The sequence below is a fragment of the Scleropages formosus genome, chromosome 22 (assembly GCF_900964775.1).
Source record: "Scleropages formosus chromosome 22, fSclFor1.1, whole genome shotgun sequence".
Classification (NCBI taxonomy): Eukaryota; Metazoa; Chordata; class Actinopteri; order Osteoglossiformes; family Osteoglossidae; genus Scleropages; species Scleropages formosus.
In genome coordinates this window covers 20,090,269-20,234,447 of record NC_041827.1, presented here as the reverse complement: position 1 = coordinate 20,234,447, position 144,179 = coordinate 20,090,269, and the positions used below count along the sequence as shown (strand labels likewise).

The 144,179-nt window shown below is 46.3% G+C and overlaps 4 protein-coding genes across 5 annotated transcripts; 2 read left to right on the top strand and 2 right to left on the bottom strand.

Moving 5' to 3' along the window:
- Positions 1-34,752: 34,752 nt before the first annotated feature.
- On the bottom strand, positions 34,753-55,755 carry rybpb (RING1 and YY1 binding protein b). The gene is made up of 5 exons (XM_029247938.1): positions 55,446-55,755; positions 54,777-54,902; positions 38,731-38,988; positions 38,352-38,447; positions 34,753-37,529 (listed from the first exon to the last, which is right to left on the bottom strand). The coding sequence occupies exons 1-5, from the start codon at positions 55,469-55,471 to the stop codon at positions 37,280-37,282; spliced, it is 756 nt and encodes a 251-aa protein (XP_029103771.1). The 5' UTR covers positions 55,472-55,755; the 3' UTR covers positions 34,753-37,279.
- Positions 55,756-75,390: 19,635 nt separating this feature from the next.
- On the bottom strand, positions 75,391-114,225 carry shq1 (SHQ1, H/ACA ribonucleoprotein assembly factor). The gene is made up of 12 exons (XM_018734144.2): positions 114,087-114,225; positions 110,312-110,478; positions 108,064-108,128; positions 106,730-106,852; positions 106,367-106,527; positions 104,216-104,328; positions 103,900-103,997; positions 99,015-99,169; positions 98,068-98,121; positions 95,640-95,763; positions 87,028-87,148; positions 75,391-76,151 (listed from the first exon to the last, which is right to left on the bottom strand). The coding sequence occupies exons 2-12, from the start codon at positions 110,452-110,454 to the stop codon at positions 75,668-75,670; spliced, it is 1,641 nt and encodes a 546-aa protein (XP_018589660.2). The 5' UTR covers positions 110,455-110,478; positions 114,087-114,225; the 3' UTR covers positions 75,391-75,667.
- Positions 114,226-115,315: 1,090 nt separating this feature from the next.
- On the top strand, positions 115,316-131,615 carry gxylt2 (glucoside xylosyltransferase 2). 2 transcript variants are annotated; one of them, XM_029248002.1, is made up of 7 exons: positions 115,316-115,792; positions 121,265-121,475; positions 125,574-125,705; positions 126,193-126,444; positions 126,943-127,066; positions 128,647-128,819; positions 130,204-131,615. In XM_029248002.1, the coding sequence occupies exons 1-7, from the start codon at positions 115,476-115,478 to the stop codon at positions 130,381-130,383; spliced, it is 1,389 nt and encodes a 462-aa protein (XP_029103835.1). In that variant the 5' UTR covers positions 115,316-115,475; the 3' UTR covers positions 130,384-131,615. The 2 variants fall into 2 exon arrangements, with proteins under 2 accessions (XP_029103835.1, XP_029103834.1); XM_029248001.1 differs by having other exon boundaries at positions 125,562-125,705.
- A 2,864-nt stretch (positions 131,616-134,479) lies between these two features.
- On the top strand, positions 134,480-143,628 carry ppp4r2b (protein phosphatase 4, regulatory subunit 2b). The gene is made up of 9 exons (XM_029247637.1): positions 134,480-134,630; positions 135,921-136,002; positions 138,357-138,527; positions 138,900-138,993; positions 139,248-139,285; positions 141,063-141,131; positions 141,335-141,475; positions 141,627-141,904; positions 142,138-143,628. Exons 1-9 carry the CDS (start codon positions 134,597-134,599, stop codon positions 142,437-142,439), a joined length of 1,209 nt encoding a protein of 402 aa, XP_029103470.1. The 5' UTR covers positions 134,480-134,596; the 3' UTR covers positions 142,440-143,628.
- Positions 143,629-144,179: the final 551 nt, after the last annotated feature.

Sequence of the window (144,179 nt, the reverse complement as noted above, 5' to 3'; positions counted from 1 at the left end):
CCCACGAGAGACCAGAACCCGGTCCAACCCACTGCGCCACCGCACCCCCCTATGCTGATATACATCCATCCAATTTCAATAAACGATTGTTGCGGCCATGAGGAACACCTCCCGGAAGAATTGGGCATAAAGCTGATGGGGGTACACCCTGGACGGAAGGGCAGTGCATTGCAGGGTAGTTCCACACACACACACACACACACACACACACACACACACACACACACACACAGAGTTGGCGGTGCTACTCACTTAAGGCAAAGGTAAAAATAAGTGGAGCTCTTGCAGCTGTTTCACTGCAACAAAACATAATGAGCGACAAACAAGGGAAAAGGAAGTGTGTACCCACTAGAGCAAGTTAATAGACCATCTAAGCTGGCTGGGATTTCCCCAGTTGAGAAACTTTCCTTGCAAGCCTTCGGCGAACGCCATGCTCTCCTCTTCCTCCAGTGCCGACAACAGCTCCGCAGATCCGCCGCCGTTGCTATCTATAGAGTGAGACAGTACTTAGGAATCCCACCTCTAGCAGCCTTTATCCTAGTACTAATGAGGCCATTGCCAGCAAGTCTGTGTAGGTGTTAGAGCTCCTGGTACTTCATTTCTTGCAAACTTTCCAGATGTCTTTAGAGTCTTCATGGCTGAAACTGCAGTCCATGCAAACATATACTGATGATTTACTGACTAATATATGCATATGACTCACTTACAAAGGCCCCTTGTGTAACAGCTAACATGAAAAAGATACCACTGAAAAACAAAGGGCTTGCTGGATAAGTGATTTGAACAGTTGCATTATGACACATCCACACACCAGTGCGGTGAGTCAAAGATTCTCCGAGAATCACACCTTCAATCTGCAAGGTGCCGAGAGCATCGCCATCAGTTTCGGAAGAACTCCGCTCTGGGTGCTCTGCTCAACCCAAAAGGAATTCATTCAAAGCCGAACGGTCCAAGAGCCTGTTTTTATAACAAAAACGTATCAAAAGCTTATTTCCCAAAGCACCATTAGGTTTATTGTTTAATGCAATAACAAATTGCATTTCCTGCTGGAAATTCTCATGGGACTGTAATACTTTTCTTATAGCAAAATACCAGCAGTATCACTTGCTGACTTTATTAACTGAAAATACAACCACCCTTTGGAAAAGGTAACATCTTAATCCATTACAGTTTTGACATTGTACAATCTGGCTGAAATCCAGCCGAGGTTTATTTGCATTTTATCGAGTGCCATTCTTGGCTCACCTCTCTTTTCTGGCCATTAAAAATTATGATGAGTTTAAAATACAAGATCTTTTTTTTCCCTCTCCACATACGGCGAATAAGCATAGTCCCTTGTCTAGCACAGCTCTTTATAGCCAAGTCAGCAGATCTGGGACTGAGATCAGAGGCTTTTCCTGGCCCGAAGGCCTCTATCTATCTGCTCTATTAAATAAAAGTGATGCATTTCAAAGCGAGGGGGAGCTCTGTGGATGGCTTAGGAGGAGATTTAAAGATTTATCACAAAGTGGCGCACAAGGATATTCTTTCTGAGAGCTTACCTGGCATCAGCTCAGCTACAGTCCTAGATCTTCAACCTCTCAGAGGCAAGTCACATTATGAGACTTGAATTACATCCCATGGGGGGGTTGAGGGGGCAATCTCCCGCCAACATTAGTGCATAATAGATGAGCTATTTCTTTCTCGGCAACAGTCTCGCGATTTAAATACATTATTATGGCACACTTTCAAATGTCATGATAAAAATGTATAGCTGCATCACGATGTGGTAAATTGTAATCAAATAAGACTGTCGGTTGCCTCTAGCTACTCAGATGGGTACGTTCACCGATTAGAATCTTACTAAAAGAATCCTGCTTTCTCGCAATTTTCACGTTCCGTCAGTGTGGGAACTACTAAACAATGACTGAGCAGTAGGAGTGTGTGTGTGTGTGTGTGTGTGTGTGTGTGTGTAAGTAAATAAGGACATGTAGAACTAGTAATTGGAAACAAGAACAACAGGATTATTGCTTTCTCTGGATGACTTTTATGACTTCAGTCTTGTACTGTTTATCACTAACTGTTGAAGGGAACCTCGCAATGATTTTTCATGATTGGAGTTTCTGCCTTCTGACCATAAACTAAGGTGATAAACTGAGCAATTTTATGAGAGTCAGCCATCTCTCCTGCTGCCTGTGCCCTATTTGACCCAAACCCTCATGCCTGACTGCCAGAAAGATTTGAAGAGTCTCGAATAATCTCAGTCCCTTATGAACTACTGCCATATGGTGGAATTATATTACATTTATTAATTTAGCTGGCACTTTTCTCCAGAGCAACTTACAGCGTTAAACGTCCTGCTCTTATTTACACATTTAGCCAGCTGGGCATTTTTTACTGCAGCAGTACAGGGTAAGTACCTTGCTCAAGGGTATGACAGCAGGAGGAACCACCCCGCTGTAGAAAGGAGTAAATAATTGACAGTATCACATTCCTAATATAAGCAACAGCATTGTAAAGTGCTTTTGAGAAAAGCGTTTGCTAGAATTTTTTGTAACTTGATAGGACATCTTGTCGTGATTGATAATAACCAGTTTCTTTTCCTTTGCTTCACACTCAGCTTCTTGAGAGCCAGGTTGATGTCCGCTCACGTTTTCCTTTCTCCGCACTAAATGTGGTTTTACGGCTTGTGCTCGCCTAGCTCTCCATCATGGCCAGGGAGCCAACAAAGAACATAAAATGGCTGCGGGACTTAATGAACCTCTCATGGTTTTCAAAAGAAGACAGAATAAAAGGTCCTTGATGTCTCAAGCACTCAGGACTGCTAAGTGACAAGCGCGGTGACACACGGAGGACACAATGAAACCACAGGCGCATTCACATTTTAAGCACAGCCCTCAGAGGCTCGCAGTTAAGGAGCATGTCTAGATGGGGTAGAGAGAGTGACACGCCTGGAGCTCACACAAACACACCTGTTACTTAAGGACTTGACTCTCATGCAAGAAATGCGAACACTTGCCGACAAAGCAGAATTACAAAATGTGTTCCATATTTATGCTTAACACATCCTTTGTCCCGTTGCGTCTTTGGTGCTGTTCGTGCTTTTGGCTGTGATTTTTATTACGGGCAGTGGGTCGCACAGTAGTTACAGCTATTGCTTTGCCTTTATTTATTTAGCAGATGCTTTCCTCCAAAGCGACTTCCAATGAACTCTATGTAGTATTATCAGCCCACACACCTATGGTGTGTGTGACCCAGTGTAAGTAGTGTATCTAGCAGTATAAGTTACACTGCTAGATGCACAACTTACACTGGGCCACTCATCCATAGATCAGTGGAACACACACACTCTTGCTCTCTGTCACTCACACACTATGGGGGAACCTCAACAGCATGTCTTTGGACTGCGGGAGGAAACCAGAGCACCCAGAGGAAACCCACAGAGACACAGGGAGAGCATGCAAATTTCACACACACTGAGCAGGGATCGAACCCATGTCCTCCCACACCACCCAGGCACTGTGAGATAGCTGTGCTATGTGCTGTGTCACCATGCTGCCCGTAGCATCTCATTAACCCACATAAATTTGGATTTAGAAAGTTTACCAAAAAAGCAATCACTTACTTACTTATTTTGCAATTGAAGGGACTGGATTTGAATTTTCTTTGTTCAGGTCAAGTTACTTGCCCTGAACAAAGAAAATTACCCTACTGTATAAATGGGTAAATCACTGTAACTTAGTATACAAACCTAACCTTAGCAGTCGCCTTGGATTTACAAAGACAGTTGAGTTTCAGCTGAATATGAGTTGGAAAGGAAGGAAACAAGGAGGAAGATGAAGAAAAGGGGAAGGTGAAGAGCACTAGCTGAGACTGTATTGCAGGGGTGGTGGTGTGAGGCAAAGAACACAAGTAGAAGTAAAAGCCAAACATCTTGGGCTCGTTTGCCAGTGATCTCCGTGGAGATGGGACCAAAAGATGTCTCCATTTTCATCTTCTAAGTTCGGGGGGTACAGCTGAATTTCTGGGGACGGGAGAGCCGGGCTGAAGAGTTTCGACAAGAACGTTCTTGAGAATCCTGCTTTTTCGGTAAACTTTTTAGACGCAAATTTATGTGGGTTAATGAGATGCTAAAGCAGCATGAAGAATGCAATGAGGAATGCAAGAACAAGTTGTTACTGATAATGAGTGAATGGAAATATAACATTAAAAGAGAAGCTAGAAATACTTTTTGTTTCAAATATAAAATATGTTGGTGTTGTCACTGTCAGGCACAAAAATAGTTTCGATTTTGTTATTTTAGATTACTTTTTTTTTTCCCCTCCGGGAACCAACTTTTTTCCATAAGAAATAATAGTAACTTCTCTTCTCACAACCGGAAGGTGGCCAACAGATAGTTCTGTTGAATAAATCTGGTGGTGTAGTGGTTAGAGCTGCTGCTTTCAGACCCAAAGGTTACAGGTTTGACACCTCCAGCATCTTGCGCCAGGTACTTGCCCTGAATTGCTCCAGTAAAATTATCCAGCTGTCTTAGGAAATAAGTGTAATCTTAACACTATAAGTTGCTTTGGAGGAAAGTGTCAGATAAATGTAAATGAGACCTTTTCTGTAAGGGACAAGTGCACTGTGCTTCATAGGTTGTTCTTGTTTATGTGTCGTTGAGCCGACTCCTGGTGACCAAGGAGGACTTCCAGTACATTCTGTTCTCTACTTACATTTACATTTATTCATTTAGCAGATGCTTTTGTCCAAAGCAACGTACATCTCGGCAAAAATACAATTTATGCATTACACTGAGAGAAGGAGACAAAGATGCAGACATGAAAGTCTCAAGCAAACCTAGTTTGTTCCCTACCACTTGCCGCACCGAGGTTCATCGTTCGAGTAGGTGCATAAGACACAGGATAGACAAATCCGAATACTCTCCCATCAATTTTTTTTCTTAAAAATTATAAGATACACAAATGAGCAGTACAATACCAGAGTAATGGCTGAATAAAGGTTGTATCTGGGGATGCCTCTGGAGTTACGGTGCATGAACGGTTACGCCATAGATGATCTGATGAGATCTTGGGCGAAATGGATCTGAAAAAGGTGGGTTTTCAGACCCTTCTTGAAAACAGACAGAGTTTCCGCAGTTCTGAGTGACAGGGGAAGGTCGTTCCACCACAACGGACCCAGAACCGAGAACCTCCGAGCTTTGCCTTTCGTGCTCGGGACCACCAAGCGAGCAGAAGTAGATGAGCGAAGGGGACTGGCTTGGGTGTAGCGGTTGTACTTGTGTCCTTAGGCTCAACAGTACTGTCACAATGACTGAGTCCATCCACCTTGTTGCTGGTTCTCCTCTTTTTCTTTACATCTATTTATTTATCAGACACTTTTCTCCAAAGCGACTTCCAATGAACTCTCTTTATTCACCGTGGTGACACACTGCTAGATACACTACTTACACCGGGTCACTCATCCATACGTGAGTGGAACACACACTCTGTCACTCACATACTATGGGTGAACCTCAACAGCATGTCTCTGGACTGTGGGAGGAAACCAGAGCACCTGGAGGAAAACCCACACAAAACACAGGGAGAACATGCAAACTCCACACAGACCGAGTGGGGAATCGAACCCACATCCTCTTGCACCACCCAGGCGCTGTGCCACTATGCCCTTCCTCTGACCTTCCCAAGCATTACTCTTAGTATTTGCTTGAGATATTGTGCATTATTATACACGTGAACGAAAATCCCAAACCACTCAATGGTTCGAGAGACTCATAGTTTTATGCTACAGGTTTCATCTTTTCTTCACCTTATGCTTCTCTTGGAAATAACCTGGGCTATTGGTAAAAACATGGTATTTCATGTCCGCTTCAGTTTTAGTTTGCTACAACAGCCCTTTCACACGCTCTGGGGGTAGAGGCTTCCTGAAGAGGACACGAGAAACCAGGGGAAAGCGAGGAGCTCTCAGCGAACATGACTCAGTGAAGAACGTGAGGCAACAGATGCTCAATTAACACATTTACATAATTTTAGCAGTCCAGTGAGCTTGGAATGAAGCCCCCGGGGCACAGCTGCTACCGAAAAACCCAACACGGTGTAATGCACATACACAGCCGAAATTTAGTGACTTTTTTACCGCTTCGTACTGAACGACGTCAGTAATTAAAACTGTTGAGCCTCACGAGCTTTCATGCTGATTTTGCTGTGAAAAGCAGCGCTACTTCAAAACCTGTCAAGGATGCAGGATTGTGAATTGATGCTATTAATTTTTATGAGTAAATGGCATGCAGTATTTCTGAAAGCAGTCATCTCCCAAGATACACCCATTCGAGTTATGAGAATTTGGCTTTGGAAGGAGCTTCATTTAACACCCCTGTTTCAGTTTGAGACCTTTTATAGTTTGTATTTACATTCATTCATTTACCTGATGCTTTTTTCTGAAGCGACTTACGGCGTTAAGGTATTTGCAATTATTTCCCCATTTATACAGCTGGATAATTTTTACTGGAGCAATTCAGGGTAAGTACCTAAAGGGTACTACAGCTGGAGGTGAGAACTTTCATGCCAGAAACCTGCAACCTTTGGGCCCAAAGGCAGCAGTTCTAACCACTACACTTCCATCTGTACACACACACACACACACACGATGATTCATTTCTCCGTTGACTTCTAATGACTTAGTGACTGAGCAGCTGATGGCATTTGAGTGTCTGAGATTATGCAAATCTGAAATAATAACGCTGTCAACATCTCTTTGTCTTCATACAGTAACAGTTGTTTTCATAGCGGCAGGTCATATAATCGTCAGTGGGTGGGTTATTTGGAAAGTATTATTCAAATGATCCTGAGAACGTCGTGTCTGCGTACAGCTTCTGTTGGGTTGGGTGTTAGCGCTCCAGCTGTAGCCACAAAGCAGCTTTCGGTGGAACCAGAGCGGGCGGGCGAGCGAGAGAGAGAGAGAACGGCTCTCTGCCAGGGATGCTGGCAGCATCAGGACCTCCTGTCAGGGGCACTTGTCTCTGTAACGGTACAATTAGCACCTCGTCACCACCCAGCGGCGCAGAGCCTCCCACCGAGGGGACGTCACTGTGAATACTGAGCAGGAACATAACGCAGCAAGTTAAGTTGCTCGGGACACATTTCCCCATCTCCCTGACAGTACTGTACTAGGGGTGCACAACAGCCCGAAAATGCAACCCATCACAACAACCATGTACTTCTGGAATGCTCACCGACTGACTGCGTGCTGCATCCATTCACTCCCCCCCAACCTCCTCACCAGTGCAAAATGTGAATTTACTGAAATGTGAATTTACATTGACACGTATTCATTTATCAGATGCTTTTCTCCAAAGCGACATACATCTCATAGAAAATACAATGTGTTCATTACATTAGCAGGAAGTGACACTTAGATGCAGATGCATGATTAAGTGCAGTTAATTTGTTTCTCTCCACCATTATGAACCAATGTTCATCACACGAGTAGTTGCATAAAACTATCAGAATATCGACGATTCCTGATCATCTTCCTAGTAATTTTGAGATGCATATAAACATTTACGCTACATTACAGGAGTAGTTGTGTAAAGGTTTATCTGGGCATCATCTCAAAGTTATAGTGCAGGAACATTTACACCTTAAGAGATGATGGGCAAAGTGAGTCTGGATGAGATGAGTTCTCAGACCCTTTTTAAATGTGAACAGAGATTCAGCAGTTCTGAGTGAGAGGGGGAGGTCTTCCATCTTCCATCCACCAGTTTAGCATGAAACAAGTAACTTTACACTCAGACAATCCTCTGGTTTCCTGACCAGGTTTATCCAAAGTCTCCATGCCCAGACAGCATTGCGATGTGACACTGCCCCTGTGTCTGGAAGCCGTCCTGGGGGGGCTGGAGCTTGGGGGATGTGGGCTCTCACAGTAAGGCTACTGAGATTTACTACAGACTCGTGGGTAATACTGCAGAAAGCCCTGGGGTGTTCCGGCACGTGTGGACTCATGGGGAGGTCTGTTCTCCCCTGGGCTTTTCTCTAAGGAGAGGGATAAACATGGCCTGTCGGAGCAAATCCACAGCTTTTGCTCCGGGTTCGAACCTGAGCACATTCAGTACAGAGCAATACAGTAGAGCGTAGTCTCATACGGCACTCGGTGCCGAAGGCAGGCTGAGCTCTTTCATAAATCACGCTTGAAGCAGAACGATGAACCAAAAACAAATGACAAGGGACTGACAAACACATACAGCACAGCATAAACTGGTCAGATTTGAAAAGGATAAATATGTCAATAGCTGCACGAAGTACAGTTAACGTGGCTCTTTAAGACGACTCGGAAGCCTCTCAGCACGGACTTCCATTTAGGGCACCGAGGCTTTGTTTCAATTCCCGAACTGATGCGTTGGACTGTAGGCTTTTCCCAAAGAGTCCGCTTACACAACAACCCAAAGGACTTTCATTGGGACGTCGAGAAGAAAACACCTCCCTGACGTAACATCCCCTGGTTCTCGATGTGCCAGTTTATTTTCTTATACTTCTGCTTCTGTGCATGTTTATTTGTGTGGCCCATCTGCTGCCCCGTCGTGTCAACATTTTCCACAAACGTGTAACACTTATTAGTCATTTCATTAGTGTTACATAATATCACCATCTGGAAGAACTTTCTCTCATTTGCATCCCACTCTTCAGAAGCAGCGAATGAATATTCATTTAAAGGGAAGGAGAGGAAAAAAGCAAATTGTCAATCTCTGTCTGTTTCGTTTTTTTTTCCCCCCCTTTTCTTTTTGAAGAGAGTGAGGGCTGAGAACAAATGATGGATCGGATCCGTTGGCAGTGTCATCAATCTTCTGGCTGCCCTGTGGAGAGTAACCCTTCTGGAGGTTCGGATCACTCCATAATTGATAAGCGCAGCAGCCAAAGTGAACGAGAGCTTTTGGCAGGGTTGCGTCCCACGTGTCATCAGCATGCAAGAGACGTTCGGGATGTTCATGACAAGTGAACGGTTGTTCTCCGATTCACGTTTATTCATTTAGCCGAGGTTTTTCTCCAAAGCGATGTACATCTCATAGAAAACACAACGTGTTCATTACATTAGGAGAAAGACATACATGCAGATGTGTGATTTTTAAGTACAGTTTCTTTCTTCATATGAAAGAATGTTCATCACACGAGTACGTTTATGCGGGGATGATCTTAAAGTTAAAGAGCGTGAAGATTTACACATAACATGAACTGAAGAGATGATGGGCAAAGTGAGTCTGGAAGAGTTGCGTTTTAAGACCCTTTTTAAATGTAGACAGGGATTCAGCAATTCTGAGCGAGAGGGGGAAGGGGAGGTCGTTCCACCACAGCAGAGCCAGAACTTCTGTGCTTTACCTTTTGTACGTGGGACCACCACCACGCGGGCAGATGTGGAAGAGTGTAGCAGATAATCAAGTCCTGTAGATACCTGGGAGCAGTTGTACTGATGCTTTTGTAGGTCATAACCAGAGTCATAATGAGGGTCTTAAATCTGATCCAGGCAGCTATAGGAAGCCAGTGCGGAGAAACGAGTAGAGGAGATACACGGCGATGCTTCGGCAAGTCAAGCACAGCTCGGGCAGCAGCGTTCTGTACCAGCTGTAGAGGTTTGATGGCAGTAGCAGAAAGGCCACACAGGAGAGAGTTGCAGTATCCAAATGGGATGTCACCATGGCCTGAACCAGTAGTTGGGTAGAATTCATTGTTCTTTAAACACTGTGTTCTGCATTAGATTAATTGCATCGTAACTAGAGCATATTATAGCACTAATGTATAGATGAAACACACCGTGTGTAGAAGGGATGTAGCCAAGCTCAGTAAGTGTTCACTAGGGATGTTCCCAAATTCTTTTTCCAAAACCCAGAAGAAAAATGGCTCTTGTGCTCTTAGCGTAGAAAACGTTTCCCAAACACAGTGGGAATACAGTCCCTTTGAAGGTCTCCGTACATCTGCTTTGACTTCAATACAGGCCGAGCAGGATCTGAATACGTGCGCCGAGAAAACGAGGGGGGAACGCGCCGCGTCTCATTTACGCAAACATACCTGGCACGGAGCCCCGCCCCCACCTTGGCTACTCAGACCACATCGCTGTAGCGCTATACAGATCGCTCGTCAGATGCGCCAAACCGGTTCTGAAGCAGGAGAAAACCTGGCCAGCAGGAGCCATCTATGCTCTCCAGGACTGCTTTAAACACACTGACTGGCACACGTTTAGGGAGGCTGCAACTCATGGCAACTCCACCACCTTGGAGAAATACACGGCATCGGTGACCAGCTACATCAGCACGTACATCGATGAAGTCATCATCTCCAAGTCCATCATCACACGCCCCAACCAGAAACCGTGGATGACCGCGGAGGTGTGCGCTGCTGAAGTCCCAAGACTCCACCCTCAGAGCAGGTGACAAGGCGGCTCTAAGCAAAGCAACGGCCAGACTGTCCTGGGCCATCAGAGAGGAAAAGCATGCGCACGGCCGGAGAATCCAGAGCCACTTCCGAAACAGCGGCGACATGCGGTGCGTGTGGAAGGGCGTTCAGGCCATCAACTACAGGACAACAGCACCTGCCTGTGACAGTGATGCCACCCTTGCAGATATGCTGAACAACTTCTGTGCTCGGTTTGAGGGGCAGAATGACGTGGAGGAGAGGAAGACCACCCCTCCCCCCAAACAACCAGGTGCTGCGTCTTGCCATGGCCGACGTGAGGAAAAACTCTACGCAGCGTCAACCCACGGAAAGCTGCTGGACCACACAACATTCCTAGCAGGGTCCCCAGAGCGTGTGCAGACCAACTGGCAGATGTTCTCACCGAGATCTTCATCTCCTTGAGCAGCGCTGTTGTTCCAACGGGCTTCAAGGCCACCGCCAACATCCTCATGCGAAAGAAGTCTTCAGTGTCCTGCCTCAACGACTACCGTCCCGTCGCACTCACACCCATCGACACTAAGTGTTTCGGGAGGCTCGTCATGAGGCACATCAAGACACTGTTGCCCCCCTCACTGGACCCCCTGCAATTTGCATATCATCTCAAGCGCTCAACAGATGACGCCGCCACCACCCTTCATCTGGGCGTCGCACATCTGAACAAAAAGGACACGTACGTTCAAATGCTCTTCATAGACTTCACTTCAACATTCAGTACAATCATCCCTCAGCACCTGATCAGAAAGCTGACCCCACCGGGCCTGAACACCTCCCTCTACAGCTAGATCCTTGACTTCTTGACTGAGAGACCTCAGTCAGTCTGGATCGGGAGCAGCATCTCCAACACCACAACACCGAGGACTGCGGCCCCCCAGGGCTGTGTGCTCAGTTCACTGCTGTTCACTCTGCTGACTCACGACTGTGTAGCAATGCACAGCTCGAACCACATCATCAAGTTCTTCGACGGCACGACCGTGGTGGGTCTCTCAGCATGAACGACGAGTCAGCATACAGAGAGGAGGTGGAGCAGAGCCAACAACCTGTTCCTGAACGTGAACAAAACAAAAGATGACTGTTGGCTTCAGAAGAAGACGGAGCGACCACTCTCCGCTGAATATCGACGGCTCCTCCGTGGAGATAGTCAAGAGCACCAAATTCCTTGGTGTTCACCTGGCGGAGAACCGCACCTGGTCCCTCAACACCAGCTCCATAGCCAAGAAATCCCAGCAGCGTCTCTTTCTGCCAAGGTTGAGAAAAGCCCATCCCCAACCCTCCATCCTCACCACACTCTTCAGAAGAACTATCGAGAGCATCCTGTGGAGCTGGATAACTGCCTGGTTTGGAAATTGCACCGTTGCAGATCGCAAGACCCTGCAGCGAATAGTGAGGACAGCTGAGAAGATCATCAGGGTCTCTCTCCCACCATCACAGACATTTAGACCATATGCGGCATCCGCAAAGCCACCAGAGCTGGGGGATGACCCCACGCCTCCTCACACAAACTCCTCTCCTGCCGTCTGATAAAAAGGTACCAAAGCATTTGGGCATCATGGTCACACTGTGTAACAGTTCCTTCCTCCAAGCCATCAGACTCCTCAGCGCCCAGGGACTGGAACTGGCGCACTGGTCAGTGCTGAACTGTCCTTTACTGTACCTGTTGTCCTGTTTTAGTAATTGTTCAGATGTCTAGCGCTGTTTGCACAAGTCTTGCACACATGCGCTTTATGTAGTCTGTGTCGGAAACTCTGTTTTACGTAGCGCCACGGTCCTGGAGGAACGTTGTTTCATATCACTGTGTCATTGAGGTCTAGAAGCAGCAATTAATTTGCTTTTGAAGATGATGGATTCCACGGCACTTCGGCCGTTACCAAGATGTGCACAGAGGGACTCGTGTGGGAAGGAGCTGCCGTTCTCCGCTTGGCAGTTAAAGAGCATCACTGGAGGGCCAAGCAAACGGAGCAGCAGGGTGAACGGTTAGAGAATGCACCTCCTTCACAGAGGCTCCCAGCTCTTCACAAGCTTCTGCTCCATGGCTTCCTGCCATCTGTTCACACTCAGTGGGGAAAGTGAGCCAAAGATGGTATTACATTCAAGATACACAGGACAAGATGTTATACCCTGTGCATATTTATCAACGACTGTACACAAAAAGAGCCAGTTCAACCAACAAAGCCAGAGAACATCCAGTGTAGCCAACAGACATCTTAAAGCTTAGCCAAGAAGCTTAGCTACCTTCTCCAACAAACCCACCAAGTCAACAAATCCAATAAACATACCAAACCCGCCAAACCATCAAACCCACCAACCAACCAAACCAACCAACACGAGTACTACATTGAGGTTGTCAAGTGGGCACCTCCCTTCATCAGCGTTTTGTTCAGTTAGACCCATGACACCTCCAGGAGGCTCAACAGTGCAGTCCGGCATCCCAGACCCACCCCCTTCCATACACATGTTAGTCTTCACCCTCGACAAATACTGCACCTCCACTAACTCCACAACCAGTTGAACCACAGCTCCATACATACCTTCTAGACACTGCACCTTCATATCCACCATGAGAAACCACAAATGCACCACTCCACCAAAACTGCCCTAATTAAAGGCCACACCTCCTTAATTACTGCCAGCTGCTTCCCATTACTACCCACCTGCCACTAATTTTCCACCATCACTCACCTCCACCCAACCTGCAACCCCAACTATCCTTCTCTCTTTCCAGCCATAACCACTGACTTGCCTTCCCTGCTGCCCCAGACAGCTCCTTCACCGCCACCTTCAATATCAAATTCTCCCAACAGTGATGGAACTGATTTAGCCACAAATCCTCTAACGCCTACCTACCTCCACCGGTCTCACCCGAGTTCGCCATCCACGGTCTCTTGCCTCTGCCACCAAATCTGCATACTTTGACAGCTTTTGCTCATAAGGCTCCCTAATACCATCCTCAAACAGCGCTGTTAACTCTACAAAGGACACGATCTGCTCACCCTCCGAGTATAACAGCACGTCCGGATGCAGTGAAGTAACCGCTATGAGCTGCGGAACCGGAGATGCTCGCCCGCATCAGCCGGAAGCTTCCGGTCCCGTGCGTCACCCCACCTACCAGGACACGTCTGCCCTCGCATAGTGCTGCTCTCTCCTGGCCGCGCAAAACCGCTTGTTTTAGCCGTCCTGCAAACAGGCAAGGAATTCACCACCTGCCAAACATCTAAGCGCTCGATTATGGCGCCAAGTACAGCGCCCCTGCCCCAAACTAACCTTTACACCCTGACAAAATGTGCCTTAGGGTCGCCGCACCGCTACGCAACTTACATGAACCGTCACCACCTGCCCACCGCTTCACGTTCTGTGGCGTTGGCATCACGTCGAAAGTCGCTCCAGCAATGAACTTAAGGCGACTCGCCTCCATCGCCCACACATCTTGCCAGCGTTCACATTAACTATTCATGCCAGTCCACTATAAATATCATCTTGAATGGAACAAGCAGGGAGCCCTTACACAACACCACAATGCAGAGGTAAAATCGATGTATCCCTGCAGGCTTATTTTCCTGGTGTCCCAAGATTGGAATCCTGTTTTCAGCAGGGCTGTGGCACACAGGGGTCTCGCAGTTTCCATGACGTTCAAAATCTGAATGATAATCCCACCCGGATGACATATCAAATTATCGATGGTTTGCCGCCCACAAAAACACACCTCTTCCCGGAGGTTGAAAAAAGTGTGTAAATGCACTCACTGAGCTGAGCTGTTTGTCATTCTGTGAAATTAAATGTTAGATGTAGTTTTTACACCCTTGCTTTCATTTCCTCTTTGCTGTGCACCAACACAGAACTCACTACACTCATTCAGAACTACACAGTCCGAGTGGGGAGTTTGCATGTTCTCCCCGTGTCTGTCTGGCTTTCCTCCAGGTGCTCTGGTTTCCTCCCACACTCCAAAGACATGCTGTTCAGGCTCCCCATAGTGTGTGAGTGCTAGAGAGTGTGTTCCACTGATGTATGGATGAGCGACCCAGTGTAAGTGGTGTATCTAGCAGTGTAAGTCACCGCGGTGAATAAGGTGTGTGGGCTAGTAACACTACATAGAGTTCATTGGAAGTTGTTTTGGACAAAAGCGTCTGTTAAATAAATACATGTAGATGTGGGAGGCAACAGTCCAGACGAAAATAGTTGCTGTTTATGTGGAAGAGTGTAAAGGACTAAGTGAAGAGATGGATTCGTCATCGGTGAGGAATTATAGCACACGTTTGTTTAACAGCGGCGAAGCCATTACTTCCGAAAAGGTTGCTGTGGCACAAGTGGTAGTGTGGTGGTTAGTGCTACTGCCTTGGATCCAGTGGTTGTAGGTTTGATTCCTACCTCTGGCTGTAGTACACTTGAGGAAGGATCTTACCCTGAATTACTCCAGTAAAATTACCCAGCTGTATAAATGGGTAAATAACTGTAACATTAATACTCTAATTGGCTTTGGAGAAAAGCATCAAATAAATACATTAATGTTAATGTGATGAATTACTGAAGGGTGGTGTAGTGATTGGAGGCCATGCATTTGGACTGAGGCTGGATTCCCACCTCCTGCTGTAGTTCCCTTGACTGAGGTAACTACCCTGAACTGATACAGCAGAATTTACACAGCTCTATAAATGGGTAAATCAGTGTAAGCTGCTTAATGACATGAGTGCCTTTGGAGAAAATTATGAGATGAATGTAAAGTTAGCTCTTAGGAAGATAAGGCTGGAAGTGCAGTAAGAGAGGATGGAAAAGGTTGTGGAGCAGCTTAGTGTAAGTGAATCTTGCGGAGAAGACAGGAGCGCAGCCTGCTGTTGGTGACATGATGTTTTACGGGACGGGGGGGGGGGGGGGGGGGGATGAGAGGGAGAAGGGTGGCACACTTCCACCCTACTGTGATCGTGGAAATGATTTGGGTGAGTGCCCCCTCTTTTGGCCTCGGCCAAAACAGCAGCGCTGCACACCCTGTGCGTTCAAAGTAGTTACCAGACACGGTTATGTGAAAATGTTACATTATTAAGTGTATTACAGGTGGCACGGTGGCACAGCGCCTGGATTGTGCGAGCGGATGTGGGTTCGATCCCCTCCTCTCTGTGGGGGTAGTTTGCATCTTCTCCCCGTGTTTGTGTGGGTTTCCTCTGGGTGCTCTGGTTTCCTGCCACAGTCCAAAGACATGCTGTTCAGGTTCACCCATAGTGGGTGCTCAGGTTTCCTTCCACAGTCTAAAGATGTGTGGTTCAGGTTAATTGGTCACTTTACTGCATATGTTACTCCTCTCTGCTGTATAGATGTGAGTGACTGTCATTTACTGTAGTGTATCGAACACTGTAAGTTACCTTGGACACAGGGGTCACATAAACACTATTAACTGTATGGCACTTTAGAAAAAAGTACGTGTGAAATGAATACACGTGAAGAGATGAGTTTTCACCCCCAGGCCTCAGAGCCAAGTACTCAAGCCCATCTTGGTAACTCCAACTGGTGCCGATGCTTCCGGAGCCCAGAATGTCAGCTAAGGGTCCGGTCGTGACCCCACAAACACTGCCTCTGAAGGGCAGCGAAAATACACCCCACCGGGGGAGTTATAAAGAGAACGGTGGCATTTAGCGCACGTCAATCAGCCGACCTGATTATGCAACGATTCCTGTGCGCCGGGGGCCGCGGGGCCTGTCGCGTTCGATTACGCCGTGGGAGATAAGAGGCCAAATGAGCAGAATTGAGCTGTAAGCGGTACGAGCGGCACATTATCACCGGGTGTCAGCTTCAATCACGTCACGGCCGCCCCGCGTCCCCTGCTGCGGATCGGCAGGAATCGACAGCCCCGTGCGCCCCGTCCCGGCAACCGTCGAACCCGCCGTCACCGCTGCAGTTTTCGGCTCCTGTGTCCGCAGTCCAGGACAGCGTCCCGAGCAGCGGGTCTGTCTGAGCTCCTTCACCAGCTCATTCTGTATCCCAGCAATTTACCGGAACATCAGTTACAAGTGACACCAATGGTCAGATCGATAACAGCACAATATAATATAACAATAAAATGATAAAAAGGAAAAAAAAAAAACAAAATGGCAAAAAAAGGGTAGCAAGTTCTCCCCGTGCCTGTGTGGCTTTCCTCCGGGTGCTCTGGTTTCCTCCCGCAGTCCAAAGACATGCTGTTCAGGTTCACCCATAGTGTGTGTGACACAGAGAGACTGTGTTTCACTGATGTATTAAGTGACCCATTGTAAGTAGCGTATCTAGCAGTGTAAGTCACCGCGGTGAATAAGGTGTGTGGGCTGATTTACACCACATAGAGTTCACTGGAAGTTGTTTTGGAGAAAAGTGTCTGCTAAATAAATGAATGTAAATGTAAAATATTACTATAAACTGAACCACTAAACATCAACAATATTTATTTTGCATTTTATGTTTATCTGTTCATTTTCTCCAAAGTGAATGACTGCGGAGAACTGGTCCAACCCAAAGTTCTGGAGCTCCATACAAACCATCTGCTGCTCCATCCAGTGAGAGGACAGCAGCGAATAAATGGATGGGGGATCATTTTAATTGTATTATTTACAGAAGGACTGCTTTCACTCAGTGCATTAATTATTAATTAATTAATTAATTATGACACATGAATTATGATGTAGTCAAGACGAGCTGCTTTTGCACTGAATTATCTTTTTTTTTTTTTTTTTTAAGTCAAACATTCCAATGGTCGGTGTAATGAGGAAGGCCTGTACTCCCTTTGTTCTAGAACAATCTTAAGGTTCAGGTCTGTTCAGGTATGGTGTTTGTGTGGCTGATTTTGACTGACGATTCCAATTGATCTCAATTGTATCAGTGAGAAAAAAAATACTTCCACAAGATGGCACTCACAGTATAAATATAAAATTATACAGTACAAATGCGGTACTCCATGTATCACTGCTGTTAAATAAGAAAAAAAATTTGCATAACAGCAAAGCCCTGCAGAGTCGCATTTTTACTGAATGTTAGCGGGGTGAAAAATCTGCAAAGCTCAAGAGCTGGGAGGGAGGATTGCTCTTTAATTACATTTTACTCACCCAACATTTACCTTTCATCTGCAAAACTGAATTTAGACTGAAGTTACAGGGAAACTTTCAAATTCAGATGTGGCCCCTGGAGAAATGCCCCCCCACATTTACCTGATGCTTTTTTCCAAAGCAACTTACAATGTTAAGGTTACACTTATTACATGCTTACAATCATTTACCCATTTATACAGCAGGATAATTTAGGGTAAGTACCTTGCTCAAGGGTTCTACAGCCAGAGGTGGGGATCAAACATGCAACCTTGAGGTCTAAAGGCAGTAGTTCTAACCACTGCACTACCGGCAGACCCCCCCCTCACATCACACATTCAAAAGCCTTCTGTTGGTAAGTGACTTATTTACCCCTAAGTGAAGTTACACAGCTGGGCAACTTCTAAGGCAGGTGCTTCACTGGAGGATGTTACCGCAGGAGGGGGATTCGAACCCCACCCCTGCTGGTGGAACAGTGGCAGTTCAATCCGCTGCACCACAGCCGGAGCACGCAGAATGGGCCGGTGACGGAGCTGAGAGTCCGGGGTCGACCGATCCTCTGCATGTGGGGGTGGGGGGCACTGGGACCCATTAGCGTGCAAAACACAGCGAGGGCACCGCAAGGAACTCTGGGAGCACGAAGTACCCTTAACGAGTCCGCTGCACCTCGCAGGTGGTATACAGGTGAGACCTGTCGCAGTGTATGGGTTCACCTGTGTGGTGGGGGGGCTGCCTAGCCATCACGTGTCGCTCTTTGCTCATTCATGGGAAGCCGAACAGTTCATTTCCCACCAGCTGAGCAGCGGGGCAGTTTGGTCTGAGAGCAGGCAGACAGACAGTTACACACACACACACACATTCCCCTGCACCACATTTTAATAAGGCTGCAGAGAGAAGTGACCCCCCCCCCCCCCCCCCCCAAATGTCAGTTACACTATGTTGCCTGACATGCCACACACACCCTGCACCAAAACACCGCGGTCAGTGAACGCATTTATCTTTTTACAATATTTGCATATATTCATTTACCTTACATTTTCTCTAGAGCAACTTAAAATGATTTACCCCTTTATACAGTTGGGTCATTTTATTGGCTCAATCAAAGCATCTGATCAAGGGAACTGCAGCAGGAGGGGGGACTTGACCCCGTGCCCCTCGAGTCCAGAAGCGGGGGTTCTAACCACAGCGCCACCTGGTGGTGAAAGAATAGAACAGGGCGCAGTCTGACCCACTTGATGTGTCAGGCACATTTTTAAGTGATGTCACTGTGACATAAAATATGTAGCAGGGTGACGGGTATCTTTAGCATTTTCGGATCAATGTGTGTGAATATTGGCTCCGTAAATCACCGTAAATCACTGTAAATACTCTTGCGTCAGAGCAAAGAGAGGCTGTTGAAGTAGAGCAGGTTCCAACAGACAGCCACTCATTTCCAGATCCATCAGCGCAGGTAAGGTTAGCCCCCCTTTCCAGGGTTACTGCTGGGTTCTTCGCCGCTGCGAGACACACATTTACCTACCTACCTATAAATACGTTCAAAAACACCCCCCCCACCTTGCAGTGATGCTGCTCTGGAAACACGAGCGAATTTTCCGTAATGTAAAAATAGTGCTACCTTGGGGAACAAAAGAAATACGTTATTTGGGGGGGGGGGGGGGGAACGAAATCCTCAGGGTGGCTCTTTCTCTGAGGTCGACCGTAATGTAGCTGTGTAAAATCCTGGATTCAAAGTCTGACCGACTCCCCCCGCAACAAGGGGGAGAAAACGGCAGAGCAAACTGAACCCCGGCATCCAGCTGATGGAGATCAGAGGAGAAAATGGGAGATTTTTGCGAAGCGGTGTCTCCGCACACACTACATGCACAGTGTGTGTGTTTGTTTATACGCTGTTTATATGTATGTGAAGTGTGGCTGAAACCGAGATGGTGTTTACCCAGCGCACCCGCCTTGGCCCTGAGACGTCCTACTCACTGCCTTCCATGTAATTATTCTTGGGGAAAACTCACTCTCTCTCACACACACACACACACACACACGCAATCAGTTGAAGCCTTGCCCAGCCCATGCCACAGCACTCCAGCAATAGGCAAATATTACTCCGTTCACATTATTGCACGTCAAGCCTGGAGAAACCATGGATGAAAAATGGAGCTGTCACCATCATCACTGTTATTAATGGTGCAATAAAGTGTTTTGTTTTTTTCTTTTTTTTCTGCTCTGCAAACCTATGAAGAAGTGAAAGAACATGAAGATATTCCTCACAGAGGTTTGGAGACGAAACATTTTAATATCTCCATGGAAACTGGAGAATCAGTGTTCATTGATTAGAGAGAACGAAATTTGGCGAAAAACACACCGATGAGAATAAAAATCCGCTTTTAATGGTTGAGCTCTTTAGAGCCGACGCCGCTGCTTCCCGTGCGTTTGTTGGAGCACCAGGGGTATCGGGAGCTTGGCTCGCTCATCCGTCCCGACGTGACGCTGGCAAACAAACGAAAACCTCCATAAAGGAGTGAATCACACCGCTGGCTTCCGTCCAGCGTGTTGTCAGCGTTCATAGAAGACAATTTATACAGAAGAGGAAAACACTGATTTTATTGTTATGGAGAATTTCCCGACGAGTCGGGCAGAGGAAAACAGAGCCGTTCGCCCCGTGTGCAAAAAACATAATGAAAAACAGGCGCCGGTGTGGTAAAAAGCAGAGTGCGGGACTCGCAGGGGAGGGCAGGCGGGACGGCCCTCATCCGCTGGGGTCGTGCTTCCAAATGCGGCCCATGAAAGGTCCAGCAAGTTCTCGACGTAAACCGTCGGTCGATCCACAGTTTCGCCTTAAAATTCGAAGGACGAGTCCGGTTGAGCTCGGAGATCTCTTTGACCACCAAGGGCCACGAGGAGCGTCATGCCGGCGCGTCCTCGCCAGGACAGTCACGACGGTGACCCCAGATACATTCTTTACCCCCAACAACGAGGAAGCACTTTGTGCTCGTTGCAAAAAAACTGATGCTCGGGGTTTTGCAGCAATGTTTATACACTGTAGGAAGTTCTCTTCATCTCCAGGCCTATGGAGGGATGGAGTTCAAAGGGTTTCGTGTTCCCCTCCTCTCCCCCTCCCCCGTTCCCGGAGCGCTCATTACCGAGGCTTGGCCGGGGGCTGTGGGGTTGGTGGGGGGGGGGGGGGGTTTGTTTGGACGAGTCCCAAATGGAAACACATAGTTGGATCTGATCCAGGCTGTCAGCTCCACGCATGATTTGCGGCACAAAGAGAGGCCTCTCCATGGAACGGGCTGCGGCGGAGGAGCTGTCGTCGCAAAGGGGCAGAATCACCAGCGGGGAGAAATGCGAACGGCGCAGAAATGAGCAGGAATTCGGTCCTGTGAGGAGAAACACGAGCGTTTGGTGCGTCGCCAACATGTGTACGGTCTGCGGAGAGCTGCGGGAGCTTCGCGGTCAAATATAGCAGCTATCATTTCATCTGCTTGAGCACAGACAGACAGATGGACGGAGAATAATGGAAAAAGATGAAAGACATGCAAGGAGAAACATAACTTAAAACAGAGTTAAATACAAGGGTGGGGAAAAAGGCCAGAAGAGGACAGAAGGAATAAGACAAAACTCCTTACGCTAAGGCTGGAGGAAAAATCCGGCGAGGGTTGAAGGCCAACTGGCCGCCCGCCCCTGGGACTCACGCTGGAAACATGCATGTAGTAAAACGTGCAGATTTTGAAGTTGTCAGGTGGCCTTCTGGATGCTGCCAGTCTGCCAAGGAAATGATCATCAGCGGGCGAAGTTGTACAAAAGGCGAGGGCTGGCGGGTCTCAGCCCAGCAACGTCTGCCCTACTCGGCTTCATTGGGATGAAATTAAACTGTTATTTGTTTTATTATGATCGTGTTTGTCCAATTGTGGAGCTCTCTGCGTCACTCTTCTGAGAAGAGCAGTGCATAAAAATGGATTGGATTGAATTAGAGGACAGAGGGAACACTATTTGTCCAAATACTGAACCCTGAGGAACTCCGTATGTAACTGGAGACATTGACGACAGGGTGGAATTATCACTGGGGCGTCCAGCCTTTTTTAGCCAAGGGTTAGGATCTTCATGATGCATCAGTCATTGTTATGAACTGGTCTGAGGGTTACGTACGTAAAAGCCGTACTGGGGGATCCACTGGACTTTAACTGCCTAAATTAGTTTTATTTTATTTAGGTCCATTGTGTGTTCAAGTGCAGGTGTGTAACTATAACTGCATTATCGTGTCACTCAATAGATTTCATAGTATTTGTGGTAGATTGTCAGGCCCACGATCTCGCCCTAATTGACCGCACCGCCCCCCGAATCAGAGCGGCACGGGATAAAGAAGCCGTTCCTGCTTCCCTGGGTGCGGAATCTCATCTGGGAAACCCACATATCCTGCGCTCTGCAAGAATCACAGTCTGCTTACCCACCATCCTCGACCTTCGTTTTCCTCGGTCCCTCGTCCCCTGTTCTCGACCTTCATGGCTCCTGACTCCAGCATCCAGCAAGGACCAACAAGGGCCTAACCGGTATCGAACCGGTTCCGGTTTGAAACCGGCAACCGACCAATCAGAAATCAGAAGAACCGCTCAGGCTCAAGGTCACATGAAACCGACCAATCACGTCCAAGCTTCAGGCAATCCCACCAATCAAACTACACATATAGGAAGAAGCATCCAACACAAATCACACAACTTGCGCACTGAAGATGTCGCCTCGACTAGCGACGAAACGTTTGCAACCGAAATGCCAAGCTCGGCGAACAACCGAACACCTCAACCATCAACCCGAGCCACGAAGACCACCAACATTCTCTATGATCTTCGACTCTAGCATCACTTCCTCGACCTCGACTCCGGATTTGCCCCGAAAACGACGCCTGCACATCGAGCGACCCATGCCTGCCCCCAGCCGTGACTCTTGCCTGCTCCTCTGTGTCAGTGACACATTGTGAAAGCCCTGCGACTGGGTCCACGCAGACTCCTTAGTCTCCCGTCCTTGTCATTGATGCAGGTACAGTACGTACAGAGAGTTTCTCAAATTTTCTTGCAAGATGCAGCACAAGAAGCGGCAGGCCGCACTTTGGATACCACCAAATTATCATAAAGCTTCACATACCGGAAACTAGGTGAAACCCAAACCGCTTCAGCACGGATCGAGACGGGCTACCGGGAGTTTCCAGAACAGCAGGACCTAGACAGGTTTGACACAAACCTACAGCTGTTGCCGTACTTGCGGTGACCTGTTAGGGCTCATGAACAAGGTTCCGACCAACAGTCCAACCAACCAACGTCAACAACCGCTTGTCCCGAGCGGGATCGCGGTGAACCGGAGTCTAACCCGGCAACGCAGGGCGCAGGGCCGAGGGGGGGAGGGGGACGCACCCAGGACGGGATGCCAGTCCGTCGCAGGGCACCCCAAGCGGGGCTCGAACCCCAGGCTCACCACGCACTGGGCACCAACCAAACCCACCGTGTTACCATGCCCCCCCCAGCCTCACAGTCATGACCTGATAATATAGTCATGTTAGGTTTGCTAAGAGCAGTTATAGTAACTGCTGGTAACAAATCTTTCAGCATTTTTAAAAAAGTGCATCAGTATTAGTGACGTGTCCTTGCCGATGCCACCGTTGTCCCAACAAATCGCTAGGAGACAGACCGGTGGAGAGCTGCCGAGGCGCCCGTTCGGGCAGAACCGGGCGCTGTGATTACAGGCCACATTAAAGGGATGATACAAATGACTTCTTGCAAGTTATTAAGGGCCAGCTACTAAACTTTATACAGTTCAAGTACTTAACAAATGAAGTTCACTGAATAGGTCAAGTGTAATTAAGCAGGGCAGCAGGCTGGATGAGCACAGTCCATTTCTTCCTCAGTAATTGGCCAAAATGATAGAGTAACGTTCGGCGTTAAAGAAAAAAAGGGAGGAATGATAAATCATTAGTCACGGCAAAATAAGACGATTAGGAATATTTAACTTGTTGATAAAAACTGGTGCCAGATCCAATTCATTGTGAAACCAATATTACAAAAACAGTGGTGTGGCATGGAGTTAGCATTTACATTTTATATTTACATTCATTCATTTAGCAGATTCTTTTCTCCAAAGCGACGTACATCTCGTAGAAAATACAATGTGTTCATTACATTAGGAGAAAGAGATTCTTAAGTGCAGTTATTTTGTTTCTCTCCACCATTATGAACCAAAGTTCATCACACGAGTAGCTGCTTAAAACTTTATCCGAATATCGACGATTCCTGTTCACCTTCCTAATAATTTTATTTTTTGAGGTATATGTAAACATTTACGTTACACTCCAGGAGTAGCTGCGTAAAGGTTTATCCGGCATCATATTGAAGTTATGGTGCACGAACATTTACACCTTACATGAACTTAAGAGATGATGGGCGAAGTGAGTCTGGAAGAGGTGAGTTTTCAGAGCCTTTTTAAATGCGGACAGGGATTCAGCAGTTCTGAGTGAGAGGGGGAGGTCGTTCCACCGTAGCGGAGCCAGAACCGAGAACCTTCACGCTTTACCACTTCAACCTCAATTAAGATTTAAAAACGCAGCACAAGTACAGATATATATGGGTAACATTTCTCTAAGTTACGGAATAGCGGAACAGCTAGTTGTCCGGACACATGTAAAATTCATCAGCCGTGACAGAAGCGGTTATTTTGAACGCTCCCAGGCTTAAAAAATGAACTGGATAGTATACAGTACACACACTTATACACACTTTCTCAGATTAGTTGAGATCTGGCGTTTTCACTGCAGGCCCACTCTTTCCCGTCTTCATGCCTTAATGCAAAAATAAGCTTCAGCGATCAGAGAAAACAATAAGAGACTAAGTGCTTCATTTATCTCAAGATGTCTGAACGCAGAGTCGTCCAAGAAGGTACGGATCCTCTCGAGCTGGATTTCATTTCCACCGCGCCGTTGGCGCGGAACACAACGTTACGCCACAGCTGTAAAAGCAAATTAGTCCTCCCACAGACGGAGTGGAAAAAAAAGAAGTCAAGTTCTTGAACAACGTTTTACCGTCCCGGTTTATGAGCCCAGGAGCTGCTGGCCTATAAATTATTCATCAGAGGGCTTTAGCAAAGGGGTTCTCATGTCCTCACAAGGAGCCAGCATCATATACACAGAAGAACAAACACTAAGATCGAGACGCTGCTACTGCGCGTATCATACCGATACGTAAAGGAAACATAGGTTTTGGAAAATGGTCATACAGGCGTCCCTCGATTTATGAAATTAATCTGGTGCAGACGTCGAAATTTCCGATGCCGAAAGCCATTTCCGATTGTTTTAAATGAGGAAAAACAATAACCGTGAGCTTTTCCCGCCCATTTGAAAACCCCCAACAAATTTTCCCAAATATCACTAGAGCACCGTGAAACACCTATAAAACTATGAAGTCATGATTTCATCACAATATAACACACGTTTACTGCTCCAGGATAAATGAAACTTTTTTTTTCTTTTTTTTTTTTTTTGATAACTGGTAGCATAGTGGTTAGAGCTACCGCTTTTGGCTCCAACGGTTGCAGGTTCGATCCCCAGCTATAGTGCCCTTGAGTAAGGTACTTACCCTAAATTATTCCACCAAATTCACCCAGCTGTATAAATGGGTAAATAATTGTAAGTAGGGTAACACTCTAAGTTGCTTTGGAGAAAAGCATCAGCTAAATGAACAAATGTAATAAATCAATTCTCCACAGGATGAGCAATAGCTGAGCAGGAATCCACGGAGCAGGTCACGTTAAATATGAACAACTTTCTAAAACTGCACGCTGCTGCTAAAATATGCATATATACCCGAAGAACGTGAGCTAAACATTTCCTGCTAATTGCCCTACTGTCTACACAATCATTCAATTAAATAAAACACACAATAAGGCCAGCAGATACCGCTACTGCCAAGGGATGCTTGTATTTGTTGTTTTTTATGCTTTATTCACCTGAGGAATTTCTTCAGCGCGATTTACAGCGTTAGTCAGCTTTACAATGATTTGCCCCTTCACACAGCTGAGAAATTTTTACTAAAACAAATCATGGTAATTACAGTGTTCAGTGGTACTACAGCAGGAGCAGGGATTTGATCCCGACACCTTCAGATTACAAAACGATACATGTACCCAATACACTATACACTTTCTTTATGTGGACTTGGGACATTTTCACTTAGCATGCAAATTCCAACACAATGAACATTTTTAAAATTCATTATATATTTTGAAATTCCAAGCACTGCATACAAAGTCATAGAAAATCCCAGGTTATGTATTTCAAGTCCAGAAGGAAAGGACAACTGGGTACAGAGACAAATTGTCTGAAACCACTTGTTCCAAGGGGGACCGCGGCAAACCGGAGCCCAGCCCGGCAGCACAGGGCACGGGGCTGGAGGGGACACACCCAGGACGGGACACCAGTCCATCACAAGGTGCCCCAAGCAGGACTTGAACCCCAGACCCCCTCGAGAGCAGGACCCAGTCAAACCTGCTGCACCACTGCACCCCCCGCCAGATACAAATTGCACTCTGTAAATGTATAATGTAAAGCAATGTAAATGTTATTGAAGTGTTACTACTTACATCGTATAGAGTGTATATTTCAGCCAGTTTAAATATGTATTGCTTAAGAAAAAAATGTTTTACTATTGCATTCAATTCCACATGGAGTGGTTGCTCATGAGGCCAAAATGATCCAACAAACCAAGTCCAAGTTGAAGAATGGAATACAGAAAAAGTTCAAAGGGAAAAGAAATAATGCTATAATACATAAAAGGGGAGGGGGGTGCGGTGGCGCAGTGGGTTGGACCGGGTCCTGCTCTCTGGTGGGTCTGGGGTTCAAGTCCCGCTTGGGGTGCCTTGCGACGGACTGGCGTCCCGTCCTGGGTGTGTCCCCTCCCCCTCCGGCCCTACGCCCTGTGTTGCCGGGTAGGCTCCGGTTCCCCGCAACCCCGTCTGGGACAAGCGGTTCTGAAAATGTGTGTGTGTGTGTGTGTGTGTGTGTGTGTGTGTGTGTATACATAAAAGGGTAACAATGCACTAAAATATCGTTCTTGCACTAAAGATGATCTCTTGCACCAGAGACCTTCCATCTGCTGTATGGTGTAAAGTGCACGGGTTCTTAGAAGCTGTATTTACTGGCTTATGGTGTCATGGGGACGTGTCCACAAATTCACGCGGTTCCAATTTTACCTCGATCTGATGCAAGATGCGGTGCTGTTGGGTGGCAAAGTGACGCCGATGTCCCTTTAACGAGTCATAACATTTCTGACTAAAACCTTGTGTTCCACACCAACCGGTTTGGGAAACAATGTGTGAGGGTGACAGGCTTGGATTTGACAGGCTGCTCAAACCCGAAGGCTCCCGTTTCCTCCCGAGCGGGAGGCGGGTCTGCTACTGTTTCTCTGTGGTCGACCGACTGCGTAATTTCATAACGTCGTTTCGTGGATTATTCTTTTCTCTACTGGGTCATTAGTGCGCACCAAAGATGCCTCCTTCTGGTAGCCAGGATGCTTCGTGCACATACCCGCACCTTCCGAGTCCCCTGGCAGGAGTATCTACAACAAGGTGTAAATAAGAAAGGCCAACAAAGAAGCAGAGCTGGAGCTCACCTGCAGCTCCCCCATCCTTTTCCATCCTTCTCATCACAGAATGTTAACTAATACCTAATACGATTATTATTATTATAAGAAGAAGAAGTATAAAAAAAAAAACAGTGTAAGGTGTAAGTTACCTGCAAGCACAGACAACAATTACGCATCAGCTCAGAGCCAGAGGTGTTACATGGAGGTGTTGGATGGCGGAGAAGCGGCACCTCACCGACCGACTCAAAGCTGGTAGAACTGAAAAAGGGAGGGAATCGTCCGCGGCTCGTTCGCCAGCTGTTCGCTTCTTTTCCACGTTTTCGACTGTTTTTCGGAAACCCAATTTAGCGTCGACTATTCCCCCTGCTGTCTGTCAGCACAATTTGAACTGGTTTGCCGGCTCTCTATGAAAAAAATTCTAAATACCTCTATCGGCAAAAAGTCAGTGTCGGCGTCCAGCTGTACCTTCCTTGGAATCTGTGCGCAGCCGGTTTGCCAAAAAGGTTTAAATGAAGTGTATAAAAGCAGGATTTTGGGGGCAGCAGGTGGTGAAAGATTAGGTTCAGACCTCACCTCCTCCTGCAGCAAAGTACTTAGCCTTGACCTAGCGGTACGAATGGGTAAATCAGTGCAAGGCACTCTGGAGGAAAGCTGGAAAAATGTGAACACGAAGAATGTGCACCGCACTAAATGATTGTTACTCGCTTGTTAGACGGTTGTTTTGACGTTTCGGCACGTGCCTCGTGTCTGGAAAAGTGGGAGACAAAAGGAGAAGAGACACTCAAGGGCAACATGTTCCACTCGATCAAATCGCATGACACCTAAAATCCGTATCGAACGTTCATAAAAACGAGGAGTCCGAGGCGGCGCGCAGGGAAGAATCGTGCAGATTTTGCGTAGACGCTCCGGTGGACCTCTGGGACTTTTTGTGACTGGATTTTCGGCGGCACTGAGGACCAGCGACACAGGAGGAAACGTTTGAGTTCGACTTTATTAGTTACCAAACCGTTTACTCTCTTGCTGGGCGTCCGTCCCGAGGGACGCCGCTTCCTTTCTTCGGCCAGCTCTTTCGGCCTGCGATAATTTCATCGGTGCGCCTCGGATCAGCGGATTGCCGGAGCCGTCAGCTGCGGCTCCGCACCGGTGCGAGAGGAAACCTGCGCCAGTAACCATAAGCGATTGAGGTATCGAAGCGACAGAAGCCCTTTTTTGCTGAATTTGGATCAACTGGGTACGACTTGGGCCAACTAACAAAGCTGGCGACGCCATCGATCATGGCACAGCGTCAATGGAAGCGGTCGGCTGCGGTTCCAGCTGGATTCGCAAGGTTTGCGCGGGACCTTCGGATCCTTTTGCACTAAAATCGCGGGCCTTTTCCGCGCGCCGCAAAATTCCCTCCCATTAATTTGCTGCTTCTTCAGCCGGCGATGAAATCAGATCTGCGCTCTGTGGTTTTCCTCCAGCGGTTCCCCATTCGCGCCAGAGACATAGCTCTGACATATTGAGCAGAAACTGAAAACTTGATGCCAATTAGATGCAGGACAGGAATGGAGCTTTAGATTTTGTACATGAAGTTAGGCTACATTCCTTGAGCATTAAGAAAGTGTCATGGTCACTCTTTGCTGTTTCACCTTATTAATCCTGGGTAACGGCGACCAGACCAGACCTTCAAATTAAACCGAACAGGATTTATTGCCTGTTCAAATGGACTTTGCATCTGAGAACTGAAAGGATTTCTGTGTTTTACTCAGTGATTCCAATGGGCTGCAACTCATCGGTTCGCTGTAGCAGCACACCTACGTTTCACTCTTTGGAGTATCGTGGCTTTTTTTGAGTACAGACGTTCCTCGACTAACGATGAGGTGACGGTCCGATAAACCCATCGTAAGCGGAAAAATCATAAGTCGAAAAAGAATACAGGGCCACGCCGACGGGTTCGGCCGGTGCCTGCTGCGTGACGGGTCTGGGATTCGATCCCTGCTTGGGGTGCTTTGCGGCAGACTGGCGTCCCGTCCTGGGTGTTCCCCCCCAAATCGTCGCGACCCCGCTCGGGACAAGCGGTTTCAGACAATGGATGGATGGATGGATGGATGGATGAACCTACCGAACATCATAGCCTGGCCTACCTTAAACGTGCTCACAACACTTACCATAGCCTACAGCTGGGTAAATTTGAGCAGGAGACACACACGGGCGTTTAGTAGACATGACGGGATGCAAAAACACAAAATAAAAAAGCGCTTTAAACACAGCGTTGGTTGTTTACACTCGGTGCGATCGCTACGGAGACCGCGAGCGCGGTCGAGCGGATGGTGCGGCTCGCTGCCATCGCCCAGCATCGTGAGAGAGTATCGTACCGCATCTCACAAGAGTGGGAACGGTAGGAAACTCAAAATTCGAAGTACGGATTCTACCGAATGCGCATCGCCGTCGTAACTTCAAAAAATCCTAAGTCGAACCATCATAAGTAGAGGAGCATCTGTACCGGCACTTCTCAGAAGCTCCTCCTACTCTGGCGATTCATAACAGCCGTTGCTGAAGTTCCTTACCCAGGATGCACTAAGGTCTGCGAATCGCCTCGAGCGCTGCTTCCCCCTCTCCGTTTCCCTAACTCCTCTCAGCTTTTCAGGATATTCACGATTCAGATGTCCAGCTGTTCACGTTGACAAGGTGCGGTCGCATTGAGCGCCGATGATGTCACCTTGACCGGTGACGAAATGTTTGCGGTCTGAATGCGAACACCTGGATCAACAACCCGAGCTATGAACACCATTGATCTTCTCAACCATTTCTATATTCGTGATTATTTATTTCGCACGTATCACCACCAGGTCCTCTATAATGCCGTACAAAGTCGGATCTGGGCTTCCTTAATAGCACGTTTTTGCCCAGTAGTGTCATTCGAAGCATCCTCCTCGTTCACATTTCAGGATATTAATTTTTATGATGCGTGATTTCTTTTTGACCACCGCTGACAACAGCAACATCATCAGCCTAGATGAACCTTAACAAAGGATCAATTGCTGCGTTTTTCCTTTCGGAACAGCCGGCTCGTCGTCGAAGGCCGAACGCCGCGGTGCAAAGCACGTCCCCAAGCGGCCTCGACGGCACCGTGCGCCGAAGACGCGGACGGCTCGAGTCGGACGCCTGACAGCCGAGTCCCCTTTGCCGAAGAGACGCGTTTTGTGAACATCGGCAGCGTCCCGGCCTCTTTCGTTCAGTGCAGAATTCCAGAATTTAATACTCGGTAGTTTGCCGATAACGGCCGATGAGCAACGCGACACGGCGGCGAAGGAAGTGCCGACGCTTACGTTCCCGCTTCAAGCACCGGTTTTACTCAAAATCGATAGGTCCCACATCGTCGTTTAGTAAGTTGAAGGCAATACACTAAAGTGGCTCAAATGCGTCTCATGCGAGGGTGAAATCTATTGAAATCTGAAGCTCAGAGCACAGCGTGCTGCCTTAAATGCCAGCGCCCGCCAGTCCCACACAAAGACCCCCGGTATCCCTCCCCCGGGGCAATATTCCTCCGTGCATCACCTGCGCATTAACTCCTTCCGCCTCCCTCCTCCCCCCCCCCCCCACGCTCTTCTTAGATGTTTAAAGTTCACAAAGGGAAAATATCAGCAAAAAATTACTTCTCTCCCAGGGTCAGAGCGAATAAAACGCAGCATTCTCATGCTTGGAGGTTCGGCTCTGACGTACACTGACCTTTGAAGTTGAAAAAGATGTGATTGTGTAAATTTTTTATGGTGAGCAATTTCCCGCTCTGCAGTTATAGTGGCATCATCTTAGTGCGGTGATGTGGGATAAGTGTGCATCAAGATTTGGGCATCGCAGAGAGAATGTAAAGTAACGAAGGAGCTGCAACCTCAGCTTTGTTCACCCCCCTTGTAAATGACACTAATTCACCCTGAAGTTGGTTACACCAAAAAGGAACATGTACAACACACACACTGTCTGAAACTACTTGCCCCAAACGGGGTCACGGCGAACCAGAGCCTAACCCAGCAACACAGAGAGCGTAAAGCTGGAGGGGGAGGGGACACACCCAGGACGGGGCAGCAGTCCATCGCAAGGCACCCCAAGCAGGACTCGAACCCCAGACCCACCAGAGAGGAGGACCCGGTCAAACCCACTGTGCCACCTGCAACTCGTACAACACCTAACCCTAACCCTAACCACCAACCCTAACCCTAACCCTTAACCCTATCTAGCAACATCCCTCTTGACACAAACACACATCACACTTCGGGAAGAGTTTTGCGAGTGTGATTCAGTGTTCATCACACACATCCTCCAGTGTGACACTGAAGGATATGCGTGATCAATTCATTCATTCATTCATTACATTCATTACCAATCCCAGCATGCCCTTCCTGTATCGGGCGACACAGTGGCACAGCGAGTAGCGCTGCTGTCTCCCAGCAACTAGGTGGTGCGACAGGATGTGGGTTTGATCTCTGCTCAGTCTATGTGGAGCTTGTATGTTGTGCCTGTGTGAGTTTCCTCTGGGTGCTCTGGTTTCCTCCCACACTTCAAAGACATGCTGTTCAGGTTCACCCACAGTGTGTGAGTGACGGAGAGAGAGTGTGTGTTCCACTGATGTATGGATGAGCGACCCAGCGTAAGTAGTGTATCTAGCAGTGTAAGTCACCGCGGTGAATAAGGTGTGTGGGCTGATAACACTACGTAGAGTTCATTGGAAGTCGCTTTGGAGGAAAGCGTCTGCTAAATAAATGTGAATTGGACAAGTGGAAAAAAGAAATGTGTGAAGAAGCACAACTGGACTTGTGCAGGTGCCTTTCCTTCCTCCGTCACACCTGTCCTTTGAAAAGGCATCAGTTCACAGCTCCACTGTCATTCTCAAAACGTCAAAAATGTTGGCCGTTGTACCTTCTCAAGTTACGTACAAGCAAAGTTTTAGATATCCAGCAAATAATGGATTTTCAATAATTTAAGAGACAAAAGCGAACCGAGTCGGCGTGGGAGTGAATAAGGCAAGTGAGAAAATCGCTTGTACATCTTCAGAATGGGAAATATTGCAGGTCGAAACAGGGCGGAGCTCAGCTGTTATCTCCAAACTGTCCACTTTCTGGACAGATCTGCTGGAGGAACTTAAACGCCTTGAGAAATTTTACTTCTGTCGTGGGAGAAGATCCTTTTTGGACAACGTGCTTCGCCGCTCCTCCCTCGCCTGCAGCTGGATGTCGGTGGATGGGTGCGGACGGGTGTGGACGAGCTCCGGCGGGAAAGGACACCCGCAGCTCTCCACGCTTGTGCGCCGTCTCAAGGAGCCGCGAGGGGAAAAAGGGGCGCACGTTTCCGAGAGGCGTTCGCCTTCGCCGCCACTTTTGCATTCGATTTCATCATTCGGAGCGGCGCATTCACGTGAAATTACTGCAAAGATGCGAAGGCGGAGAGACAGCAGGTGATCAGAAGCCCGGCGACAGCGGCTAAACGGCGAGCGCGTCGACAGTCGCTTCACGGGGCTTCTTAAAGGGCCTTCCTGGAAACAATGGCGCGGCACACGGTTCGAGTCCTGCTAAACTACGCGAAGCTTTCCGCACGCCTGCGTATCGACGCGGAGCCGTTTCCGCACATCACGTACCTGAAGGCTCCGCTTCAAAGTTGTCCGAAAATCGCTAAATCCGTACTTTCTTTCCCCGCAGGTGACCGAGCGGCACAGCGGGCAGCACTTTGAATTCAGCCCAGTTTGCGTGGAGTTCGCATCTTCCTCGTGCTCCGGTTTCCTCCCACAGTCCAGGGAACTACGTTGCGGGTGGACTTGCGACACTAAACTGCCAATACGGGAGGTCCCCGACTTACGATGGAGTCACGTTCCGCAAAACATCGTAAGTCGAAAACGCTTTGAATACACACCTCTGCGTGACAGGCTGGGAGATCGCTGCCGCCCAGCATCGCGAGAGAGTATCGCGCCGAGTATCGCTTTCCTGGGGGAAAAAAACTAAATTCTTAGTACGGTTTCTAGTGAGCATCTATTGCCAGCTCACCATCGTAAAGTTGAAAAATGGTTAAGTTGGGGACCACCTGCAGTGTGCGAATAGGCGTGCGTGCCTGCGTGCGTGCGTGCGATTACCCTGCGACAGACTGGCTTCCCATCCAGCAAGTACCCTTCCTGATGCCCTCTGCCTCCAGGATAGACTCTGGAGCACTGCTGCCCTGTGTTTGCCAGGAAGTTGAGGACTAATCAGCGAACGCACTTTTCAACTACAAGACGAGACAGTAAGTGCGAGACACACGCGAGACACGTAATAAGTGAGAAATCCTCGAGGGATGCGGCCGAAAGGCTCGCTCGCATCGCAGGAAAGAGAACGTCCAACAAGAACGTGTCCAAACACGAATACGTCCAAGGTGAATTAAATAAATGTAACCATTTTATTTGTGAAAAACTACAAGCATAATTAATAAATAGACATTTCTATTTGAAGCAGAGGAAATGATAAAGTGGCTTCTAACAACAAAGTCGTGCACATGCCAGATAACATGTATATATTAACATTGTATTAGCTAGACAAGGAGCGACGACCGTTTAGTTACCCAAATACACTCGGCACAAGAAAATTAATCTGACCACTTCACAAAACCACCACTGATACTGCGGCAAGTGGTAAGGAAAGACAAAGGGCCAAGAAAGTAAAAGAAAATTCCGGTTTTTAAAAAATGTATGTGTGTATAGACACACACACACACACACACACACACACACACACACAGGCACGCTGAAAGACCCTAAATAATTTGAGAGCAAAAACCTGGAAAGCATTATACAAAACATCGTATTAGGAGAAATTAAAAGAGCATGTATAGCACATATACAATATTATTAAAAAAAACACGAGGTTGTTACATAATAGTTAAACAAGCATCCTATATTTGGGTTTCCAAGAAAGCTAAAGAAAAAAAAAAAATGTAACCATCTTTACACAGTAAATTAAGGTTACTGGTCATACACAAGAACAGAACTGCTTGCGCGTTTATAAAAAACGAAAAAAAAAAAAGAAATAATAATAAAAAAAAAATTACTGTTCAGCTCCATTGTCATTCTCAAAACATCAGAAATGTTGGCTGTTGTACCTTCTCAAGTTACATACAAGCAAAGTTTTAGATATCCAGCAAATAATGGATTTTCAATAATTTAAGAGACAAAAGCGAACCGAGTCGGCGTGGGAGTGAATAAGGCAAGTGAGAAAATCGCTTGTACATCTTCAGAATGGGAAATATTGCAGGTCGAAACGCTGCACAAAGTCCCAGCAAACATTTCACAAAGTATTACTTTGAGAACCATTTAATCCAAAGTCATTTAGGTATGAGGTCTGAAAGGGTTGTAAAGCGTGAGGGGCAGGAGACTGGTCACAAGAAGGTGTAACATGATTTTAAAAATAAAGTCATTAAATTCCAGTGGGGGGGGGGGGGCAACAACACAACTTTGCCTTTTTGCGCAAAACATTAGAAACGGAAATGTGGTTTTTCTCACCGCTAGCAACAAAGTCTTAATTACAACGTTCTTCACTACAACAGTTCAGCATCGGCCTGGACAGACATGCAGACACCTTTGCTGGCCAAGAGGCCTCAAGTTGGGAGTTTCACTTGTATTGGGGGGGGTTTACACAAAAAAAAAGAAGAAAGCAGCCCTTCGACCATCAAAATACAACCTTTTTATGACTAGTCTGTGCCTTCATGGTTACCCAGACACTGCGATGGACCCCAGGGGACTTCAGCAAATTCATAACTGCTCAGATTAATCTAGGAACACGATGTTGAAGGAACAAGCACGACGCACGTGTACTTTTTACTCCGGCGGGTCGTCGCCCCCCCCCCGGGCACAGACCAGCCTCCTGGACCTCGGGTGCAACAGCAGAGGGTCCGACCGACACCGGAGCGCCATCCAAACCGCCGCTCGGCTCGGACGCGACCGCAGCCGTTGCGTTTTGCAACTTCCGCTCTCATATTACCTCACCGCGCATCTGGGAAAAGTGCAAACCGTTTCCAATATTGACAGTAACTCAGCGACGGGAATATATATATATATATATTGGGTGGGACTTCTAGCTGATCAGATAAACTTTCTGAGATTCAAAATTAAATTTCATTTTATGGTGTGCACAAGAATTACACCATTTAAATGGATTATATTAGTCTATTTAAAATGTATTTTTTATATCACATAACATTTCAAATTGTTATTTGCCTATTAGCACGTCATCTATATCAAACTCCTTTGGTCCGTCAATAAATAAAATTGATATCATATACACATTTTTAATCTTTATACAAGTTTAATACAATTCAAAAGGAGATGTGCTGACCCACTACTTCCACAGGCTATTAACATGAATACAAGTTTAGTTCTATAACTATCTGGGGATGAGCGGAGGAAATTAAAATAATTGTAGCTGAATGGCATCCTGATTTATTTCAGTTCACGGTGTGGTTTCAGCGTTTTGACAACTGAGAAAAGCAACTGATGAATATTAAATGATGGACAGCATTAATATTTATTGATTATGCTGCATTTGCCTTCATAAACAAATTGGAGTCATAAATACAATAATTAATCTTGAGACCAGTTTAACTGCTTTTCTTCATCACCTGGCTGGACCTTCATGGCATCGAAGCTTGAGACCCAACAAGGATTTGCACATCTCTACGAAGTCAACCATGTCACCTGGGTCTCATTTTCCCCGTGTTCAAGGTAGTATAATAACCCAACCGGTAGGGTAGTGGTTCGAGCTGCGACCTTCGGATGCAAAGGCCGCAGGTTCAATCCCCACCTCTGGCTGTAGAACCCTTGAGCAAGGTACTTACCCTAAACCGCTCCGGTAAAATTACCCAGCCGTATAAACGGGTAAATAATTATAAGCGTGTAACTGTAATAATTAACGTTGTAAGTGGTAAATGTACCTGGTTTCATGGTTCGCTTACTTGTACTGGCTCCTATTTTGAAACAGTATTTAAAGATTTGTCCATGAATGGAACAAATACCAACAGGTACTCATGAGGACTGGGAACGAACAGATGGGACCAGTGCTGATGAGCGCCATAAACAGAACGAGCGATTAGACTCGGGGTGCTCTGATGGGCGTTTTCTAGTTTACGCTTTCATAAATTCATTAAGTAAAAACAGTGCTTTGCGAAGCGGGTGTAGAACTTTAAACGTTTACTCGTTTAGTCATTTGCATTAGACTCCTTTCCCATCCTCTCCAACGCTGTAGCTGAAAACCAAATGATGCGCAAAGTAAAAAAACTAAATTAAAAAAAAAGAAAAATAGTGTTCTTTTATGTACTGTGTAGTACACAGTAGCTACATCCTCAAACGCACCTCCGTGATTTGTAACCCCAAACGTTGCGAGCAGATGAAACGGAGCACATTGTGACACCTTCCAGCACACACACTAAAGCTGTGTCAAAATCCAATCGCTGTGTGGCCTCCCTGCTAATATTGTTTTTCGTTTATATACGTATTTGTGTTCCTTCACTTTGACAGCATTAGGAGTATCATCCTGTCACTCCAGTCAAGCACAGAGACAGAGAGAGAGAGAGAGAAAGATTTTTGTGGGCTTAGCACTTGACAGAGTGTGAACGGCAGTTGTGGAGGTGAAGCTGTTTCACAGTGTATCTAGCACCAGTGTTGAAAGTGTTTCAAGGACTTTTAAGTGATCTTGTTTGTCTTTCGAGCGAGAGTAAGAACTGAGGCTTTCCGGGAAGCTTCAACAAAAACAAAAAAATTATATATTTAAAAAAAAAAAAAGAAAAAAAAAAGCTAAAATATAGCTGTAACTATACAGGTCAAAGACGTAATAAATAAAGGGATACATGTGATCGATCAGTATTGTTAAAATGTAGGTGGAAACTGTGCACATAAGATTTCGTATATTTAGATATAAAAAAAGTTGATTCAGCGGCACATCCACTTAAACATATAAAACTACAGAATACGTACAAGGCGCCATTCCTTCCGGCTCCGCTATCCAGCCGGTGCCACGCTTGTCCTGTGGAGACACTCGTCTTCGAGGAGCGTGCAGCGTCTCTGTCCCGGCAGCCGGAATCCTCGACATCCTGGAAGAAGGGGATCTGAGGGGGGGTATTACACAGCGGGTGCAGGGGGGAGGGAAACGCGTTTCTCCCCTTCGGGGTCCGAGTTTTCCGTACGGGGTGCCAGGCGGTGAAGGTGGCGAGCGGGAAGGGGGGGGGGGGCTCAGAAGGACTCGTCGTGTCCCGCGGAGAGGTGTCCTTTGGGGGTAGAGGCCCGCGAGGAGCTCCTGTCTATGCTCTCGGAGCCCGAGCTCTGGTGCTGCTGGTCGGAGCCCATGCTGGACGTCACCGTGGACGACGACGTGGACGACGAGCGCGTCTTCTCCTTAAAGTCCGTGATGATGACCGTCACGTTGCCCACGGTGATCGCCAGCTGCTGGGCCGTACTCCGGTCGATATTCTTGAGCTTGGGCCTGTCCAACGGTCCGGTTCGGGGAAGAGCGTCAAGCACAGTCCAAAACGAGGAGCCAAACCGACCCTCATCTCCACATCATCGCACTCAAACACACCTGTACAAATAAACATCAAGGAGAAACGACTCTCCCTCCCCCTCCGTGGGTGTCAGCGCTACTGGTGTCACAGTAACCCTCTTGCGGAAGACAAGAAGCATAAAAGCGATGCAGCAGTTTTACATTCTATAAATAAATCAGCAACTGATTCATCTCAGGGCGGAAATATATCAACAATGTTTAGGGAGCAGAAAACACAGCCCCCAAGCACCCAACCCAACCCCCCGCCTTTAACTTCGATGCTTTTTGGCAGTTTGTCAGAAAGCATAAAGAGAAATATTTCAAACAGAATTGCACTATGGCACTGGTGGGACCCGAATGGGACCCGACCGGGACCCTCAAATGCACACGAGCAATTTGGTTCTTTAATTTCACATTTAAGTTTCAGATTAACCTGCATGGGTGAGATAATCAATGGAGAGTAATTACTTTCACACACTGAGGCACTCTGAACACAGCACGCTTACGTAATATCTTTTACACACACACACACACACACACACATATATATACATATATAAATCACCAAAGTGCAGAAAACTGAGCAGCTCTAAGCCGTACCGTTCCATTAGTTCACCTTTACCGCATTCATTCTGCCGTTGCCAATATAAGCAATCGCCTCTTCGCGGCTTTTAAACATCAACTTTCCCAATTCACAAATTCCTTTCGCTTTGTCTGGGTGCTCAGCGCCGCGACCGAACGGTGTCGGAATAAATAAAGTCGTACCTTAAAACGTGCGAGTTGTTGGTCTTGGCTGTTGAGTTTCCTGACTGTATGCTGTTTACTTCACTGCGAGGACTCTGGTGAATATCTGACTTGGGTCTTCGGGGGGGGAGGGGGGTGGAGAGAGGAGAAAAAAAATTAAAAGAAAAAAAGCTTAAAAAAACCTGCGGGTACAGTACGACGACAAGAGCCGACGACAGCGCGGCAGTTTTACTACAGTACTTCCTACCGCTGCAGCGGTCCGGTTCTCCACACGCGCCACTGTACTGTACCGTACCGTAGTAGCCTACAGCCAACCCGTTCGCCGCGCCGGTCTCCCCGGCCGGCCGCGCTCCACCTCCCACGCCGTTCCCCAACGCAACGAGCGGCCCTCGACACTCACTTGGTCTTTTTGCTGCTGGGTTTTTTGGTGACCGTGGGACTGATGTCCTTCTCCCCGTCTGGCTTCTCCTTGTCGGGCAGCTCCTTCTCGACGGCTTCCTTCTCGGGGGGCTCCCCGTCGGAGCGCGCGCGCTCACGCTCGGGCCGCTCGGCCTCCGGCCGCTCCGCCTTCTCCTTGCGCTCCTTCTTGGGCGGCGGCGGACTGGCGTACTGTTGCGCTACCTGCTGGGCCACCAGCTGCGAGTTGATCCGGGGCTTCCTGGGGGCCCGAGGCGAGAAAGTTTCCATCAGTCCGGGGACGACGGGTCCCTCCGGGACGCGCTCCTGCTCTCGCCTGCCCCGCCGCCGGCATCCGTCCGGGCCCGAAGGGTTAAAGTCCGTGCTCGGGCAGCCCTGACTGACAGCCCTTTAGTCCCGCTGGCCTTTCAAACGACTAATCTCATTACTGCAGGCCTCTAATAGATGCATCTGGGGAATGGCAGGCGGGGGACTGCTGGCTGCATGTCATTCATGTTCGCTAATCTGATTTGTGTGGGCTGGCTGTGTATGCCGGGCTCAAAGTACCATCCATCCATCTCTCTCGCTCGCTCGCTCGCTCTCCCTCCCATTCAGCGTCTCTCACGGACGATGTGTCTCGTGGGCCGCCGGAGCCCAAAGAGCCAGCGCCGCGGAGCGGGGGCGGCAGTCGGGTTTCCAAGAATCGGTAATTGAAAAGAAAGGTGTTCCGCGCGATCCGTCTGCTCCCGGGAGGCCATCTGGACAAGCGAACATCGCGGCGGCGATCGGCACTTCGGCATCGCGCGCGCCGAGCCGAGACCGATCGGAACTAATCCGCGTTAGGCGGGATTTATAAAAGGGATTGTTTCACAAAGTGAAATTCCTCAAAGCAATAACAATACGCCTCCCGTGGTTCAGCAAGTGCGGGGAAGCTGCAGAAGTACGTACACACACGCGCACGTCAATGCGTGGCAAGGGTAACTCTAACTTGCAGGTCACCAAGTGACAGGACAGCACGCACCTCCTGACAGGTGAGAAGGACCAAGCGGCAGTGACAGCTGTTCACTACGAATACACTACAACCTGAAGACAAGTCATCAATAGTTGAGCGGCTGCAGCTGCGGTAAAGGCCTGAGGGACGGGGGGGACTGGGCAATGTGGGCATGTGCACAGCAGCCCTGCGGTCTTCCCGTACCGCTCGCGTTACCAGAGACTAACGAGGAACATCTGGCAGCAGCCGGTAGATACCGAGGCCCCGGCAGGACATGGCGGAAACCGTAGGGCCGAGACAAGCTGCTTGTTGGGGGGAGGGGGGGAATCACACGGTGCCAAAGTAAGAATCGCCCCTCGAAAAGCAAAAGCTTTCGTCACCAAAAAAGCACGTCGCCTCTGACAGCTCAGTATGAAGAGAGCTGTGGGCCAGTGCAAAAGGAGCTGTTCAAGCTCACGGAGACAGTCAGAGGAGCACAGGTGCGAGCGCCGTGCGGTGCGGAGTTCCTACTCCGGTGGCCCGTCTCCTGGGACGTACGCGCAGGGCGAGACTTGCCTCTCACGTCTGACACGACGGCAGTCCTCCGTGGGAGTTCCCCGCTTAAAATACATATATCACGCAAGTCAAACAGTCTAACCGTCAGTTACACAAAGAAAGAGCAGATATAAATATTTACCAAGGTGATTCCAATTAGGTTACTTACTCCATGATAACTGGTCCCCCAAACAGCAACATTTGAACCTGCAGACTTCTGCACACAAAGTGGGTGGTACAGCAAGCAGCACTGCTGTCTCACAGCGCCTAGATGGGACAAGAGGATGTGGGTTCGATCCCCGCTCAGTCTGTGTGGAGTTTGCATGTTCTCCCCGCGTCCGTGTGGGTTTTCTTTGGCTGCTCTGGTTTCCTCCCATACTCCAAAGACATGCTGTTCAGGTTCACCCCACGGTGTGTGAGTGACAGAGAGAGAGTGTATGTTCCACTGATGTATGGATTAGTGACCCAGTGTAAGGAGTGTCTCTAGCAGTGTAAGTCACCGTGGTGAATAAGGTGTTGTGGGCTGGTAACACTACAGAGAGTTAATCGGAGGTTGCTTTGGACAAAAGTGTCTGCCAAATAAATGTAAATTCCTTGATCCATTATTTTAAATGACAATAGAATATACACAGCAAATATTTTGAGACCATACATAAACAAACCATCTACTCAAAAAAAGAAGCTAATTGTAACCCTCTGACACAAGTGGTTAACAGAGGGTACAAGACTGTCACCCCTGGGCTTTTGATGGCATCTCTTTGGACTCGAGTGATGGATCCTGCAGCCCACAGGAGGTTGGCCAATAAGAGGGCAATCAATCGGCCAGTAATGGGGAATCATGTTGCAGCGGCTGCCCGACCGATCGATCTATCTCGCTCTTGGCAATGAATGCCGATGAGGATGCCCCGCGCTCGGGACGCCCCGTCGGACTTTCCACCTGAACACAGAACTTGCCCCCGGCAGTCTGGGCCTGGGACTCTGTGTTCAACACGTGCGATGAAAAGTTTACCTACATTTAGCCGACACTTTTTCCCCCAAAGCGGCCGACTGGTGGCACTGCGGTTGGAGCGGCTGCCTGCGGCTCCAAAGGTTGCCGATTCGATTCCCCCTCTCCGGCTCTAGTGTTCTTGAACAAGGTGCTTGCCCTACGATTGCTCCAATACCTTTGCCCGGCTGTGTGCCTGCGTACCTAGCTGCGGCTCTGCAATGGCCTGGCGTCCCGTCCGGGGTGCGCCCCTTTAGCTTTGCGCTCAAGGTTTCCGGGGTGGGCTCCGGCTCCCCGTGACCCTGCTCGGCTCAAGCGGTTATTGACGTTGGTTGGCTGGCTTTCTCCAAAACGACCTACAATTAATTTAATTAATGTGCAAATAATTGTAAGTAACATTACCGGGCAATTTTTACTGGAGCAATTCAGGGTAAGTACCTTGCTCAAGGGCACTACAGACGGAGGTAGAACTCGAACCCGTGACCTTTAGGTCCAAAGGCAGAAGTTCTAACCCCTGTGCTACTAGGCACCTCCGACCGACACAGTTTACCACGAAGTGGCTACACGGGGGGTTTGGGCTGCATGCTGACACGCCCATAATGCGTTTGTTGGAAAGCGAACCCATCGGAGGGGGACCGGACGTTTCTTTAACATGCGGCAAGAGTCCTACGGTAAAACAGTGAGTGCGTGCACCGTCCCGAACACGAACCGTCAGACGCGCGGAAGGATGCCGCCACGCACAAGCCGTCAGCTCCGGTAGTCAAAAGCACTTGCAGCGATAAGGCTTGCAGCGATGCATAATTTAATCACGACGTTTTAATATTTTGACATGTAACGGGAACGCGGCCGTAAGCGTTTAGCTCGCGTTCCAGATGGTACCGACCTCAGAAAGGAAGGAAGCTGCTCTTTATGAGCTACCTATTGGCGCTATAGAAGCTGCGATTAAACAGGCAAACCTGCTGAGTCGTAACGTCTTACATAATTTTACCGAGAGGTTTACAACGTCAAAGTGCAATACGCTCCAATCGAACACTGATCCAAATATTCACTTTTCAGAAGCGGAACAGTTGCAACATGACCATTATAGCGATAAAAGACTCTATAGAGCTCGTGTCAAACAGAGTGCGACGTCCTGGGGAGAAGCAGCTGCGGGGAGCAGAAATAATAATTTACACTGAACCATGTGGCAATTTCCCGTGTTCTTGGAATCCGCGTCAAGTCGATGAAATGCGTCTCCGGCGCGGGCCACTTCCTGCGAAATGCAGAGGACCATCGACCATCGCCGGGGGATCTTCAAAAGTTTCAATCTGCAGAATCGCAAACAGGATGTCACCGTTTGTCCACATGCCAGGACGACTTCATGGGGGTCTCGTTAGAAGCGCTTATCTCACAAATCCTGGTTTTACGGTAATTTACACCAGTGGACACCGTAGGAACGGGACCGCGGCCTTCGAAACCCTTCCCGCATCGCTGAGAAATGTTCCTGATTAAATTCTCATACCCCCCCCCCCCAATGTGACACAGCCCCAAGAACAAGAGCCCAAGTGTCCGACTGGGGCTGTAGGTGGTCACTGCACCCCCAACAACTGGTGTCACATTATACACGGAAAATAAGGTGACTTTTCCCACCACGATTCTGCGGAACGTAATTTTCCAGGCAGCGGCGCATTTATTTTACCTGTAACACAACCTTTCTTGCCATGTAAAGAAAGGCTTTCAGTGGTCAAACAGTGTGGGAGCAGAAGGAGACCCTGGGAGCTGGTGCCTCCACCACACCGCTCCACACCACCTTTGCGCTTCCACGAAGCGCTGCCGGGTGGTGGGAGCATCGAGACCCGTCGGTCCTCCCGGGCCACGAGCGACGTTTGGCGAGAAATTCGTCTCGCGCCCGTCGCACGCGGTGACCCGGGCTTCGCAACAATTGTCAGCAGCGCGAGAAAACGCAGAAGCCGCCGTCCCTTTGACTACCGTACAGGCCACAGCACGTTCGGACCCTGCGCTCGGCTCCGGCGCCTCATTTTGGAGTAATTGGAGCACTGAGCAGACAAAAATGAGGAGGGACTCGACACGCCGACACACACAGAGGAAAAAATACAAACACACATGGGGGGCGGGGGTGGGGTTCCTCCATTTAACACAGGGTTCGGTTTTAAGATCCACTTAAGTCTCCACCCCACTTGAACCATTAGGAAATATACACAACTAATATGCATGAACGCTACATTGTATCATATGGCTTTTCTGTGTTTTTCCACCAATTTCACACATTATTCCTGTAAAAAAAAAATGTAATATACAATTACACTACAATATTATATTTTCATACGTCACTTTTCACTTCTAGATGTGTCCCAACCCGACACAACACCTTTTCACTTGCTAGTCATCATTTAAATACAAATGAATTGTTGTGCAAATCAAACAATGTTTACGTAAATAAAAGAGTCACTGATAGACACACCGAGTCGATAAGAAATACGGTTCACTGTGACACCACAGGCCAGTCCATGTTACCGTACAGCAGACCGAGGGGTCGTTGTACCACGGCCAAATGTACTGTTCAAAAATTTTAGGTTCTTGGGGGGGGGGTGGGCTGTAAAGTGACAATGTTTCCAAAAATAAAGCTCTTGATTAATAAATTCTCCACAAAACTTATTAACCATCCATCGTCAACAACTGCTTGTCCCGAACGGTGTCACTGCGGGCTTGGTCAGGTCCCGCTCTCTGGTGGGTCTGGGGGTCAAGTCCTGCTTGGGGTGCCTTGCGTTTGACCGGCGTCTCGTCCTGGGTGCGTCCCCTCTCGCTCTAGCCTTGGGCCCTGTGTTGCCGGGTTAGGCTCTGGTTCGCCGCGACCCTGTATGGGACAAGTGGTTTCAGACAGTGTGTGTGTGTGAGTCACTGAAGCTCTTCTCGTGCACTACCTTACTCGAGGGTGTCGACGCTTCCCAACTGGGCTTTTACGCAGTGACCCTATGGCAACGTTAATTCATTAACAGCTGGAACAGCTGGCCGCTAGCTGTCGCAATGTATAACTTGCCCCCCTTTGTGAGCGGAAGGTGCGACGGCTCACGCTGCGGGAGAAACGCCAGGAATGCCAGCACGTCACCATCCATCATAACAGCAAGTCCAAAACACATCAGAAGACCGATTTCCCTTCTCACACGGCGTTATGGGCGGTGACAACTGACCGTCTTCCCTTTTGCTGCAGGCGCTCAACACTAAGCAGATGTTTACATTTAAATTTATCTATCGGACGCTTTTCTCCAGAGCGACGTGCATCTCGTAGAAAATACAACGTGTTCATTACATTAACAGGAAGAGACACTTAAGACGCAGACGTGCGATTCTTAAGTGGTTAGTTTGTTTACACCATATGCATCAATGTTCATCACACGAGTAGCTGCATAAAACTATCAGATCATCGACGATTCCTGATCCTAGTAATAATTTCTTTGAGATTTTATACATATATACCAACATTTATGTTACATTACATGAGTAGCTGTGTAAATGACGTTGACAATACCTTGTTGGGAAGAGTAGTAAGAGAAGCCAACATCTGACGAGTTTCCTGTTGTAAAAAAAGGGAGTTTCTTTCCATTCACATCCTTCGAGTTCATGAGAAAAAGCACTGACTGGTGTCACCGCTATACGGGGTTATGCCATAAAACCTTGCCGTGTTTTGGCACAGAGTCGTTAGCATACTGACGTTACAAACGGACAAATGTATCGATCATGAAACAGTCGATGGCCGATTACTGCTACAAAAAAAAAAATACAGAAGTGCGTATATCCCTTTAAAGGTGAAGCCAAGCATGGGGCCTCTCGCACCCTAACCACACAGTACGACACCGACCGGAGGTTGCATGGCAGAACTTTGAAAGGAGGCCAATAATAAAACGATGACGGTAAAGTTAACCTACGGCTCGATCAGCCGCAAATTTTTGGCAAGCGCCCCGAGACGGTGTCAGTGTGACCACATAGAGGAGCGTAGCACTGTTCTTGCTCTACGGGCCGTGGATGTTGAGACCAAACCTGAAATACACACACACACAGCACTATCGCTGTACTTCTTCCTTTCTGGGAGCATGACTCATATTACCCACGATCCTCCTTAATCAATTCTTCGGGGTCACAGCTCAAGGTGCAACAAGGTACATGAAGTTCACAGACAGGCTACGGAGGAGTGCATGCACCAGGTTCTCTGGCTTCTTCACGGACCCTTGACCTTGGAGGTTGCTGGTTCAAGTCCCCCTCCATAGCACTGCCGTAGCACTGAGAACTGCTGCGGTAAAATACTCAACTGTATACAGGGCTTGGATTCCGTGACAGCACCGTGAAATCGGATCAGTCGCTAACATTTATTCATTGATCCGATGCTTTTCTCCAAATCGACTTACACCGATTTACCCATTCATACAGCTGGGTAATTTTTACCGCAGAAATTCTGGGGTAATAACCTCGATCGAAGGTATTAGAGCAGGTAGCATGATTCAAACCTGCGACCTCCAAGGCCGAAGGCAGCCGCTCTGATCACTACGCCACCTGCTGCCCCTGTATCAAGAAGCGACAGCATTAATACACACAAACGACACACGATGGAACGGGCAGTAACACAGCCTGGGTCGGCGTATCGGGTGCAGCTGGTAGCACGGTGGTTAAAGCTCCCGCCGCTTTCAAATTCGCAGGTTTGACGACTTCCACCTATTACCACAGTACCCCTGAGCAAGGTACTTACAATGGATTGCTACAGTTAAAAATGACCCAGGTGTATAAGCGGATAAATCACTGAAAGCAGCTCTAAGTCGCTTTGGAGAGAAACATGAGCTAGATGCATAAATGTAAATGTGAGTCTGCAGCTCTCTGCTCATTTTGCGTGCACTCGGGGAAAAAGGGGAAAAAAAGAGGAAAACAAAGAGCAGCACGCACTTAGGTTAGCATTCACCTACATTACGCGGACCTCGGGGTGTCAGTCAATCGCACGAACGACACGCGAGCCAACGGAAAGCCAAGCACGTGGAAACAAACAGCGGCCGAGCGCCGCAACGCGAGCGGGCACTTCAGTGGAGAGCCAGGCACAGGAAAGCCCTCAATTAACACGGTGCTCCTTCCCCCCCTCCCTTCCTGAAGAGCGTTTGGAAGGACAGGCAATTATTCACAGACAGCGGCTCTTGGCACGCAGCGGCAGTTCAAAGAGGAGAGCCACAACACGGGTCCCTCTCCAGCGCAGCGTTGCGTCTCCGGCCTCCGCTGCGCCGGACTCCTCCTGGCGAGGGCATCTCGACTGGGTCCGCAGCACTTCACGTCAGCACCCGTTACGGGACGTAAATCATTCATTACATTTAGCGGCACGGTGGCACAGCAAGTAGCGCTCCTGTCTCGCAGCGCCTGGGTGGTGCGAGAGGATGTGGGTTCGATCTCCGCTCAATCTGTGCGGAGTTTGCATGTTCTCCCTGTGTCTGCGGGGGTACCTCTGGGTGCTCTGGTTTCCTCCCACACTCCAAAGACATGTGCGAGTGACACAGAGAGAGAGTGTTCCACTGATGTATGGATAAGTAACTCATTGTAAGTAGTGTATCTAGCAGTGTAAGCCACCGTGGTGAATAAGCAGTGTGGGCTCATAACACTACAGAGTTCACTGGAAGTTGCTTTGGACAAAAGTGTCTGATAAATACATGTAAAATGGACATTAATTCATTTAGCTGATTCTTTTCTCCAAAGCAACGTATTTTCCCATTTATAGAGCTGGGTAATTTTACCAGAGCAATTTTGGGTAAGTACCCTGCTCGACGGGGGGTGCGGTGGTGCAGTGGGTTGGACCGGGTCCTGCTCTCCAGGGGGTCTGCGGTTCAAGTCCCGCTTAGGGTGCCTTGCGACGGACTGGCGTCCCGTCCTGGGCGTGTCCCCTCCCCCTCCGGCCTTACGCCCTGTGTTACCGGGTAGGCTCCGGTTCCCCGCGACCCCGTGTGGGACAAGCGGTTCAGAAAATGTGTGTACACCCTGCTCGAGGGTACTACAGCTAGAGGTGGGACTCGAACATCTGACCGTCGGGTCCAAAGGCAGCAGCTCTAACCACTACGCTACCAGCTGTTTCTTCCATTTGGTGACATGAGAACCATTTTAATGGTAAATACGCAAATAACCAAAGAACTGAGGGAAGGGGGGGAGAAGCCAAACAGGTTTTTATACCTGCATCAAAGGCATTTCTGCACTGAAATCATCAACACTTTCAGCTGGGTACCTATGATCTGCTCCAGAAGAATAATGACGGAAAGATGAACCCAACCGCTAACTGCACATCCCTGAAACCAAAACACAACCCAAGTAACGTGAATCAACAATTAACTCATGTGAACTGAACATGTGTAGCGACATCAGCAGCTGCACTTAGTATTTGGAGATGTCGCACGTACGGCGTATCCGAAGATGACGTGCGAGCCCATCGGCGTCGCGCACATCAACGGCTCATTTTGTGCGCGGTGTAACGCTTCAAGGAGAAACGCCAGCCGGCGATTTCGACCGGCCTCAAAACGCACAAGATCGGTCTGGCGACACTGCTCGACATCCTTCTTGGGAGCTTTCCCTCTCTCTCTTTTTTTTTTCCCTGGTTCTTTGGAGGCTCTCCAGCAGCCATGAAAAATACCATTCTGCATCGAGGAACAGTCGGGGGGGGAAATAAATAAATAAATCAAAGAAAGAAAGAAAGAAAAAAAAAAAGACGACTGTGCTGCATATTCAGACCAGGAAGGATTTTTAAATTTTTGTCACTTCAGGTGTGAAGAGAAGCCAGAGGCACACTCGAACAGCCAAGGTCAACACACACACACACACACACACACACACACACACACACACACACACACACACACACACACCTTCAACTCACTGGCTCAAGTTCCACAGAGCACCTTCGGAATCTTCATCTGAATGATGGAAAATTTCTACTCTAATGCGTTAGGTATCGACATAAGTAAACGTATGAAACATTTTTACACGATATACAGCATGACAGCAGTTGTGCACTGAAGAAAATAATAGAAGAGGGACAGTTGTTATATACAGGTGGTCCTCAACTCTTCCAACATTCTTCTTCCAAAGTCAAACGGCCTTATAGTATATGAACCATAAGGATATTTCTAAATAATTAACATGCATAAGTACTATGTTTTATAACAGGGCTTTTTTTATACTTTCCCACTAATTTCACACATTCATGTTAAAACACATCACTATATTTGGATGCTGCGCTGTTTTCACTTTCGTTTCTAAATCTATTGTCTTCCACTTTTTTCAGTACCACCAGCAAACTCACTTTTTCTCTTGCTACCCATTTTAAAATAGAGTGCAATCACATATAAAAAGTTTAATAAAGCGGAACACAATTGCTGCTGCACACCCGACCACCAATGGTTCCTGGTGGCACCGCGACCAGCAGACGGAGCGTTTGTTACGACTAAACGTCGGGACCTGAAAAATGATACGAGATGAACGGAACGGATGCCGCGAACGCCAGGTCATTGCGAGCGGTATGCGTCGTGAGTCGGGGAGCACCTGTACGCAGGAACCTTCGGCAGCACCATCAACGCGAGTTATCATTTCGTTATCGACGCTTCTTTGAGGAACGAAACACTGACGTCAAAAGCAGCGCGACAAATCGTGCACTTTGATTAAAACCTTCACGTATTCCCCCCACCCAGCAGTGGAATTAGTGACCGGTCACCTGAACGGATGGGAAACCCGGCGACGGGAGACGGCGACACGGTCCTCTTTCAGCCCCCCTCCACGCTTTCCGACTGACTGACGGTAGTGGAACGGAGAGCCGTCTCAGGAGCGACAGAGACGGTCGGCGCGAACCCAGTAACACCCCCTCCCCCGGCCCAGCAGGCGAGAACACGCCGCCATTGGTCCATATCCACGCTGGACGCTTCCGTCTTTCCGCGCGGGACACACACGTGAGAAAGGCATGCAAGGACACAGGTACTCTTTGGGATTTCCAAACATCTACTAAAACCAAAGGATCACCTCGGTTTAACACCCGGGCAACGGAAACAAACGTGGAACAGAGGAAAACGCAACGGTGCGCATGGGCAGAACCTGCCGCAAATTACCTGTCTTCGGGGCGGCTCTGAATTCCATTACAGGAATTCATGTTGTCCGACTGGTAGAACACAGACCGGAACAGGCCAAGCAAATTGCCTCCAACAACTCATAAGTCATTTCAATCATCGTGCTTAATGAGTGACTCGAGCAGCACTTCCAAGAGAAACCAATTCATTACATAAAAAAAAAAAAAACTACAATGGGGAAAAAAGGAAAAGCCCTTTGAACAAGATGATTAAACAAACCTGCAATTAATTCCATGTTCAATCTGCAACCATCTGAGGCTGAGGAGTCGCCACCCAAACGAAAGAGGATGGTGAAACGAAGAGCCGCGTTTCTTGGCACAGGTAAAGCTGGGGCGCTTCTGGAGCCTGACAGCGCAAAGTAAACAGCACTTACCTTGTTCTACCACAACACCGGTGTCACGGTTTGAAAACACAGCATGGCGAGGGCCCGCCGTGCTCGTTCGCCACCGGCACTCATCTGCAAAGTCGCGCTCTCATCCGTCGACGCTCAGCGAATCCGCGGCAAAACCGAGACGGACTTCCTCCATCGGTAACAGCCATGCAAAGAGCTCGCAGCAAAACGGCGTCCGAGCGCTCACGATCTCACACTTGACTCCAGAGGAAGTTCGTCGACCCTCCTCGTCCTGCGCTTTACTACCGCGAACCCCTGGAACACAAGCAGCCTTATTAAAAACATACGTTCTTATTCGTACTCCGCGCCGGTGCATTTGAGTGACCTGGGCTGACCTCGGGCCATCCTCGGCACGATAGGTATCCGGGGATTCTACCCAACCCGTTCCAGGGGTCAGGATCACATATCGAAAGGATGATTTATTTCTGAGCACCAGCGCTCAGCGCATTACTATGCACATCCACTCATTTATTCATTCTTAACACTCGCATTTCCTAACAGAAGCACAACGAACCCAACCTTAGATGCACGGGAAGTTGGGGGGGGGGCACAGCGGGGTACACTGACAACCAGACGTGGGCCAGTATTGAAACACTGTACACTATACTTTATAATCCGCTTATTCGGGTAAAGGTTGCAAAAACATACAGAGATTAATACTAATAAGTTTGGGGAGTCTGCTGTGCGGCAAAAAAAAAAAAACAACGCTATAGCTGCCCGGATCAAATTTAACACCCTGGTTATGACCTACAAAAGCATCAGTAGAACTGCTCCCAGGTATCTACAGGACTTGATCATCTGCTACACCCCAACCAGACTTCTACGCTCCTCCACATCTGCCTGCTTGGTGGTTCCACACACAAAAGGTAAAGCACGGAGGTTCTCGGTTCTGGGTCCGTTGTGGTGGAACAACCTCCCCCTCTCACTCAGAACTGCTGAATCCCTGTCCACATTTAAAAAGGGTCTTAAAACTCACCTTTTCCAGACTCACTTTACCCATGATCACTTAAGTTCATGTAAGGTGTAAATGTTCCTGCACTATAACTAAGATGATGCCTGGATAAACCTTTAAACAGCTACTCCTGTAATGTAACGTAAATGTTTATACATATCTCTAAAAAAAAAAAAAAAAAAAAACTAGCTAGGAAGGTGATCGGAAATTGTCAATATTCTGAGTTTTATGCAGCTACTCGTGTGATGAACATTGGTTCACATGGTGGAAAGAAATAAACTAACTGCACTTAAGAATCATGCATCTGCATCTAAGTGTCTCTTCCTGTTACTGTAATGAACACATTGTATTTTCTATGAGATGTTCGTCACTTTGGAAAAAAGCATCTGATAAATGAATAAACGTAAAAATAAGTAAGGGCTCTGTCCAGCACAGGGGGAAAGTGGTTCAGAGCCCATCCCAGAGACATACAGGGTGAGAGGGGACAACCACACACTTCCCCTGGGACACGCGGTTGGGTCGTGCACCTCGGGGGAATCCATCGAAACGCAGAGAGGACATGCAAACTCCGTACAGACCGAGCTGCGTTTTGAGCCACGTGTGCGAAGCATCAGCACCGCCCGCCGCGCCACCGACAACACTGCTTTCACCGGCGCAGCCAACAGCGCGTTCCAGCACCACGGCAAGGAGCGAAAGCCCCCCGCGCAACTGCCAGTGGAACTCGCCGCAGGGAGGCCGTTTGCAAAAACATTCATCTCAGCCAATTGCGAATGTGAGGCTCATGGCGGAGATGCTGCTGCCTCACCTGCGGAGCAGACGCTGATCTGCGGGGGAGGAGGCGTTTACTGCGTTACGCCTCACAGACGTTGCATTTCCCGCTCAAACGCCTCGATTTTTTTTTTCTTTTTTTTCTTTTAAAACAGCAATTCGGGTAACATACCTCAAGGAGTGGGCACCACAGCTGTGCCCCACATGGGACGGAGAGGCCGCAACCTCTGCCATAACCTCAGGGTTTTTACTGTAGTAACCGCTAATATTGCTCACTGTCACACTGCATCCAGTCTCTGTGACCACATATGAAATAAGACATAAGAGACGGAATAAAAATGTCCCGCTTCAAAGTCTAAGCCCGTGAAACGGTAGCGACCATTACTCACCGCTCCCGAATTTAACTTTCACTCCCACCCAACCCCAAATAAGACAAATACTGAGATTTTCACAAGACATGTGAGGGCAACAGGAAGAAAGATAAACCAAAGTCCTATTTAAAATCTGTTCAATGACACCTCGTCAATTTCATCTTCAGGATTCCAACGCATCAAAGACAAGAAGGTTCATTAAATCCCGCTTGGTCAGGTGAGTCAAACAGGGCGTCAAAGGGTGGCGAATGAGTAGATCACTTAACAGTAATACTAATAACATCCCACTGATAATGAAAAATGCCTTTTAGCACAGAGGTGATGAGGACGGTCCCAGTATGTGCTGGTAAAGATCCCCAAGCGGCCAGTTGCTGCGTCCCACCATTACTGTAAGTCGCAGCATCTTCCTAATCACAACCCAATCGCACACCACCAGCTGCCTTGTTTGTCACCAAAGAGAGAGAGAGAAAAAAAGAAGCACGAAGAAAACAAACCGCAACTTTCGGAAGCCGTAAACCCTTCCGCGCTTCCTGCGCCCGTGGCAGACAAATGCGTCAGCAAACACTGACTCAGAACCGCAGCAGAAAAGGTTAATTCTCGGGGATTCTTCGCCAGGGTCACGGTTAGCGGCGTTTCGGGGTCGAGCCTCCACGGGGGCGGTTCGCGAACGGCGGCATAATGGAGGGAGGCGCAGTTCATTCACATTGCTGTTGGTCTAATTTCTACAGCTGTCAACGGAGGGGGGCTGGAGAGGGCCGGTAAAACAGCAGCATCGCGACAAACTGGAAACGCTAAACTGGGCGGCACAGCGGCACAGGGAGTAGCGCTGCTGTCTCACAGCGCCTGGGTGGTGCAAGAAGACACGGGTTCGATGCCTGCTCGGTCTGTATGGAATTTGCATGTTCTACCCATGTCTGTGTGGTTTTTCTCCGGGTGCTCTGGTTTCCTCTCACAGTCCAAAGACATGCTGTTCAGGTTCACCCATAGTGTGAGAGTTCCACTGATGTATGGATGAGTGACCCAGTGTTAAGTAGTGTATCTAGCAGTGTAAGCCACCGCGGTGAATAAGGTGTGTGGCCTCATAACACTGCATAGAGTTCACTGGGAGTCACTTTGGAGAAAAGCGTCTCCTAAATAAACATAACGTGCATCACTGTGCTATTACACACATGCAGTAAATTATTAGAACTGAAAAGCAGGAACAGTGCACCGGAAAAGCAACTGCTCTCAAGATGCTTTCCAACGAGGGGTGAAGTTCAAAGACGAGGGACGTCTCTCGGATGGTAGCTCGTCCTCTCACGGTACACCGACCCGCCACCTGCCGAGCACAGCGGAGGAGAGCGCCCTGGAAGTCCTCCACATTCCCAGCCTCCTCCTTCCACTCGTTATCGTTTATTCGCAAGTTTATACATTTAGGTAAGATACAGTGACTTATGACACTAGAGAAGGTCAACTGATCATAAACGATCGCAGAACTCCAGACCAGCAAGCTGTACTGCGATCCATCTCCCCAAATGTGCAGAAAGAACATCGGCAGCCCGGAAAAGGGCCACATGCAGACAGCAAGCATAAAAACGGATGAGCGAGACATCTTTATCTGGAACGTCAGGTGTCTCGGTCGTCCCGTTCACACTGGAAACAGCTGGGAAGAGCTTGCGCCCCTCACACACCTGTGCGACACCACCGCTACCGCTGAACACGGCACTGGGGCCGGAGAGCGGACTCGAGGAAACTGCTCAACTGGCACTTGCTTGTCCTTGCGATGTCAACTAGCGCCTTCTTCCAATGGCGTTTCCCAGAAGTCTCACATGCAACGATTCACACAACATCTTTGCCGCAAATGGAGACGTTGGGGGGGGGGGGGGGGGGGGGGGGGGGGTTGAAAAAGCGAATGTACTTAGTGGTTTCCACACTTTTGCTCAATTACTGGTAATTATCCCCTCCTACCGACATTTGACATTTCCAGGCCGCAGGTGGTAAAGCAAAACTGTTTGTCACCTAAGAAGCTGAAGGTCCCAGGTTCGCATCCCACTCCTGCTAACGGCCTCGGTCAACGCACTCGATAAGTAATTGTGCTCTCCTGTGTCAACGGGCAAATAACTGTAATAGTTAACACCTCGAGCAGATGCGTCAACCAATGAAAGACTAATAACGGGAATGAAGCTTTGCATCGCTGTATGGCTGTTATATAGCTCAAGAGTGACAGTGTAGTCCGACAGTCTATCGGAGGTTTTGCGACAAGTACTTTGCCAGAAATCGCTCTTGGGTTCTTGTGAACGCGCCTATGAAATACCGGACACCCTCCCTGCACGGGACTGGCGCTCCGTCCCGAGTGTACCGTGCTGAGCCTAGCGCCCTGTGCTTCTGGAATAGGTTCCAGACCACCACAACCCTCACTTGAACAAGCAGTTAAAGGGAGCGAGTGAGGAGGATGGCATATTGTGTATTATTTATGCAAGAAGAACCAAATATGTACAGTTAGGCTTTTTCACTAGAGCAAATTTAGGGCAAGGTGTACTACAGCCAGAAGTCAGATTCGAACCTGCAACCTTTGGGTGCAAAGGCAGCATCTCTAACTGCTATGCTACCAGCTGTATAAGAAGTTACAAGGCATAAGATAAGGTACCCTTCCGAACAACTGTCACAGGATAAACACCCCCCCCAAAAAAGGGCTAAAAGCCCAGAGCTGGAGCGGCGAGAGCAACGCTGTCGGCCACGGCAGTCACTCGCGCGCGCAGAACAGAAGCTCGTGCTCGCGAAGCGCACGGATGGAACATCTGCATCGCCCACCTATGGACGAGGCCAAGTTGGAGCCCGGGGGGGTCGGTGGGGGGGGGTCAATCAACAAGTGCGAGTGTCGGTCTGCGCTCAGTTATCAGCGCTGAGCGCGAGGCGAGGGGGGAACCTGTTGGCGGCCGAGCGCGCGCCCTACCGCGTGGAGGTCCCCTTGCGCACGTCGCAGATGCTGCACTTGAACGCCTCGGCGCTGTTCCTGAACGTGCACACGCTACAGTCCCAGAAGCCCTCGTCCGCCGCCGGTTTGGCTTGTCTCTTGGGCCTGCGGACACAACAGGGGGACAGAGACAGAGGGGACAACACAGCGGTGAGACACAGACAGGGCGCAGAGCCGGACCGGACCCGACCCGCCCGGACCGGGTGCGCGAGGCGAGCGCAGCGCCCGCGGCGGAGCCCCCGGGCCGGAGCCGTCTATTTATAACGGCCGCCCGTCGAGCGCAGAGCCGCCCATCGGTGTCCGAGCGACTGCCGCGCCGCTCCGCCGCCACCCGGCTGCTGGAACCGCGTCCTGGGGCGAGCGAGAAGGCCGGGCGCTTCCCCGCATTCCGGGCTCCCTTTGTCTGAAGTGACTGGCGAGGGAGCGGAGCGAGAGGAGAGCCGCCATGGCCGCCCTGTTCCAGCCCTGACAGAGACGTACACACACACACACACACACACACACACACACACACACACTCACAGCGAGGGGCCGAACTAAGCATCCGAACATCGCCACTCTCACACCCTGCCTGACTGACACGCAAAATTCGCTCCCCCCACAGACAGAAACCGTCCGCAAACTACCCGAACCCCCACGACTCCGTACCTGGTCGGGCTCTTCTTGTCGCCCATTATTATTAATGTTTAGTCCCCGCCAAAAAAAAAAAAAATTAATTACAGAACCGTCGTCCGAGAAAAAGAAAAACGGAGCTTCTCGTGCTGAAGCGTCGGCCCTCGCGCGCAGAATCCGGACGAAGCCGCTGCCGAGGCTGCCGGGCACGCTCACGTTCGCGGAGCGCAGCGCAGCGCGGCGCGAGGCGGGCTCGAGGCGGCGCGAGGCGAGGCAGCGCGAGCCGAGCCGAGCCGAGCCGAGGCGACGCGGGCAGGGGCGAGCGAGAGCCGCGCGCGGCCGCGTGACTCCGCCGCGGCCAATCGCGTCGCGCCTCGGTTTAAAAGTCCAGCTTGAATAATAGAGAGAGAGGGAAAAAAAGAAAAAGAAAAAGGGGAAAAAAAAGGGGGGGGGGTGCAGAGAGTAGAAGTGGCGGTTATATGGACCGGCCGAGCTCAAGAATGGGCGCTTTCTCTGAAAAAAGAACTATTTGCTTAGCATTAAAATAAACGGTCCCAAAGATATCTGCGTCCTCTCGGTCCGCGCACGAGCTACTACAATGCGGTCTCGTGTGCAGATATCTGTCTCAGCTTCCAGTAGCGAGGTCAGTTTTCCCCAGCGCCCTTGTAACTGACTACTAAAATGAAGGTGTAAACGGTAGCGAGATTAAAGGGGGCCGTACGGGTTCGCGAGTAAACCGACGCGTTCTGCGCGTGACAGAAGCGTGCAACGGCACGTAGCGCACTCGGGTTCCGTGCGCACACGGTGCTCGCGCACCCTCCTGTACGCTTCGCGAGCGGGACGCGCGATAAGCGGCGCGCGTCTCTTCTCGAAACCGCCGCGAGAACGGAGCCGATGGGTCTCCAGCCCGCAGGTGCGAGATGAGAGAGGAGAGCGGTGATGGAGGAGCGGAGCCCTGGAACACCTTACGAGCTATCTCCCTTTCCCTTGGACTTCCCTCGAAAGGCACACCGGAGGTTACAGAGTCTCGGAGCACCGGCCCTCGGACTTCATTCATCCGTTTTCAACAAGTGCAGGGCCCCGGTGATCCAGAGCCTATCCCTGAAACATTGGACACAAGGCAGGGCGGGGGAGCTGGAGTTGCACCCTGGACAGATACGGCCACTCACACACCGGGCGATTTAGAGTTACCAGTCTACCTGAACTGCATGTCTTTGGACTGTGGGTGGAAACCAGAGCATCCAGAGGAAACCCACACAGACTGAGCCGGTTGGAAGCACCGTGTGCCACATTAAGCCATTTATACAGATTTACTTGTTTTACACAGCGGTGTGATGTCTGTTGCAAGTACCTCGATCTGGGTTTCAACCTCCCGCGCCACCGGCTGCCCCATTTTTATCCTCCTACTTAGATTTGAACAGGCGATGGTAAAGTGTAAAGGTCAACTGCTACACCCAGAGTCATTTGGATCATTTTTACACTTCAATGTCTTTCCCACTGCAAAAAACACAGGATTTTTCCAGTTTCTTTCCTGAAGTCTGAAGCTTTCTAATAAAAAAAAAAAAATTTTTTTTTTTTTTTTTTTTTAGATTCAATCTCTGATGGAAAACACATTAAGCTCAGAGACCAGGCATGGTAGGGGGAGAAACATCTCCATTTAACTCACAGCCAGAAGGTACATTTACGTAAAATAATCGCTGCTGAAAACAAGGTATGCTAATTCGAACTAAACTAATCCAACCAGGTGTTTGCAATATTTGACTCACTTTAACCGTGCTGTGCTGGTAAACATCGTCTTGTGGACTTTTTGTTTTTTTGCTCTCCATTTCTTCATCAGCTCTGCCTTAGGTGCTGGGACAGCGCATGACGTAGTGGTTATAGCCGTTTGGATGCGAAGGGTGCAGGTTCGAATTCTACTTATAATGTTAAGGCACCCATTTGCTTGTTTAAAAGGCAAATTGCGCCAGTAAAAATTACCCAGCCTTTTAAACAGGCAAATAGTTGGTGGCACTTTAACAGTAGAAGCCCCTCTGGAGAAAAGTGTCAAATAAATGTAAAGTAACCAGATGGATGTTGGTACATTACTCTACTGAACACTTATTAAGTTTTAGTCTCCACACAACACCTGACAGCTTACACCCTCACGTGGAAGTGCCGTGGAGGGACACGTGGCCTAAAATTCCCGAAAAAGACGGCAGAATGAACCAACATGGGTGGCCACAGCAGAAGATGGGACAAAGCAAGGAAAAAAAAAGGGAGACTTTCACGAGTGATATATCAAAAAGAAAACATTTTGCATCGTCTGAAACGGTCTCAAGAAACCGACGTCCAATCTGTTTGGTGCGTCCGAAGCGCAAGTCCTTCGAGAGCGATGGATCTCCGCTTCCAATCTGGATGGAAAGCAGCGCCAAGTCGAAGGGGAGAAGGACGCCGGTTGGGCTCCCAGTGCACACGAAACGCAACACCGTGTTTTTCCTCCCCCCATGCGACTGAGAGCAGGTGGGTCCAGCAGGCAGTAAGCTGGGTGTGGGATCCAAACCGCACCTGCAAGTTTACTTCTCCGGAGGGAACCTCCAGCCGAACGCGAGGGAAAGGCGCCATTGGCATTTATCGGACCCTTTTCTCTAAAGTAATTTACAGCGTTAAGCTACTTTACGCCGATTTGCCCATTTAAACACCTGGGTAATTTTTACTGTATCAATTCAGGTTAAGTACCTTGATCAAGGGCAGTACAGAAGGAGGTGGAATTGAAAAGTTCTCAATTTGGAGAAGAGGGGGACAGCTGGTAGTGTAGTTTTTAGATCTGCTGCTTTTGGTCCCAAAGGTTACAGGTTCGAATCCCACCTCCAGCTGTAGCACCCTTGGGGAAGGTACTTACCCTAAATTGCTCCAGTTAAATTACCCAGCTGCGTAAATGGATAAATAACTGTAGGTAGGCTAACAGCGTAAGTTGTTTTGGAGAAAACTGTCAACTAAATAAACGTAAATATTTAATAAGTGAAAAATGCAACGGACCAAATGCCGCATAATTTTGGACTCAATTCAAAACTGTTTATGCACCGATACGAACGGAACACAGCTTCCCGTGGGTCCAGCTGCAATTGCGCGGCTCATCCGTCACGGTGTGTACACACAGGCAGGGCGAAACTCGTCCCGGGGGCCCCCTGTGCCTGGGGTGGGGCCCCTGCTCACTGGGGGAGGTGGGGCATTACCATTTATGCCTCATTAAACACTTTTGCTAGAGTCCAGAGACATCTGTGGGGCTCCCCCCCCCCCACAGGGCAGTGCAGATCCCCTGCCGGTCCCCTGCGATGCCCCCCTGGCTGTTCCCTCTTTCCTGTCTGGAAATGGAATCATTCGAGATTCAGCGACGTGACCCCCAACTCTTTGTCAAATGGTAACATGTACTACTCGAAATATATAGCACAGTGAGAACATTAAATTCCCACATGGTGCAGTAAACAGCAGTGCGTTAACCATTGCTTTGTGTTCCAGTCAGATTTAGCCCATTTAGTCATTTTTTTCATCGTAAATATAGTTTCTTTCATCTGATCGCCATGTGGCTTCATGAGATCCTCCACACCAGGCATCCGAACACAAAATTAATAATCAACGCTTTCATTTAATTTTTGGTGGTATTCACATTTTGTACATATGCGGTGCGTTTGCTAAGAGCTGGCAGTAGGAAATGACACACACACACACACACACACACAAAAGTGGTGTTACGTCAGGTAAACGAGGCGTATTGACCATAAACTTCAAAAAGAAGTGCAGAACTTGTAATAATGTCTGGGAATGAAAGTAGTTAAAAGAGGAAACTGAGTGAGAAGCTATGATTTATAATTGCCTTATAAACAGTTATAATGGGCCATACAATCTTGAAGAGGAAAAGCAAAAAAATCTGTCTTAAACCAACCTAAGGCATAAAAGCAGCATTTGCAATTTATGAAATCAGCAGATTTCCACTCTGTCTTAATATCCACGCAATAAAAAATTAAATATCTCTGCAGGAATTTGAATGAGTGACTTAGTCGTAAAAATCGCAAAATAAAATTACTGTTCTGTGATGGTCATTAGAAAGGTTACCGATTTCTAAATAATACATAGGAAAAAAAAATAAGTCCTGTCTATTCTTTAATTATACCGCTACAGTGACGCTGTCTAAAACAGCTTGTGAAAAGCCTCATTAAAGATTTGTGGCATCTGTGATATTCTAATCAACTCAATCCCTAAACATAAATATCCTAATTAAAAGCATAAATATGGTTCAACGGCACAGTTCAATAAAAAGAACTCAAATGAGGGGGGGGGATGAGGAGACTGGGGAGAAAGGTTCAGGATCTGGAAGAGAGCCGTTAACTGGGATCTCCTAGGGAGTTCCCAGGATCAATAAAACACTGGGACGCCAGTAAAGATGTAGAGATGCTCCATCGGTCCCCTTCCCTGCCTGTCCTTGTTGACAGGCACCAGCGGGATCATCTCCCCACCTTCTGCCAAAGAGCCACTGCTGCCCTTCCCGCTTATAGAGCCATCAGATCCACGGCGCCCTTCGAAGGCGCCCGGGCCTCGCCGACTCGGCCTTGACCTTTTCTGTCCGGCGAACGAGGTCCTGTTGGACGTCTGCCTCTGGGGCCGTTCGTTGATCGCTTGTCCGCCGACGTGCGAGCGTTTGACTCGGACAGATGTTTCCATCGACCGTTGACGCGCACCGGCGAGTCGCCTGCGGCTGTGGGCGGAGCTTCCACCTCCCTCGAAGCGGGACGACAGCTGACCGCCGCAGAGCTCTAGACCCATCGCAGGTGACAGCCATCGTGTCGATCACACCTCTTCTGCATGTCTTGTCTTTTCTCAACGTGTCGCCTCAAGATGATTATCTGTGTCAAAATAAATGTGATAAATATACACTTAATAAACCGCGAGCCATTTTCACTCAGTTGCCCCTCGTTGGCCCTTATTGTAACTTTTGAGCGCAGCCACAGAGGTGCTCAATTTGCATCTCAATTGGCGTCTGCATTTTTTCCACTGAATGGGACTTGGAGAGGGGTGTGTGATGGGATTCAGCTGAGGTCACAACCCCCAGGAGCCCAGCGGGGGGAGAGAGGTGTTTAAACACCCAGAGAGAGTTAAGAACGTGGCTTCCTCCCCCTCTGGGAGTGAGTTTCCATGCCTGTTCCTGTTTGGAGCAAATCTTCACGAGTGTCTATACAAATGTGTGCGCGCACATTGCTGGCAGGAGACCAGACGCTGCTTACACGCCGATGAGCGTGCACTGATGAGGAGCCGTAGGCAGAGCGGATCCACACCTAACCCGCTGGTACGCTGTTTATGTTTGGGTCTGCCTGACTATGCGTGCGCGTGTGAGACGCACGCACGCACACACACCCCGGTAAGACACACTGCCGTCCAGCGCTCCTGGGCTCTGTGATTATGGGTCAGGCTTCACGCGCCGCTGCTGGAACAACACCCAACAAGCTGCGAGTTCACCACACGCCGAGAGGGCCCGGCTCTCGTTCTCGGCGCCGGTTGCTTGGCGACTGCCATAACAATATTTCCATGTCTGGAAGCAGCGCATTGTGCTCTGCGCAACATTTCACTGCTCTTCATGGAACCAGATGCCATCTGAAACACCATAATTATATTTGTTAGTCACACTAGATAAAATCTCCACATCGCACTAATTTTACACGACACATTCGGTTACTTATCTCTACACCGGGCCGATAACATCTAGACAAAGTACTGTACTTGATCGTGTTTCTCACCACATGCAGTCCTCTATGGACAGTGCATTGAGAAGTTTTTTTTTTTCTTCCCCTTTTATTAAAAGCACACAGATGAAGATGAAGAAAAGGCAACGGGCTGAGAAACGCCGCCGCCGCACACTCGCCGCAGCCCAGCTCAAGCCCTTGCTCTCGTTGAGCGGCAAAGCGATTGGACGGCGGCTTTCGATGCTCTTATATAGTAATTTCCACAAGTGCAAACAATCTCCTGCATTATAAATCATATCCTCCGAGGGGAGGTTTCAGCCAAGTATGGATAATGTTTATGCTGAGTCCAGACTGGATCCAGCTGTTGTGGAGCGCACCACGTTGCCGCGCAAGCATCAATATTGCTCATTATTCCATACGTTGCCCGGTCCTAATTTATTGCCGTGATCAATACTTTCCTGTGATACGTATCGCTGCAATCCGGCAGAGTGAAGTGCATGATGGGTAGGCCGACAGGGTACAGATGGCTCTTGCCAGCATTGTTTCATTTCAGTGGTTTCCGCTCGCCAAGTTCAACTGCGCGTGTTATTTCTGAAGACCGTCAGTCTGCCTCCGAACCGAGGCGGCGGCTCCGCTCCTCCACCCGAGATAAAGACGCTTTCCTCACCCGAGGAAGCCGCTGGATGTCCACTCCTCGACGGAATCAGGAAACGCATCCATCACTTTCTGGCGAGGGCAGCGCAAGTGACCTTCACAAAGTCTTCACACTCAATTTCAAACACCTCCGGACTCCATTACACAGCAATTTACACAGTCCAGGAGCGGCAGGCCTTTGCGCTGGATTCCGTCAGCAACGCCGCAATAAACTGGAGACGCCGAGGGTCACGCGAGTCCAGGAAGGGCCCCCCCCCCCCCCCCAGAGGAATCGGTGGGTGGGGGGGGGGGGGGGCGGCAAGGCTTCAGGAAGCCGTGAAATGTTTGCCAACAAATATACTGGAGCATTAGCAAAATCTGATTCCTCCCCCTTTAAATTCCAGAATGCATCATAAAGCATCAAAATATCTAAAAAAAAATTCTAAAAATAATGATACCACGAGATATAGCTATTTGGGTCAAAAGAATTTGACTTTACAAGGATCTTCAGTTAGCAACCCTACTTAAGCTCGAAAGGCATTCCTTCAGATTTACGGGGACCGAACTTGGATTTTGCACGTCTCCCGGCAGCTTAGCAGCATGAGACCGGAGCCACCATGAGGTGGTCTCTCAGTGGCACTTTCTCGTGCTCCATTAAGTTATTCCCCCCCCCGTTAACCCTGTGTTTGCTTGGAACACCTGCTAAAGTCTCAGTGATCAGGGCCCTGTTTGGACTGTCCAAACCATGTCCACTTGTGCAGCGAGTGTCAATATATTCAATCATTTCATTGATTTCTCTTTCATCTTTTTTTTCGCATTCATTAATGAATTAATAGAAAAAAATATATGCATCATGTGCATTTTGTTTGAGTGTTATCTATGCAATAGGTAAAAAGAGTTAAAGGAGTGCAGGTAGACATGGTATTACAGGGTAATGAAAGGAAACTACCTAGTTAAGATTAGTTGTCATAACGCAACACAACTGTTGTCCCATTAAAATGGACAGTTGCGTCGTTTAGCAATTATTTTAGCAATAAATGTAGGGCTAAAGAATGCATAAAAAGGTTTATCACTGAAACGTGTAAATATGCCTTTAAGGGAATGCAACTCACAAAGGTGTGTGAGGACTAAGCTGCTATGTAAGGCGGGGTGGTGAGGGTGGACGGCAAAAATTTCGCAGGAAGCAGATGTCACAGGTCCAACCTATCCGAGAGCATCCTTGGGAATAACCCACTCACTTCCCGTCCCTGAATGTCCTTGGGGGCCCCGATCGCAGTCCCACTTCCTGTTCTTCAAGAGGCTCCGACCACAAAAGTTAAGGGACTCAAGTGCAGGAGCGGCGAAAAGGAGGGAGGGAGAGAGAGAGAGAGACGTGACGGAAGGAGGAAGACTTGACTCGGACGAAGGCTGCTGCGTTCATCCCTCCCAAAAACATACGTGAGAACACGGAAATACTTTTGACAGGATTTAATAATTCAGCATTAAATTGGCAGCATGAGGAAATTTTGAGAAAGGAAAGAGCTGAGGGTGGTGTGGGGGGGGGCTAGATTTGGTCTCATTACCACCAGAGCTTTATATGATCATTAAGGCAGAGCCAACTGTCGAAAGTGCGCAAGTTGCATGTGAAAGCACGCACTGCTTTTGCCGCTTGTGACACACTCGAAAGTGAGCCGTCATTACTGGAGACGAGGAGCGACTCGTCACAAATGCTTCTGGCGGTGATGTATAGCGACACGGGGCCAATGAGGTCATTCGGTTCTCAATCTGCAGAAAACTCCGTACCCCCTGCAAAGTGCTCGGAAAAGCTCGACGCGCCAGTTGACGCTGAAGAAAAGGGTAGAAGGCCGGGCGCTCGAGAGGTACTGATGGAACCCAGAGACAATCATCTAATTAATTACATGAAATGTCTTGTAAATGTCTTTGCAGATGCGTGCTCATACTGTAATTTGAAAAAGTTAACGAAGCACCCAATGCCACATGCAGGTATGTTTGTTCAAAAGGTAACTGCTGGAAAATAAATACGTTAAATGGTTACTGGTAGCTGCATGGTGGTTCAGCAGGTAGTGCTGGTGACTCGGAGCTGCCTGGGCGTGGGGTTTGGATGTGGGTTCAAATCCAACTCAGTCCATGTGTCGTTTCCATGTTCTCCTTGTGTTTGCGTTAGGGATGGGTCTAGGCTGCACCATGCCTCCTCATACCCTATGCTTCCTGGCCCTGCACTGGGTACCCTGTTACTGAATTTTGGGTGGATGGATGTTAGTAATTTGTCTCATTATGTCTTGAAAAATACTACTTTTGAGACTATGCATTCTGATTTTCTTCCTGTAATCATTTACATTTATTCACTTAGCACATGCTTTTCTCCAGAGACTTACAATGAACTCTATGTAGTGTTATCAGCCCACACACTTTATTCACCGCAGTGACTTACACTGCTAGATACACTACTAACACTGGGTCGCTCATCCATACATCAGTGGAGCACACACACTCTCTCCGTCACTCACACACTGTGCGGGAACCTGGACAGCATGTCTTTGGAATGTGGGAGGAAACCAGAGCACCCAGAGGAAACCCACACAGACATAGGGAGAACATGCAAACTCCACACAGACTGAGCGGGGATCGAACCCACATCCTTTCGCACCACCCAGGTGCTGTGAGACAGCAGCGCTACTCGCTGTGCCGCCCTATAACTTCCTGTACCCACCTGACACATACATACAAGTTTTTGACAAGGTAAAAACGTGAATTTTTACATTGTGTTTAAGATCTAGAGCAAAGATGGGAGAACATACTCAAAGTTGACAAAGGGGTTCCTGCTGGATCCCACCAGTCCCGAAAAATAAAAGGTTTCCCAGTAAGGTCGAGTGCTCACTCCTGTCTTTGCTCTAAAGCTCACATACACCAGGGCTTTTCAGCACCAAAGGCCTTCATTTGTCTTGATTTCAGTATACATTGTGTCTTCTGTTTTTCCTCAGATTTCCATTTATTCATTCTGCTGGCACTTTTCTCCAAAGTGACTTACGATCTCAATAAGCTACCGACTTACCAATTTATACAGTTGGGTAATTTTTACTATGCCAATTCATGGTAAGCACCTTCATTAAGGCTACTAGAGAAGGAGGAGAGATTCAATTAAACTCAGCTGCTCTAACCACTACGCCACCTGCTGATCCATTTTCGTTTTTTCTGTATGGGATGTCTAATGACCTGGCAGTGCATTGGAACAGGTTCAACGAAACCGTCCACACCCTGTGTGCCAGCTGCTGTCTGACTTGCAGCTCGAAAGCAGGTTGACAAGCACACAGCTCTGCAATCGCAATAACCTAGGACCCGGGCGCTCACACGCAAACAAACACAACCCACCTACACGCCTCACGTCTCCCACGCCGAGCTCGGCCTGCTCGTCAGCTCCGAGCCGTCAATCACACCGGCTGCACATAATGCTCTCCTGCCTTATTTATAGACGATCCAGAGACAGGAGATGATTGACTTCTGGAATGGAGGTGAATGGCGGCCCGTACGGCCTGGTGCTCCAGTCTGAAGGAGCGATGAGAACAAGACATAAGAATGTTGAGAAAGTGTCAGCCGGACCCTGTCCAAAACAAGTCTCCTCTTAATGACGTCCATTGGGAGCTGAGCGAAGACACACTAACAAGGCACATCTAATGAATCATTATACACACAGCAGGGGCCGTACCCCACTTTTCACGGGTACCTCCCGGCAAGTGGCACCAGAGGTGAAGACATGGGAACCGGCCCAGTTATTAATTATTACTAGTTCGTCAGGTTAAGGGTACATGTGTTCGCTTTGTTCCTCCTCTGTTCCTCGAGGGTCGACATGAAAATAATATATTCCTGCAGAGCAAAGTCGTGACGGAGCTCACAGAGAGCTTTTCTCCAGCTACTGTGTCCTTCAGAAAAAGCAAAAGATCTTCAGAGTGGAGATACTGAAGAGTAAAGGTAACAGACTATGTCAATGAGCTGTCTGGACTGCTGCGTAATCGCTAGGCTGGATCCTTAACCATCTAGGCAGAGGGATGGAGTGGCTGAGGTCGTGTAGGCCCATGCGCTTACCATACTCTACTGTTTTCGGAGTAAAGGGATCGGTCAAATCTGTCATGCAGAGGCATGCGTGTGTGGCTGCTGGAGCGAACACGTTCCACACATAAAAATAGACATGTAATACAAATAGAACAGATAATAAATACAGTTAAGGGTTAGTGTGATGTCCTTGGGATGATGTGTGTACACAGCACTGAAGGATGTAATAGAAAGTGTCAGTGTTTTACAGGTAAACATAGTTTGACCGAACACAGTTTTTGTTGTGTACTCGCATATTAAAAATGATGGGGACTTATCTGAGATTTGACTGTACTTTTGTATTTGGGTGTGTCCAAGCAAGGCCTGTGACACACTACAGTAAAGAGATGAGTTTCACACATTCATGCTTTGAAAAGGGAAGGAATTTTATATATATATAAAAACTTTCTATATATTTTTTATTTAGCTGACACTTTTCTCCAAAGTGACTTACAATGTTAAGGCACCTCCAATTATTTATCCACTTATACAGGTGGGTCATTTTTCTGGAGCAATTTAGGGTAAGTACCTTGCTTAAGGGTACTACAGCCGGAGATGGGATTCAAACCTGCAACATTCGGATTCAAAGCCAGCAGCTCTAACCACGCTATCAACTGCCCCTTTTTACACTGGATGAAGTCAGGTTGATAGTCATTAACACCTTGTGTTTTCACAGGTTCGTGCTCCCTCTCACACCACGCTTTCTGTGGCACTTGGACCCCGGGCCAGTAACTGCAAGGTGTTTCCTTGTTTTTGTTATGAAATAAAGGGTTGACTGAGTTCCTGATGTACCCTTATGTCTTAACATGTATGTGCAGTCACCGCGGGGTTAATGTCAGATGTGATCAAGGACGGTGCACTTTACCGTTTACGGACCATGTTAATGCTCACATTTTTGCCAGTTCTCACTTTACAGGCTCACATCTAGAAACCTGCATACAATTTTAATATATCCGAATGGCATTTTAAATTATTTGGTGCTTACTTTTTAATGTGCAACACAAATAACTATACCACCATCTTCCAGCTGTTTAAAACATTACCAGTTGTGTTCCCCAGTCACAATAATAGCAAACAAGCCTGGTTAATGGCAGCAGCTTGGGCCGTAACACAGATTGTGGCACATGGGAAGACACAGCATGCACACACAGCACACATCATAAACACACCTAGACAATGGAGCATAATTTACCATATATGGAACACCACATGTGCACGCACACACGTCAACACCAACAACTGCTTACCATGCTGGTAACCATGCCACCCTAACATATACACCTAGTTACCATTAGCAAACACCTAGTTGCCATGACTCCCCAATTTAAGTCCCTGATTGACAGTGAGAATGGACTCACCCAGGAGTGAGAGACACTGCACGACTGCAGACTGATACTGACTCAGGAGCTCCAGAGTAAAGACCATTGAACCCAGATATCCTGATTCCGTGTCCCTTTGTCCCAGAACCAGTATGTTTGTTACCAAAACGTTAACGAGGCAACGACTGTACATGGATCCTGCAACACAAATTCATATTCCTACAAAATTTCAAAAATACTTAAAAGCATCAATGCAAAATCCTCAAGCGTCACGCTGTGGTCGGTGCAATTTTCTCGGTCATCCTAATCTGGACGAGGACCTGCCTCTTCGTCCCAGCCTGAGTTCATCCAGAAGAATGCGTTTTTGTGGTGAGCGGAGGGGGGTTGCGCTCCGTTCGGAGGCAAATAAATCCTTCAGCTGCGCTAACACTGACCAGATGTGTGGAGGCTGGAGTTTCGCGGGGTACAGCTGAGAATCCGCAGTCGACTGTCGGTGGAGTGCGGCGCGTGGGTGGGTGCCTCATTGATTTTGTGTCAGCCGAAGATTAGCGTTGGTTAAAAGTTTTACGCTCGGGGACGCGATGCATTAGCGCCGAGTGTACTTCTTTAACCCCAGAGCAAATCCCTGCCCGTTGACTAAAACGCAGAGATTAGTCCAATTAGGCACAAGACTGCGGTTCAGGAAAGGGAACCGTTACTGCAGGATGCGGTGCTTCGGCCCTGGTAATGGGGCCTGCAATACCACGGTCCGGCAAGTCCAGGCTGTCGAACTCTGCTTAGAGAACACACCTTTACCCGTTCATCTGAACCGGGAATCCACCAGTCGGCTGCTCACGTGATCCGAGATGTTTTATCAGTACCACGTCTTCTACCGCGGTACCACGTTAACATGGGAGCGCGCGCAGGAAAGGCACTTATTGACTGAACCAAATGGAAAGCCAAGACAGAAATCAATTTGCGCTACGACCGTAGACAGGCCAGGCGTGACTCTCGACTCGATTGTGACGTGGGTTTTCAGTTCGCCGCCTTTTGCTGCTGATAATTTCATTAGAAGCCGCATCTATCGAGACATCTCAACAAGCTCCTGACAAGGCAGGGAAATTTTTTACAAATGTCTTTCATAATACCTCGACCAGGAAAATGAAAACACTCACACAGTGTCCCCGAGAGATGAAAGGGAGTATTTTTAACTCGCAGGCAGCAACACGCTTTAAACATGCTACATTCTGCACACAGGGAGAAGATAACTGCGTCCGCTGATTCATCCAGAAGGCTAAAACAAGATAAATTCTGGAAAGTGGGAGGCTAGACGCTCCACTCCGAATAATAAAAGCTTCACCTGTTTGACATACTGTATCTGAGTTTTTTTTTTTTTTTGCAGCAAAAGCAGTCGCAGTTAAAAAAAAAAAAAAAAAAAAAAAAAGAAGTTTCACTCCCCCTGCCCGTGTGGAGCACAGAAAAAGAGTTCTGCTTCCCAGCCTGTGAAGGAGGGTCCACAGGGGAAACCAACCCTGGTACGCTGACAGTAAAAAACATTGTAGCCCGGCATCGTTACACTGGAGCTAGAGGCCGACCTCTTCAGGCGCTCCCCAAACGTTCACAAGTCGCTCATTTGCATGCCGGCTCAGCGCGTTCCATAACCTGATCCCTGTGCAAACAGCGACGAGGTCCAGAGCACAGCGCACAGCCTACAAATCACATCACTACACACTGTGGTCACAAGTCCCGGACCTTGAGAAGAGGTGACCATCTGCCCCCGCCATTACGATAGGGCTTCTGACGACTCGTCACAAACCCTCTTATACCATTATGTGAACCATAAAGATATATGAAAAAAACTCATATGCATAAATGATATGCTGTGTAACAGGGCTTTGTTATTTTTTTCCCCACTAATTTCACACATTGTTCATGTTAAAATGCTAATATACCATAAGACAGTATTAAGAGTACACACATTTATGAATGCTGTAGTTAATACCATATAGTCCTCATTAATGAGCACTCGCTTTTTTGCTTATGAGGCACTTAAAATAAAACGAACTGATTCACAAATGTCAAGTCTAAAAGCAGTCACTGCTGGACACGCAAACACTAGCTGACTCAAACATACGGTTCATTAGCAGACAGAACGGTCATTGTTAGACTTTACGACCAAATGCCAAGTATTAAAAATAATACAAAGTTAACTGGACGGCTGTAGTAAGTCTAGATGGTCATAAGTCGCATATGTCATAAGTAGAGGATCACCTGTACAAAGAGTAGGGGTGAGTGCGGTCAAGTTAAATTCGACTCACTGCAATCATTTGCATGGTCTTCGTGGTAAGAAAAGGTTTCCCGCTACCATCTTTCGCATGTTTTTGGACCGCGAACATGGGGAACACACGCAAACTCCTCACATCTTAAATCGGATTCAAAGCCAAGTACAATCTCACAGCCAAGGTACAGACGCACCAGCGGCACCACTTCCACTTTGTAACCATACGAGTGCTGTTTACATGACAGCATGGCGACAGAAATACCGTACAAAACATAAGTGTTCAGCAACAACACGCGCGCCCACCCGCCCTCCACAAGAAGCACATGTTATTTTTGAGTGACTGTAACTGTGCCATCATGTTCCCATTACATACTGCGAGGAGGTGGAGAACAGTTTCTTCTGGCTCGCTGGCGTTCCCACGCAACTCTCTCTAATCCTGAGCTGATGGACAAGGGCTCTCCGGGACGCCGCAGACACACAGAGGTGGAGCGAGGCTCTGTGGTTTGACACATCTTCGGTGTCACCTCATCTGCGGACGCTGGTGGATTGCTGCTAATAGGATGCGGGCAGAAATCCAGCTCCCCGCCTCCCATCGTTCGTGTCTCAGAGAAGTGCCCTACAACTCCTCACGACGGCAAGATGGAGATGTCCACTGCGGTGACAGCCTGGGCCCTCTGCACATTTATATTTATTATTTTACATTTATTCAGCTCATGCTCTTCCCCAAAGCTATTTACAACTATCCCCCCCCCATCTCAAGAGCAAGGCAATTTTTCTCTTATCACTTCAGGGTAAGTATCTTGATCAAAGGTACTACAAGAAGAGGTGGGATTTGAACCTGTGACCTCCGGGTTTTGGGGGTGGCAGTTCTAACCATTATGCCTCTTGCTGCACACAAAAGTACCCATTCCTTCTGGACATCCTCCATCCTCAGCATGGCACCAGAGCACCACATCAAACCCTATAAATCAGTGCACTATGGACATGGTGTGGACAGTGGGACATGGATACCAGCAATTTTTTTTTTTTTTTGGCAGGGTGTTACACTCAATGCAGATGCAAAGAAAAACCCAGCAGCCTGAACAGTGACACTGATGACTTGCTGTCCTAAGCAATGCAATGCATTTGAAAAAAATATGCATGTCTTTCTGTAGAGCTCATCAGTCAGACCAGAGATGAACAACTGGGGAGATGATGTTTCCTCTGGTCTCCAGCAGCTAGTGGGCGTCTAGTGGGCGCTGCTGGGATGAACGCCGTCACCTGTACTGCATGGCGATGGCAGGTCCAGACGGTGCTCAGAGAGCATTCGTTCAGTGGGCAGAAATCAGTCTGACAGAAGAGCCCCCGTAACACCCTGGAGAAAAGCCTGTGCAGATTTGGAATCACCACCATGAAAACGACGAAAGTATGGCGGCATAATGCTTAGAGCCGCCACCTTGCCCCTGAAGGATGTTGGTTCAAATCACCGTCTGCTGTGGATTAAGGCACGTAGCCTAAATTGATGAAGTAAAAATCACTATAAATGGGTAAATCATTGTGATGCTGTAACGTTTTGGACACGTGTGTGAGGTAAACACATGTAAAGTGGTAAAAACTTTCATTCGGCACAGACTCCGCACAGCAAAATCTGGTCAGTGTCAAAAAGCAAAGTAATCAACTGGTATGTTGGAGCTCACCTATTTCTGCTGCTGCTCGCTCATAAACCACCCCTTCAGCGGAGGGAAACTTTGAGACCGGGGGAACAGCGCGTTTATTTCTTCTAACTGCAACCATGTGCAATAGAAGCCCAAGCTGCTTGAAGCCCCCCTTGCAGAGCCGCCTTCGTAACTCGGGACTCCTTGCGATGATTCACCTCCAAAATGGCTCACGATGTGAGGCGCAGAGAGGGCGGAGCCAAGCGAGGGAGGGAAGGCCGTCAAGGTCTCGCGTTCGCGTGGGGGAAGGTGAACGCACAGTTGTGCTTCCGCAGCACACCGCTGCGTCGTCAGTGTTGCTCCGCACTGAGGGATCCCCAGGATGTGCGCTGTCGCGCCTTACGGGGGACGATGGGTATGGAGCCGCGGCGCTGGCAGCCGCACGCCTGACGTCGCTTTCGGGCAGCAGCTCAGCTTAAGTGACTCATTGGGTTCCTCCTGCCAAGTTCTAGCACAAAGAGAAGAGTCTCCTCCTTCCTACACCTACACACACACACACACACACACAACTAATCTGAGCGGCTCACAGACAAGCAACGAAATGAGCGCCTATTACTCGCAAGTGGCACTGCGGTGAACATGAGGAAACTCTCCATTCAACATATACTTCCTTAAAACTGAACATCGGGGGGGGGGGGGGGGGGGTTAATTGTGCGGTGCTTAGATCTGCTGCCTTTAGATCCAAAGGCTGCCGATTCAAATCTCACCTACTGTGACTGTACCCTCGAGTAAGGTACTTGCCCTAAAATAACTCCAGTAGAATACCAACTGTATAAATGGGTAAATCAGTGTAAGAAGCTTAACACGGTAAGTTGCTTTGGAGGAAAGTGTCAGACAGATGAATCAATGTGAAGATTTGAAAGAAGCCACATTTCACACACCTCTACTGAGCTACAAGTGGGCAGCAGAGATGCGAGAGAGGAGTACCTGGTCCCATGTGATCCCACGCCGACCCACGGTGCAGTTCCCACTGATGCCCAGGAACCACCTGCGATCCACACGCTTGTGGAAGTGTCACGCTGTAAATACAGAAGAGGACCATTAAAAAGGCAAACACGCGTGTCAACAGCAGAGACCAGCCCAGTGTACGCTGGCCTGGAGGCAGCACTGTGGCCCCTCGCTGAGCAGCTCTTCAGAAATTAACTTGTTTCTTAGCTGTTGACATAAGCGTTCAATTTCTCACTTTTTTGTTCAGCACCAAGGAGATGAGAGCCTGCAGCTGACACACCACTCTCCCAGGAGTCTTATCTTTAGTCTCAGTAACGGTTTATCCAATCGGCTCTCGGCTGCCCTGGGGCCTGTCCTGGAAAGCACAGCGCTGAAGGTGGGAAGAACCTCGGACAGGACTCGGCTCCACCAGAGCACCTGCGGTCACTGTCTTTAGGGTGGTTCTGGGGGACCCAGAGGAAACACAAGAGCAGCTGATGATGGCCCCGCATGCAAACGATTGGTCGGGACTCAAGAGGAATTCAATTTCGGTAACAGAGCTCACTGGGAGAGGAGGGAGAGTTGAATCGAGGCTCTTCCTGCTGCTGCTGCTCCCCCTGCACACGAGCTGCCGGGCACAACCGATCCCTTGGAAATTCACGCTGGGCTGAGGAGGATCTGGGAAAAACGGCGGACAGAAACTATTTGCACAGACGGTGGAGGAGCTGGACCCTGGAGACGTACTAATTCATGCTTTCGGTGGGGTGGGGTGGGCTATTAATCTTTTTAAGCACCGGAATCCCTTTGCCTTTCAGGAAGGAGACCCAGAATTTTTTTTTTTTTTTTTTTTTTTTTTTTTTTTTTAAAAAGTAAGCCATCTCAGGTTTCTCTTTCAGTGGATAACTGGACCATTATCCCCACCCCCATCATCCCCACATTAATTTAAGACAGTGTTTCAATGTCAGCTGTACACTGTAGTAAACAGTAACATGAAACAGATATTAACAGGATATATTCTTAGCCTTCAAATCAGTTCCTCACAGTGAGCTCTACGTCCACATCATAACTTTGTCCTTGTGAAATGCACTTTTGTTCACCCAGTTTAGCATATAAAGTGTAAGATTTACCCCTTGAATAATTCACAAACATTGCTGCGTGTTAAGAGGACATTCAGTTGGGCCCACAAATTGCGCACATTTTTGATTATGAGCAGGAATGGCTCAGACTAAAAAGGAAGGTTTAGAAAAGGCAGTTTCTTCCTCAACAAGGAAAGGTCTCCCAGAAGGCTATTCACAAATGGGATTGTTGAGGAAACCTTAAAGTTGCCCATTGTAGGGCTCCATGGGAAGGACAGGATGAACTGACCTCTGCAGAGGAAATACATCACAGAAGATTAAAGCCCAACAGAAGAGTCCATCTGTAGCCGGTGAAAACAACTGGTTAAAAACCAAGAACCACGACCACCATCGAAAAGTTCAATCATACCTTGAGTATCTCCACCAGAGTAAGTGCACCTGCTTTTGAGGTTTATGAAGTAAGACCTTTCCTTTTCACTAAGCAATAGCTGCAGTACAAAAAAAAAAAAAAAAAAAAAAAAAAAAAAATCAATGCAGACATTTGACATGAACTTTCTGAGGATGATACAGAATTGGCTCTACTGACATGACCACACGCTCCTTCAGTAACAACTTCGGACTTCTTGTCGAGAGCTTTGTGGAGGCTCTCTGATGGAAAGCATGGAGTGTGCTCCAGGATGAAAAATGACAACATGGAACAGTATCACCAAATGTATAAACCCTGAGAGGGGGGGGCAGTGACCCCCTGGCAGCTCTCAGTAGTGGGCTGGGATTCCATACTGTGTCCTGAAGTCACAACTGACACTTCTGAAGAGCAGATGGACATGTGTGGGCAGGAGGGGGTCAGCAGCCACATAGGTGTGTATGCGTATTTGGGGGAGGGAGGATTCTCGTGCTTTTCAGGTACTTGATAATCAGATCAGTCTTCAACAGCAGAACCTTGGAAATGTCAAACTGAGAAAAAGGCCCTGGTCACATCTAGTTGTGTCCTTCTGCAGAGAGCACTCATGCCACAGGACAGGCCCGGGAGCGACCCCCGAATGGCCTAAGACAGGGTTGTCTAATGAGCGCCTGTCCTCTTCTCGCAATCCTGGCCACAACCACAAAGTGCAAAAAATGTCCAGGAAACACTCCTTTAGCACTTTCCAGTGGTCTACAGAAATGTTCAGTCTGATACCCAGATGATTTAAGCTCTGCAGGGCTGTTGAAGAGCTCTAGCTGAAAAGACAGCAGTTCCTGTAGCACTCTGGAGCAGAGGTACATGGTGCCATTTATCCCAGTCAAGGTCGTGTTGCAGCAGAGGTGACCGCACAGAGGGGCTGCGCTCTGCACCTGTGCCTCCTACGCATCATGTAGTTGGGAGCGCAGTGCCGCGCAGTAGAGCGCACCCGTTTGTCTGCCTGACATGTGCCTCCTTGTTTGTTTTCCCCCCGGCCCGGAGGCTGCGGAGATGACAGTGGTGAACAGCGTAGACAGCCCCCTTCGTCCCCATTCAGGCCAGACGAATCAATCACTCCTGCCGTGTGCCACTGCCAGCATCATCAATGACTGCCTTTCACATGTCCTCCCAGCTGTTCCCTATGCCAGGCACAGCTGCAGCAGGCAGTACTCCAGCACTGTGGGTCATGCTGGGAGACAGGATGCCAGAATGAAGCAGACCAAGAGGGTGGACACTTACACCCTGCGCTTATGGGTGTGTGTCACTACTGTCACAGGGGATTGCTCGGGGAGGGAGTGATGGCAGCAAACGCCTGGAAAGGTAACCAAAAGCGTGTTTCATGCTCACAATTTTAGTCACTACCAATCTGCAGAACTGGCCCTTACATGTCCACCGGTCACCCTGCTGGGACAGACATCTCTTATCAGCAGGACAGCAGCAACACTCACAACAGCTGGTGGCTGAACGTCTCAGGAACAGGGTTTGGTGTCGGGGGAGGGCAACGTTTCCTGTCAACAGCCGGCTGCCTTTATCTCTCATTAGCCTTCATCTCACTCACGAGGAAATGGGCATGCAAAAATAAACGTGGTAATCTACCGTGATGTCCATCAATCAGTAGAACAGACAGGAAAAGCAGTTTCACTTACCTCATACAACACAAATTCATGAGACATATGTATAAAGGGACCATAAACCATACTCTCGTACAAAAATAAACTCCAGAAATTCTACACATATACACAGTTCAATAAGTGATTCTTCATAAGTGCTTTTTTTTTTTTTTTTTTTTTTTTTAATTTAAATCACAGAGAGAGAGAGGGGGGAGGGAAAAAAAAAAAAAAAAAAAAAAAAAACTTTTGGAAACCAAAATCACAGCATACCAAACAGTAAAATGGTTTCAGCTCCTGTGTTCACAGAAACCAAAAAAAGAATCCACGGTGTTTTCGAAATGCAAGACCAAAAATGACAGTTATTCAGATTTCCCTGAAAACATGACGTTATACCATTTGTTTCATCACAGATAAGAAGCACGGAAGGGTAAACATTTTACTGTAAAACACCTTTTCCTCTGTCCCACTTGCTTTCCTGAGTCTCTGTTCCTGTTCCCTTCCACTCAGTCATCCTCCGTGTCCTCGGATGCCTCCACAATTAGCAGTGGGTTTCTGTGTAGATGCACCTCTAACAAGGTCCTTGTTGAGGCTGTGTGTGGCTGTGCCTCCGTGCCCTGTGGACCTGGGGGTTTCGTCTTTTCCCTATCAGTGTTGGACAGTGGCTCAGAGATGCTCAGCTCCGCCTCTACACTCTCTCCCAGCTCTTCAATGAGCGGGCGGGTGGAGGCTGGCTCTGGAGGTCCGTCTGCGTCGGTCCCCTCTGATCCAGAGTCTTCGCTCTCCTCCTTCTCCGAGGAGCCGCTGCTGTTGGATCGTGCTCTGCTGAGGGAGTGGGAAGTGCTTCCAGCCAGCTTCAGATCTCCTCCCTCCTCCTCTTCCTGCGCTAGGACTGCTGCTGCCTCCAGCTCATCTAGCTCCAGTCCCAGATCGACCTTGCGCAGTGCTGCCTTCCTCAGCGGCTCTGCGAGCGCAGTCACTTTCTTCGACCTGTGGTCAGGGAAGGAAAGGAGGGAAAAATGAGGACAAGGGCAGCAGTCGGGCATCGCAGCGACTACAACTCGCTACACACGAAACGGATGACGGTCAAGAAGCAGAACGAACTGAACTATCTGTCGAGAACAGCCTGCCTGCATGTTATGCTTCGCATTCAGCCTCCATACACCCTGCTGACAGTTCAGCTTTTTTTCCTAGACACAAACAATATTTGAACAGACGAGGCTCAGCTCAACAGTGTGTTTACTGCTTTATGGCATGGCGGGCAAGCTGGCTCTGTTCAGCCGCAGCTCATCCTGCTGTACATACAGGCCTGCTTCCCATTCTGCAGCGAGCTCTCCCAGCAGGGGAGGAGAGAAGATGAAGAGCTTGGTGGATTAGGGCAGAGTGTTCCCGTGACAACAGGCACCATCTCCTTCCCCTTTCATCTGCTCTGCAGAGGCAGGGAGACCTGCTGCCCGAGCGCCCTGAGCCTACGCAGTTTCCTACTCGCAGGAATAAGACAAAATCACAAATACAGCATGCCTATTGGCCACATCTTAACACTACTCATGTGCGCCAAATTACAATCCCATAAAACAAACGCACCCTTTTATATACGTTTTTATAGATGCTTTTATAGACTGAGGAGGCGGTCTCATTCTCATGTTAACGTAATTACCAGAGGGCATGTTGGGAGCTCATTATCTACTTTAGCGACTATAAAGCAGCACTCTGAGAAAGAATTAGAATTTGATTTACGACAAGTCACTCTGCTGCAGCAGTGGGTGGGGGGGGAGGGCACACTTTGATGCTAATCTCACACCAAAGCTTAAGAACAGAGATGTTGTGCTATAAATGCTCTTCAAGGAGTGTAAACCAGTTGCCAGGCACAAAGAACACATTGTCATGGGTATGCCACTAATGCAACATTTCAGCAGGGACTGCTTGGCCAAGTGAGGTATGTATGAGGTGCTGAGATGTTATGCATTCTCTTCCTACCTCAGGTGAAATGGCAGCAACTGGAGACAGAGTTTTGCTTCGCTGCACGACATGTTCCTGGTGAGCGTGCACTTTGGCATTTGTTTTGAGACTGGAGTGCAGGTAATCAAAACCTGCATTTGTGATTGAATGTTTGCAGGGTAATGTCTCAAAAAAGGACAAGCCACTGCTTCAGGGAGTATTTGGTTATTCTTTTCACTGTGATTAATAAAACTGCATTACTGTGGATACAAAGCATCTGCAAAGCATCATAAGGACAAACAAAATGAGATGAAATAAGTTAAAATGGTTACAAAGGTGACAATTTAACCTTTTAATATTTATGTCTCCCTAGCCTGTCTTTACACTTGGATTAGCAGGCCTTGGGTACCACAGTGTACATAATTAACAAGCAAGCTCTGGCCACTTATTTCATTAGACCCGTGGGACTTTCGGTCTCTCGCTCGCTTACACAAACACACCAGCGTGATACTTCCCGTCACTCCATTCAGCTCCAAGGAGAACTAGCAGTATTATACACCCGTATGATAACAATACATTCCTTGTGGAAAAATACTCTTCTGTAGAGATCTAGAGTAGTAAATGAATGACCTCTCTCAATGCCCGCAATGTGCAGATGAGATTACTCTGCCGTAGCGGTAAGCCCCAACCCATGCATAATTCATGCATCTGAAGCCACAGATGCCCAACTCTGAGGCCTGAAAATGACTACAACTCTGGTCACCCGTGGTTAATGCAGGAGAACGGAATGCATCGCTGTGGCGATTACAAGGTGACCCGTGTGAGCTAGAGGGTTCAACTCCTTCTGACCGAGCCGATTCCCTTAAAGAGAGGTAAGGAAGACACACACACACACACACACACACACACACACACACACACACACACACACACACACACACAGGTGCATGCAGAGTGTGGGCTCCATCGCATTAGATCGCTGAACTCATCTCTCAGAAACCGAGGGGCTTTAGACAAGGAACGCCAACAGGATTCTGTATCGTTTACAACACAATACTTCTGCTCTACAAAAGGTGTATCTAATTATCACATAAAAGCCACTCTAGGTATGATTACAAACCATCCTGCAGTATGCGTACTGTTTACATGCCTGTGTGTGTGAGATGCTGTCTACCCTGCCCTAAGTGGGCAGGTCATTCCACAGCTCGCATGTCAAGAGGACGGTTTACTGAGTGAGGGTCCTGAGAGGAAGCCTCAAATCACTTTCCCACCAGGATGCTGGCGGCAGGGAAGAGACACAAAAGCTGTTAATTATCTGGTTTTCTAAAGTGGCCTCTCCTCAGACAAACCCCCAACCCCTGCACACACAGGCACACAATAAAGGAACGCTGTGCTACTCCTGTGGCTGCTCCTCCACCATCCCGTTCAGCCTGCAGAAGGAACACGTTACAACGTATGATACACAACAGCAGACAACACTAACCCTAACACCAAGCATGTGTGCTGAATTCAGCCTACAGCTCAACAAAGGCAACAGCCCCCTACACCACACCACCCTAACCCTTCTCCTACAGATGGAGACTTCATAACACTCCACATAAACCCTCATTGCCAGCATCTGTGTGGACCTCACACAGGTCTATGAACCCTGGCATAGCCCTTCAGAGTTTCCTGGAGAGGCGTTGGCAAGGACCTCCGACGGGACCATTACTTCAAAGCCCCCTGTGTTCCCCTGGCCCAGTGGGAAGTCATTACTGAGCCGGCCTTGCGGCGCTGCGCTTGCTCTTGTATCGCTCTCTCACTCATTCTCAGCTCCTTTTTACTGTGCAGGGAATAAGTTTTACACCATCAGCCATTATGATGCTGCTGTTGCGGTTTGACCCATAAGAGGGAGGAGTTCCCCAGGTTTGTAGATTTCTCAGTATGACTGATGCAGATGATTGTTCATCTGCAGAGCATTTCATTGTCAAATGCCAAATTCTAAAGTCCCAGATGAACCCTCTCTAATTAATTACACAGCTTCATTCCGGTCTGTGTTCCAAGGCTTTGCTCAGAGTCGATTGCAGACATGTCTTACGTGGAAACTAAATCAATTGACTGCAGGTTCGCCGACTCTCTGAAGCACGGCAATGTGGAAACCATTTCATTAGACTCTGTTCAGTTCCTGGATCTGGAAGCAGGCCACCGGAAGGCCTGCATGCCGTATGCACTGTGACAGAGCACAGCAGGATAATGAAGCATGAACCTTCAAGTTTTGTGGGGATCCTACTCCCTTGGCAATGCAACCTGTGGCACTTGAACCATGTGAGGCCCATCGTCCCAGTTGAGTGAATCAGATTAAGACTGAGTCTGGTTCTGGAAACACATCCTCCCACACTCACAAAGTCTGACGGCGATCACACAGAACACAAACAGCATCACCGAACTTGGACGGGACAAGTTCCAGGTGCAATGAAACGCACAAAGAGGCTGCAACATGTGTGAAACAGAAAGAAAACCAGGACCAAACACTTTAAAACTGGTGTCCCATACCACAAAGGTTTAAACAGTCACTGCGAGACCTGTAGAGGAAACCATTTAAAACATTTGCAGTCACTTGTAAGAATGGTAAGACCATGCTGAAGATGTAATGTCGGATGTCCTGGTACGTGGGCAAGGACAAAAACCGTTCAACATGCAGTGGAAGCAAAAAGAGGCACTAAAAATAAACATGGCAATAAAGGTTGTTTTCCTCTGAATTTAAAAATTGAGTGCTGCTGCTAGTGCTGTTTGTGCACACATTGTTTCCTTACCATCATGAAGTTATAAAAAGAGGTTTATACATTTATTCAGCAAGTTGCCCTGAAAGATATTTTTTCAGGTATTACAACAAAAAAGCTCTTGTACTATAGTGTTGCTAAAAGGGCCATTCCAGTTCAGCTACTATTATACTCTCTTAATGCTCCTAACATGTGTGTACTCAACAGGTTTCTGTATCAGCTGTGAAGTTTCCATCTACTTGTTGCTTGCAAACTGATCTTGAGCTCATGTCAACTGGCCAGCTGAGTAAGTAGGCACACTGCACAGACCAGTGATCTATTTAGCTACAGTCAGGTCCTGTAAAATACATGATACTCATGACTAAGACTGAAGCATGTAGGCACCATCACAAGAAAAGAGAAATAGATAATTGAGACAACGCTTCCATCACCAATGACAGTTAGTTGGTCTAAAGCAAAGAAGCACAACACCTGGAACTTCTCCTGTGTGACCCTGGTGATGATGTATTTGTTTATTGAATCAGATGTGGTATTTCGGTAATACCAGAAGTACTGCGTCAAATTCAACTCATGGTGACTATCTGCATGGTTTTCACATTAGGTGGTTTACCAATGGGTTTTTCCATTAAAGTCTTTATACTGGAGAAAACCCATGACAACACAAGCAGAACGTACACAAGCTGCGCAGAGAATCTGACGCATTCAAACTGCCTTCATTACAATTAAACACTTAATCACTTTGAGTAATAGAAGGAGCCATTCCCCCTTTATTACTCCTAGTAATTCCAGCCCCTGTAGGGTGCACTTTTTTTCTTTTTTTTTGTAATACAGCTGTACCCCAGGTTTCACACTGGCTCTCCAAGTTCTGCCAAAAATCAGCTAAATGTCCAACCAAGCCCCTGGGTTCCTCACCACCACTCCTGAAAGACCTCCCAGGAGAAATTTTGGAGTATGCAGATACAAGTTTTGCTGCTGGTAGGAAGACGCAAAGGATAACCATGGAAGACCTCTACTGAGCCTCCCGCTGAGGCCGAACCTACTTCACCCCTGCAGAGAACACAGGGAACACACATCTGGGTACAGCGTACGTGGGAAAGAAACTGGACTCTCCTCTTCCTGAAGGGCAGCGCACTCCAGAATAAGACCCCTTCATCTCAGAAGGACTCCGAAGTCTGCAGGAACACTGGAGGCAGAGCAGTTCTCCATCACTCTCCTGTTGATATATACTGAAACATGGCAGGCTCTGTCTCTCGCATACTATACCAGCACAAAGGCCACGATGCCAGGAAGAGTTCAGATTATGAATTAAACCTTCGCTAAAAATAGGATTTTGCCACCATCTACCTCAATCTTCCATTAGTCATGCTGGTTTAGGGAACATATTGCTCAAGGAATTTTTTCCAACATCTTCAATTTATAACAAAAAAGTTCAGATGTGTACTTCTGTCAATGCGAGTACTCAGGGAACTTGTCACTCAGTCAATAATTAAGCAAGTTACCAACATGGGAGAAAGGTTTACAGTCAAAGGACAGTAGAGGGTTAATTTTCAGATTTTCTGATGTACTGCCAAATAATCACCTGTACAGAACAGGAGGCAATCAGTACAGTGGAACTGCGACACTACTGTATTTAATAATACATCACTAACACAGAGAAATATGTAAGAGGAAAGAATAGCACTTTCACTCTGATCAGAAATGTTTTCATCCCATAGCTGTTAACACTGCCAACTAACAGACCTCTGCCATTTCTTTCGAGATCAATAACATTTTTAAAAGCAGTCTATATCCATTTTGTTCCTACAGCTCATATTACATTTGCATGGCTTTAAAGTTGGTGGCAAGACTTAAGCACATATCTGTGACAAGAACCACAAAGCCTGATAGAGCCTCAGGGTTACTGCAGTCTCCAGAGGGAGTCCAGCACATCAACCAAGCCCCGTCAAGCACTACCATGGGCAGTACAACATGGAGAGCAAAGTTTGTCACAGGGTGGGCTTCCTCTTCTTAGACCTCTCTCCACTTAATCGGAGAGATTTCCAGGAAGTTTCAGCTGACCCCAAAAGGGGTGTGTAGAAAACAGGATATGGAATGGAAAAATATTTGAGAAGAGAGAAAGCATTTCTGTTTATATTACATCGCAGCTAGTTCAATACACTGCATTAACATCTAAACTCATGTAATGCGGCAATAAGAAAAATACAGAATACTGCAATTATTTCAATGTCTCAACAGAGGGAGAGGGACCTGTTATATCTAATCGCTAAAATTGCCCTTTTTAAATGCCTTGCTAACAAAAAAAAAAAAAAAAAAAAAAAAAAAGCGACAGAAAAGCTGTGGTCTACCTTTGACCAAAGTCATAGTTTCTAGTTTTAAATTGGATTTGAGATCGTCTGCTCAAATAGTTTAATATACACTCACCGGCCACTTTATTAGGTACACATTGCTAGTACCAGGATAGACCCGTTTTTGCCTTCAGAACTGTCTTAATTCTTCGTGGCATAGATTCAACAAGGTGCTAGAAACAGTTCTCAGAGATTTTAGTCCATATTGACATGATAGCATCACGCATGGTTTATACAAGTTACGTAAACTCCATCTGGTCAACTTGATCATACCAGCAATTCTCAATCTGCTTTTTAAAAAAGAAAAAAAAGAAAGATACCTTTTCGTGACAAACTTTTGTTAAATTGCACTCACCTGACCACTGCACTCTCCTAGAGTCACTCTATGCGCACACACACACACACACACACACACACACACACAGTGTGGCTGACCCTCCATCTGCACTATGGTAGCAAAAGGAAGCTAAACTAGTACAGCTCCAAGTTTACTGTATTTAGAACAGTTGTTTCAGTGCACAGCACATTTACAGAACAACAATACCACCTCTTTATGCAACGCACCCTTCACGGACCCTTAGAGGATGTTCAGTCAGTGTTGCAAAAGCATTACTGATGAGACATTCACAAAATGCCAATTCTGTGCCATGATCATAGGGGGTGGATGACTTTTTTTGGGGGGGGGAAATCAAGTCTTTAAAATAATATGAAGCACAACATAATTGCCTGGGGTTTGTTTGAAATATTCAAATAATGTAACTAAACCCCTACTGTAACACAGTAATATTGTGAGTATCACAATATGAGGGAGCTGGACATTCTGGGAAACAAACATTAAAAGTGGACTTGGATTAAAAAAGGCCTTTTCATCATGTTCTGCAGCATGTATGTTGTACACAACTACCTGAAACACTTGCCATAAAAAGGTTTATAGATCGCAAAGTACAATGGCTATCAACCATGTAGAACACTAGCGAAGATCCTTCCAGCTGTAACAGAACTGTCTGCAAAACCATCCACCTACTTATTACACTAATTCTAGTTGAACGACTGATCTGTAGGACCCCCATAATGCTAGCCTTCTCCTCTTCAGACCCCATCTATCATCTATGGCCCTGATAACTTTCAGGTCCTGTGACAGCCTCATGTCTGAGGAACACAAATTTTACAATCCAACAATTCAAACATGTACTGTTTCTGCAGCGCTCCCGACAGTCCCTAATAGTTCAAAGATGAGAGACTGAAGTAATGCAAGTCTTAAAGTCATGCTGACGGTTGGAGTTAAGATTGCCAGAATGGCACACTGCAAGACAACATTCTGAAGACTGCTAGAATGATCACTCATAGCTTCTAGAAGCAAAGTTACAACAGATGCCACATTAGTACTCAGTTGCATCATAAGACAGGCATTTAAATACTCAGAATTTCATTATTTATTACATATTTTTAGGGTAAGTTTTCATTTACAATAAATAATAGATTAAGGTTATCCTTTACTAATTTTTAAATACGTACATGCATTAATAATTTTGTTTCACTTGTGTGCTGAGAAGGAAGCTATAATTTACTAAACAACAGAGAACTCTACTAGTAAAGCGCAATTACTAACATGAGCGCAAGCAGTACCTGACTCCACATTCTATCTTTCTGAAGTGTCAAACAAGCAGGTGCTGTTTAACTGCTGGACATTTTAATTAATTATATATTTACCTAGTTATGGGGGGGGGGGCGCAGTGACACAGTTGGTTTGACCGGGTCCTGCTCTCTGGTGGGTCTGGGGTTCGAGTCCTGCTTGGGGTGCCTTGTGATGGGCTGGTGTCCCATCCTGGGTCTGTCCTCTCCCCCCTACAGCCTTGCGCCGTGTTGCTGGGTTCTGCTCTGGCTCGCCATGACCCCGCTTGGGGCAAGCGGCTTCAGACAACGTGTGTGTGTATTTACCTAGTTAGGTAGCTTCTGCATTGTTCAGATACATATACCCAGACTACATCTATCTAGTTTCATACCATCTGATAACTGATTGCCACTCGATCACCTCCCGTTGTTCTATGTTTTGTGATGTTATGATGTTTGTCAAGTGTATTGCTGCACCATGGCTGACGAGTAACCATTTCATTCTTGAAGCCACTTTAAGGGTTAAACTGGCCAAAAAGTGAGAAACTTCAGAGCAAGTCATCGAGCATGGAAGGTCTTGATTAATTCTGATCTGAGCTCCAAGGGAAGCAGGCGTCTGACTGAAATGGAAAGGGCTGCGAGATTCACTCCATCTTTAATCATAACGAAGCTACACACTTATCACAAAGTGGTCTCCACAAATTGTCCTTCAGGAAAAAAAAATTCTTAAAGGGGGGGGGGGGGAAAAAATCCTTTTAGCACCAAGTAAAAAGGCTGGATAAAATTACAGGCAAAGCTTTTATAAAACTTTATAGACATGGCTTACACAACTTAGTTATATTTTAACGTAGCATCCTGGCACCTGTTAAGGGGGAGTGGGGATCACGAACAGAGGTGAGCAACTGGATGTTTAAAGGACAACCACCCTTTAATACACACAGACACACACACTTTCTGAACCGCTTGTCCCATACGGGGTTGCGGGGAACCGGAACCTACCCGGCAACACAGGGCGTAAGGTGGGAGGGGACACACCCAGGACGGGACGCCAGTCCGTCGCAAGGCACCCCAAGCGAGACTTGAACCCCAGACCCAACAGAGAGCAGGACCCGGTCCAACCCACTGCGCCACCACACCCCCCCCTTTAATACAGTGGGTTTTAAAAAATAATAAATAATAAAAAAAAAAAACTGCAAGGTGCAAATCTGTCACACTAATGGGATCCAGTTGAACCATCTTACCTTCATATAAGTACTTTCAAAAACCTTTCTTCAGAATGGCAACTGAAGCACCTCTTCTCCACAGAACCAACTTCTGTGAGGGAGTAAAGACCAGCACCACAGCTTGCCATCTTTGTGACAGACAGGTACTGGGCAGGTAGCTGGGCTCACGTTCCTTTGCTCTTCCATTTAAATCCCCGTCTTTCTGCCCTCATTTTGAGAAATGCTTTCTGCTCCATTCGCCGTCTGTTACAGTGGTATGGACAGCCTAGGGGTTTAAATCATGCTGAAGTCTTAATGTTGCTGTAAATCTGAGAGGAATGTCCCAGTGGACAAGCAGACTTCGAGAACGCAAATGGCAGCGTGGCCCTTAAAGGCTGCGTAAATCAAGGAGTGAGCAAATATGATCAGCTCTTTTTATGATGACCACTGGGATTATATCATATCCCTGAAGTCACAGTAACCCACACATGACTGATGATACAGCACCAGTGAAATTACACCTTAAAGACCTCACCGCGCATCTAACAAACAGCCGAGCCTACTCCAAACAATCTTTCAAATCACATCAAGAAATCATCACGCTGCTTGGTCAGTCCTTAAAGCTGCCTTGGGAAAACAAAAGATGACAAAGCAAAACGAAGACAAATGGAGTTCATGAAAGACTTCCAAAAAAGATTCATGTACAAGCTACATAGCCTAAAAACAATACACCTTAATCATTTAAATAATAAACATCTTCTGGTGTGCAAGTTGGGAGGTTTGTATAGCAAGCTACTTTCATTTATTCACCAATTTATACAGCTGGGTAATTTTTACTGTATCAGCTCAAGACATATTCCTCGATAAAGTGCAGTGCAAGACAAATTAATAAATACTAATGTTAATGGGAACTCCACGAACGGAGATGCAAGATCATGTTTGTTGCTTCAGAGGTCAATGCAGGCTTGTCTGAGAACGCTACACAGCACCTGGTGAACTCATGCCAAGATTCAGCCCAAACATCCCAGAGAAACAGATGGAAGGGCAGCCAACCTCAAACAACCTTCTGCTCTTCCATCTCCTTGTCTCAGTCAGGCAGACTGACCGTCTCTCCCAGCATGCGGGCTTTGGTACCATAATGAACAGTACCACTGCAATATCGTACCATACAACACAGCACTGTGGAACTGTACAAAACTACACAATGCCACAGTACAGTTCATAGAATGCAGTACCCTACAGAAGAATGCAAGGTTATACCACAGTGATTTCTGCAAATGCATCATTAACTTGATGTCAAGGCATTTTCGTTCCAAAAAATCCTGAATTTCCCAAATCAGGGAAAGAAATAATAATAATAAAAAAAAAAAGCCCCAAATCCCTGCAGTCCTTTTATCGCTTCTGCATCTGGGCTCAGAGCCTACAACATCAGGCACACATTTCTCAACTGGACCTCTTACAGGCAAACACACAAGTTGGCGGAAACCCAGGCAAGAGGAGAACATACCTCATTCTTGAATTATGTGCTTGCGCGCTCCCTTTTTAAACATGCAAGCAATTAGAAAAAATGAACACTGGTGAGGCAGGAGACACAATGCAATGACATTTTTGCTGAAAATGAGCAGAGGAATGCAGCAAATGTGCACAAAGACGGAGACATGCACCCAGACAGACACAGGGGGGCTAAAAGTACAACACTCCCTTTGCAGTAACAGTTGCGCTTATCAACAAAGAGGTCTCAAACAAACCATTAGGATTTCAGGATCTCAGTCACACAAGGTAAAAAGCAAACAATCAGAACAGAGAGTCTCTGTGTCAACAACTTCTCCACAGGAGAATGAGTACAGGTAGATTATATCTCCAAACAGCCGAGTCAGTCAAGGACCCATACTGTGACAAGCGACTACCATCTAATCCTCTTACCTGCAGGCTTCAAACTAATTCCTACTGGCACTGTTTACATGAAGACGGGTGCCACAGGGCCTGGTGTGGGAGGGGGGTCTGGACTTACTTGACCCTTTGAATCCACACACAGTAGTCAGTGATGTAGAGGTCATTCAGAATGTAGGCAGGGTCATTCTCTCTGAAGATTTTGTGGATGTCCAACAGGCACTTAAGGACACAGATTTTCCCTGCAGGAGAATTAAATCAATAAAAACAATCATTATTACCAGAAAGGGCAACAACAAAGAAATTCTTTTCAGTTTTCAGGTTTCATACAATGCATAGATTTTCTGACAAGATGCAGGGAAGAGTTCTGTAGATTGAATAATCTGTTACACTGCCTATATGTTAACACAAAGAAAGGCAAGGGAGGAGATTGTGAGCTACATATTGACTAGGAAAACAAGACATAATGTAAAGCCAAGGTAGAGAAAACCTACAGACTAGGGACGGGAGGGGCTGGCTGGCAATGTCCTAATCCAAAACTAGTCAATGCTCAAGAAATATTACCCTGACTTAGCTACAAATCCAAAAGTCTACTAATAGTAAAAATAGCTGATGAGACACTCCCTACCCACCCACCCACACAAACTGGCACTGCTGTCTCACGATGCCTAGGTGGTATGAGAGGACATGGGTTCGATCCCTGCTCAGTTTGTGTGGAGTTTGCATGTTGTCTCTGTGGGTTTTCTCTGGGTGCTCAGGTTTCCTCCACACTCCAAAGACATGCTATTCGGGTTCACCCATAGTATATAAGTGAGAGAGAGAGCGAGTGTGTGTGTTCCACTGATGTATGGATGAGTGACCTATTGCAAGTAGTGTAAATAGTGTAAGTCACCTTGGTGAATAAGCTGATAACACTACATAGCGTTCACTGGAAATCGCTTTGGAGAAAAGCGTCTACTAAATAAATAAATGTATAGATACATTTGAATGGTGTGATATTACCTTTTGACTTGCATTTCTATGGACAGAGAAGAAAAAAAAATAATCTTTTGGCCCATTTAAATACACACAGCTTAATTCTAAACTTAAAAATGCCATTGTCAATGCAGTACATGAAATATAGCAAACCACCACGGTAAACACAGGAAACTCATCCTTCAATCTGGACGAGTATGCCACAGTGGTCACAGACTTCATCGGGTACTGTGTAAATGTCTGCATACCACATAAAACAGCCCGCTCATTACCCAACCAAAAACCGTGGATAACCGCCGAAATCCGAAATAACATCCGCGCATGAACTTGCGCGTTTCAGTCCAGAGACACGGACGTGTACAAGAGCAGCAAGTACGAGCTTCGCAAAGCCATCGCCAGCATGAAACGGGAATAGAGCAGGAAGGTGGAATCAGAGTTTAACCGCACTCAAGATGGATGTAGGCTGTGGCAGAGAATCCAAACATATACACAGATTATAAACCACAGATGCGGACGTTGACAGGTGCTGCTCCATCTCTCCCTGACAAACTGAACGCGTTTTATGGCCGCTTCAAGTTCAAGAACAAAGACCCCTCCCGGTGCGAATCCCCATTGTGCTGCATGATGATGCCAGTCTCACCATCTCTATAGCACAAGTGAGAAAAACCTTTAGTTGTGTCAACATCCGCAGAGCTGCTGGTCTGGATGGAATTTCAGGGCGAGTTTTAAAAACATGCAGCGAACAACTGGCTGCTGTGTTCATGGACATATTTAACACCAGTTTCAAAAACACCACCATTACCCCCGTTCCTAAGAAAAACAAAGTGAGCTGCCTTAATGACTATCGCCCAGTGGCACTGACCCCCACTGCAATGAAATGCTTTGAGAGGCTGGTGCTAGGACACATTAAGGACACCATCCCAGACACTTTGGACCAACTGCAGTTTGCCTACTGCCACAACAGATCTACTGAAGACGTAATATCACACACACACTTCACACCATTCTGTCTCACCTGGATAATAAAAATTGCTGTGCAAGGCTATTGTTTGTAGACTACAGCTCAGCATTTAACACTGTCATCCCAACAAAGCTTATCCACAAACTACTAGGGCTGGGACTGAGTACCACGTTGTGCAATTGGATCCTGGATTTCCTCACCAACAGACCCCAGTGTGTGTGGATTGGCAGTAATACCTCCTCCCCACTGCCCCTCAACACTGGCACTCCACAGGAAAGCATCCAGAGCCCGGTGCTATATTCCTTGTTCACACATGACCGTGTGGCCAGGCATAGGTCCAACACCATCATAAAGTTTGCTGACGATACCACCATTGTGGGTCTGATCATCAACAACGATGAGACGGCCTACAGAAAGGAGGTGAAGCTCCTGGGAGAGGGGTGCTAGGACAACAACCTCTCTCTCAATGTCATTAAAACTAAGGAGCTGGTGATTGACTTCAGGAAACAGGATACGGCTCATGCACCCATCTACATAGGAGGGGACATTGTAGAGAGGGTCAACAGCTTCAGATTCCTAGGGGTCACCCTCACTGCCAAACTCACATGGACTGAGCACACAGCATCAACCATCAAAAAGGCCCATCAATGTCTCCACTTCCTGAAGAAAGCCAGGATGTCCACTACAAGTCCTCACCACTTTCCATAGGTGTGCTGTGGAGTCCGTCCTCAAAGGATGCATTATATCCTGGGGTGGCAGCTGCTCCATACAGGACAAGAAAGCCCTACAGAGGGTGGTCAAAACAGCTCAGGAAATCATCAGCATACAGCTACCAACCAGCAGTACAGGACACCTACACCACATGCTGCCTCAGAAAGATGACGCGCATCATGAAAGATCACAGTCACTCCGCACGAGCACTTTTCTCTTCTCTGCCATCTGCAAAGCGGCTCAGGTCTATTCAAACCCGCACTGCTAGGTACAGGAACAGCTTTTACCCCACTGCTGTAGGAGTATACAACACTAACCAATGTGATTACCTTTAGTAACTAGAGTTGGACTGCTCCTCTCAAGCACATTGGTAAATTACACTATCACTTTAAGCATGCTCATTCCCACGTTCTGAGTTAACTGGCTGTCAACTGGTATCGTTATTACTGTTACCATTATTTATTGCTATTGCACTACTCACTGTCGTTGTCATTGCTTTGTGCGTGCAGTATTTCTATTGTCTCTGTCTTTGTCCATTGTGTGTGGAGAAGCATTCAGGAAGAATTTCATGATACTTGCACGTGGTACTTGTACCTATGACAAACTAAACTTGAACTTAAAGAGGAAGCCATCAGAAATTTGCAGCTCTTCTCACCTGAAGGACATGGAGTGAAGGGGGGAAAGGGGGGGGGGGGGAGAAAAAAAAATTTCTGACAATGACAAGTTGAACTGAAAAATACTGATTGACAGCTGAGAGAAGTACAAACACAAAGGTATAAACAAATAGCAGTGCCTTTTTTAAAACTTTAAATGCCTGGTTATTGGTCTCTTGTTGGCTCTCACAAGATGTTCACAATTTTTCCAAAAATGTGATTTTAAAACATTTTATAAAAGTTTGTTCTTACACATTTACCTTGCTCTGCCACTATGATGTAATAATGTATGTCAATGACTATGACTCCCCCCAACCCCCGGACCTCTTCAAAACTGCATTTGGCCAGTTCAGAAACTGAAAAAAAATCAATACGGTAACTGGAATAGAAATTTAACTCAACGGAAGTTTACTGTCTGTTTCAATGCAGACCATAACTGAGTTACTGTATGTGCATGTCACTCTTATCACTCACACTTAGACCAGAGCTCAAACTTGGGGCAGCAGACCTTATCTATTGTATGCGTTCTATTTTAAATGAGCAGTTCAGTCACAAAAAGGAGCTTTTGAATTTATTTTAAAAAAATCTAAATATTTGACACATCATAGATATATAGTGGTATTAAAGTCAAGGAGTTTCAAAGGACTGTGGAAACAACAGTGATGTGACATTGGTCTTGCCTTTGCAACTTCTGACAGTACAGTATTAGCTTGTGGAGGTCAGGCAAGGTGCCGTCTTACCACAGGCCTGACACCCACCTCCCTGTGAGGAGTCTATGACAACAGCAGCTCTACTGACCATTTGTCTGCGTCACCTCATTGTTTCACATCCTTCCTTAAAGCCACACACAAATGGCATAAGCGCAGTTTGGATCAACATTCAGTGAATTTTCCAAACAAAAACAGTATTTAAAAATCATACTAGCCACAGAAATCCATGTGAGTATGCATAAGCACATTCATGCTTGGGCCTAGGGGTTGCTGAACTTCAACAACAATTACTTCGCTGTGGTAACTGAGATCATAGGGCAGGACTTTTGCGGTTAAGGACACACGTATACCCTCAAGGCTGTTGGTCGAAGGTCTGTAGAAACACTTTCAGCTCTGAGTTGAAGTTGTTCAGTACAAAGTAAACACTAAAGGATCAAGCCTAAATTCATGGCTATGGAGTCTGATGCAAATGTGTTTTAATTCACGATACAAGTTGTCCCTGAACAATGATTTATTCACGTCACTATACAGTTTGGGTCAATAGGAGCGTGCACAAAAATGGAACAAACACCTTGACAGAGCCAAAGCTAGGGCATCCTATAGGTTGGCAGAACCTCCAACTCCCACACAGGGCTGAAAAACAACGGCGCCTACCACAGCGGGGCGCCGGAGAGAATCTTCCTCCACACACGGCTTTAGCTGGCGGCTGTCTGAGACATTCCAGACTGTTCCAAACAAACGCGGCTGTCCCGCTGAGGAAAGCCTCATACAAACATTTGGTTCCCATTTAGGTGGGGCTCTTGCTGCAGGCTCCGCATGCTCAACATTCGACCCCAGGGCTCACAGCAGAGCTGGAGAAACCTTAACTCACCACCCCCATAGCCCAAGGTCACACTTTCCTTCCTTTCCCTCATGCAATAAAAAAGGTAAGGGAAAAAAGCCCCTTCTATTTCATCACTGGGTCTGGGGAAAGGGATTTCGCGGGGCAATGGTCTCTCTAGCCGTCTGTTTCTTTACTTTGATGCCGTGTAGAGCCAGTTAATCATGTGCCTGAGAGCCCAGGGAAGCGCCTCGCCGCACAATGGCAGAAAGCGAAGCTGGCTGGAGTTTGCCCTGTTCGCTCACATCAATCAAGGGCTAAATGGTCAACTCGAGCAGCTTGAGGAAGAGCAGACCAAAACACACTCACAAAAACATACAATAAACAACAGGAAGAATTTATTTATTGCAGGATCTCTTTAAAACATATCATTACAATTAACATTTATTTAAAGAATACTAAAAACTCCAAGGTACATATATGGAGGTCCCAGTTAATCTACCAGCTATCCTTGTGCAGTTTTCTCTAAGACCAACAAGCAGTGAAGTAAGAGTTGTCCTGCAGGACCCTAAAGAGACAACTGGTGTTGTTCCCCCCCTCTTTAAAAACCTAAAAAATGTACCAGCTTTTCCTATCTTCACTTTATCCACAAAGCTCCAGTCAGCAGACTGCAGTGTTGACCGAAATTAATGGCATCCTTTTGCCGAAAACATACCTGAAGTCTGACATTATGAACTACGGATATCAGGAGCTAAGTCAAGCTGCAACCTTGTTTCACTTCTCTGTATTTCCCACATGTGTGCAGTGTCCAACTGGAATGTAAAAATAACTGAATTCTCCATACATTTAAGTATTTATCAGGCAGTTTTGATTACAAGGGCATGCCATTTTTAGCACACCTTCCTTGTTTTACTGATTTTTGTTGGGGGGGGGGATTTGTGCTTAATATGAGTCTGACACCTCATTAACAGCCATTAGACAACTAATCAGGCCAATTATTAGAAATTGGGCTTTTCTAACATATTTGTGTGGAAACATAAGATTTAGACATCGACATCTATGAACAGTAAATTCATTTAAGTGAATTTCATTGAATTAATTTTGGTGCATTTTAGTTTTGAAAATAAACATTTTAAATGAAAAACAAGTGCAAGTGCTCAACTTCCCATTCAACAAACTTAAATGCTTCAGACCTGTATAAATGGGTAAAATGCTGAGCTGATCAAGTTCATTTCATCTGCTAGCAAATAAAGTATGTAACGCAGTATGTACGACTGTTTGGGTTCACGTCAGTAGAACGGCTAAATGTTAGCATTAGCCACAGCAAGAACTTTCAACTTCTGCAAACATGCTTATAAGTAATTATTTTCAAAAAGATCTTTCGCTGGCTAGTCTGAACAATACACACAATCACAGATCATTCATTCAAATTTCAATAAATGAAAAAGCAACAGCACGAAGGTGCCATTCTAGGTGGGATATAGATTTAAACGCTTGCATTGAAAAGATTCCCAATAAACCAAAAGGAGACATTTTTACTGAATGAGAATATTCCCAACCCACCAGAGTGAAGAAAAAGTTGTGCAGAAGTTCTGCAACAGTCTGTGTAGACACACTGAAAAGGAATCAAACTTCAAAAAGTAGCGGAAGTTACACACTTGGGGACTGGTGAGTTACGGGTTCACTGGACCAAACCCGATATGGAGCAAGCCGCACTCAGGCATTCCAGGTCCTAAGTGGACGTATCGAAACGGAAGACGTCCTGCAGAAGTGCTCCCCTGTGTGTGCTGCCCACAAGTCCCTGTCTGTGCCAACTTCAGACCACTGGCCCATGCTGTTTAATGACAGGCTGGCGTTGCTCCTCAAAAATAACCGACATACTGTCAGTGGGCTGTTCAAATATTTACCCTCGGATAATGTTTCCTTGAAGGCTTTTACCTAAGCGGAATATTTTAATGGGTTTATTTTCCTAACATCTATGAATGTTTGCTTTCACAGCTATTGAAATCAAGTACCCTCAATTAGGGGCATATAGCTTCCCTTGCCTCATTCTAACAAGTTAATTACGGTAGGCCATGTCTGCATAAATACATACATTGAGCTGTGTGTCAATACTTGGCACTTACTTGAGCTCAGTTTACAGAACCACAACAAACTTTTATGAAAAGGCAAGATCCGTGGTCAAATTTGCTTCCAACCACAAAATAGTTAGATATAATCTGATCATCCAGTAAAACTGTCAGCCATTTGGTAGTGTTTTCTAGAATGGCACCAGAAGCTACCAACAAGTTGTAAAGTGCATCCACTTCTTTTAAGACAGCCAATAATGATGATGTCTGAAACGATCTCAGCCTAAACCCTTAATGAGGCAGAGAAATGATAATCTAATACTCAAAAAGCCCTTAATTTATAGACCTTGAGGCATGTTAAACCAATAAAACCGATAAATCTCAAGACACATACCCTGAATGTATTTACACTGCAGAACCCCTTCAAGTGCCGAGTCTTGATTTAACAAGATAACATTCCACTCATATATATCAAAGTAAATAGTCCTAGTAATAATCCGGGCTTCCTACTCCAAATACTCCCTGAGTAAGCAAGAATTCCGTATCCAGCATACAGTGTACAGAACAGCAATGCACAGAAAGAGGAAGGGGTGATAGAGAAAACTGAAAGAAAGGTGGTGCAGCAAGTAGCTCCGGTGCCTCACAGTTCCTGGGCTGTTGGTTTAGACATGGATGCCAGTCCAGCTCAGTCTGTGTGAAGTTTGCATATTCTCCCTGTGTTTGTGTTAGTTTTCACCAAAATGCCCCAGTTTCCAGAAACAATCCCAAGACATGCGTTTCAGGTAAACTGATGCCTTTGTGTGTGCAAGAGATTTTCCTAGGATGTATTGGTTTCCCATTAAGAGTGTATCTTGCCTCATGCCTTTTGCTTCGAGGATGGTAACAAAAGCAACGAAAAATGTTTTTTCTTACAAAAAAAAAGCAAGCAGAAAAAATGAAATGGAAAGCTTGTTCTACTATTGAGCAGCTTGGGTGTATAACCCCAAATGTTTGTACTATAATAAACACATGTTGCTAGTAAATCACTTAAAATGTAAAGAGTAACTTCAAATTTCTTGTACCAAAACCTAAAGGACATGTCAAAATTGTGCAAATTTTCCAGTATAATATTAATGTTTATCATGTAATCACATATGTTGCATCAATATGATTTTGAATTTTCTGAAGACTTTTGAGACTCAATTTGTTTTGGAGAAACTGGGTGAAGTATGACTAACTGTAACTTGCTCAATTATTTACACTCGCTCATTTAGCAGATGCTATTCCCCAAAGCGACCTACAGTGATTATGCTAGTAAACTATTATGTTATTTAGCTAGCACCTTTATCAAAGAATTTTTACTGCTAGATACACTATATGGTTAATTCTATACAATCATTCAACCATCAATACAGCAATGTAACAAATATATACATACATATACACTGTAGGCAACTTGGAGTCACCAGTTCACCTGAAACCCATCTTTGGATTGTGAGAGGAAACCGGAGCACCCAGAGGAAATCCATGCAAACATCACACAGATGAGGGATCTAACCCACCGTGGTGTACCAATAGCTTCCCATAAACCTCCAAATACCTTTCATTCAGCTCTTAATTGTACTTGATCAGGATACAAAGTCAAAATATCCACAGCTGCATATAACACAAGTTCAAAGTCAAAGTAATATGTCTTATTAGGCTTTGAGTTATGTGTCTTACTGGGCAAACTTCTACAGATTATATTAGAAGAACCTTGAAAATCTGGAAAGCTCAGCAGATCGCACTGTTCTAACTTGACAAATGTATAAAAACCTCAGAATACTTAAAATCAGTAATGAGAAAACTGACAAACCTGACTGAAATATCAGTGCTGTGTCATGAACTGCAGCAGTGATGAGGCTGAAGTTTCTGTAAAGTGGGTAACAAAGGACCCTCCTGCCAAATGACACAAGGACTTCCTGTATAGAGTTGTATGTCTGTTTAAAAACAAAACAGGAAAAGAATGAGTACAGACTTTCAGCAGTTGTCTAAACTGATCCAATGACAATGAAATGGAGAACAGCTTGCAGTTAAACACCAACAGTGCGGTGAACAATACTTTTGCCCCACTGTTGAAACTGACCTTTCAAGACAGCTGGTTCTCCTCTTCTCAAGCACATGGCAGCATACCCTGCGCCTAATTGCTGCAATTTATAAACTAATTACTCTTAACGATTTCCTTTTTATGGAGGGAAAATACTAGAGGAAACCCTAAACACCCCTGCAACTGTGGTTTTAATTGTCTGCGGTCTTTAATCACCACATTTATTTCAGGGTCTCCCCTCCCCCCATACCCTGCTGCTGGAATACAAAAAGAGTCCCAGAGAGAGCAAATTTCTTTTTAAAAAACTCAGCTGTTAATCCCCTCTGCTGTAGTCACCATGCTCAAAGCTCACACACTCTTGTGCTGTTGTCTCTCCTCTTCCTCTGCTCAGTTATACCCTTTGTAAACAGGTGAGGATCAGCAAGCAGATTGAAAGGGGAAACATGCACCACTGCTTTGAAAGGAGACCTGGCCTGGTCCATACCAGTGCTTAACTCATATCAGTCGGCGCAGAATGGCATCATTACTGCTAGGCTTTGGTCCAAACCTCATCCAGGGAAGAGGTGGTATTGAATTACCCTGTCATCAGATGTGCATTTTAAAATGCAAGGAATCAAAAGCATGTGTACATTATGGGCTGTAAAACACACCTGTAATGTTCTTGTAGGGCTTTGAAGCACAAATGGTTAAATGTCAGACTCTACACAGCAATCTGAGTCAGGTGAAGAACAGCTAATCCAAGTGCAGTCCACCATATACGGTACCCCCGATATTTTTAGCGGCTTACTTCACAATAAAAAAAGTGTGGTCTTTTTCATTGTTTTACAATTGTACAAGACCAAGAACGCGACCATCAGTCTCAAACTGGGTCTTTGTGAACAATTCTAACAATAAACAACATATTAAGCAATAAATGTTTCAAAACGATTCACTTTCCAGTGTTAGAAAAGTTTGGGAGTCAAATGTTTGGCTTTTCCAAATGTGTCATCTGAACACAAGTAACTGGACCTCCAAAAACCAGTGCTCAGAGGCTGAGGACTGTGCTGGTTTTCACTGTTAACTGACTTCCAGTGGTAATTAGGGGAGTATGTCATAGTGCTTCATGTGTCAATCAGATGATAATATGTATTCAGGAAAACCTATAAGAGTCCAATCTTTAAGAAGCCAAGCTTGGGCAGTAAAGCATCAAAAGCCTAGGAGAGGGGCAAAAAAACAAGGTATCACAGCCTGTATGACACTCACAGGTGAAGTTTTACAAGGGAAAAATACACTATTTTTGCTCAAGCAGTCACTGTAGGCTTCTGCACATGAGGTGTGTGTGTGTGTGTGCACGCACACACATTACAAAAGCCACTTGTGAGGAATGGCTTTGAATGACTGCAATTGTTTGCACACATTTGGCAGGTGCCAGGCCTGCAGTAACTGGTGAAGTGAGGTTGCCACAAGAAACCACCCCTGCGGCGATGTCAAAAAACGGACACCCTCAGTGACGGGCAACAGCTCACGGGATTGCACACTAAACAGAAAGGATCCCCAGGAGAGTAGAGCTGCTGTGGCTGGCTCTAAGGCTGGGCTGGGAACAAGGGCGGGGGAACCGCAGCTGGGTCGCCCTACACTAACCGCTCGTAACACCCTGGGGGGCTCGTTTAAGGCTCCAGTGGTGCGCAGAAAAAGCCTGGCATGGCTGACTGCCAAGCAGCACAGGAACAAGACATGGTCTGGCAAGTCATCTCTCACCAGGGTCTTACAAAATGGTCTTGTGCACTTACAGCGAAAGCCGGAGGAGTTCTATATCAGAGGGGGTGTGGATAAGTGAAATGTTTCTGACTGCATACTATTAGCCTTAAGGCAAGGCACGGTTACGGTCCTGATTGTCAGAGGGCTATGCAGATGATCAATCTCATTACATTGTGGATTTCTACGAATGGAAAGCTCTGGTGCACAGCGTATATGTAGCCAAGGAATAGATGGCACTTACAGTCCATCCAATCTCCAACCCCTCAGAGAAACTGTAGGGCTGACCTGTTAAACAGGTTATTATCCACGCTGCCTTTTCTCCTCACTGTATCCAGGCAGTAACTAAACTGTGGCCTTCCAGTGGTATTTCCATTTCAGTCACGCTATTGGTATGTAAGCATTTACAGATGGCTAGGTCTTAAGTGCTGGAAACCAGGTGAGGATGCTTTGTCAGTCATACTTCCAGCCAGCAAAGGGTCCCACTGAGCTTCCTGATGTTCCAGGATGATTCGACCTGGGGTGGGTAGGGGAGGGGAGGAAGAGGGAAAGAAAGAAAGAAGGAAAAAAAAAAAGTCAGCACTTCTCAGGCCACAAACACACCTGAGAACTGAGTCTGCATACCAAACACTACTGACCCTTCTTCATAAGCACACAGAGATCTACCAAGATTACAATTTATTACATGGCCAAGAAGGATCAATAAGTATGTTGACTGTTAAAACCATGACTGAATAGTGAGATGCAAGTCAGCAGTTTTGTAGCTCTTGAAAAACTTCACATTCACTCTCACTGCTCTGCGGTAGGAAATGACCCATCAAAATCAGCAGAACAAACAACTCCCTTTGAAAACCTTTGGTAAACATGGACACTACCACAGCTTTATACTTAATATAGTAAAAATGTGCAACAATTAAGTAGCTAACTACACATTCTTACCAAACAAACCAGGACACAATGAAAGAATGGCGTCACACACAAAAGGTCCAAAAGCAAAAGCATGAAGGTTTTTGGTTCTGGCTCTGATGTGGTGGAATGACCCCCCCCACTCACTCAGAACTGCTGAATCTCTGTCTACATTTAAAAGTCCTCCCATGTTCTCTTAAACGTAAATGTTAAAAAAATAAATAAATAAATAAGCAACGTGATTAGGAATTGCCCATTTTCGGATAAACCATCATGAAGTTACTCATGTGATGTACGTTGATTCAAATGGTGGAAAGTAACTACTTTAGAATCAGGCATCTGCATCCAAGTCTCTTTCTACTAATGTAATTCCTACATATTTTCTGTGAGATGTATGGTGATGTGGAGAAAAGCATCTGCTAAAAGAATGAATGTAAAATGTAAATGCAAGAATGGACAATCAAAGGACTGGATGCAGATCATTTTGTGACAGCCCCTACTCACACTGTGCTCCCCTTCTGTGGTGCGAATCTCATAGGTATAAGCCAGGATGATGTCCACCAGGCTGAGCCAGATGTGGTGGAGGCACTTCTTGTCCAGCAGGTAAGACCGGTTGGTAAATCGCCGCAGCTGTTCTCTCTCTTCTTCTGAAAAATTTTCTGTGGATGGCACAACCCCGTCCGTATTTGCAACATCAAGACAGTCAACAGCGTTAACAGAAGAAGCACAGCGAACACTGAGACTACACTAAAAACTTGAACACCAGAAAGCATGGTACCCACTGTCAAGGTAGAGACAGCATAAGTGATACTCGAAGCAGAGACAGCACATAGTTAATGCAGAGACAGCATTTTTTAATATTGCTTCACTATGGGTTATATTGTAATATGATAAAAGTGTAAGAATATTAATCTTCCGTTGTGCTGCTACAGCTGGGGATTATTTTTAAAAATGTGACATTATTGCTTAGCTGATCCAAAGTGTCTTGTATTCACTTATTCATCAAGAAATTGTAACGTAGTAAATTAGGATATGTTCCTTGCGTTAGAACACCACAGCACACTTCCTCTTTGGATCTACAGTATGACGTTTCAGGTCACAAGTCCACACCCTTCCAAATTATCTCAAATTAAGAGTGATAATCGAGCAGTAGTTACTCAGACCACCAAACTCCTGTAACAAGGGAAATGAACCATGGCACTGGAGGGTCAGAGAGGCTTCTTACCAGTCGCTACGCATTCTCCCCAAAGCCAACCAAGTGTATCATAAACTATTATTCACAGCTGCTAAGAGTCTTGCTGGAGAGCTGATGCCTTTGGTTCCGTCTGGAGCAACTAAATCTTCCAGTTGATAAGATGTCCGTGATTCTGATCAGTGTACAGACAAGCTGAAGACTAATTGAAACAAGCCATGCAGATAATTTCATTTAGTTACATAAATAAAGACCCAAGGTGGAGGGCGGGGGATTCTAGAGCTTAGGTTAAACAATACAACATTTGTATTTTGCTCACTTATGTGATTCTTTTGAACAGACTTTCCCGGACCTCTGCACTATAACCAAAGAAGAAGCAGAAACGGCACAAAGACGAGCAGACCATCTCTAATCACATTAGAAAATTATATTAACACACATAGGTGTGTGGGGAGGATTAGAGAAACAAACAGATAAGATCCAAGAACATAATTTAATTCCAAGAATTACATTAAATGCTAGTCAGAGGGGTGGTATCAAGTACAGGTATAGAATATAGAGGTCGGTCTATAGTAATGCAAGCTGAGTAACTGCGGTAATCACTAACAGATTAGGCCATTTTTAAGTATGGAGGCCATACATGGAACAGAAACAACCTCTGGAAGGAGAACCTCAGTCGGCAGGAACTACCATGCACCTAGAGATGGTGAGCAATGACGTCTGCCAGAGTTATGGGTGCTAATGACATCCTCAAGGCATTACTAACTGCTTGGGGGCCAGAAACATGGTTTTAAACCTGATCCGTATTGCAATCAGCCACAAGGGACATGAAGAACGGGGATGAAAAGTGCATACTCTAGGGGGGAGGGGATTAAAAACCAGATGAGCAACTGCCTTCTGAATTGGTTCTACATCAAAAAGTTTGTTTTTTATGCAGACAGCTTTTACAGATGCAGTTGTTACATAAAATGGAAACTCGTGACATAAAACTAAATTAAAATAAAGCTGCTGAAATGCTGTGGGAGCCGGCCAAGTCAGCAATGCGCTTGCAGCTCTGTAGAACGGTCGAAAGCGATCCCTCGGAAAGCAGCCCCGATATGGAACCCCAGGTCTGAGCAGGACGTAGGACTGAGATCAAGGAAGTGCATTACAGCGGTTTCCAATGATCCTCTGGGCTGATCAGGACCTTTGAGGCCCAGGGGGCTGCATTCCTATTAAATGACAACAGAGTTCAGGCATCCGAGGGTGTCACCCCTCGGGGGGGTCCATGGTTCTCCAAACGAAGCACATGCTGTCTCATACCACTTAAACCATAGACTGTCTGTATGCAACTGGAAGATTTGCAAAACTGCTGAAGTCCAGCACAGAGAGTATAGATGTTGCTGGTCTCCGACTGCTGCAATTGGGCAAATCTACAGACGGTTTATCTAAAGATACATTCACTATATATTTTTTAAAGTTTGCTCCATGTACTTTATTGCACTTACACAGAGATAGCAACTTATTCTTTGCAGCATTTCAGCAGTGTACAAAGCAGTATGACAACACAAATACATTACAGTTCAAGAGCCAAGACTAATAAATTAATAAAAACCAAAACATGGAGACCACATCGTTTTGAGATGTTTCAGCGCTATTAATCAAAGTGTTCTATATTTCGGTCAGTTCACTTTTTTTTTTTTTTTTTACTATACTGTATACACTCATGGTACAGTCAATAAGTTCTACGACTAGCTGCCATGCAATGCCACTGAGTTCTTATTATTGATGGATTGCAACCCACGCAGCATCACTTGGTGGCCAGTCATAGAAGTTATAGTACCATGAGCAAGGAGAAAAGCCCAAAGGACTGACTTCATAATGAATCAATAACTTAATAGCATCTCCTGTATCTGTCAATTAAAAAACCCACAAAACTGTAAAACAAGATGCATGACATCTTTTTCTCATTCTGACAGTGCCTTCATCCCTCAACTCAGGTAGACAGAATAAATTATTGACTGGGCGCAGGCTACCGCATACACTACCTTGTATAATCATGACCTATGACCTCTCCTGCAAGCCCCAGGGAAATTAGCAATGTTCTCTGCTGGGGAAACCCACCTGGAAATGAGCATTGCAAACACTGCCACATTCCTGATCCTCACATTTTGCCTAATGTAACTATTCTTTCTGAACATGTAAAACTCTGCTCCCTCATTTTTAACTTCCAAGTGCTTAAACTCTAAGTAATGGAGACATTGACATGCACATATCGTCCTAACCTTGAAGTGTCTGCTGTCTCTTCCCTGTCACGATCAAAATAAAGTCACCCAGCATCTGATTAAGAAAACAAAGTTAGGGCTTTGGCTTGTACTGAATTTTGTACCACATCTTGTCTCTTGTTTTAAAGCATCAAATTCTATTGTGATGAAACATGTGTTTGGTTCTTATTTGGAGTAGTTACTTGACAAATTCACAGGGCTTTGATCTGACATTGGTTGGCAACTGCTGCTGCTGCTGCTGCTGTTAGAATTTCAAGCAAAGCATTTTGTTCTGGTCCCTCATCCAAGTGCTTAAGGTTAAGGATGAGGTTGTGAAGTACCTGCAGATACACTTCTGCCCAGGAGAATTGAACACTTTAGCTTAAACACAACCCCTTTGTATTTTAAAAAAACACACACACACATTTCCAGAACCGCTTGTCCCATACAGGGTCGCAGGGAGCCGGAGCCTACCCGGTAACACAGGGCGTAAGGCCGGAGGGGGAGAGGACACACCCAGGACGGGACGCCAGTCCATCGCAAGGCACCCCAAGCGGGACTTGAACCCCAGACCCACTGGAGAGCAGGACCCGGTCCAACCCACTGCGCCACCGCGCCCCCCTATTTTAAAAACAATATTAAATTTACTGCATGTATCAAGCCTTTTTGCACTTGTGGATAATAATTTTGTTTCATATAGTTAACCTTTTATCACCCGCTACATGAAAATTAAGTACAAGCTTCTGCTGATTTTGTATACTGCAAAAGATAAGCCTGCAAGTCGCTTTAGATAAAAGCTTTATCTGAATGAATAAATGGGAATATGAGTAGCTCCCCCTGTCAATTGGAAAAGCATGCCCATCTGTTAACTTGAAAAACTACGTCACACAGCTGCCGCCGTTAGATGTATGCTCCACCATTCAAAAAGCAAGCCAGGCACTCTCACATGATTAACTAGCCTCATTTGTCTCTGTGGCGACCCCAGCAGAGCACGGTGTCAGTATACAAGGTGGCTCAGGAAAGGCAACATTCACTGCCTGTCAAACCCAATGGCCACTTTTTTTAAAAAAAAAAACAACCATGAATCGATCAGCAGAAAAGGGTAGGGTGGGCATGGGTATAGTAACTAGCTCCTAAAGCTTTCCATCCACCTACCTTTTGATCCACCTTACTCTCCTGAAATGTCATCCCCTTAATAATCCTCTACCAGTACAAGAACAGCAGAAGACCAAGCTGAGACTAGCAGCATTATTATGTTGCTAAATGAATGCATAAGTGGTACAACAGCCTCTCCAGGAAGTAACTATGTAAATCCTTAGCACCTTCATCTGGGGATGAAACCAGACCTAATGGGCTCCCACCAATAAGCCGTGATCCATGCTGCTTAAACTTGTCTGACGGTATTGATTTTGGATAGGATTACAAGATTGAGAAATAGCGAGTGGAGGGATGGGGCTACAAGGCTGAAAGTGAGCCTGGCACTGAGAGGCAACAACCGCATGATACAGGGGAAGGTGTACTAGTTGTACTTCAGTGTGACAGACAACATTATAATGAGCTTACCCTATCTGAACTGTGATTAGAATCCAGAACCATGTTTTTAGCAGTACTACACCACCTACTGGCACAACTGTATCACAGCAGGACATTGTTAAACCATTTTTGTCATTTGATGCATGAGATCTTAATTGATTCTGGACAGAAAATATAATCAGGTATATATTGGTTTTATTTCTCCCGAAGCTATATAATGAAAGCATTTTAAAAATCAGTTTAGCATACATCATAAGTCTGGACACTCCACAGCCTGGAGCCCTCAACAACTATGCTACACTCATCAACACGGGAGGAGAAAAGGAAACACGGGCCAAAAATGAGCAGCTTCATTCCTCTGCTGAACAGGAGCAAAAATGTAGGGGAATAGGAGAGTAGGAAGTAAGGACACTTTGCCTACCTGTTTCACTCTGCTCAGCTTGGGCTTGGCAGGACTTGGTCCACCACGGATGGAACTTCAGCAGGTTCTGGATGGCTTCATCCTCAAACAGGTCAGCACTGATAGAATATGACAAGATGATGCCACAGGGGTCAGTCCAAAGGACTTCTTTAGGGGGGAAAAAAAAAAAAAAAATCTGCAGCTGATATAGAATCTTCTATAGTTTTAACTGATGACAAATCCCCTCATATACAGCAAGTTAAACATGACAAGTTTATATTATATGAATTAATGCTGTTAGACATGCAATAAAAGTACTTTTAGTAAAGTGACTCACAGATAATGATCAGGGTCAAACTTGGCACTTTCCGCAGACAGCCGACCCTGCCTCCTCTCCACTGCTGTAGTAGCGTCAGGGTTCCTCACATCAATGACACCACTCAGCTCCTCCTGATTGGACAGAATGAATGGAAGTGGCATGAGAAGACCACATAAAACCAGTCATTGAGTCAGGCATGTTAAGCTAAACGTTACCTCTGCATTTCTGCTTCAAATACGATTGATAAGATTAAACTTGTTAGATTTCTCAGAAATTTGTTTTGCATCATAGAAGCTCTGTGTTTCAAGGGCGATAGCATATTACACAATAAGGGCAAACACAGAAGAATGTGAAAGTAGTTGAATAAACAGATATATAATGCATGGTGCTTTCTGACTGAACACGCACATTAAACACAAGACATGACAGAACGCAAATTGCACTGATCAGTATTTCGCACAGAAAATAGTGCACAACTACTTCATTTACATGTATTCATTTATCAGACACTTTTCTCCAAAGCAACGTACATCTCTGAGAAAATACAATGTGTTCATTACATTAGAAGAAAGAGACATAGCTGCACACGTGATTGTTAAGTAAACCTAGTTTGTTTCTTTCCACTTTATACACCGATGTTCATCGTGCGAGTAGGTGCACAAAACTCTGGATAGACTAAAAAAATTGCAGGAAGGCTATCAGGATTAAAGGTACACAAACATTTACATACACTTCACTTGTGCTCTCAGCTGCAGAACTGCTTTGTTTGGGAATATAAGTGCGCTTGCCTGAGCAGTGTGCCATCATAACAGAAGCCTCATGCTTAAAAATTCATCTTACAGTGCTCAGTATCAGTGAAAATTTCTACTACACAAGAACAACTTAACAGAAACGGGAGAAAAAAGTGAAAGTAAAACAACCCAGAAGTTCCCCTAATTTCTCTGGAAATTGCTGCAGAAGAGGAGGGGGAGTAGTTTCTGGCAAGCATACTCAAACTTTTGACTGATACTATATATATGTACTTTATATCACTTTGTGTACTTATGCCACTTGTGTTTTATTTGAAATATGAGATGTCCTATGCATCTCTTGTAAAGATGTTGTTCTACAGTGAGGAGTACTTTGTCACTCTTCCGAAGTCTAAGGGAAAGAGTCCCGTGGTTCTAACACAGCCCATGGATTGACCACATATGGACTCCAGTTTTCGTTTGGGCAGGTGAAACCCCAGATGCGTGATAAAATAGATTACTGCTGATTGCAAACCACAAACAATCAGTGCAGTGACATTACAAAACAGAATGACAATGAGTTTGAGAAGAGCAATGCATCACCAAGCACAAAATTACACCTTTCTTTCACCAACAAATGAAGGGATAAATAGGAAGTCAATAATTTGTATTTCAATAAATATGCTAAAAGGTATTAAATGCATTAAGAATTAGTGCTTAAGACTGACAACTCAACACTGAAAACAAAAACACTGGCTCAAAATGTGGCTTCCTCTATAATGAAGTTCTGAGAGAGAGAGAACATTGTCACAGCAAGAATAAGATTAAGTGCTTACTTGGGAAGTGATTATAAAACTTCCGGCAGGTAAATAATGTAGTTGATGAATGGAAGTAAAACCCTTATTTCTTCCTTCCTTCCTTCTTATACTTAAAGTATACTATAAATTATACTTTGGCAGACATCTTACAGGCAGCATGCACATTCCTTCAAAAGTCACAATTTAAAGTTGACTTATAACGGTTGCCAACTGTCCATAAATCTAAAATGCATTTCCTTATTAACCTGTCTGCAATTGTATTTACTATTCTAGGAAACAAAGTCTTACAATTCATTATTTCAAAAGTTATATTTACAGTCACCTGCCAACCCTCATCAATTATATGGGATAGCTAGTAGTACAGTGGTTAGAGCTGCTGCCTTTGGACCCAAAGGTCAGAGGTTCGAGCTTCACCTCCAGCTGTAGTACCCTTGAGCAAGGTACTTATACTAAATTTCACCAGTAAAATTACCCAGCAGTATAAATGGGTAAATAGCTGTAGGTGCCTTAACATTGTAAGTTGCTTTGGAGAAAATCATCAGCTAAATGAATAAATGTAAATATGCTTAGCAAAGCTCATTTTTATAAAAACATCACACTTTGCTTGCAATCTACAATCTCACCTGCAACCTGATGAACACTCCTGAGCGCTTGTTTCCAAAGCCATACTTCTGGAGAGAGTTGAGCAACTGCTCTGAGCTCTCTGTGTACACCTCCTGTTCCACCTGCCAGTCAAAGTCATCGCTATCCTCTTCTTCACCTTCCTCGCTCCTGCTACAGGCATCTGAAAGCCAAAATTGTGCAAAACCTGACTTGAAACCACACTGGTGAAATTAGGATTGAACTGCATGAATGAATGAGCCACGTGTTGTGAAAACAGCAGCTGCAAGAAATTCAAATGTGATCGGGACACCTAGGGGCTCTCTACTGGAGACACCACACCCCACAAGGGTACACCAATAAGGGTAATCAGGTGACTAACGTACCCAAGTCCTCAACTAGAGGCTTGGCTGATTTGGAGCCCCGGGGGGCCAGAAGACTTGTCAGCATCTCAAGCCCCTCAAAGTGTTGTCCTGCTGTTTCCTTAGGCACACGGAGAGTGAAGAGGCCTGGAAAAGAAAGGGAATCAATCAAAAGAGTATTAACATTTGACAATTCAGCCAGGGGCAGGACTTGAAGGAAGGTCGGTCTAATTTGTCCTACAGTATCCCAGCGATCAATGCAATCCACTTAAATCAGAGAACTGAGCACACGGCATGGAACGAACCTGAAGAGAAAGGTCTTTCCAGGACATGTATCTGCAACCCCAGGGTAATCTCCAAAGCCCTTTCTCACTTACATTTCTGCCAGAGTGAATGATATGCAAATAAGTGTAATACAATGTCAGCTCATTCCAATCGCTACTTCAAGAAAAGTATTTGTCAAAAGTGATCATGATTTCTCTCCTAACTGAAAGAGCACTGAGACAACAGATTCCCCTGGCTCTTCCATTTTAATGACCTCATAAAACTTTCAAGGCCCTGTCAGAATATTTACCTTAAAAATGCATTCTGCCATTGATTGCCTTGGCTGAGGGCTCCTTATGAGGTTTGCTGGGCCCACAGAAGCTGTCTAAATGATTTCTAATTACATGTGTAAACAGGGACACCCATTACTTGAGCTTTATTACTAGCTGTTGCTGAATTATTTAAATCCGGCATGTCAAAGAGGATGTTGTAGAAATCAGGGGAGGGGGTGGCAGCGTACATAATTTAACACCTTCTACAGGAACCCAGCAATTTAAGTACCACCTAAACAACTGAGTGCAACTGTGACCTATGAAAACAGGAAAAAATGTGTCATTTCAACCTAACCTGTAACTTATAGACACAGGAAACTCAAGAACTATCTGCCACTGGGAAGGAATTTAGAAAGTGAGCAAGTGAGATTGGCAGCCAAAAAAAGGATTAATGGCAGCACTGATTAACAAAACGGAATACGAAACCTCTGAGTGTGCTGTGCATAATTAAGTCTGACAGGGTTTTGGCGAGTGTGAAATGGACACCAGGGATCAATCCATTCACATTCGAGTCAGGATGTAACTTGCAAAGCCGGTGTGGCTGCCTGTCAAGGAGCGCAAACACACAGTCGTTCACAGAAGAGCGTACACCGGCAAACCAGTCTGAACCGAAAACAGCAGTTCACATCCCGTATCTGTGTCCCAGATAATGCTGCACCCCTAACGACCATACACACTCCAAACATAACAACTTTATACTAGCGTTTATCAATTTCCACAACTTTGGTTTGTAAAGCTTTCAATTCAACACAAATTTCTCACCTTTATTAATATCAAAGGATGCCTTTTCTCTTCCATCTTCTATGATTCTTCCTGGAAGGGTTAGTCTGATGAAAGAAGGACCAGAGAAACCCATATTCAGTTTGTCAGATGTAATACGTTGTGTCTTTGTGTATAATGCCAAAGCCACAAACACTCCATATACTTATTATACAAAAAATATCAAGCCTGCATACGACCTCACTTTAAATACGCAGGGTTTGAAAATGAACTAATTAAAAATGCATTTTATCTACCCCTAATAATGATGGGTAAATAATTGATAGGAAAATTCCTCTCTTAAAGATGGGTATTTGCTTTAAGAAGCTTTGACAATGCGCTCACACATGTGTCATATACATATATTTCATGCCATTTCCAGCCCAAACAACAGCTCTAAACTTGACTGGCAATGGACAAGCAAAACAGCCAGGTGGTGTACTTGTCCTTCAAGCTGCTCCAACCCTAGAAAAGCAGTTTGAACTCTGGCTCTAAAAGGCAGCAAGGCTCAAACAATGTTCCCATGACAGCCTGTCTGCAGATGCAAAGAGCAGATGTTGGTAGCTCAAGCCAGAAAGCCTGATGCAACAGGCCAATTCATTACATTTACATACATTCATTTAGCAGATGCTGTTATCCACAACGATGTAAAACAATTACGTACACATTTATTAATTTGTATTTAGCCGATGCCTTTGTCCAAGGTCACTTACATTACAAAATAGACAGCAAAGTACCTGCAATCATTTACACAACTATGTACATTAATACATTTTACTTATTTATACAACTGAGCAATGTAACACAGACCCACACAACAATACAAAGCACAACTGGGATCTTCAGTTCACCGGAAACAGCTTTAGACTGTGAAAGGAAACCCATGCAAATATAACACAGGCTGAGCGACACCTTAACCCACTGCCCAAGAGTTTCCTTCTACTGGTGTGGAGAAATTTCAACGTGCGTCTTAATTACAACAAACTACTAATGAACTTGTGGTTGTACATTTGACGACTGGAACTTTCTGGAAGGCATGATTCAAGCTGGTGAAGCCATCACTGAGTTCTCCTCAAAAAGTGTCCACCCATCCATTATCAATAACTACTTCTCCAATAGAGGGTCACACTGATCTAGACCCTCTCCCTGAAGCACAGGGTATGAGGCTGGGTACACCCTGGACAGGGTAGCAGTCCGTATCAGGTCAATCGCTCGAAAGCCACACAGCTACCTGCTGAGACACCATGCCACTCATACTTACATGCTTCACACAGACTTTGTCATGTCAGAGTGTAATTTTCCCCCCACCAGAGTGATTTTTTTTTTAAAAAAAAAAAAAAAAAAAAATGAATTTGGAAGCAAGAACCATTCCATTATAAATCCAACGGACTTTCATATTTTAATATATGACACATTTTAATTACATTTTTATTGCTAGTATAAACATACCTTTCTTTTTAGCAGTTAACACAGATCAGACATTCTAATTAGGGGTGTGAATTTTAATAACATTTCCTACAGATTTCTTTGAGTCTTTTCAATGTGCCTCCATGGCATAGAGGATTATACAGTATTTCATATGTTATAAGCAGTACATACTAAATGAGCAAAACAGGTATCACATTTTCAGTTTCCAAATATGTACAATTTAAAGATGTGTACACTGACCATACAAAAGCATTAGCATTGTGAGAATGCAAATGGGCTGAAAAAGCATAATCTGCACATCACAATCATAGCCAATAGAAATTAGATTAATTTTATCACCCTTCCATCCATTGTCCTAGGCAGGGTTGTGGTAGTCTACAAACTACCCCAAAGTCTCCGGGCACAAGGCTCAGGGGAGGGGTACACCTTCAACAGAAGGTCAGATTATCGGAGAGTAGCCACACACACACACACACACACACACACACACACACACACACACACACACACAATGGGCAATTTAGAGTCACCGATTCCCCTGAACTGCATGTCTTTAGACTGCCGGAGGAAACCAGACCACCTGGAGGAAACCCATGTAGACAAGGGGGAACATGAAAACTCTACACAGACTGAGCCAAATTTGAACCTACACCCAGTGTGAGATAGAAGCAAGATTTGATGCGCCACCATCACGCCCCACAGAACTTTATCAGTATAAGGTAAATCATAAATTTTTCCTAATAAATTCTTTGTTTCCCAGAAAGCCATAGATGGCACCTACATTCATAATATGTAGGAATAATTTGTCATTTGGAAAACACACCTGAGGAAGTATGGCTTGGCATAGAATTTGAAGTCCTCTCCATCGATGTACAGGTCAAACTCCGACGTCCTGGTGTAGGGAACTCGAATGCTGAAGATAAGGAAGTCGTCTTCCTGACTCAGCTCAAATGCTGGTGTTATCATGGTGTATCCCTAATCAATCTCAGTCTAAAAGGGAAAAAACACAATGCTCACATGCAACGGGTAGCACACCTGTGACAACTTAAAATGATCTTCATCTCGACTTTAACTGGTCTGAAATCACCATCTTAACATAGGTCATTGAAGGAGATTGCTTGCTGTATTTACTATTTAAGGAGACCTATACAGTCTGCTCCAACTGATTTATGCAATGCCTGTAATCTTAAAAAGAATTAAACTTGCATGCTTTGTAACCATGACAAGGGACACGACCAGCTCACAAATTCTGTTTTTATCTTTAGCTGACAGAAGAACAAAGTTTGCAGGCGACTCACGTACACACGGACATTCCCTAAACCTCTTAATGAGGATACAATAATTCTTCTTGTACAATATGTACAAGCATAAAATTCGGTATACAAGATGACTTATAAAATTCCTGGGACAGCTGGTAGCATTGTGGTTACAACTGCTGTTGTTGGACCCAAAGGTTGCAGGTTTGAATCCCGCTTCCAGCTGTAGTACCCTTGAGCAAGCAAGGTACTTTCCCTAAATCACTCCAATGAAAATTACCGAGCTACATAAATGGGTAAATAATTATAAGTACCTTAACACTAAGTCGCTTTAGAGAAAAGCATCAGCTAAATGTAAATGTGATTCTGTCTTGCACATTCCAGGGATATTTTCAAAACACAAGACTTTATATAGGACATCATTCTACTGGAAGAGGTACGGTAAATCTTGCATAAAAACTGCAAGCTCCACATCAGCTTGCTGACAGCATATCTCAGACATTTCAGACAGATTTCACCAAAAAGCTGATACAGATTTTAATTTCTCAGCATAAACTTGTGACTTTTGAAAGAGACTCATTTATTCAGCAGAAATTCATGTAAATTATTCCCAAGTATCAAGACCTACACACAACTAAAAGAGGTTGCCAAATGTTCTTGTTTCAAGACAAAATGTGGCAGGCCATAATTAAAACGCATCAAAAGACGATCAGTGCAAGCACCACTGAATAGAAAATAGTTCTTTGCTGCTTTCTGAACACACACCAGGTAGTAAGGATCGAGATGTGGTGAATAGCTGCTGATTGGACACATGATTAAAGTTCACTGCGGCATCTGTTCAAACCAACCTTTCCCCACAACTGCATTCAATCACGTTCCAATCTTCCAATTCAAGCAGAACGCACTAGTGAAGAAAACACACTTTCTGCGCTAAGTGGAATCAGTTGTATTCAGACAGACTCTGGGTGTGACTGCAAACTACTCAACTCTTGCACTGCGGTTATTTGAGAAATACTTTGCTCGCCTCCCCTTTCCGAAGCTCTGTGTGAAGTCTGGCACAGAAACTAGGTTTTAGACCCAAGGTTGCCTTCTTCCCACTGCTGCCAGACTGGTGCTAAATCAATGCTAAAGCAATGAAACAAAAACAAGAAGTACAAGAAACAGTGCAGTGATAAGACATTCCGCTGCTTCAAAATCAGTAGGACTAAGTACTGAAGTTGGCATAATGGCCAAGGCTGTCACTTTGGAAACAATGTTCCTGGCTCCAATCCCACTCCTGCTGTAGTATCCTTGAACAAGAGACTTGCCCTGAATTGCTCCAGTGTATAAATCACTGTAAAGTTGATGAGCCAACACTGTATGTTGCCTTAGGCAAAATGTGACAGTTAGAAAAATGGTTAAGGATCAGAGCGATGAAAAATGAAAACTGAGCCACAGAACATACAGTGCAGTTACGCTACCTGCTTGATGCTTAACAGGCACTCGTTCAAAGGTACTTTCATAATCAAGCCACCATGTCACTAATGGATCCGTAACACCAATATTGATCCTTCAGCGCTCCAATGCTAGAATTAAAAACAAAAATAAAGAGGAAAGTGCAGGCTGCAGAATCTACATGCATTTTCGTAGCACGTGCTTTTCTTTTAAAGTGACACACAATGATTAACAACTCACACTTAGATTACATCTTTACCCAGGATGACGTTGTGAGCTCCTTCAGTTTTAAGTGCTCTCTGTATATAACTTTAAAATGTTTGTTATTTATTAAGCTAATTTTTTTGTTGGTAAAACTGTGCACCGCATATTATGTGTCATGCAGAGCTGTGTGAATCTCTGTGCAGTGATTAAAAGTATTACCCAATCCTTACAATGCTGGAAACACTGCATGAAACTCCCTACAACCATAAATTCACAATTCATCCATAACTTCAATAACTGCTTGTCCTGAGCTGGGTCGCGGGTGAACCGGAGCCTACCTGGATTGGACGCAAGACTGATAAACCCTGGATGGGAGACCGTTTTTATCGCCCTTCCTACAACCATTCACACATGATTTTACAGTAGAACAATGAAGCCCGAGCGCGCGAGCGCACACGCACAAACACACAAGCCATTTTAGTCTCCATGATTTCAGCTTTAACACCTCATGTCCCTGGACTGAGAGGAACCCAGCGCACCTGCGACCTGGAGGAAACCTGAACTCACACAGGGAGAACATGCAAACTCCAGACAGCCTGAGTGGGACTCGAACCCACGTCCCATCACGCAGCCCAGGCGAAGACGAAAATGGATGATCAGCCCATAACCGTAAGCCACCGCAGTCCTGCCGCCCTACGTGTCCACGGGGCTCCACCTGAGCGGCTGTGCCGCGGTGGAGTCGCTCCGATAGCTGCCCCATCATGCACTGGTGCAAAGCGAAATATTACATCCGACGGATGCAAAAATCGTCATGGCTTCGTCATCATTTTCGTTCGGAAATCGTTCCCTCGCGGCAAACCGCCCGGCGCACGAGGTTTGTCAAAACGGAGCGAAACAGCCCCGTGCAATGCCATTCTTGGCGTTTTCTAATATTTAAACTTTTGACCTGCAAACGAAACGTTTGTACTGAGTTCGGTCATTAAAAGATATTTAATTAAACCCGGACAACAGTACTCAACTCATTTTTTCGTCTGGTACGTTTTTCATTCAGCGCTGACAAGACGGTAACTAAGCCTCCGGTCGGCCTCGTGATAAACCGTCTCTCAACTTCGACAGAGACGTGGGTGCGAAAAACCTTTACCTCCCAAAAATTTGGTAAATTGCACCTATTTGCGAACATTTTGATTTTCTGACGAAAAAAGCATTAGGAGCGAACTCCTGTGACAACTCCTCATGACATGAGCTGCTACTTCGGCTCGTTTCACTTTCACTCGCATTTGATTTCGACGGTTTGTTTGTTTTCGCCGTACAGATTTCATTTGTTCTGTTCAATTAAGTGACTCTCTGCCAAACTTTCTTTCCTAAAACATGTCTTAGTCAGTAGCTACGACATCATTTCTCAGCAATTCGAGACAATATGCTACTTAATAAAACCAAAAATAAGATGCTTAGCACTGTAAGTTACTAAACTCGGCAGTAACTAAGTGTTAACAAAAGCCGAATAACTAAGTTAACAAATCGTGATACTCAATAGATGTTCGTAAATATGATATATCACAGACGTGAAGAGTTCGGCTCGATTTTTTAGCTACTGCCAGGCGCGGGCCTGCGCGCGAGCCCGCCAAGGAAGCCTGCGCGCGCCGCCAACAAGTGCCCTGCCTGGCGCCTCGCGCAACGCGCGGTACCGACACCCAGAAGCTTTACCTGCTCCGAAACAAGTCGGTCCCGCTCTGCCAACGCGGCGCCCTCCCAATCCCGCGTGCTGCCTCTCCCGGCGTAGTATCTTCATCACGCACGTTTCAGAAGGGACACCATTCTTGTGCCGTATTAAACAGTATATAACGGCACAAAACATCTCCTCTTCGCTTCAGGGTTGTTTCAAAGTTGCTTGAACGTTGAACAAGCACGTTCTGTATGTTCTAAAAATTCTGAGCCAGAGAAAAAAGAAAAAACCTACACACACAAACGCCTGAGAAGTGTCAAGCCCCGTTCGCTAAAAACAGTATAAACGGTATAAGGATTTTATGTACTGTGTATGTGTTTATGAAAAGTATTCAGTGTTTTTCGCACCACGCCACCTGTTGGTCGCGGTAAAATATTAGGGCTCATTCATCCGTCCAACCAGTTTCAATAACAGCTTGTGCTCAGCAGGCTCGCAGTGAACCGGTGCCTATCCTGGAAGCATGGAGAAATACATTACGGAGAAATACAGATGCGGGGGTATCCTGGAAGGGCCGCCAGCGCATCGCAGGGTAGCAACACATACACAAGACAATTTGGAGTCACCAGTCTACCTGAACTGCATTTCTTTTTTGACTGTGGGAGGAAACCGGAGCACCCAGAGGAAATCCACGCGAACACCGCACAGACTGAGCGGGGATCGAAAGGTTCATTCAGCAAAAAGGAAAATAACGGAACGGGTGTGTGTTTCGGTGGACTGTATGTACACCAAGCCATCGTGTCGTCTCAAGCAAGTTTTAATTTTTGTTATTAATAAGCAAAGTGCTCTGTGTCTTTACTACAGAGAGTAACACACCCGGGTAAAACACTGTTGTCGGTCCATGTCCATAACAGTATGAGATCAGTTGCACATAATTGGCTGTTTTTTCACTGTTTTAATCCATGATTCAGTGAACGTCACGGTCCTGTTTAGGGCTACCACCTTCCAACCGTAAGGTTTTTAGTTCCGATCTTGCTCCTGCTGTAGAACCATTGATCAAAGTGCTTACCCTAGAGCTGCTTCAGTGAAAGAGACCTTAACCTACTTGGTATAAATGGCTAAAATCGTTTCCTACCATCGCAGCAAAGGCGTAACATAAATAATGGTTAATATGTGATGGCAATTTTTTACCGCTGTGGTACGAGGCTCTGCGCTTCTCCTCTGAGAATTACGGTAGTCTCCAGAAGGCCCTCCTCCGCTCGGTAATTCTACGTGGATGTTCTGGGCGCCGCGGCTCTTCGCCTCGTTGCGCTCAGTGCAAGTGGGAGAAGAAGTGGTGGCGGAGGGTCGCGCGCGTCTTTAATTTCCTCCCCTGCCGCAGCCATGAAGGAGGACTCGGGCGCCGTCGCGTGGAGCGCGCTCGCTTTGTCGCCATGAGAACTCACTGCAAGCTCGTGGCGATCGCCGCGTGCCTCGGAGTTGCGCTACTTCTGTACTTTCTGGCTGGGAGCGGCGCGGATCATGAGGGGTCCCGCGGGGACGCGCGCGAGGAGGAGGAGGAGGAAGAGGATGGCCGAACCGCGCTCCCGAGCAAGACCTCCACGAAGCCGGCGCAGAAGAAGGCGCGCGCGTCCCCGCGGGGGCAACGGGGACAGCAGGGACATCAGAAGCAGAAGCAGCAGCAGCGCGTGAGGCACCGCGAGGGCGGCGCAGCGGTCCGAGACGGCGCGGGTGGACGTGCGAAGCCAGGGTAAGGGTTTTGGCAATGGCACGCGCGCTGTATGCTTAGTAGTTCCCGTGGGGATGGATCAATGGCCCTTTCCGACCCCTGGAGGTTTTTGGGTCGGATCCCGCGCTCCCCAGACTGAGACAGCGAGTCCCTCTGAAAGTGCTTTAATGTGGACCGTCTGCACACAACGGGCTCCTCTCTACGGCTGCGGCTGGAATCTCGAGCGTGTTTCGTCCCATGTCCGTCCAGACCCCTAACCCTCCCTGTCCATATCTATGTCCATACCTTCCTGGTCCTGCATGATCAAGTTTTTTACTCATGCTTTACTTCTCTGTCAGTGTCCTTGAAAGATCCACCTCGTTTTCTCCATCCAGGGATGCTGGGAGGAACAGAGTGCAACAAGCAAGGTGGTACTGGACAGGGGGACGATGATCAGCGGCGATGGTCACGTCCACCCCTAGCCAGTCTGCAACCGGGGGATGCAGGCTGCATTTTTCATACGCACTCTGTGTTTTCATATGCATGCTTCCCACATCTGGTTCCTCTCCGTTATGAAACAAAGCCAGGCGTCATCCACTCTGATTTAGGGCCGTGACACTCGCGTCGGAGGCACCGTCCGCTCCCTTAAATTCACAGTACTCCGTGTGAACGTGCATGGTAAAATAGGTAAATTGTTGTGTCGCATCACAACTGGACTGAATCCCCCAAACCCTGCTGCCTTAGCAGAACAACAGAATTATGGGCACCATATTTTAAAAACCTTAGCCATCTGCTTATGGGCTTTCTTAAACATTGTCCAGTTTTCGAAGGAGACGCTTGTGTGTCCTTCTGCTTTCTTGACAAAGTTTCTCCTTTTTTTTCCCCCCTCGAGAGGTTGAATGAAGGTCACCTTGAGAATAGCTCAGGCTCATCTCCTGGGAGTCATGTGGTTTATATTAACACAAGTAAGACCGAAGCCTCCGTTGTGTTTATTAATTAAACCGGGATATTTCCTCAAGGCACTCCTGCAGAGAATAATATTTTCTCAATTTGTGTCTCATAATAATAAGTACAAATGAGACAGTTGTCTCACACGCTGTTACTCAAAAGGTCCTTTCCTTCGCCAGGCTGAGAGATCAGTTTCCTAACAAGAGCAGTGATGTCCAGCAGGTATAGAGCATCGCTGAATGACCGGCTTATATAGCCAGTTCGTGCACGCGCACACAGTGTTCGAAACCGCTTGTCCGAAGTGGGGTCGCGGCGAACCGGAGCCCAACGCAGGGCGCGAGGCCGGAGGGGGAGGGGACACACCCAGAACGGGATGCCAGTCCATCGCAAGGCACCCCAAGCGGGACTCGAACCCCAGACCCACCAGAGAGCAGGACCCGGCCAAGCCTGCCGCGACCCTGCACCCCCCCATAACCAGTGTAATTTGGTATAATTTCTGCTTTGGAGACCGGGCATAGTTATGTTGTGTTTGAGATCAGTTGCAGAGCCCAGCGAAAGCACCCTGCAGTCATGACACCACACCCACACGTGTGTGTTTTTCGCAGATAAACCCCAAACTGGTCGCCCGTGGAGGGAAAACGGTGGCGGAAACAGGACGGCCGGATGCACGGCCGCCGTCCCGATGGAGCAGACGCTCTTACTTCTCGTCCCGGATCCTCCCCCCAGTGAGGGTGGGGGGGCAGAGCACATAAGTGTGCACTCGCCCTTTTTTGCCCCCTCTTCTGCGCCCATCATTAGCAGCGCAGCATCCCCCAGAAAAGTGGGTGTGCGTCTCCCGACGGACAAATCGCTTCGCCCTTTCCCTCGTCCCCACCTCTGCTCTGCTCGCACTAAATCACTTCTCGGAGATAAGATAAGCGCCGTAGCCCCCGGAGCGCCGAAGCTCCCGCTTCCCTCCCAGAGACGTGCCTTTGATGTGAGACGGGGCGTCTCGCTCCGCGAGCGGCGGCACGAAAAAAGACGGCTTACTGGTTTCATTTCCTATCTGCTTAAGATGTGGATTTTCATATCTGCTCGTGTAAACTCTGTAAGAGCGTCGGGACCGCGGGTCGCAACCTGGTGCTTTGTTTTGAAACGTGACGTGGGTTTTAGCTCAGCCCTTGAGTACAATGAAATATGGTTTTATCAGCCTTAATAACTGAATTGAGGTCCCAAACCTGCTGCAGTAAAAGCGAAATCCAGCTGCTCAGTGCAGGTCATGACCTGGTGCTTAATAGGCAGCTTTTCATAACTGGTAATGATGCGGTAAGGATGTGGTATAATCCATCCATTCATTGTCAATAACCATGTCTCCAGTATAGGGTCGAGGAGGTCCGGAGCCTATCCTTGAAGTATAGGGCATGAGGCAGGGTGCTCCCTTAATGGGACACCGCTTCATTGCAGAGCGATCTCTCAAACACCCGAGACACGTCTTTGGGAAGAACATACACGCTCCATACAGGCGGAATTGGTTTCGAACCCACCTTCGAACTCACAGCCCAAGAGCTGTGAAGCATCAGCGCTCCCTGCTGTGCCACCCCCGTATACCATAGTAAAACTGCTAAAAATAAAATGTTGGTCTGGGGGTTTAAACTGTTCTTATTGTTAGTGTGAACACGTGTCACGTATCCCGGTCTGACGTGTTCACAAAAAAAGGCGCGATAAATGGGTTAAAAGCCAGCAGCGCAGGGTTATGCTCTTCCATCGCAGAATGAGCTGTTCACACAGGGTTGGGATCGAGCAACTTGCAATGTTAAGCTGCTTACAGTTATTTGCCATGTACACATCTGGGTGATTTTACTGCAGCAATTCAGGGTAAGTACCTTGCTCAAGGGTACTACAGCGGCAGGTGGGGGTCGAACCGGCAGCCTTCGGATTTGAAGGCAGCACTTTTATCTGCTATGCTGTGAGCTGCCCCCTTTTGTTTGTTTGTTTGTTTGTTTGTTTGGTTGGTTTCTTGGTTTTTCTCCCCAAAAGTGCCTCTCGTACCCTTTCACCCCCCCAGTGCTAAATGGCATCTAATACTCCACTAAGCAAATGCCTCTTTATCGTTTGGAGAGCACTTGAGCATCTTGTCTGAGAGTAAATTTGCTATTCCGTCACAGCGGGCGGTAAATGTGTCACCCCTGATGACTTGTTGCCCTCCGCGGCCGTTAGAAATGTTCCCGCTCGCCTGCGGAGGAGGCTGGGAAGCGCGTTGCCCGTTGGCTCTGAGATGATTAAAAAGCGCGTTTACTCCAGCGAACCGCGACAGGGATGGAGCCGAGTGAGGACGCGCCGAAGAGCGGCGCCCTGGCGGACGAGCGTTGCGTCGAGGTGGAAAATCTGCTAATCGATCGGCCACGGAGGATGATCCGCGCCGCGGGGCCCTACGGAAAGGGTCCCGGCATCGCCGAGGCCCGTGGGGCACGGGGCGGATATTCACGCGGCAGAGCGAAAAGGGGCGGCCGCGGCACTTTCCCGAACGATCGAGGGTTGCGAGCGGACGCGCCCGGTAAGCCGCTGCGAACGCCCATAGGTCGCGGGATCGCCTCGGAGAACCGTTGCGGAAACGTTTGTTGCGCACAACGGCTCCTCCTCGGCGCGGCGTTTTCGGCGAGCGGGTGCGCCGATTGGATTTCGGCTCGGGCGCGAAGGTTCGTCCTGGAGCTTCGGAAGGTTTAGGAGACCTTGACTTTATCTCTCTCCCTTTTGCAGAGACTAAAAATGTTACTGATCCCAGAGGAAAGTGCAGGACGCTACAGCAGCCTGAATGTAACGCAATAGTGGCTGGAGACACTGGAGTAAGAGAAGAAAAAGTGAAAATGACACCGAGACACATCTGAAATAGTAGAAATCAATAAAGAGTAGTACGGACAGCTCAGCACCGCTCAGGCAGGAAGAGGTCAGTACCCCCCCGACAGTGAGAGCGCTCATTATAGAGCAGGAGTGACCTCAGGTGACCCCTAGGAACAGCACACCTGGAAGAGTGTATTATTATTATTATTATTATTATTATTACTGCATTTATCTATCATATGCTTTTCTCCAAAGCAACTTTCAACGAACTCTATGTAGTTTTATCAGCCCACACCCCTTATTCACCGCGGTGACTTACACTGTGTGTGTGTGACCATCAGTGTGTGCGGCCTCTGCGCCAGATTAAAACATTTATTTAGCTGATGCTTTTCTAAAGAAAGTGACTTTCAGTGATTTACTCACTCACACAACTGGGTCATTTATAACTCTCAGTTCAGGGTAAGTACCTTGCTCAAGGGTACTGCAGCTGGAGATGAGTCTCAAACCTGCAACCTTTTGGGTCCAAAGGCAGCAGCTCTGATTACTACTCCACCTGCTACCCCTTTGTGATGTTTAAAGATGTGGAATACGTGTAAGTTTGTCACTCATCCTTTGCCGGTGCTGCTTTAAGATGTTTTTAACGATTGTGTATAAAAACATTATTAAAAAACAAAGATCATATTGTAGATGGGAGGTTTTCCCTCGCTTTGGTACTCTGACCTGTTGCATAAGGCCGGAATTGAAGTTCGGCAAAGCCATCAGTGCTTTTGCAAGTAGGAACACGGTAATCAATAATTTATGGTTTGTTTTCCTGGAAAAATCGAACTTTATGAGAGGTGGTTCAATACAGGAGATGTTGGGGGAGGGGGAAATGAAAGACGAATCTCTTGCACCCCTTGAATTAACGTGTCTTTGCAAAGACCTCTATACCTGTCAGCTGGTTTTAAACTTGATCTTTTGCCCATTTGTGTGTTTAGCTGATATGGGTTTTGCTGGTTTACTTTTGGAATTGCATGTTCAAAGCCCAGAGGCACCGAGCCCCCCCTCCCAGTTCAAGGCCTTCTGATGGGGCCTAATGTGTGTGTCCGCTTGGTGATCCCACGCCCCAGAGGTCCAAAATCAAAAGTCTGTAGGTTCTCCGATGCGGTCGAATGAGCTCCCCATGTCCCTCAGAGCTGCTGAATCCCTATCAACATTCAGGAAGGATCTCAACCCATCCCACCACTGATCTCCTATAAAAAAATGGCAAAATGAGTAGCAGCGCCGCAAGCGTATCCCGTTACGCAAAACGTCTCGAGCGATGGTTACGGTGGAAAGAAAAGCAAAGCCTATCAAAGCGGGAAAGTGTCTCGTGCCTTTGCTGCAGCAGCGGGATCAAAGCGGCCCGCCGCCTCTCCTCCAGAACCCTGTTTGATTCCAGTTTCTCAGTGATCTGAATTCATCGCCGGTGCAACTGCCAGCGCGGCGCTGGCAGCGTTTTTAGATTAGATGTAGACGCCGTTTGGCTTCCCGCTCCGGAGAACAAAGCTTTGCTGGTGCGGGAAGACGGGAGACTGCGACGGCGGAGCCGCGACATTGTGGTGTTCGTCAAAGCCGCGATTGTCTGCATTCATCTTTCTGTCGGACGGAGCTCGGCGACGCCTTCGGTTTCCATGTCGGAGAGGCGCGTCGTCCCGCCGCTCCTTGCCGGGGTAGGGCGGGTGGCATGGCGTAACGTATGCTCTGGTGACGGATGTGTTTTCAATGCAGGCTTTCCCGTGGCAGGCAGCGGGCGGAGGCTGGGCGCGGCGCGCGCGGGTTCGACGTGCCGGACGAGCGGATGCACCTGGCCGTGGTGGCCTGTGGCGACCGCCTGGATGAGACGCTCAATATGCTCAAGTCGGCGCTGCTCTTCAGCTTCCGGAAGATCAAGTTCCACATCTTCGCGGAGCAAACCCTGGCCTCGCTCTTTGAGAAGGGGGTAAGTTCTCCCCGACCACGCGAACGACCACATCTGTCTGGCGACGGACACGGTGTTTGATGCCGCTTGGTGACCCCGCACCCTAGAGGTCCAACATCAAAAGTCTGTAGGTTCTCCGATGCGGCCAGATGAGCTCCCCTGTCCCTCGGAGCTGCTGAATCCCTATCAACATTCAGGAAGGGTCTCAACCCAACACCTCAACACCGTCTCCCCACCGTAACTCTTTCGTGTGAAATGCACTTCTGTTTACTCTGTTACTCCTGCTCCCTGAAGGCCTTTGTGACCTTTATTCAAAGTGCAGTGCAGTTTTAAGACAACAATTACCTTTTCTGAGTTCCATTTCAATACCGTGTTTACCTGGTCTGGGTGTATTTTCTGAGCCTTTTTGTGTTTAATTTCTTGACTTTGGGACTGTCTATAGAAATGCCTCCTGCCTTCGGCCTCCATCACACCAGCATAATTTAGCTGCGTTTTGAATAACGGTCACGTCTGATTCCTGTAGATCACCAAGAACTGCAGAGTAATGCTTCTTTAACACTGACATTTTTGGTTTTTAATCTGATTTTTCTTGCATTACATTTAAATTTATTTATGAGAAACTTTTCTCCAAAGCAAATTCCAATGAACTCTGTGTAGTGTTATGAGCCCACACACCTTATTCACCGCGGTGACTTACACTGCTAGATACACTACTTACACTGGGTCAGTCATCCATACATCAGTGGAACACACACATTTTCTCTCTCTGTCACTCACACACTATGGGGGAACCTGAACAGCATGTCTTTGGAGTGTGGGAGGAAACCAGAGCACCTGGAGGAAACCCACATAGACACAGGGAGAACATGCAAACTCCACACAGACTGAGCGAGGATCGAACCCACGTCCTCTCGCACCACCCAGGTGCTGTGAGACAGCAGCGCTATTCCCTGTGCCACCGTGCCGCCCACTTTATCTTAAGTTGTCTGTAACACTGACTGTTATGAGAAATCTGTAGGGTAGCAGTACAATATTTTTCATGCATTTCACGTACTTTACTTCTCTCGAACATCTTTTCCATTTTGTACGGCTCATTGTGTTGATTATCATACAGATGTTAATCATAAAGCAAGTCTCCTTCGGTGTTAATGAAGTTGGGACATCAAATATGAATTAAGTTGCATGCAAAGGAGCCCAGCTGACAGTGTCTCCGCTGTTACTGCCAGAAGCTTTCAGGCTACTCTAGATTCATCAATCATTATTTATAAATCATTATTTGAGGTTCTAGAAGGTTTTTTCTTTTTAAAGCTGAAAGTTTTTGAGTGTCAGTACAATATTTCAGTTTGGATTTTTAAAAGCTTTCTGTTTGGTGCTGCTGCGGGAGAGTCGTCAGTAACATGGGATGTTTGATTGCTCTTCTGTATTTACATTTATTTACTTAACAGATGCTTTTCTCCAAAGCAACTTACAATGGATACTATGTAGTGTTATCAGCCCACACACCTTATTCACCACGGTAACTTACACTGCTAGATACACTACTCGCAGTGGGTCACTCATCCATACATCAGTGGAGCACACTCTTTCTCTGTCACTTGCACGCTATGGGGGAACCTGAACAGCGTGTCTTTGGAGTGTGGGAGGAAACCAGAGCACCCAGAGGAAGCCCAAACAGACATGTGGAGAACATGCAAACTTCACACAGACTGAGCGGGGATCGAACCCACATCTTTTCGCACCACCCAGGTGCTGTGAGACAGCAGCACTACTCGCTGTGCCACCGTGCCGCCCTATTTGTATGTATGTTTTATGTATTTGCAGCATAATACATAATGTCAGGGTGAATTTTATTTTGTGAATTGCAGCTCATGGCAAAATATTAACGTAATGCATTCATTTTCATGATATCATATTCAGGAAATTGTACTGAAACTGAGTGGAATAAGTGTGGTATGCTGTGATGGACCGGCGTCCTGTCCAGGGTGTACCCCCTGCTCTGTGCTTCTAGGATAGGCTCCGGACCACCAGGACCCTGCACTGAACAAGCCGTTGAACAAAATAGAGGGGTGGGATTTTGGAGGGTAAATGTCAGTGCAGGGAACCTTCAAATTCTGAACTTCTTATGTAAATTGTTGTTATTGGACAATTAGATTTGGATTGTTTCGGAATCGAATTCCAGCTTGGGAGTTACTGGGCTGCGTGGATTGGTTTTGATATTAAACAGATGACCGTGTCCATTTGCGGGAAGTGGAAAGTGAAGAAAAACACTTTGCAGCAGGTGCGTGTGAGAACTCTGGATTGTCCTCAGCTTTGAGGTCTGTGGGGATTTTATACATCTTTTTACCTCTAACAGGCTCACATAATGTTTATACTTATTCATTCTGCTGATGCTTTTCTTCACAGGGACTTACAGCGTTAAGGTATTTACAATTATTTACCCATTTATACAGCTGGAGCCATTTCGGGTAAGTACCTTACTCAAGGGCACTACAGCTGGAGGTGAGGCTCGAACCTGTGACCTTTGGGTCCCAAAGCAGCAGCTCAAACCAGTACGCTACCGGTTCGTCGTACGTATCGGCAGCCGTGCGAAACATCTGCCCGTCTCCTCGCAAGGCGCAACTCGTAAACGGACGGCGCCCGGCCCGCTGATGAGGTGCGCGCATCGGGCGATTGGACACGGCGGCGCGTCTCTGACGAGACCGTCTCCCGCCCCGTCGGCCGCGGTGCCGCCGGCTCCTCCGCTCGCGACTCTCCTCCGGGGGCCAAATAGTTTAACGGCCTCCCGAGTGCCGAGGGGGAGGCTAAGCGCTCGACGGAGCGGAAAATTGGAGGCCCCGGTTGTGCGAAGGAGGCTTTTCGGGGCCGTGCGAGATAAGAGCCCTTCTCACCCATCGCCCGTGCGCCTTTGAGCGCCTGCGGCTGGCTTTCGCCAGGATCGCGTTCTCCGCGCGATGCTCTGGGACCGTAACCGAGCCGCATCTCCGGGTCGCAACAGATGGGCTGCGTTCCGGTGGCTCTCTGTCGCGGCCGTATCCGGGCTGCGTTGCGCATTTTTTGTTTAATATTTTCAGCTTTTACTAAGCATGTATCAAGTAGCAGTGAGAAGAAGTCCGAGTGCCTTTCGTGGAAATGAGTTCCTCCCCGTAATCGACAGCGTTTTCCATCGAGGTCGTTTGTTTGACACGTCCCTCACGCTGCGTCTCCTGATAGTTCTTGGACAACTTCGAGGTGTGTGGTGGGCTTCCGTCCTTCTCAAGAACGAAGGGCTGAGCGGCCGTTATCCCGATGGAACGGAACGTCGCTGAAGCGCAGTTGTGAGGGGGGAGGTTTGTGACCCCCCCCGAATGCTCCTGATTTCCGCATGAATGGCTCCTGAAGTGGGGTCTCATGCTCAGCTAAGTTGTAATGATAGAGACTTACTGAATTAATACTCTTAACAGTCAAGGCGCATTTTACCTTGTGGTACAAATGGCTGAAAGAAAAAGTATGTGAACCTCTGCACTATTGAGGTTTTGGAATGAGGTGTTCAGTCAGTTCAGGTATGGATTTGACCTGCCCTATCATGTGTATACAGGTGGTCCCCGACTTACGATGGGGTCACGTTCCGCAAAACCCATCGTAAGTCGAAAATGCATTTAATACACACCTTTGAGCGACAGGCTGGGAGATGCGGATCGCTGCCGCTGCCCAGACTCGCGAGAGAGTATCGCTCCGCATATCGCTTGCCTGGGAAAAAATGAAAATTTAAAATTCGAAGTACCGTTTGTACTGAATGTCTATCGCCAGCTCACCATCGTAAAGTCGAAAAATCGTAAGTCGGGGACTACCTGTATTTAAAAAAAAAAAAAAAAGCGCGCGCACACAAACTATTTTTTTATTGCACCTTTGGGGTAAAAGGGTCTTACGTTTAGGAGCAAGTCGAGTTCCGATCGGCCTTCCCTTCCCTACCGCGTTCCTAAGTTGAGGAGCCAGTGTATCGTATTGGCCAGCCTCGAGGGGTTGCTTCAGATGTGAGAGAAGGCGTGACAGAGTTGACGGTGGTTCATGATGGGATGGACCACCAGTCACGGCACGCCTGTTCCGGTGAAGGTCCATAACAGCTTGCAGTTGTTCTTCCAGCTGAGCCAGTGGCCCAGGCCCATCTCCTCCAAGTTCCAGTACAACATCTACCCCATCACCTTCTCCGTGGGCAATGCTGAGGAGTGGAAGAAGCTCTTCAAGCCCTGCGCAGCACAGAGGCTCTTCCTGCCTGTAAGACCCCCCCACCTCCTAGCCCTCGGTGTCGGTCGAAATGAGCGAACACCCACGTGGGCTCTCGTACATCATTTAGGTGAACATTTCCATTCAGGCGCTGTGATTTTCAAATAGATTTTGTGTTCGCGTCCCACAACGCCGAAGTGCCTTGCTGCTGTTTTTCATCTTCCAGCTGAACGCAATGTTTTGCTTCAGTTTAATTGCATTCTCGCTGCGAAGAACAAAGCATACGCACACACACACACACACACACACACACACACACAGAGCCTGCGATTAATTTCAAAGTGAAAATGCTTAACTTTCTGCAGTTATTGGAGCATAAACCTTTTTCTGGTGCAATACAAAGTTATGTCTGAAAACTTTAAGCTTGCTAGATGTTTTAGGCTCACGCCGTCCAAACACGTTGACTCATGCCTGGAGCGTGCAGGACAGGATGGGGTCGAGGCGCCGCCAGTCATTGCACTGCTATCGTGACCCGCAGGTCATCCTGAAGGATGTGGACTCGCTGCTGTACGTGGACACGGACGTCCTCTTCCTGAGCCCCGTGGACCACATCTGGAACTTCCTGAAGGATTTCAACAGCTCCCAACTGGCTGCCATGGCCCCCGAGCACGAAATCCCCAAGATAGGCTGGTACAGCCGCTTCGCCCGACACCCATTCTACGGGGTCACCGGGGTCAACTCGGGGGTCATGCTGATGAATCTCACACGCATACGGAGCACTTTGTTCAAGGTGGGGACAACTGGTTTTCTCCTCTTCCTTGATTTTTGTTTTTCTTGGCCGTCCCCCAACCCAACCCCCCACTACACGCTAGTCGGTGAATTGTAAGAGATGCTTTGCGCTCACGTGTCTCACCCATCACACGTTTACTTGAAGTGCCTGAGAGTCTTCGTCTCGCGCCCGGTTGCTTCTCGCCGGCTTCCCCGTCGCTTGTTTCTGATGTCCTCGCTTGAAGCCTCCCTGTCCCTTGGGGCGCGGTTCTCGAAACAAATTAAGACGGCCTTGTTTCCGAGATGAGGGCTGAACCTCACAGTTTCGGATCAATTATGACGCCGGAGTGCTGCTCGAAGGCAGAGCTGCCTTGCTGTCGGAATTGGTTTCGCCGCGCATCTTTACACTCCGCTTTTATACCGGGAAAGAAGCGAAGGTTTTGGAAAAGAAAGAAAAGGCGTACTCAAAGTAAACTTCCGGTGACGTTGTTGATTCCAAGCCTTTTTCTCGGCCCTACAGAACAGCATGATCTCCGGCGGCCTGTCGTGGGAAGACCTCCTTCACCCGCTGTACCAGAAGTACAAGAACCACATCACCTGGGGTGACCAGGACCTCCTGAATATCATCTTTCACTACAATCCTGGTACAGAGTATGCCGGCAAGGGATTTTCCTGAAATGGGGGAATGGACATCGTTCGATTTCTAGAGTGATTGTTTCAGAAATGTGCATTGACTAAAAGTCCATTTTAAAGTGCTGTGGCTGCTTGTGGGGTGGAGGAGGGTTTAAGGTGCAGGACAGCAGGTCCCCTGAACAAAACAGGATTTATTTGCAAACAAAAGAACCCGATACGGGGACAGATCCCTTCCAGGGAGAACAGAAACCCGCTTTCCAAGTATTCCTCCCCAAAATCTTGAGACCAGCAGCTTTTAATGTCCCTCCTGATTCCCTTCAATGCATAGCAGCTGGTCCTCATCAAGCCTTTGCGTTCAGGCGGGCAGGTCCCCGTCCACCACCTCAACCCCCTCCTGCTGACCAAGTCTCAGAACATTGATTTTGAAATGAAAAGGCAGTGATGGCAATTGATATTACATCCTGGATTACCTATTTTTGTGAATGAAGGATTAAAATGAGATGCAGGCTGTTATACTGGTTGAAAGGGTCAAATGAATTTAAAAAAAAAAAAAAAAAAGATAAAATATGACTGCCCCTATTTTTCTCTCTGAATCCCACCTCCTGCTCCAGCATCATTGACATAGAAAATAACACCCTTATTTACCCTAAACTGCTCCAATAAAAACTGTGAGTAAATTATTCAGTGCCACTATTGGTGAATTTACATTTATTAATTTATTTGCTGCATTTCTCCTAAGTGACTTGCACTGATTTACCCATTTTTACAGCTGGATAATTTACTCTATCAATTCAGGGTAAGTACCTTGATCAGGGGTACTGCAGCAGGAACTCAAACCTGAGTTGTTGCAAGATGGCAACTTTAACTGCTGTACCACTTGCTACCTCAATATAGACTTAAGTTTTTTCCTTCGTCTGGGCCGCTTTAAAATTTTCAGTTTTAAGCCAAGAAGAGTCGCAGGCAAATTATTTACATCAGTAAACGGCTAATGAATGTACAGAGTCTATATTTTGACTGTATTAACTTATATTTGCTGAAATCATAATTGCTACTCACCCTTTGCATGAGAGTGGCTCTTATTCCAGCACGCATTAATTATGTAGGAAAATTAGAGGCTAATGAATGTGAGCGCTTTCATCTGTGCGCCACACTGGTCCAGAATATCCCAGAATGCGTCCGAAAATGAGTCGGCGGGGGGGCAGAAATAAAGCAGGGCTGGAGGGAAAAACGTCTCTGCTGCACATGCAGCCCACTGCATGTTTTAGGATTGATGGTCCTCCATTCCCGCAGCCTTCTCTGCATCTTTTTTTTTGACCCTTTTGATTGGGTTTGATTTTTAAAAAAAATTTTAATATCCATTTGATGTAACTGAAGGTGTTTGAGCCACAGGGAGGACCTGATGGTCAGATGAACAGTTGCCTGTCCACCAAGCAGTGAGCGATGCTACTGTAATCCCTCAGCTATTCGAACCCATCCCCTTTGTGCTGCTGATCTTTACGAACCTGCCGTTTCTTTAGCTTACGTCAGTCGAGTGCGTCAACGCGGTCCTTCGACCGCTCTGCTGTAACTCTTCACTGATGTCATTTCCCAGAGTGCCTCTACATATTCCCGTGCCAGTGGAATTACAGGCCCGACCACTGCATGTATGGCAGCAACTGCAAGAGTGCCGAAGAAGAAGGCGTGTCCATTCTCCATGGCAACCGTGGAGTGTACCATGACGACAAGCAACCTGCCTTCAAAGCCGTGTATGACGCAATACACGACGTGAGTAAAAGGCGGTACATATTTTCAAATAAGAAAAAAAAAAAATATATGTACATGTACGTGTGTGTATTGTGGGGGGCAGCTGGTGGCATAGTGGTTTGAGTGTCATCCCAGCAATTTGAAGGTCCTTGGTTCAAACCCCCATCCTGTTGTAGTACCCTTGATCAAGGTATAAATATAAATGTTATTAATATGTTAGTAATACGAATAAATGAAATTAATTGATCCATTCAAAATACCCTGCTGTATAAATGGGTGAGCGAAGCTGTTTATGTAACATTGCATGACTGCAAACTGGTGTAATCGAAATACAGGCTAATGGCAATAAAAGGCTGAAAGATAAAGTGACGTCTCGCTTCGTTCAAGTGCCGCCTTTGTCGAAATCGCGCGAGCCTCTTTCGCTCGCCGAGTTAATGTTTGAACGATCGGCGGTCGGTAAGAATCGCCAGCACAAGAGTTTTGCAGCATTCCCTGGAGTTCGGCCGGAGACCTTATTTGCGAAATTGCGGCCCAAGGTGTGCCTGTGTGCTCCTGCAAATTAACGGAAGTGATCAAATCGTTTTGCGATATAGTGCTTTCAGCAGGGTTGGGAATTATGTCTTATTTCTTAACCCTGTATGTAAAAGAGCCTCGCTTTCTGCTAAAATCTCTTCTTCATCTGCACAAGTTCTGTGTGCTGCTTGTGCTGTGTGATTAAAATTTGTTTTATTATTGCTATTCTTCTTATCATAAATATTAATAATAATAATGACAGCCTTTACATTTTTTATTTAGCAGACACTTTTCTCCAAAGCGACTTCCAACGAAATCTATGTAGTTTTATCAGCTCACACTCCTTATTCACCAAGGTCACTTATACTTTATTGGTTCAGATCCCACCTCCTGCTGTAGTACCTTTTGAGCAAGGTGTTAACCCTCAGAGTGTAGGAACAGTGGGACGACACGGTGGCACAGCGAGTAACGCTGCTGTCTCACGGCACCTGGGCGGTGCAAGAGGACGTAGGTTCGATCCCCACTCAGACTCTGTGGAGTTTGCCTGTTCTGTCTGTGTGGGTTTCTGCCAGGTGCTCTGGTTTCCTCCCACACTCCAAAGACATGCTGTTCAGGTTCCCCCATGGAGTGAGTGAGACAGAGAGAGTGTGTTTCAGTAATGTATGGATGAGTGACTCAGTGTAAGTAGTGTATCTAGCAGTGTAAGTCACCGTGGTGAATAAGGTGTGTGGGCTTATAACACTATATAGAGTTCATTTGAAGTTGCTTTGGAGAAAAGTGTCTGATAAAGGAATAAATTATAGAGGTATTGTTTAAAAATAACTGGCTACCCTTAAGTTTAGCAAGCGCTGCGGTGCTCCTTTGTAACCTGTCTCATTTTCCTCCTTCGCAGTATCCCTTCGAGGAAAACTTGTTCCAGTCGCTGTTCTACCCCCTGCAGACCAAGTTCCTGGACACGGTGAACACGCTGTGTGGGCGGATTCCCCAGGTGTTCCTCAAGCAGGTGGAGAAAACGATGAGGACGGTGTACGAGCGCAGAGTGGTCCGCCACATGAGGCCAAGGCACCAGTAAAACCCTTTAAATGTCTAATGCCTTCTACGTCCTTCCTTCCTGAACCCGAGAAGGCACGAAAGCGAAGGAGCGAAACAAAGGCGCTCGAGGTGTTTCACAGCCATGTGAGGAACGTGGCAAGTGCCGGCGCCGGGAAGGCCGGTGGGCACGGAGCGGCCAGCTGGAGGCGCTCTTCTCGTTCCATGGCGGAGCGACGCTGCGGTCAAGGCTTCCCCAGCCTGTGTGTCCCCAGGAGATGGACCGATCGAACATTCAGAAGCAGCTGTACCAGGTTCACAGCAACAACCTCATTTTATTTTCCAAAAATTTTTTTCTGCCTTTTTTTTTTTTTTTTTTAACTGCATGACTTTTTCGTGATAAATTCAAATGTACGAAATACCGATCATTTAAAAATTTTTGCCTCTTATTAGCATGTGCTTCCCTCCCCACAAGCTTTTCATTAGCAGTCATCTTTTTAATTATTAAGTATGAAACGTGGCGTTCAGTATTAGTATTATCGACAGTATTATTCCGGATATTTTTTTAATAATCTGCAGCGTCTCATGTTCCATAACGTGGACTGTCTACATAAGTACTTTTTTCCTTCAAGAAAATTAGTGATTGAATGTGACCAAGGATGCATTTCAGCGTGATATCCTGGATCCATACTGAGATTCAACATCATGCGCTCGCAAATGAGCCCAGTCGGGGGGAGGTAAAAGGACCAGTAAACCACTGTTGAGTTCTGAGACACGGCCTCATGTTTGTGAACAATGCGGTGACCAAGGGCTGGTGTGTGTGTTACATCACTTGTACCGCAGTACCTGCCAAGCTGTGCAGTTGAGAGGATTTCTCACCCAAGGGGATGGGTTCGAAAGTGGGAAATGCCAGACAAGCTTTTGTACTGGTTTGTGTGGAAGGGAAGTTTTTTAAAAAAATTTTTAAAAATAAATGTGCCATGAGGTGTGGTGTCCTTATCGGAATTGCCTCTGAGAGGTTTAAATCTGAATGTGTGCCGTGACGGATGCTGAGAGTCCTGCGTAGGTGCGCTGCGTGGTCGGTGTCCGCAGGTTTCCTTCCGCCAGCCGTGGGAGAGCCGCCAGAAGGGTGGCGAGCGCTGGAATAACACTCGTGCCACATGTGAAGATTGTTCCACGAATACATATTCTATGCATTGTCAGCTGGTGTTTTTTTTCTTCTTTTTTTAATTCTAATTTTTTTAAATTTCACTTTTATAAGAAGGAGCTGCCAAAAGCAGCCAAATATAAACAACTGTATTAAATTCTTTTTTTTTTTTTTTTCCCTTACTCTCAAAGTTTAGAAATATATATATAGGGCGAAAAATGTGATTTTGACTTATTTTCCATTTTCGGCTGTGTTCTGACCCTACGAGGGCCGTCTCGTGTTGCTGGATGTGTGCAAGGTTTACGGCCTGCGTGCAGGAGAATAAATTTAGGAGAAAACGCGTGTACGTGTGATGCTCTCGGCAGCACTACGTGCCGTGCTCAGCACCTGTGGAAGTATTTGAGCAAATACATGTAGAAAAGTGTAGTGTTTTCTAGGAGCTTCACTGAAGCAGTTGTAAGAAGAGCTAGGGAATTGTCCTTTCTATGTATATGTAACCACAACCTTGATCTTACTTGAAAGTATTGGAATTTTTTTTTTTTTTGTGCTCCACATATTCCACTTTTGCCTGTGAAAAATGCCTGGAGAAATGGAATGATACAATTCCCAGATTTAGAAATAAAATGAGGAAATGCAAGCAAAGTGAAAGGAAGTAACTGAAACTGGAATTGTCTTAAATTGGCTTTAGTGGTGTTTTTTTTTTGTTTACTCTTTTATATAGAAAATGCACTTACATGTTACAGCTCCCACGGAGAAGGAATATGTACCTCTGTATCAAGAATGTGTTTTTTTTTTTTTATATTGTGTTTTTTCAGGGGGGGCAGGGTTACTGCATGAAGAATCTCTAATAAATATGCATGGAAACTCAACAGACTTTTGGAAAATGCAAATTGGGCTGTTTTTTCCTTTTGTACTGCTTTGCTTTTTTTGAAATTATTTGAAACTGTGTTTTCTGCTTCTTAAGTCTTAAAAGGTTAAGCAATTTTGTACATTTCAAGATATGCCAGTTCCTCTAGTTACACATGAAGTTTTGAAGGTACCGACTCCCTCCGGATAATTTTTTAATTTAAATTCATTGTCTTGTCTCTTCTGTAAAATTTGTCTGTAGCACAATGAACGAGACCCGTTTGCTCGCCGAGCTGGTAGATGGCAGTAAAGTCGAGCCGCACAGAAGAGGCGTGTGGAACCGCCTCGATCCAACTCTCTTCCACAGCGTTTACTGCTTGCGTCCAATGATTGTGAGCGTCGGCGATTATAATGGCAAGACGAAGACGAAATGTGTCTTCCAACCTTATTCTCTCTGGTGGATCGTAAAGCTGAACGTGTTAAGTAGCTGGAACGCCGCAGATCCTTCGACAAAAAGCAATCTTGTCAATTTCAAGTGAATAAGACTGTGAACACCGTGCAGCTATATCCAGGGTTTGCACAGAATTTCAGCTGAAAATAAGGAAATGTTTGTGTTATTAAAACAGTATCCATTGTGACATTGGGTTAAAGGCACTTTGTTACAAACAGCCATCTGGTTCCAATGTATATGAAAGACTGAATTAGTGGCCTGGAGACACATCATACCTGACACTCATGTTTAAATCATGAATTCTGAACATTTAATTACCCAGCTAATTATGAATGATTATGCTGCTCTCATTTTTACAGTCATTGAGAGTGGTTTCAGATGGCATGATTACTGGGTTGCAAATGACTAATTTGGTTTGGAGTCACTCTGGTTCACTTTAAATGTCGGTGTTTTGAATCCTCGGTAGTGTGAGCTGTGCCACTTTGGCTCTAAACTCCCAAAACGATCTTAAAATGCTCTTCCCTACGGTATCGCTTGCTGCAGATCATAACTAACTCGCTGCTTCGTCTTTGTACGATGTTCTGCATCTGGTGCTTCTCTGCTCTTTAACGTTTGTAGATTTTCTCTCTTCCGAAGCCTTCCGTTGTCATTTTCGAGCGTCGGCCTCTGCGTGTCGTCGACACGGAGCCGGTTGCCAGCGCCGCGGCTTTGGCGCTCGAGGGGTCTTGCGTCGTCATGCCTCCTCGCTGTTGATTCTGCGAAAAGCCTTTGTGATGCTGTCCTTGCCGTGGCGACGCCGCGTTGCCTAGAAACGCGTCTCGGGAAGCGCGCCATGCCCGCTGCTCCGCTCCACGGTGCGCGGAGGCCGCTACGGGCCCGGTTTCCCAACGCGACCTGCGGCCGCCGTAGCGACGGGACTGGGCTGGACTTCGCCGGAGGCATTTGTAAAACGGAAGATAAAATAACTGGGAAATTTCATGTATGACACACAGTCTGTTCTTAATTCAAAGTGTTGTGTTTTGAATATGTTTTTTGTGATTTTACATTTGTTCATTTAGCAGACAATCTTCTCTAAAGCAACTCATTTATAAAGCAGAGTAATTTGTTTTACTGTATTAATTGAGGTTAAGTACCTTGATCAAAGGCCCTGCAGCAGCAGAAGGGATTTGATCCCGGGTTCTTTGCTCTGACCCCCTAACTCACCTCTTCCATTCAAAGGGGGGAGCTGTGGGCCCCTGTTAGCATAGGGGCTAGAGCTGCTGCACTGGGAGCCACAGGTTACTGGTTTGAATCCCATCCGCACCTATGATGCTACATATGCTCTGCAGCAAGGTCCTAACTCTGAATTGCTCCAGTAAGAATTACCCAGCTGTATAAATGGGTAATTGTAGGCATCTTAACATCATTATAAGTTGCTTTGGTCTGGAGGAAAGTATCAGCGAAATGTAAATATAACATACATACAAGCCAATATTAGTTTAACCTTTTTAAATTAGTTTTATAACCAGTATTTTTCTTATTATTACTTACAAAGGGCTGAGATTATGTACTTAACTATAATTAAACCGACAAACAGGAGCACGACGGTCAGGCGGAGCAACTGAGCGCGCCCACGCTCCGTGACGTCACCGACGCCATATTGAAAGCTCGAGTTTTTTTTTTTTTTTTTTTTTTTTTTTTTTTTTTTTTTTAAATGTTGTGTGTATTTTTTGGGGGGGGGCTAAATTCCGGCACCGAGGCTGAAGTCGACGGTCGCCTGCTGCCTGGTCGCTGCCGGACTGCGGGGACTCGCCGACGGAAAGCAGCGCCGCCATGGAGCCCGCCGCCGTTCTCGAGGCCGTGCGAGGTGAGAAGGCTCGCGCGCGGTGGCCGCGGCTCTGAGGCGAATCGCCCGGGAAGCGGCTGAAGTGAAGTTGAGCGCGGCAGCGTCAGTGTTTCTTCTTCTTCTTGCTCCCTGCTCTAACAAGTGAAGTGTAGCTTAACGAGCGCCGGATACCGCAGTGTCCACATACATACACGTATAAAACATGCTAAATTTCAAATGGCAGATAATTATACTACCTGGAATAGATTACAACAAGAATCCTTCTCTGACTGACTCTGCTACTCGGCGTCGGCTAACTAGTTAAAGTACATTTCAATAAAGACAACTACCGCGTATCCTCGTGTGTGTGTGTGTGTGTGTGTGTGTGTGTGTGTGTGTGTATATATATATATATATATATATATATATATATACACACACACACACGCGCGCGCGCGCACACTAAACATTTAAACCAGCGACGTGCCGCGTGTGACAGATTATAGTTACTACCCACGAGTAACTGTGTTGTCGTACTACTACTAGCACTTGTTGTGTAACCACAACCGACTGTGTGGCTAATCTCGGCTAATAGATAAAATATTTTTATATAACTTATTAAGTAAGGTGTGCTTGACATGATATTGTAATATCCCAAATTTTATGGACAGTAGTACATGCCACACTAGTTGTCTGTCAGTATTTAGTTAGCCGTGACTAGTCTGAGGTACTGGACTGACTAGTTGTAACCCAGCTGGAGAGGTAAAGAGCTAGTTAACAGGTAAAGTGTCTACCTGCCGTCTGCCTAACAGGCTGGCTGCTTTACCCTGACCGGCTTGAAAGTGGTGGTGAACGTGGTAAAGTTGGAGGCTGTGTGGAGTAAATGTGGCCTAGCTGGCTGGCTGGTTCACACCACTTGTCTTAAGTTGACACACACACACGTTTGAGCTGTGTTATCATGTTTCAACTGATCACTTGAAGAAAAATGCATCTTCAGAGAAATGAATAAATGTAAATGGGACAGCTGGTAGTGTAGTGATTAGAGTTGTTGCCTTTGGACCCACAGGTCACGGGTTCAATCCTCACCTCCCACTGTAGTACCCTTGAGTAAGGTACTTACCCTACTATTACTCTAGTAAAATTACCCAGATGTAAAAATGGGTAAATAATTGTAGGGAGACCAACATGGTAAGTTGCTTTGGAGACAAGTATCAGGTAAATGTATGTCATGTCACTATTTCACTTAATCAAAGCAGCGTTTTGGCTTCCTTTTCCTCAGTTCGTCGGTCGCTGTTGCTCATCGTCAGCCGAAATTATTTTGTGTTGCCTCAGATTTTGAGAAGAAAGGGAAGAGAGAAGTGTGTCCCATTCTGGACCAGTTTCTGTGCCACATCGCCAGGACCGGAGACACCATGTGAGTGCAGCTTCACAGGCCATCTTTACTTTGAAAACATCTATCCCACCTACAGCCTCAACATCTGACACTTGCTGTACAGGTGTTGGTAAATTTATTAGCAATTTTTTACTTGCTTTATTAACAAGTTCTTGCTAAACAGACACTTCAATCCTGTATTTTTAAATGCAGCCTCACCTGGATTCTCTGCCTTCCAAAAATAACACCTACACCTGTAGTATGTAGAAGCTTAAAGTGCTGTATTATGCGCTGAAAGAAACAGTTCTTGAGCGTGCATTGTTGATGAACGAATCTCTTCAAACTCCCCGTAATCGTCACAGCAGGTGACCTAGTGTTACGGCTCTTGCCTTACAGTCTGAAGGTTCCTGGTTTGAATCCCCACTCCTACTGTAGTACCCTTTATCAGTGTACTTATCCTAAATTGATACACTAAGGTTATCTTGCTGTGTAAGTGGCTAAGTCATTGTGAAGTCGATTAATTTTGTAAGTTTCTTTGAATAAGGGCAGAGCCGACTCTGTCATTCCACCTATGGGTGAGTTACGCTTACAGGAGAACGAAATTTCGCTTCTCTTTGGGCCTCCCTGGCACATAGAACATACAATGCAGTGTGTTACAAACAACACGAGTGCAAATACGGGACGGTACAGTACACAAGCCAGAGTCTGGTGACTAATATACATAATATATTTATTTATTTATTTATTTATTTATTTATTCATTCGTACACACACTGTCTGAAACCGCTTGTCCCAAGCGGGGTCACGGCGATCCAGAGCCTACCCGGCAACACAGGGCACAAGGCTGTAGGGGGAGGCGACACACCCAGGATGGGACGCCAGTCCGTCGCAAGGCACCCCAGACCCGCCAGAGACCAAACCCACCGTGCCCCCGCACCCCTCCCCAATGACAATATACTAATACTAAAAAAGATTTATAGACCTATAATATACAACACAAAAAAGAAAACTATTCAGGAGATGTAATTTACTCTGTGCAGGAGGTATTTACACTAGAGACAGTGTACACATCATATACACATCACGTGTGCTAGAGACAGTACCGTGAGCTGTAGGAGCAGCAATAAAATAAAAATATGGCGACAGTGTAAGTAAAGGTCTGTTAAGTTCCACCATCTAAAATCAACATACTTATATGGGATTCATGCAGAGATACAGCAACCTTTACCTTTTAAATGGTAGTTTTCCCTTTATTTATATTTTGCTGCTGCTAATGCAGCTGACTAACTGCCTCTTTAATGCTTATTTGCTTTGTTCTGGTCCTTTCTGCCCACATCATACAACATGGAACTTATGCTTGCTTCCTCATGCGTGCTCCACAGAATTAAAGGTTCTCTGGATTTTCTTTTTGTTTTCTCGGAAGGGGAACTTGTGTGGGACTAGACTGGTAGTCACTATGTTGTCTTGCATCCTACCCTTGAATCAGGTCATTTTGCACCATGTGATTTCGTATCAGTAAGGAAAACTTTGGCCTTTGTGTATGAGCAGTTTCCTGCAGTGTTAAACTGCACACATTCTCTGATATCAAACTGCTTTTAATCTGACAACCATTCAAGTAGTTTAGAAAATCTCTTGAACAATATGAGTACATATATATATATTTTTAAATTAATCCTTTGCTTTTCATTCTTTTAAAAAACAGCCTGGCACACTACCCTCAACTATTTAGTTACTGCAAGTGTCTGACCTCCCGATTCTCACTGGACTACATAAGATCTTAGTCAAGATTGAAATTTTACTCTACTGTATGTCTAAGGCAAACCTTTCATGATATGGTTTCCTAGGTATTGTTTGAAGCATAGATGTTGGTGTTAAGAACAACCAGTTGGGAAATTAAGAGTGAATATAACTGTTTTCCTCCTTCTAAAACATAATGGTGACTGAGTTATAGTATTCACTTTTTGTATGAAGAAAAAGTATACAATTTTAATGTACATTTGAACTACTTTAATTAAAGAAGTTATAATATTGCCTTTCCAAAGAAGTTTTACTTATGGGCTTTCAGGGCAAACCTGATTTGACATTATGTAACATGCACAGTACATCTTATTCTTTGCCATATGTACATTTCATTAAACTCTTCTCCTTTCTTTCTAGCTTTAATGTTAATAATGTAAGTGAAGGTTGTTGCATCTCTACATGAATCCCATATGAGTATGTTGATTTTAGACAGTGGAACTTAACTGACTGGGTTTTTTTTTTTGATAAGCCCAAAATACAAATTATGCAGTTCATTGCAATTATTTTCAGATGTCTGCTCATTGTTTTTGTCTTACACTTGTGAATGCAGGACTGTAAATGACCTTTGTCTTTGCTGAACCTCTCGCCCTTTTCAGGATTCAGTGGTCACAGTTTAAAAGTTACTTCCTCTACAAACTGGAAAAAGTGATGGATGACTTTCAGGCCTCTGCTCCAGAGCCACGCAGGCCTGTGAATCTGAATGTGGACTGCATACCATTTGAGGAAATGAAGGAGAGGATACTGAAGATAGCGAATGGGTACACTGGGTAAGCAGAGCATGAAATGCAGAACAGATTTAATTAAAACTTATGAAAAGTGACCTGTACACATCTGTGGAGAATGTAGAATCTGCTCAGGGTGAGCCAGATTCAAACGCACAGCCTGGTCCTATGAAGCACTGGCACAAACTGCTGCACCACCCTGCTGCTTAGAACTGGAAAAGTAGTTTTTAACAGTAGGCACAGTGATGATTTACCTTGACACAATAGCACCATCTGCTGAAGGGGAGAGGTACTTAATCTCCACCCATCGTAAAGAGTTTTACAGTGATACTGTGTGAACATGAGCCTTGGAGATGTTGCCTGGTTTCGTTTGTTTCGGCTTTTGTTGAATTCCTAATACGTTCTTCCTTGCCCAAGGATCCCTTTTACTATCCAGCGTCTGTGTGAGTTGCTCACGGAGCCCAAGAGGAATTACAGTGGAACAGATAAGTTCCTCCGGGGTTTGGAGAAGGTCAGCATTGCAGCAGATAAGCAGTGCCTGTAGTTTACTCACGTTAGGTCCACATAAGAGTATTTAACTCGGGTCAGCTGCAGGCAGATGCTGAGCAGTTTGAAACAGCACATCTTTGCTTTCTGATAAGCAAAAACTTTATGCTTGCTTTATAGATTTTCTTTTTTGAAAATGTAATCAGGACAAAGTGCAGTGAGAGGGGAAAAAGCCTAGATGTGCAGATGTTCTGGACTAAATTATTCTCTTTCTTTCAGAATGTGATGGTGGTCAGCTATATTTATCCCAGTTCTGAGTAAGTGAATCATACTACATATGTGTTCGAAGTGCTTTTGAATTAACGTACAATGCAATCATATGCTTCTGTAATAAGGGTTTCTAAATGGATATTTTGTGTCAGACTTTCAGCAAAGATACAGGGTTTCACAACATTTGTGACTTGCGAACAAATTTGTGAATTGCAGTGGTTTTCTCCTGCTCAGTTGGGAGTTTTACCCAAGGAAATCAAAATTAGACTCATTGTCATGCGCATCTGTGTAGCTTTCCACTGGCATACTAATCATTTAAATTAACCAAAAACAAAGCAGGAATTCAGAGTTTTCAGTTGATTTATTCCAAGAAATAGACTAAATATTAAAATTCTGAGAAGGTGCATTGGCTATTGTGATTGTCTATTGCTTTAAGCAATAAATATTTTTACTCTGAAATACATAAATTATATGGTTAATAGAATCTAAATAAGAAGCAAAAATGAAGATATATTTTTTCCATTTTATTGGGAAAACATTGGTAGTACTTGCTTGGAATTTTACGCACACACGCACTTTCGGAACCGCTTGTCCCATACGGGGTCACGGGGAACCGGAGCCTACCCGGCAACACAGGGCGTAAGGCCAGGGGGGGAGGACACACCCAGGACGGGACGCTAGTCCGTCGCAAGGCTTGGAATTTTAATTTTAACAAATTAACTGATTATAGAAAGCAGTTAAATACTGAAGTCCTACAAATGTTTTCTTTTTCCGTATATGAGATCTTCATTCAGACTTCTTCATTTGAACGTTAGGAAGATTTTTTTGACCATAGTGCGTATTGTCCAAATTGAAATCCTAGCAAATTACTGTTAAAATGCAAGCCCTATGCCAGTTTGTTTTACCTCTTGAAATATGATTGAATTTTGTAAGGTCTTGGTCATTTCTTGTAAATTAATGGGACTTTCAGAAATTGGATATTTTAATGATTGTAAAGATCTAGTTCTAAATGCATTTTCAGTCCATTAATGTAGTTCTTTCACGTAGAATTCCACAAACACAATCTGTGTCTGCATGACTGCTCTATTAGTCTTGAATATCCTTACATTTCGATTGGTTTAAGAGTGTCAAAAGTGCTGTTTACTCCCAAACAGATCCATAAGAAGGTTTTCAAATCGTAGTGCTATCCTACCTGTATAGATCTTTTTACACTATGACTCTATTTTAACTAGCATTCTGCAGCAGTTGCTGTGCGTCACATTATAAGCCTGAGCTTCTTCCTTTAAATTCGACAGAAGTCCTGTTCTTTTCCCAGGATTACATCACCTTTGAAGACATTCCATTCAACTCCAAACAATTTCAACTCCATTCATTAAAAAGCCTTCCAGTGTAGCACCAACAATTGCATCCCATTCATGGTTACTGAGAAGGCTAATCATGCTTTTTTCTTTAGTGGTAGGCTTTAGGCCCTGCCTGCTCATTAACACAGGATAACTCCTGCAGAATTGGTTCACATGGATTGGTTTACATTTTTCACACGCAGACACACATTTCTCCAGGTCACAGACTTTGGAACTGCCAGCATCTGCACATTTATTTGTTTGAATTAACACAGAGTACATGCATTGGTAGCACAAATTTGTTGCAGAAGTTTGTAGTTTAATAGTTAAGTTTTTAACATAACTACACTGTATAGGGAGCCTGTCCTGAGTAATCATTATGATGTCCTTTTTACCATTTTATTACATTATTTTTGGTAAATATACTTGGCATAAACCAGCTTCAGGATGTGTTTGGAAATTTACAATCTTTTTTTTTCTGTAGAAAAAATGGCAGTGTGAGCAGGATGAATGGAGTCATGTTTCCTGGGAACTCGTCAGCTTTTTTAGAGAGGTGAGAAGAGTGAAGAAAAAGACATCAGGTCTGAAGACTGTAGTAAAATTTGTTTTTCAAAACTCTTTGCCTTTTATCTGTGTGTATATATCCCCAAATTTATGTACACCAGGCATTGTGAATACTTTGCCACTTCTCTAGTATTGGTGTGTTTTGGAAAATACTGCATGTGCACATTTGTCCTTATTTTTCTTTTCCCTAAGAAACGCGAACGGACCCGACACTCCCAGACCTCTCAATCGGCCCAAACTGACACTTTCCAGCTCGCTAGCAACGAACGGTGTCCCGGACAGCGCAGAAATCAAAGCGCTGAACACAGGCCTGGAGGTCAGCGAACCTCTCAGGTACTTGGCCGTTCTCACTTCTAGCTGCCCTGCTTAGGCTGTCATGTTGTCATCAGGAATATGTACCCACATTCTTAATCCTGCTTGTTTACTCCAGCAGTCCAAGGAACCTTGTATCAGAGTGGATTGTTATTCTCTCCTGTTTCAACAGCTCCTCACCCTGGGATGGGGGAGGTGGTGTTGGAAGCCCTGTGAAGAACAAGCACACTGAAGTGGAGGATGCCGCAGACACAGACAGCCATGAAGTGAAGAGGCTCAAGTTTGAAAGCGAGGAGGTGGATGAGAGCAAGGAGATGCACTGTCCTGCCCTTACTGAAAGCCTGTCTGAACTGGCAAAAGAGACCCAGTCATCTTCAAGTGCTCCGGGAGATGGAGGGGAGAGTGAAGAGAAGGGTGAAGCTGCAAGCTCTCTGATGTTGGAAGGGCAAGGTAATGTATGTTCTTATACAAGTGAATGAAGTAGTGTAGAGCTCTGACTGTGTTTCTGTAGCGCTATAGAATCATAGGTGCTGTTACCATTCTGAAGTTTTTGGTGCTGGAAAAAAAGCAAAAATATGAGCACTTATTCCTCTGCTTGGACAGTAATGGACAGGCATGTCTTGCAGCTCCTACTTTCCCACCAGGGTGTCTTTCTTAGCCCTGCTCCAATATGTTCTCCACAGGGCCTTCGAACACACAGAAAGGGTCCTCATTACCGAGCAGTGAGGAAGAGAAGGCTGAGAGACGGGCGTCTCCCTCACTTGAAGTGAGGTCTGAGAGTACCAGAGAAATGGACCAATCAGAGCCACAAGTCCAGCCCGTGAAGCCTCCTGTCTCTGTAAACGATGGGGGTGAGAGTGCCAATCTGGTCAGTAGTAGCAGCAGCAGTGTGGAGAGTGGCTCCAGGGAAGCTGCCTCCACTTCTTCCAGTGAGGGCACCATACAGGATGCATCCCTGCATGAGGAACCCATGGAGCAGGACTAAAACACTTCGTCCTTCATCACATAATTTATGGGTACAGTGTTCCTTTAGCGGGCAAAGAGCTTTCGCTTTGCGCATCCCAGTTTTCTGAGAATAACCGCATGTTTGAACCCCAAGCTCTGCATTCACATGGCTGCTGCTTTGTGTATATATTCTTTTTTATTGTAGGTTTCTCATCTTTGTTTTTCTTTCATGCGTATGATGCTTCTCTTAACCGTTTTGTCTGTCTGTCAGGTTGCTCACTGTCCTTTTCTCAGATCATTGTCTTAGTTACCTTGAATTTTTTCCAGAAAATTCAATTTTGCGAAGCTCACGGTTTTGTTTGCTGTTGCAGCTTTTTTTTTTTTTTTTTTTTGTCCGTCTGACTTCGTTTTTGTGCCAACTGTGCTTGCATGCAGTACGGAGAGGCTAAGAGTTAGGGTTGTCTTACAGAGCTGTGCATCCAGCACCCGACAAGGGTCAGGTCAGAAGACACTCTGGGAGTGTTTGAGGACCTGAGCACCCTTTCCCACAATCCCACTGTCCCACATTAGGAGCCCTGCATCAGGGAGTCCCCTACAGTAGCAGTGAACCCACTTCCCTTTTTCGCTCTCAACTTTGTTTGCATTCAGTTGTCAGTTTCACGAATGCTGCAGTTGTGGAGGGGAAGCTTTGGAGGCAACCAGACAGTGGGTGGAGGTGGATGCATATGGTTTGTTCCCACCCTCCCCCTCCAAAATACTGTTTTAATGTCGAGGTCTTGTCCTCTCAACTGATTTTGTTGTGTCATAGTTGTTTCACTGTTGACTTTGAAAGACTGATACAACTTAGTAACTGCCTTGTTTAAAGGTCACATACAAGGTGTTGAATTTAGATTGTATCAAACTACCACAGTTTATATTAACTTTTCAAAGGAGTTATCTATTTTTTGAAATGCTTTCTGGCAGCCAGTTCACTATGGAGCACCAGCTGAAAACATGCTCACTCATTAAATACCACGTTTTGCTGACAGATACCCAGAGCAATACTGGCTGCCACATTTGTACATGTTCCTGTGACTGTACTTTTTGATATGTAGAATTTTTACATTTCTGTAAAATAGATTTTGTAGATTGTATGTGATCACTGCCTTTGTGAAATGTTATATAATTATATGAAGTTGTGTAAGCTGAGTGGGCTTTCAATACAGTTCCTATAAAGCAATAAATGTTCACAAAAGTATGGTTATGTCTCATTTTTATGAAGAGAACTTTATTTCACTTGGATATTTGACAACAATAAAAAGCCTTTAAGTATTTCTTTGCTTCAGTATTTTGATATTCAGAGTAATCTGTTTTTCATCTGTCTGAAAATGTGTCCTTTTATGCAGATGTTAATTATAGCCCTGCAACTTAATGCATGAAAACAGGTTTTAGGAGAATTCAACTTTTTTTTTTTTTTTTCCGGTAGCTGATTTCTTGAGCAAATTTTACATGTCTTTTTTTTTTTTTGGCCCTAAAGTCATGTTTTCATTCTGATTGTAAGTAGCTGCTACTTTTCCATTTCCCCATTTATAGAAAATTTGACCTTAAGCTCTGACTTATGCAGTAAGTCAGTATTCTGTTGACTGATGCCTGAAGGTACTTTTTAAAAAAAAAAAAAAAAAAAAAAATCTTGACTCCTTACAACGGTTCATGGTCACATTTTCTAAAGATTAAAGAATATTTTCAACATTCCATTCTCAATGAGAAATGAAATGAATGCATCCGAAATATTTAACACACT

Coding starts and splice junctions, on each gene's coding strand:
- shq1 (XM_018734144.2), bottom strand. CDS start 110,454: ATGATAACACCAGCATTTGAGCTGAGTCAGGAAGACGACTTCCTTATC. Junction 95,764..98,067: donor GGACCCTTTGCTGGCTGGAA/GTATGACTGACA, acceptor GTTTTTAAACAG/ACATACAACTCTATACAGGA. Junction 76,152..87,027: donor GTGTGGATTCAAAGGGTCAA/GTAAGTCCAGAC, acceptor CCCTGACCACAG/GTCGAAGAAAGTGACTGCGC.
- rybpb (XM_029247938.1), bottom strand. CDS start 55,471: ATGGGCGACAAGAAGAGCCCGACCAG. Junction 38,989..54,776: donor CGCAAGGGGACCTCCACGCG/GTAGGGCGCGCG, acceptor TCGGGCCCCCAG/GAAGCCCCGGATCAACTCGC. Junction 38,448..38,730: donor CCCAGCAGCAAAAAGACCAA/GTGAGTGTCGAG, acceptor CCCCCCCCGAAG/ACCCAAGTCAGATATTCACC.
- ppp4r2b (XM_029247637.1), top strand. CDS start 134,597: ATGGAGCCCGCCGCCGTTCTCGAGGCCGTGCGAG. Junction 139,286..141,062: donor TATATTTATCCCAGTTCTGA/GTAAGTGAATCA, acceptor TTTTTTCTGTAG/AAAAAATGGCAGTGTGAGCA. Junction 141,132..141,334: donor TCGTCAGCTTTTTTAGAGAG/GTGAGAAGAGTG, acceptor CTTTTCCCTAAG/AAACGCGAACGGACCCGACA.
- gxylt2 (XM_029248001.1), top strand. CDS start 115,476: ATGAGAACTCACTGCAAGCTCGTGGCGATCGCCGCGTGCCTCGGAGTT. Junction 121,476..125,561: donor CCTCGCTCTTTGAGAAGGGG/GTAAGTTCTCCC, acceptor AACAGCTTGCAG/TTGTTCTTCCAGCTGAGCCA. Junction 128,820..130,203: donor TGTATGACGCAATACACGAC/GTGAGTAAAAGG, acceptor CCTCCTTCGCAG/TATCCCTTCGAGGAAAACTT.